Source organism: Callithrix jacchus, chromosome 9 (assembly GCF_049354715.1).
Source record: "Callithrix jacchus isolate 240 chromosome 9, calJac240_pri, whole genome shotgun sequence".
NCBI lineage: Eukaryota > Metazoa > Chordata > Mammalia > Primates > Cebidae > Callithrix > Callithrix jacchus.
In genome coordinates this window covers 76,937,192-77,081,370 of record NC_133510.1, presented here as the reverse complement: position 1 = coordinate 77,081,370, position 144,179 = coordinate 76,937,192, and the positions used below count along the sequence as shown (strand labels likewise).

The following is a 144,179-nucleotide window of genomic DNA, read 5'->3' as shown; positions in this document are numbered from 1 at the left end:
CTAATATGTCATAAAATCCACCTATTTCAGTTCTTATATTGTTTATTAATAAACATTTTATTTTATAATAGTTTCAGATTTACGTGAGATAGTATGGAGAGTTCTCATATATTTTATATTCATTTCCCGATTATTAACATCTAATATTAATATGGCACTTTTATTATAATTAGTGAACCAAAAATAAATTGTTTTTAACTAATATCCATAGTTTTTTCAAATTTCTTTAGTTTTTAATCTCTTTTAATGTTTCATAATTTCAACTATAATAACATATTACATTTAGTTGTCATGAGTCCTTAGGCTACTCCTGACCATGACAGTTTCTCAGACTTTCCTTGATTTGATGATCTTGATGGTATTGAAGAATACTCATCAAATATTTTCCAGAATATGCCTAAATTGAATGTATATGAAATTTTTCTTATAATTAAACTGAGGCTGGGTGTTTTTAGGAGTAAGACCACAAAGTTAATGTGACATTCTCATCACATTATCCCAAGGTTAGGACTCAGCACTCTTCATGCTAATCTTGATTAACTGGCTGAGACAGAATTTAATAGCTTCCTCCACTGGAAAGCTAATCTTTCTTTCTCCCTTTCCATATTATACTCCATGAAATAAAATGAAAACATGTAGCCTACACTTAAGAAGTACTGATGCATGTCATCAAGAGCGGAGTATCTACATGATTTATTTGGAATTATTCCATGTGATAGATATGTCTCTTTCACTTATGTATCTATTCAATAATTTATTGATTCCTCTATTGGTTCACATATGTTTATTTTACACATTTGGTTAAAACCCAGTACTAATTTATTTTATCACTCAAATTATTCCAGTAGTGGCCACTACAAGCTCCTTCATTTAGTTCCTGTGTCTTTTGACATACATTTATGATTGTGTGTGCATGATTTTTGCTATTTTTATAAAACATATTCTTATACTCTAGAACTACAAGATGTTCCAGGCTCACCTTGCATCCATCCTGAGCCAGTCCTATAAACAGCTATTTCTCCAGGGGGTCTGGTTCTGGTCCCTTTAACTGAATAATAGTATTAGAAATCAAGATCTGGGGATCAGGTGTCCTTGTCCCATTGGTTCTCCCATGGCTGAATACTATCCCATGTATCTAAAAATTTATATTTCCACGTTTTTTTTTTTTTTTTTTTTTTTGAGACGGAGTTTCGCTCTTGTTACCCAGGCTGGAGTGCAATGGCGCGATCTCGTTTCACTGCAACCTCCGCCTCCTGGGTTCAGGCAATTCTCCTGCCTCAGCCTCCTGAGTAGCTGGGATTACAGGCACGAGCCACCATGCCCAGCTAATTTTTTTGTATTTTTAGTAGAGACTGGGTTTCACCATGTTGACCAAGATGGTCTCGATCTCTTGACCTCGTGATCCACCCGCCTCGGCCTCCCAAAGTGCTGGGATTACAGGCTTGAGCCACGGCGCCCGGCCTATTCCCACGTTTTTTAAAATATGTAACCATCTGTATGGATATAAATCTAAACATGAGTTTATGCCTCCAAAACTTACCTGTTACCACATAAATAATTCTTGCCTCCTTCTGTTGTTTATTTAAAACCTCCAAATTTAACTGTAAGAATTCTAGCTACCAACATCTGCTATCAACTTATGTAATTGTTCAGTTATACTGTTTACATATAGTGGTTTAAGAATGGTTAATTAACTTTACCCTTGTAGAAACCAGTTTATCAACTAGAGCAATTATGTAGTTTCTTTTTGCTGTTAATCTTACAGATTCCCCTCATTTCAACAGTTACTTGAGTTATCACCTTATTACCCTAATCCTTGAACAAGTTTGTTTTATGTATTTGTAATTTATTTGTATTGTTTGTCATTTTCTGAATTCTATCCTAAAATCAAAGTCTGTTTCTAGAGACTCTGACAAGTGCTTAATGTCTAGTACTTAATGTTGTATTATCAGTCCAGTGCTCAACATTATAGTATTGTTTAAAATTTCACCTTCCTAAAAAAAAAAAATCCCCTCTATTTCACCAATTGAACAACTGCCTTCCTAAAACCCTGGAGAAAACTTATTTGTTTTCTGTCTTTATATAGTTTTGCTTTTACAGAATGTTATATACATTGTAATCATATAGTATACAGCTATTTTAAACTGTCTTCTAATTAGCAGTAGGCATTTAAGATTGATGTATGTCTTTTGTGACTTAATAACTCATTTCTTTTTTATCACTGAATAGATTCCATTTTATAAATATATTACAGCTTATTTATCTAGTTCTATTGAAACATCCTTGTTGCTTCTAGCTTTTGGTGATTATCAATGCTATAAATGCTATAAACATTTATAATGCGATAAAAAGGTAATTTGTGTGGACATGTTCTTAATCTGTTAGGTAAACACTTAGCAGCAGGGGATTGCTGGATCTTATAGTGAAAATATGTTTAGCTTTGGAAGGAATTGCCAAATTGTCTTCAAAATGTCCTTGTCAAGAGTTGGTATTTTTGGGTTTGTTTTTTGTTTATTTTGTTTTATTTATATTTAAGGATTCTAGCCACTCTAGTAAGTATGTAATAGTATCTCATTGTCATTTTAATTACCAATTCTGTAATAACAAATGATATTGAACATCCTTTTATTTACTTAAGATATCTGTATATCAACTTGGTTAGGTGTCTGATATTCAGATACTTTGCCCATCTTTAGTTGAGCTGTTCACTTTATTGTTGAGTTTTAAAAGTCTGTTGCATATTAGATATAAGTCCCTCATCAGATATGTGTTTTGCAAATATTTTCTTCCAGTTTGTGGCTTATCTTTCCATTCCTTTCATAGTGTCATTAGCAGAAGTTTATAATTTTGATACTTAAATTTGTGGATTGTGCTATTATTGTTGTATTTTAAAATCTATCATAAAACCCAAGTCATATACATTGTTTGTTTTCTTCAAGAAATTCTATCATTTGTACTTTACGTTCACCAATTTTGAGTTAATTTTAACAAAAGTGTAAGATGTTTAAATTCGTATTTTGCATATGGATGATAGAGTTTAGATGTTCGTCCCCTCCAAATGGCATGCTGAAATGTGATTCCCAATGCTGGAGGTGGGACCTAGTTGAAGGTGTTTTGATCCCGGAGGCAAATCTCTCATGAACAGCTTGATGCACTTCTCATGGTAATGAGTGAGTTAACACTCTGTCAGTTCACGTGAGAACTGGTTGTTTAAAGGAGCCTAGCACTTTCTCCATTCTCTCTTTTTGTCCCCTTTTCCAGGTGACACTCTGGTTCCCCTTTGCCTTCTTCCATAATTGTAAGCTTCCTAAGGCCCTCACCAGAAGCAAATGCTGGCACTATGCTTCATGTACAGCTGGCAGAACCATGAGCCAAAGAAAAGCCGTTGCTTTTCTTCCTATTATTACCCAGGATCAGGTATTCTTTTATAGCAGCACAAACAAACTAATACAATGGGCATCCAATAGCTTCAGCATGATTTGTTTTAAAGACTATAATATCTCAATTGAATTGTTTTTGCTTCTTTGTCAAAGATAAATTGACTATATTTGTTTAAATTGACCATATTTGTTTACATGTATTTGTGGACTTCATGCTGTTTTCTTGATCTGTGTTTATATTCTTACCCCAATACCAGATTTTCTTGATTATTGTAGCCTTATAGTAAGTAGTCTTGAAGTAAGATTGTATCAGAATGCCAACTTTTTTCTTTTAATTATTTGTATTGTTGTGTATTCTAGATCTTTTGCCTTTCCATAAAATATGTTGAATCAGATTGCTGACACACACACACACACACACACACACACACACACACACAAGCTTGCTGAGGTTTTCATTGGGATAACATTGAATCTGCATATAAAGCTAGGATGAATTCACATTTTAACAGTATTAAGTCTTCTAATCCATATGGCCTAATATATCTGTTTTAGAGAATATTTCATGTGCTAATGAGAAAAATACATAGTCTGTGGTTGCTGAGTAGTATGTTGTGTAAATGTCTGTTAGGTCCATTTGGTCTAAAGTCCAATTTAAGTCCAATGTTTCTTTGTTGATATTTTATCTTGATAATATGTCTAGCGTGGTAATGTGGTGTTGAAGTCCCCCACTATTATTATATAGCTATCTATCTCTTTTCTTAAATCCAGTAATATTTAGTTTTTATATTTTTTGGTGCATATATGTTCAGGATTATTATACCTTGTGGAATAGATTCATTTATCATTGTATAATGATCTTCTTTGTCTTTCTTTACTGTTGTTGAATTAAAGTCTGTTGTATCCAAATATAGTTGCTCCTGCTCATTTTTGGTTTCTGTTTGTGTGAAGTATCTTTTCTCATCTCTTTATCTTTTGGTTTCTGTTTGTATGGAAAATCTTGATTTTTGGTTTCTGTTTGCGTGGAATATCTTTTCTCATCTCTTTACCTTCAGTCTATAAATGATTACTAGTAAAGTGAGTTTCTTATAACCAGCATATAATTGGTTTATGGGTGTTTTTGTTTGTTTGGTTGGTTTTTGAGATAGTATCTTACTCTGTCACCCAGCCTGGAGTGCAGTGGCGTATTCTCGGCTCACAGCAACCTCCGCCTCTCAGGGTCAAGTGATTTTCCTGGCTCAGCCTCCCCATTAGCTGAGACTACAGGCATGCACCACCATGCCCAGATAAGTTTTATATTTTTAGTAGAGATGGAGTTTTACCACATTGACCAGACTGGTCTTGAACTGCTGACCTCATGTTATCCACCTGTCTCAGCCTCCCAAAGTGCTTGCATTACAGGTGTGACCCACTGTGCCCAGACAGGTTACGGGTTTTTAAAAATCCATTTGGCAAATCTACATCTTCCAAGTAGAGCATTTAAGCAGTTTACCTTCAAGGTTAATATTGATATGTGAGGTTTTGTTCCTGCCATATGTTCATTATTATCTAGTTGCTTTGTACGTTCTTTGTTTTCCCCTGTCTGTTTTCTTTGTGATTTGGTGGACTTCTCTCATGTTGCCATTTTATTTCTTTCTCTTCTTCATTTGTGTAATTGTTTGATAAGACCTGTGAGTTTTAAACTTTTGTGTGTTTTATGATGGCAAGTATAGACCTTTCATTTCCATGTTTAGAACTCCTTTGAGCGTTTCTTGTATGTCTGGTCTAGTGGGAATGAATTCCTTCAGTGTTGGCTTCTGGGAAAGACTTTATTTCATTCCATTTATGAATCTTATTCTAACAGGATACAAAATTCAGCACTGACATTTTGAAAATAAAATCCCATTTTTTTCTGGTTTGTAAGGTTTCTGCTGAGAAGTCCACTGTTATTCTGATGAGGTTTTCTTTATAGGTCACTAGCTTTTCTCTTGCTGATTTTAGAATTTTTTCTTTCATATTTACCTTAGACAACATGATGACTGTATGTTGTGGTGAAGTCTTTCTTGCAATATATTTTCCTGGAGTTCTTTGAGCCGCTTATAACTGAATGTCTAGAATTCTTTGTATAATAGGGAAGATTTCTTTTTTTTCCCCCAAATACAAACTTTGCTCTTTCTTCTCCTTCTGGAATAGTTATGATTCACAGGACATTTTAAGTAGTCTCATACGTTAGGGGGGCTAGGTTCATTTTTTAAAATTCCCTTTTTTTTTGTTTTTGTGTGACTGAATTAATTCAAAACACCTGTGTTCAAGTTCTGAGATTTTCTTCTGCTTGCGTTGTTCTACTGTTGAAGCTTTCAGCTTTATTTTGTAATTTCTTCAATGAATGTTTTAATTTCCAAAGCTCTTTTTGTTTTTCAAAATATGAATCTTTTGGTATATTTCTCATTCATATCCCAAACTGATTTGGTGATTTTTTAATGTAGGTTTCCAGATTTCTCTTGCATTTCATTGAGCTCCTTTAAAATCATCATTTTGAATTATTTATCTGTTACTTAAATAATTTTATTTTGGTTAGAATCCATTGCTAGAGTTAGTGTGATCCTTTGGGAATGTTGTAACAGCCTGCTTTTTCAGACATCCAGGATTGTACACTGATTCCTTTCCATGTGTAGAAACTATTACTTCTTATGTTCAAATTTATTTTCCATTGTACAGGATTTAATTTTTTTTGCCCTTAAGGATGTGACTATGATGTGTATTAACTAGGGTAATTTGTCTTTGCTTCCAGGTGCTTTATGGCAAAGACTCTGAATGAATTCCTTGGCTATTGATAGCCTTGCTGTGGTGGCTTTCTGAAATGCCAGATGTACTAGCAGTGAGTGTACTGAGCATTTGAGCAGGCTTATGGCCTCCTGTGGACCCAGGATGGTAGAGGTCTCAAGAAGCTCATATGATTTCCCAGTGTTGTTTATTAGGTTGATGCAAAAGTAGCTGCAGTTTTTGCCTTTACTTTTAATACTTGTGTCAAAAGAGTTTGTATTGGGTTGTTCAGGTCAACTTCCAGGCCAGCAGGTGGCACATGCAGCAAAGATCTGACTGCCAGTGGCAGCAGCTGGGTTTGTGCCTGATCTTCATTTATGGAGAGCAACCCTCCAGGGCCTCAGGCAATGGGCTTGTTCAGAGAATACAGAGTGACCTAGGCTCCGCACAGCCTGGAGAGATGAAGCTAAGTGGAGCTGGACCAAACAAACCTGCTGTGCTTGGGTTCACTAATAGCATGTTCAAGCATCAACATTGATGGGGGTAGCAGGGAAGTCATTGGGACTTTGATGAAATGTGCTGAGGTCCCTGCATAGGTTTGGGAGAGAAGGATGGGACTGTCTCAGTGCTGTGGCCTTGGAAGGCAGGAATAGGAATGGGATCTGTTTCTCTGTCACATGCCCATCCTGGAGCTTGGAATATTCATTTTGGTTAAACACTGCTGCTTACTTCCAAACTGCAGTGCGTCCCAGAGCCATAGGAGAGTCCTGCTCCATGGCTTACCACTAAACCTCTGTGTGGTCTGGAGCATGGTGTGGGGTCTCCCCTAACAACACCAAATACAGCTAAACAGCTCTCCTAGTCTCCATGGCAGGAAAGCTACAACTTCATGCAGAGATGGGAAGGGACCCTGCCTTTTGGGCAAGCTGGGGCCAGGAGTTATGCTGCTGATGGGTACCCAGCTACCCTTCACATTTCCAGACAGCCTGCCCTATAGCTTGCCTGGGTCAACATCCCATGGAAAGAGAAATGGCCGCCTTTCAGTGGTGAGCGGAGAGGGAGGAGAAGTCCTCCTCTCTATGCATGGGTTTGTACACAGAGGTCACTCAGTCAATGGGATGGGATTTTGCTTCTTGCTTACAAAGCCCAGAATAGAATTTGTGTCTCTGGCAGATGGAGCTGCCTATCACAGCCCCATGTAAGGAGCTGTTAAACCCTAAAAAGTATGTTCTTTGGTTTCCTTTGTCCCAGAAACTTCCCCTGTGATATGCTACACTTAACTTTTCCTTAGGAGTAGTGCTCCCTGAGGGCTAGATCCCTGGAAACCCTGCAGCTGCCTTGGGTAGGGCTAGCACTTTGGTGCTGCTGCTCTGTAAATGGGTGCTGAGGAATGTTTTAAAGAACTCTCAAGATGTGGAGCTACAAGCTCTGAGGTTACCAGGGCAGAATACAGCTCCCCAATGGCTGTGCCCTGACAATGGTAACACACCACAGTTACTTGAATGTCAGGGGAGAGCAAGGGACACAACCTGAATTCACAGTCTGGTGTAACATTTTCAAGAAATCCTCAAATCACTACCCTCAATGGTGTCAGGGTTTGCAAGTGTAGAGGAGTTCTCCCACAGTTTCAATACTGGCAGTCTGCCACAGGAGTGAGGGGAGTAAAAGTACTTCCACTTACCTTTCCATACAACACCAAGGCCCTGGTGGCTCCCTGCCAATCTCTGCTAGCCACGTTGGCCTCTTGCTTTCTTCTTTTGCTGTGCCTCAGTTTTTTTCCCAGGAGTTATCCATTGGGTTCTGGTAAACCCTCCTTGATAACCTATTCGAGGTATGATTATCTATATGTAATTTTGGTCCTTCTTTTTGAGGAGAACTGATATCCAGTATCTCTAGTTAGCCATCTTGAAGAAAAAAAAGGAAAGTGAGTCTTCTAATCCATGAACATGAACTTTTCTTTCCAGTTATTTAGATCATCTTTGATCTCTTTCGTAATTGTTTTGTAGTTTTTGTACATATGTCATTTGCATATTTTGTCAAGTTTCTGTGTTAGGTATTTCACTTTTTTGGTTGCTATTATATATGAGATTGAGGCTATTTCTTTGTATACATAATTTTCTAAGAGTTTTTATCATGAAAGTTTCAGAATACAAAATCAATGTAAACAAATCAGTAGCACTACTATACAAGAGACCAAGCTGAGAATCAAATTAAGAACTTAACAGCTTTTACAATAGCTGTAAAAACTATATAATTAGGACTATACCTAACCAAAAAGTTGAAACACCTCTACAAGGAAAGCTGCAAAACACTGTTGAAAGAAATCATAGAATACACAAACAAATGGAAACACATCCCATGTTATGGATGGGTAGAATCAATATTGTGATGTGGCCATGCTACCTAAAGTAATTTATAGATTCAATGCTATTCACATTAAACTACCATTGACATTCTTCACAGAATTTGAAAAAGAAACTATTTTAAAATTCATACGGAACCAAAAAAGAGCCTACATAGCCAAAGCAAAACTAAACTAAAAGAACAATTCTGGAAGCATCACATAACCTGAGTTCAAGCTATATTACAAATCTATACTCATCACAAAACCACGGTACTGGTGTAAAAATAGGCATGTAGACCAATGTAACAGAATAGAGAACCCAGAAAAAAGGCCAAATACAGCCAACCAATCTTCAACAAAGCAAACAAAAACATAAAGTGAGGAAAAGACACCTTATTCAACAGATGATGCTGGGATAATTGTAAGCTACATGTACAAGAATGAAATTGGATTATCATCTCTCATACAACAATCAACTCAAAATGGATCAAGGACTTAAATGTTCAGTCTGAAATCATAAAAATTCTATAAGGTAACATCATAAAAAGCCAACTAGACATTAGCTAAGGCAAAGACTTCATGACCAAGAACTCAAAAGCAAATGAAACAAAAGCAAAGATAAATGGATGGGACTTAATTAAACTAAAAAGCTTCTGCACAGCAAAAGAAATAATCAGCAGAGCAAACAGACAACCCACAGAGTGGGAGAAAATCTTTTCACACTGTGCATCTGACAAAGGATTAATATCCAGAAACCACAAGAAATTCAAACAAATTAGCAATAAAAAAAAATAATGGCCATCAAAGTGGGCTAATGACATGAATAGAAATGGCCATCAATAAGTGGGCTAATGATATGAATAGAAAATTTTCAAAAGAAGATATTCAAATGGCCAACAAACCTGAAAAAATGCTCAATATTGCTAATTATCTGGGAAGTGCAAATCAATCACAATGCTATACCACCTTACTCCAACGAAGATGGCCATATTTTAAAAATAAAAAATAATAGATGTTGACATAGATGTAGTGGAAAGGGGACACTTTTCCACTGATGGTGGGAATATAAATTAGCACAACTACTATGGAAAACAGTGTGAGGATTCCTTAAAGGACTAAAAGTAGAACTACAATTTAATTCAGAAATCCCACTACCTGGAGGAAAATAAATCATTATATTAAAAAAACACTTGCACATGCATGTTTGGAGCAGCACAATTCACAATTGCAAAAATATGGAACCAGCCCAAATGCCCATCAATCAATGAGTGGATAAAGAGAATGTGATATATATCATAGAATACTACTCAGCCATAAAAACGAATGAAATAATATGCACAGCAAACTGGATGGAGTTGGAGACCATTATTCTAAGTGAAGTAACTCAGGAATGGAAAATGAAACATCACATGTTTTAGTTTGTGTTCTTACTGTTATAAAGAACTGCCCTAGCCTGAGTAATTTATAAAGGGAAAAGGTTCAATTGACTCACGGTTTAGCATGGCTGTGGAGGCCTTAGGAAACTTAATATGGCAGAAAGTGAAGGCGGAATCAAGGCACTTTCTTCACCGGGCAGCAGGAAGAAAAAGTGCTGAATGAAGAGGGTAGAGTTCCTTATAAAGCCATCAGATAGTGTGAGAACTCACTCAGTATCATAAGAACAGCATAGAGGAAACAGCCCTCATGATTCCACTATCTCTAACTGGTCTCTCCCTTGACATGTGGAGGGTTACAACTCAAGATGAGATTTGGATGGGGACACAAAACCTAACCACATCATTGTGTGTTCTCACTTTTAAGTGGTAGCTAAGTTGTTAGGACACAAAGGCATGAGAATGATACAGTAGACTTTGGGGACTCAGCAGGGAAGGGGGGGTGAAGAATAAAAGACTACACATTCAGTATAGTGTGCACTGCTCAGGTGATGAGTGCACCAAAACCTCAGAAAATACCACTAAATAACTTATTCATATAAGTGATCACTACCTGTTTCCCAAAAACTATTGAAATAAAAAAATTAAGGAAAATGTGGTACATATACACCATGGAATACTATGCAGCCATAAAAAACGATGATTTCATGTCCTTTGTAGGGACATGGATGAAGCTAGAAACCACTATTCTCAGCACACTGACACAAGAATAGAACATCAAACACCACATGTTCTCAATCATAGGCAGGTATTGAACACTGAGAACACATGGACACAGGGAGGGGAGCATCACACACTGGGATCTATTGGAGGGGGTTAGGGGAGGGACAGCAGTGGGTGGGGAGGTTGGGGAGGGATAACATGGAGAGAAATGCCAGATATAGATGATGGGAGGATGGAGGTAGCAAACCACATTGCCATGTATGTACCTATGCAACAATCCTGCATGATCTGCACGTGTACCCCAGAACCTAAAGTACAGTAAAAATAAATAAATAAATAAGACCTAAATAAATAAATAAATAAAAATAGGTTGGGAGCAGTGCTCATGCCTGTAATCTCAGGATTTTGAGAGGCCAAGGAAGGCAGATCACCTAGGTCAGGAGTTCGAGGCTAGCCTGGCCAACATGGTGAAACTTCATCTCTATTAAAAATACAAAAGTTAGCTGGATGTAAGGGTGCACACCCACCTTCTCAGGAGGCTGAGGTTGAAGAATCACTTGAACCCAAGAGGTGGAGGTTGCAGTGAGCTGAGATTACACCACTTCACTCACTCCAGCATGGGAGACAGAGTGAGACTACATCTCAAAATAAATACATACATACGTACATACATACATACATACATGCATACATGCCTACATTGTTTGGTATAAAGTAATTTTTTAATTAATGAAACTATTACAACATTAAAAATAGAAAATATTAAAATATAAAAAGCAGTTTTATCATTAATGGAGGTTGCACATTATCAAATGCATCAATTGAGATAATATTTTTCTTCTTTAGCTTTTTATGTGGTGGATTATATTTATTGGTTTTCAAATGTTGAAGCAGAGTTGCATGGTTGGAATGAATCCCACTTGACCATGAAGTACTGTATGATTCTTTGTGTGGAATGTTGGATTCAATGTGCTAATATTTTGTTGAGAATTTTTGTATGTGTCTTAATGAGAGATATTGGTCTATAATTTTCTTGCAATGTTGATCTGATTTTGGTGTCAGGGTATGCTAAGGCTCAGAAGAATGAGTTAGGATCCTTTCTCTCTGCTTCTATTTTCTGGAGATGTTGTAAAATGTTGACGGCATTTTTTAAAAAAAATATAACAATTAACTAATTAACCCATTGGACCTAGTTTTCTTTAGTTTATTATTGATTTGAATTTTTAATATACAAAAATCCTTTTAAGATTAACTATTTTCCCTTTATTTGAGTTTTGGCAACTTGTTTCTAATACAGAATTCATTTCATCTAAATTATCACATGGTGGGCACATAGGTGGATGTCTCATTTTTTTTTAATGTTCATATAATGAGTAATGATAAACACTCCTTCATATTGAGATTTGTAATTTTTGATTTATTTACTTTTTATATTAGGTAGACTGGTTAGAAATTTAACATTTTGTTGACGCTTTCCCAAATAACCAGAACTATTTTCATTGATTTTTCTCTATCATTTCTTCATTTTTAATTCATTGACTTGTGCTCCAATTTTTTTTTATTATACTTTAAGTTCTGGGGTACATGTGCAGGTTGTGCAGAATTGTTATGTAGGTATACACATGCCATGGTGGTTTACTGCCTCCATCCCCCCATCACCTACATTAGGCATGTCTCCTAATGTTATCCCTCCTCAATCCCCACACCCCATTCTATCCCTCCCCCAACTCCCCCATCCCCGTGACAGGCCCTGGTGTGTGATGTTGTGACAGGCCCTGGTGTGTGATGTTTCCCTCCCTGTGTCCATGTGTTCTCATTGTTCAACACCCACTTACGAGTGAGAACATGTGGTGTTTGGTTTTCTGTTCTTGTATCGGTTTGCTGAGAATGATGGTTTCCAGCTTCATCCATGACCCTACAAAGGACATGAACTCATTTTTTTTTTTTTGAGACAGTCTCACTCTGTCACCAGGTGCCAGGCTGGAGTGCAGTGGCGTGACTTCGGCTCACTGCAACCTCTGCCTCCCGGGTTCAAGCAATTCTCCTGCCTCAGCCTCCCGAGTAGCTGGGACTACAGGCGCGTGCCACCACACCCAGCTAATTTTTTTGTATTTTTAGTAGAGACAGGGTTTCACCATGTCGGCCAGGGTGGTCTTGATCTCTTGACCTTGTGATCTGCCTGCCTCGGCTTCCCAAAGTGCTGGGATTACAGGTGTGAGCCACCGCATCCGACCAAACTCATCTTTTTTATGGCTGCATAGTATTCCATGGTGTATATGTGCCACATTTTCTTTATCCAGCGTATCACTGTTGGGCATTTGGGGTGGCTTTAAGTCTTTGCTATTGAAAACAGTGCCACAATGAATATATTGAAAACAGTGCCACAATGAACACAAATGTGTCTTTATAATAGAACAATTTATAATCCTTTGGGTATATACCTAGTAATGGGATTTCTGGGGATTAAAGATTTAAACTAAGACTTAACACCATAAAATCCCTAGAAGAAAACCTAGGCAATACCATTCAGGACATAGGCATAGGCAAGGACTTCATGACTAAAACAACAAAAGCAATGGCAACAAAAGCCAAAATAGACAAATGGGATCTAATTAAACTTAAGAGCTTCTGCACAGCAAAAGAAGCAATCATTGGAGTGAACTGGCAACCAACAGAATGGGAGAAATTGTTTGCAATCTACCCATCTGACAAAGGGCTAATATCTGGAATCTAAGAGAACTTAAGCAAATTTACAAGAGAAAAAAAACAAACAACCCCATTAAAAAGTGGGCAAAGGATATGAACAGACACTTTTCAAAAGAAGACATTTAGGCAGCCAACAAACATGAAAAAATGCTCATCATCACTGTTCATTAGAGAAATGCACATCAAAACCACATTGAGATACCAACTCATGGCAGTTAGAATGGCAATCATTAAAAAATCTGTAGACAATAGATGCTGAAGAGAATGTGGGGAAATAGGAACGCTTTTATACTGTTGGTGGGAGTGTAAATTAGTTCAGCCATTGTGGACTTGAACTCAAGGATCTTGAAATAGAAATACCAATTTTTATTATTTCATTTCTTCTGTTTGTTTTAGGCTGAAAAAAAGTCCTTTTTCTATAGTTTCTTTGGGATATTGATTTCAGATCTCCTTTTTGTTAAATATATGCATTTCATGTACACATTTTCCTCAAAGCACTGTTTTTGCTGCATCACACAATTTTCGATAATTTGTGGGTTTGTTTTCATTTTTATTTAGTTCACAATATTTTTATTTTGCCTGGACTTATTTTATTTAAGTATGTTTTAGTGTTTACTATTTCCAGATATCTAGGATTTTCCTATTTTTTTCTTATTGGAATTTCTAGTTTAATTTCATTGAGTTCTAGGATTATGCTTTGTATAATTTCTATTCTTTTAAATTTGGTTAAATATATTTTATGATCACACTGTAGTCTACTTAGGGAATATTTCACGTGATGATTCTAATTTTGTTGGATGGAGTATTCTGAAAATCTCAGTTAAGATGGTGGAAGGGGTGCTGTTCAGTTCATTTATATCCTTATTGACTTTCTCCCTGCTTGATCTATCAATCTTAGAAAAAGAGTTAAATGTCAATTATAATAGTATACTTGTCTATATCTTCTCAATTATATCAGTTATATTATGTATTTTTAAAAATTGATCAAGCATCATTTATTAAAGAGACCATTTATGTACACAGCATCGCGATATAGCTGAATCTGATTCTAGTACAGTGCTCTATTAACTTGTCTGTTACTAGGTCTATTTTCCTATTCTAGTGCACAAAATATCATAAATTAACTTTGTAATATCTTTTTAAAGAAATTTTAGATTCAGCAGGTACATGTACATGTTTGTTACATGGGTATATTGCATGATGCTGAGATTTGGGATTCTAATGATCTTGTCACCCTAACAGTGAACGTAGTACCTGATAGGTAGTTTTTCTATCTTTCCCCTCTCCTTCTCTCCCACCTTTGGAATCCTTAGTGTTTATTGTTCCCATCTTTGTGTTCATGTGTAACCACTGTTTAGCTCCCACTTATGGGAGAGAATATGTAATATTTGATTTTCTGTTTCTGCTTCAATTTGCCCAGGATAATGGCCTCCCATCTGCATGTGTGTTACTGCAAAGAACATGATTTCACTTTTTTTCATATATCACACATTTTGATATTCAGTTGTTAGACACATAGACATTTAGTATTGTTATCTCTTATTGGAGAATTTGCACTTTACTGGTATGTAGTGCCCCTCTGTACCCCCACTAATTTTCCTGGTTTAAAAGTCTGCTTTGTTGGAAATTAATATAACTATTCAGCTTTCTTTTTATTAGTATTAGCATTTTTATATTTCTGTACCCTTTACTTTTAATCTATTTGTGTCTTCATGTTTTAAATGGGTTTCTCTATAGGCAACATATGTTGGGATTTTTTTTAAAACACTCTGACGGTACCTATCTTGCACTGAAACCTTCATATTTTAAAGTTATTAGTGATGTAGCTGGAGTAATATTTACCATGTTTCTAAATGTTGTGTATTCCTTCCACTCTTCCTTTGTAACTTTGTATATTTTTCATCTTCCTCTCTGTTTATGCATTCTGTGGTTTTAACTGAGAACTTTATGTGACTGAGTTTTGTCTCTTAGCACAGCAATTGTGCTTCTGTTTTAATTTACATTCTCCTGTGATTAATAAAGAATTTTTTTCATTTGTTAATTAAAAAAAAAATGTTTAGCAGTTGTCCTACAATTTGCAATATACATTTACAACTAATTTAGGCACACTTCAAGTAACTCTGTATTGCTTCATGCATGGTGCAAGTATCTTATAACAGAATATTCCCAATTCCTTCTTATCATCTCATAATTTTTTTGTCATTTATTTTATTTATCTATGTGTTATAACAATCCAATACATTCTTTCTACTATTACACTAGACATCTTTAAAGATAACTTAAGATCTTAAAGATAACTAAAGACACTAGTTATCTTTAACACTGATTAAGAGTAGGAATGATAAAAAGATTTTATTTTACCATTAATTACTTCATCTCTGTGTTCTTTCTTTATGTCAATCCACATTTCTAACCTATATAATTTCTTTCCCTCTGAAGGGCTTCTAATATTTCTTGCATGGTAATTATGCTTGTAATTATTTCCCTTAGTTATTTTTTATCTAAAAAATAATTTATTTGTTTTTTAATTGGAAGTACAATTTTGGTGAAAATTGAATTCTAGATTTAGGGTATTTTTCCTTCAACACTTTAATATTTTATTCCACTCTCTTCATGCATGCATGATTTACCGCAAGAAATCTTCTGTAATTCCTATCCTCATTCTCCTCTAGATAAGATGCTTTTGTCAATTGTACTTCTTTCAAGATTTTCTATTTATCTATGTTTTATACATGAGAAGCCTACATTTATTTTGTTTTGTTCTATTTTGTTTTGGTATCTATTTTTGGTGATCACTGCGCTTCCTGACTGTAGTTTACGGTCTGCTATTAATCGGAAAGCCCGAAGTCATTATTTCCTCAAATATTTCTTCTGCTGTGACTTTTTTCTCCTTCGCATGTTTTACTTAGGCAATGTTACACCTTTTATAACTGTTTTATAGTTCTTGGATGTTCTTTTGTTGATTGTTCACACCTCTTTGCGACTGCATTTCATATTGAGAAGCTTCTGTTGACTTGTATTCAAGCTCAGTGATTCTTTTGTCAGTGTCTATTCTGTATTTTAGTTAAAATGTTTTAGATTTCTAGCATATCCTTTTGCTTCTTAGAGTTACCATAATTCCACTTACTATCATATATGTTATTTTATGTGGTCTGGTTTTCCATTAGAGCCTTTAACATATTAATCTTAGTTGTTTTATTAATAACTTACCTGTCTAACAAGTCCTACGTCTGTGGTATCATTTGATTCTGGTGCTAATGCTTCTTCAGACTTTTTCTTTCTCACTGTCTCTTGCCTTGCCTTTATTTGTTTTTGCTGGAAGTTGGAGATGTGTGTTTATCAGATAATAAATTTAAGGTAAAAGGCCTTTAGAGTGAGAATTTATGTTAATGTAGAAGTGGGTCTGTGTTCAATGTTTCCATAGCCATAGATGACAGGGACTTCAAATTCTTTTAGTGTTTTTGTTTCTGGCTTCCCTCTTGACTTTGGATTTCCTAAAACACTCCTCCTATGGAAAGATTCTGAATATTGTAGTTATTTCCATTGTAATCTACTGTTATTATAATAGAGATCTGGTCATGTGGTGTGGGGAGGAGAAGCATTTGGTAACTTTGGATTTAATTTACATACTTTAATGAGCTTGTGCCTCTGGGCTATGACTTTCATAAAAGTTTCTTCCATGGCACAACTTTTTGTTTTTTTAAATTTTCTAAATATGAGATAGAAAGGTTAGATGGGAGCTGAAGTCTAAATAAATTACATCATTCTTCAGTTAAGATAAAAATATGGATTTTTATTTTTTCCATGAAAAAGGCATTACTCATACAAAACATGCTGGGAATATTTGACAATTATTACTCTTCCTCTTCTATTGTCTGAGACACAAAGGGATCGTTCTAGTATATCCACCATGCAGAGATAGCAGCTTTGCAAAAAGTGGGGCATCTCCTAAGATAGTGGTCCTTACATTTTTTTTTTTTATTGTCATGGTACTTCACCCTCCAGTTTCTAGAAATTTATCAAAATTACCATTTAAGTGTCCCGACACATTTATGGTTCCCATGGCTCCTGCTCTGCATAAGCAGTTGTTAGCTCTGGTTTTTGATTTGCTTGTCCCTTCAGATTTCAGGCTGGCAATTTGCCCTGAAATCTCAGTTCTCTGATGAGTTCAATAAAAGTCATTGATTTTCTTTTGTTCTGCTTCTTATTGTAAGGACTGGAGTGACAACTTCCAAGTGCTTCTTTACATGTTGCTGCTGGAACCAGAGTATTTGGCTATTCAATTCTTAACTTCTAGAATTTTAAATGGACTCAAAGTTTTTAAAAAACCTTTTAAAACCTTAAATTTAAATGGAATCTGTGAAGATTTGAGGTTTATACTGATAGTCTCCTTTTTTTCTCTATTCTTGCCAACATATTAATCATATTTATTTTATAAAATTCCTTTCCGAAAGCTATGATGTCTGATTTATCTATTTTTTGCCTTGGTTTTTGGTGATTTGCTTTTGATAAATCATACCGTATTTTTTTCATTTAATGCCAGATATTGTATATAGAAAATCACAGGTGCTCTGTTTGATATTTTTCTCAAAGTGGGGTACATATTTTTCTGGAGAGAAAATAGAGCAGAGGCTGATTCTTTTGATTCCACAGAGGGTTTTATTGGGCTTTTTTTTAAATTTCAGGCCAAATTTCTTCAACTTTGGTTTTCCTTCTAGTGCTTAGTCTCTACCCCTTGTCTGTGCCCCTCTGAGGTCTTACCTGCAATCTGTGATTGTTTGCCAGTGTCTATAATCTTGCTGGTTATAGACCTATTCCTCCCCAGTATTCCACTGCTGCTGGAATACTCCTCTGAGCAGCTCTTTAGCTTTCTGTACAAATTGTTGTAGTATCTCTCTGAGCATGTTCATCTCAGGTGCAAATACTTTGGGAGAAATTGTACAGAGATATTTGGGTTCACTTTTTGTGGATCCCTTCTCTGAAATTTTGACCTACAAGTCCAATATCACTTTGAAATTGATAGACTCCAATCCCTGAATTATCAGATTTGTCAATTACATTAAAGTCTTAAATGTTCCCATTATTTTAAATTGTCCAAAACTAAATCAATATACATTTCTATTATTTTGAAAAATGTAGTCAGCCAGCTGAAATAATATTTTAGGACGGTACAGAAGCATCATATGCAAAATATTAAAAGTGGAAATCAATGTACACAATAGTAATCATAAGATCAATGCTTGCTAATTTTAATTCTCTTATTTAAAAATCATTTAAATTGAAAACAGACCTACCAACATTTTAAAATCAATTCTATTGCTTTGTGCTTTATATTAATTAGATTCTACTCAAATCTGATGCTATTTTTGATATTCCAGTTTTAATTAAAATTTTTTTGAGACTGATTCTTGCTCTGTCACCTAGACTAGAGTACAGTGGCATGATCTCATCTGACTGCAACCTATGCCTCCCGTATTCAAACGATTCTCCTGCCTCAGCCTCCCCAATAGCTTGGATTACAGGTGTGTGCCACCATGCCCAGCTAATATTTGTATCTTTAGTAGAGTCGGGGTTTCACCATGTTTGCCAGGCTGGTCTGGAACTCCTGACCTTGTGATCTGCCCACCTCAGCCTTCCAAAGTGCTGGGATTACAGGTGTGAGCCCCCATGCCTGGTGATATTCCAGTTTTTAAAAACTTTGGTGCTAGTAAACTGAGAAATAGTTATCTTGAAAATGTCATAGGCACAGTAGCTATGAAGTATAAGTTATAAATATGTAGAAATTTTTAAAAATCTATGTTTTGTTTACTTTACCATTTTTCATGTCAGATTACATAGTTAAGTGCAGTGATATGACATGTGACATGAAGGTAGCTAAATGGGGACAATGCCAGTGCAGTACTTTCAACAGTTGTGTAATTGCTTACACATTAAATTCATTTTCTTTCATTAATTCCCTCAAAAAAACCTAAAACACATGCATGTAATTGCCCTTTTTTGGGTTAATATTATATATTAAGCTTTACTTAGGACTCAATTTAGATTGTATATATCTCTAGTGATAAGAATTTATTTGAGAAAGAATACACATACTGTAATGGCTATCTAATTTATTGCAAATACAAATGTGGAAAAAGAGCAAGGGAGAGGGAAAGAAAACTTAGCTATGATAAAATGGCTAAAAATATCATTATACAGAAAATAAATTCTTAGACTGTGCTAGTCCATGAAAAGAGTAAATTTAATCTTTTAGATTTCAGTGTTTACTGCTGATTAGCTTTTCCCTAGATCTAATATTTTGTCTGTAAAATGTATATTGTTTTGAATTTACCTTGTATCACTATAAAATTTAAACCAAATAACCTATTTAAAACAGTTGACTCTAAAACCACAAAAAAATGGTGTTTACATTTCACATGGTCAGTGTTTAAATATTTAAATAAATGCTATTCTAAGTTTCTCATTTTGTAGACACTGACTAGCTATTCTAAAACTACTAAAATTTATTATGCCATGTTGTTCACACATAAAAATACACATATTTTGTCTCTTTCTCTTTGTCTCTCTCTTACTCTCTCTCTCTCTCTCTCTCTCACACACACACACACACACACACACACACACACAGAGAGAGAGAGAGAGAGAGAGAGAGAGAGAGAGAGAGAGAGAGAGAGAGAGAGATCTGAACTATTGTTACTTTTGCACCTGGGACATTTATTGAAACAAAGACTACTATTTTGCCATAATTAGACTTTGAAAAGAGCAATATTAGATTTTGGCAATTTTAACAGGCATGGTTCTTTTTCTTTTGAAATGGTTCGTTGAAGATAATTGAAAAAAGCAAAGGAATGTCCTTGGTGAGTGTTAGCTGGATCTCATGATGATAGTGGATGGAAATGAAGCTATAACCATGACAACCTCAAACCTGCAAAAGAACAATAATAAAAAAATTCAAAACATTATTGTAGAGGTTCAAATGAAACTAAAATGGCTAGAAATTAACATTCTCTGCTTTGTCTTTCAGAAAATGTTCCTCATTCACTTTGGTGGTAACAAACTTAAAAAGAAGCCCAATTAAGAGCTTATCAGAGATGTTACCCCTCTTTTTTCTTTTATTATAGTTATTCTACTTTGTTTATTTTGATTACTAGATTTTGAATAATAAAAGTTGAGAATGCAAAATTGACTAGAGAATTGAAGATTAAGGGATTTTCACTCAGGCCTAAACACACACACACACACACACACACACACAGAGAGAGAGAGAGAGAGAGAGAGAGAGAGAGAGAGAGAGAGAGAGAGAGAGAGAGAGAGAGAGAGAATACTAGAATCAGCTATTTTAACATTGCCGCTTGTGGTTCTTGTGATTTCTTGTTTGATTTTGTTTTTAAAAATGTGAAACATTCCGGGCACGGTGGCTCACGCCTGTAATCCCAGCACTTTGGGAGTCCGAGGTGGGCAGGTCACGAGGTCAAGAGATTGAGACTATCTTGGTAAACATGGTAAAACCCCGTCTCTACTAAATACAAAAATTATCTGGGTGTGGTGGTGTGTGCCTCTAGTCCCAGCTGCTTGGGAGGCTGAGGCAGGAGAATCGCTTGAACCCAGGAGGCGGGGATTGGAGTAAGCAAGATTGCGTCACTGTACTCCAGCCTGGCAATAGAGTGAGACTCCATCTAAAATAAAATAAAATAAAAACATTACATATGACTCATTCTCTATTTGAATAATGTCTCCTTTGGACGTAATCTTGAGTCCCATTTAGCTTTCTGCTTAATTAAAGGCAACTAACATCATGAATGTCTTGTGTATGTTTTTAATCTATTTTAGTTATTCTATTATGTGTAACTGGGTTATTATTTGCATTTTAAAAATGTATAAATATTATCAGTGTATCATTTCTCAATTAATTATTTTACTAAACAGTGTTTTTTTGAGATCTACCTGTGTTTATATAGATAGAGGATAGATAAAAATACAACTAATGCATTCCGTTTCCTGGTTATACTTTCCATTCTTATATTTTTAACATCTCCATATTATATTATGCCCTACAAACTCCAATTTAAAAGAATACAATTAGAAATTTTTATTTAAAAATTCAGTTTAACAGGCTTCAATTTGTGAGTTTTATTTGGTTTCCATTATTGCTTATAACTTTGTTGGTATTGTTTTTCTATTTCTTTGTCCCATATAATTTATCTTCTATTTACCATGTATTTACCTTAATTCATTTCCCTTCTACTTTTATTGGATTAATAAAATATTTCTGAAGCAGGGTGCAGTGGCTCATGCCTGTAATCCCAGTGCTTTGGAGGTCAAGGCAAGAGGATCACTTGAGCCAAGAGTTTGAGATAAAGTATTTCTGTCAGTTTTATATTCTCTATCAGATAAGAACTTATTTATTCTACATTTTTTATGAAGGATCTTTGATGAAATCTATTATACATGTGTATGCATGTTTACATACAAAATTGATTAATATTTTTTAGCCTTTCTGGACACTTCAAGGACTTTTGCTTAAACCTCCTTAAAATTTTTTCAACATTTTCAAGTGATAGCTTTACTTGTCTCTTTTAGCTCTGTTAGTTTCTAAATGTAAAAATATTATTACATAATATATCAATTGTTTTGAAATAAGTTATTTGGTTTAACTTTTACAGTAATATATAGCACATTAAAATATATAACAATCATTATATAATAATCTGTCTCAAATTATTTGCTAATCATTACAACTTGAATCTCAATTCTTTTTCCTAGATAATCTTGTTTTCCTTGATAAGAACTTTATTTTTTCTGCATGTTTAAATTATGGTTTAGCTTAGTGTAGAATTCTTGACTGATAATTTTTAAAATCTACGCTTTGAAGATAATATTCTTTTTCTTCATGTTATCTTATGATGAAAAATTCTGCTGAAATTCTGATTGGCATATTTTTGGAGGCACTCAGATTTTTCATTTGATAGATAGCATTTAACTTTTCTTTTTAAACTTTGAGTTTCTATTGTTTTATAAATATATAATTAAGATTAATTTTTTAATCCATGAATTTAAATATTTATCTAATTTTAGGAAATTCCCAGCTATCTTCTCATTATATATGACCTCTTTTCCATTCCTCCATTCTATTTTTCTATTATTCCTCTACCCCCTATTTTGCTAGAACAAATAGACCTATATTCTAATATCTCAACTTACCATGTTATCTTTTCAAGTAATTAATGAATTCTGCATTACACTTTGTTTTTTGAGGTTTGTTACGTTATATTTTAGAAATACAATTTTTTTTGTATTTTTCATCCATTTTGTTCTCTTCAAAGCTGTCTTTTTTGTTTTACAATCTATACCTCTCTGGATCCCATCTATTATTTTATCTTTTTGAACATTTAGAGCATACTCAATTTAAGTTTCCTTCAACCTTATTCCATTATCTTTAGTTCCTTGACCAACAGTTCTCCCACTGTGGCTCTGTCAGCAATTTTGGCCAATGGACTTTATAGTGGACATAATTTTGTTCCTTAGATCATCCTCAGTGAGATAAATCTGGATTCCTAAAAGTGGGAGAAATTATGGTGCCTACCTATGGGGTAGTTTTTATGCTGATACAATGTCTTTAAAGATGTTACCAGTTTTGGACAATCATCATTAGTACTTGCCCTGCACAGCTAGTATGAATATAGTCCTAACACTACTTTGCTACTTTAGATATTTGTTTACCTTTTTCTTCCTAGAGTGTGGTGCAGATAGCTTAAATTATGCAGGAACCCTAGCAGCAAGCAGGTGAAGACTATTTCACTGACATTCTAAACATCAGTGACTCAGATGGAGGAGTATACATGGGGTTGAGGGACTTTACTTTTTATTCTCAGCCTTTTGTAGCCAGTTAAAACCCAAACACAATTTCTTTATACCAGATACAAATTCTTATACCACCAGTCCTATGATTTAAACACCTTCAACTTCCTTTTAGGGCCAAAAGCTAAGGATTATTATTTGATCAAGTAATTAATTGCATATTGCTGAACTAAAAGGAAGAATCATTCATCATCTCAATCTGCCAGTTGGACAGAAGGAAAGTTCATAAAAATTTACCTTTTATGTTTTATTTTAGCTACATCTTTGGATTCAAATAACTACTTGAAAATCTTTCTATTCACAATAAGCATATGAATTTCAGTAATAATTTTAAACTTTGTATATAATGTAGATATATTTTCAGAAAATTGTTTTTGTAAAGTTTTTTCTTCCAAAATTCACACAGCATAAAAACATAAAGAGTTTAACCATGAAGCTGCATACTGAACACTAAATTCATTCATATTTAATTATAACATGTATCTTAGTTTTATTTCTAGAATCAATGAGATACAGTCTTATCATTGTTGAGAACTAGTTCTTGATTTAATGGGCCCATTTAAGATATGAAGATTCTCAGTCTCTTAGCTTCAGGGTCAGCCAGATGCATCACATATGTATTGAAACAAAAGAAATATTGGCTTTCTCATAGCAGTTATGAGGGAGGAATTATAATAAGTGTGTATATCAAGAAATAAAGGAGAAAGCCGAGAGAGATCACTTTAACTATAGCTGGTCATCAAATTTTAGTCAGTTTGCAACATACAAAAGAGCATGTTGTACCAAGTGTGTATCTCATGTCCTAATGTACCCTTAATCAATAGATTAATAAAGTAAACTAGTTAATTTTGTCTATCCAGTATCATATTGAAAATGGGATAAAACCAAATTAGGAATGTAATATGTCTCACTTTGTACAGAGCTTTTTGCATTTGTAAATTTTAGTTTCATGATTCATGGCAATGACTTCAAGGCACTGATTCTGAAGTGAACTGCATATCGTTTCTCTTTTGCAACAGTTGAGTAAATAACATGGGGTAAAGATGAAAAGAATGGTTAAACATAATTCACAGCATAAGAATATAGGAAAGAAATAAGAAATAAATTAACTATATCTAAAACTTTTAAGATTTAGTACTTACAAAAAATTGTTGTTTTATACTATGTTAACTTTTAAGGTTTATTTTTCATTTTATTTTTTTTATTTTTTATATTTATTTTTCAGATAGGGTCTTGTTCTGTTGCCCAGGCTGCAGTGCAGTGACACAATCACAGCTCACTGCAGCCTTGGCCTCCTGGACTCAATCCTCCTGTCTCAGCCTCCCAAGTAACTGGGGCTACAGGTGTGCAGCACAACACCAGGCTAATTTTTGTATATTTGTAGAGATGGGGGTTTCACCATGTTGCCCAAGCTGGTCTAGAATTCCTGGGCTCAGGAAATCCATTCTCCTCAGCCTTCCAAAGTGCTGAAATTATAGGCATGAACCACTGTCCTCTGCCAGTTTTCAGTTTTAGACTTTGTATTTTCTCTATTGCATATTACATAACTAATTAGATATTAACTACTTATTATTTGAATTTTCTAGAATATTTAAGGATTGTATCAAAATCACTAAACCAAGCAATGTAGTCAACAAACAATTTTTGAGGAGCTAAGATGTATGAGGTATCTGGTATTAACTGTACATATACATTTTTAAAAAATAATTTTTATCTTCAAGGAGATTAAATCTACTAGAAGAAAGCTCTCAGAAGAAGCATTAATTTATAAATACCTAATGTGAATTAAATAATTAAATAATTGTTTACTAGAATAAAAGAAGGTATGTGCAAACTAAAATGGAATAATATGGAAAATGAGAAATCTGTAGGAGCATATAGATGGAAGAGGAATGAAGAAAAGGGAAAGAAACTTTACATAATTTAAAAATTGGAAAATAAAACTTAATAAATCAGAAATGAGAAAAAGAAAATATATAGTAATAAGAAAATAAGAATGGGCAAAATGTTAGCCAGGCTTCTGGAACAGTGATTTATTCATTAAGATCTTAGTTTTACTTACATATTAAAACTATTCTAATATGTAAGTTTACTTATTATTACATATTACTTATTTATTATTACATAAATAAGTTTTATTTATTTATATTACATATACTTATTTATTATTACATATTACTTATTTACATATTAAAACTATTTTAATATGAAAATATCCTTAGCAAATTCACAAAACATGTTTTACTAATATTTTGGTAGAAAATGTCACTATTATTTTTATTGCATTATTCTATTTGGCATTGACAATCTTTGATGTACTTAGCTTTGAGAAATATCAAATTTTTGTCAAAGTGTACCATTTCTTTTGTATTTTATAAATACTTTAAATCTGAAGTTGAACTTTGGGAGTAACATACATATCAAAGAGTCAATCTTATGTAACAAGAAAAGAAAACAAACAAACAGAAAAATCAAGATATCACAACAACCAGATAGAAATATGTATGTTTCCTTTGTCCTGGTAAAGCTGTCAGTCATAATTTTTATTTCTCTTGAGAAAATATTATGTGATAATTCTCTCTGAGAATAATTTAAGAAATGAGCAAAATATTTAATAAATATCTTTAAAGCATCAAAAATTATCAGGATAGTGAAGAAACTGGGTCAAATTAAAATATTTAAAAATTTAAAATAAAATAATTTTTAAAAGATTTAAAAAATTAAAATTGGGTCAATGTTTAAAGAATATAAGACCTCCAGGACCAGAACTTTAATATGCTTTTTATGAGGCATATAATTTCTAGATAATTTTTTAATGCAATGTGCTACAAGTAATCAAAAATAACAAAACAAACAAAGAAAGGACTGACATAGCAAAACCTGGAGAGAATTCAAAAACAGACCACCAATTGACTTCAACTTCAGTGTTTTCAGCTACAGGTTAAATGTGTACGTGCACACAAACACATACCAGTTTTACCATGCTGATAGAGAGTTCTAAAAAGCATAAAATTTTAGCAGAAAGTAAAAAATCTATAATGTGTAGTATATTTGAATAAAAGCCAAGTAGAAATTATTAAAAAAATATACCTATACGTTAACCAATAACAGCTAAAAGCTAAAAAAAAAAAAAAAAAAAAAGATACTACTAAAAACTGATAGTAACAGGAAAAAAAACACTACTAAGTAGTTTTGAAAACAAATTTTATATGTATGAGCTGGTTAGACATCCGTCGAGAAAGAACCAATCAATTGGAAAATAGATCTAAGGACTCAAAATACAATACTGAGAGATAAGGAGGCTCAAATTAGAGAAAAGAGGATAATAAAACCACAAATACAGTAAGAGATTCAAAAATCCATATCACTGAAGTCTCAGAAAAAGGAGATAGAAGGAATAGTTTAGAAACAATGCTAGACTATAAAATGGCTGAGAATGTTCCATAATCAATGATGTCAACAGTCCAGAGTCAAGAAGTTTGCTAAATCCATAGCACAACAAAGTAAAATACATTTTAAAGACAATTTAGTTGTATTTTCTTCAAATGAACAATGGCATACCATAGAAATTTTATTTCTAGATCTCTACCACAAAAACAAAAATATATGTGGGTCAAAAATATGTGTAAGAATACTACTCATGGCAGCTTTATTCATTATAGCCCTAAACTGGGAATGACTCATATGTAAATTACAATACAAGATATGCATTGTCTATATTTTTCAATAAATGGAAATTAGAAAATCATGCAGCAATGACAAGGAACATGTTAGTGCTACATGCAATAGCATGAATCTATCTCAAATACATAATGTGTAAAAGGACAATAAGGCGATGTACCCTAAGTGGTTTCATATACATAAATTTTTAAAATATGCTAAACAAATTTGTTGAAGGTCAGAAACATAGTTATATATGAGATACTGTTGGCTGGAAAAGAGGGTGTGAAAAGTTTCTAATATGCTGTTAATGTTCTATATTGTGATCTGAGTAGTGATTACATAGTTGAAATTGTTTGCAAAAATTGATAAAGCTGTATACTAAATAAGTGTGCATTGCATTATGTGTTTGCTATATTTCATGAAATAAAACCTTGCCATCAAAATCTTTAAAGCTTTTGAGAAGAAACAAATTATAATGCATAACATTTTCATCAAATGTGGGTAGGGAAAGTTTTCTTACCAATGACATATACAGGAAGTAATTAATAAATTTACCTAGACCCAAATTAAGAGCTATTTTCATCCAAAGAAACTACAAAGAGTATGAAGAGACAAGTCACAAAATGGGAGACACACTTGTAACATATATGATTGATGAGCAATTCATATCTAGAATATTTATAGAACTTCTATTTATTTTTAAGGAAAGAAAAACATTTAAAAAGTTGTCAAAACTCTTGAACAAGAACCTCAAAACAGAATGAAATTTAAAATAACCACAGTATCATATGAAAAATTGGGAAGTGTTTAATAATCACTTAGAAAATCTGTCAAGTCCATGTGTTAGAAAATTTATGGAGCAATGGGACTCTTTATATGTAACTGGTTTATGTGTACATTTTTACGATCATTTTCAATATTCTGGTATTATCTGCTGAAGTTGAAGGTATGCATACCCGATGAACAAACAATTCCTCCCTTGAGTGAATTGCAAGTAGGGGCATATCAAGACTTATGCATAGAGATGCTTGTAGCAGAATCATTTATAATTGTCCTAAATTAAAAATAATATTTACAGTAGGATGAATAAATTTCGATATATTTATAAAACGCAGGGATTTACAGTGAAGAAGTTAAACAAACCAAAGCTAAATTCAACATCATGGATACATCTTAAAAAAAAAAAGAACAATATTGAGCCAAAGAAGCACACTAAAAATGTATTTAGTAGGGTTTTTTTTTTGATAAAAAGAACATAAAGGGAAAAAACTCTGCTCTATTGTGATGTACACATAGGAGGCAAAACTATAAAGAAAAGCATAAAAATGAATACCATAAAAGTCAAGGCAATGTTTAACCTCAAGGGGTTAGGAAGGAAATGTGATTATGAAGGTATACAGGGTTGATGGGAATGTTTCCTAACTTAACCTGGATACTGGTTGCATAGATGGTCAATGCATGATACATGATTTTTCATTTTAATTACATTTGTCATGTCGACATATCTGCCATCTTATATTTAATAATAAATATTTTTAAAGATATCACTATCTCATAAATCTGATAAATAGAATGCAAATACTATGACTGAGTATTAGCATTGCTTCACTAATAAACAAAAATTCAATGAGCAAAAAAGCTCAATTTTCTGCCATTATAACAACTGCAAGAAATGAGTATATAATGAATCAGATTGTATTGTTAAACCAGAAACATTCTGTTGCTAAAATCCGCTTGACATAAACAAAAGTTGATTCAGTTTGTTCAGTACTTCAGAGGGAAAGTACAAAGTGACCTTTTTTTTCCCACTGTAATACTGTGATAGGTTAAGTAAATATCATGTTTTTTATTATTATTATTATTTTTTTTTTTTTTTTGAGATGGAGTTTTGCCCTTCTTGTTCAGACTGGTGCAGTGGTGTGATCTTGGTTCACTGCAACCTTTGCCTCCCAGGTTTAAGCAGTTCTCCTGCCTCTGCTTCCTGAGTAGCTGGGATTACCGGCATGCACCACTACTCTTGGCTAATTTTTGTATTTTTAGCAAAGACGGGGTTTCACCACGTTGGCCAGGCTGGTCTGGAACTCGTGGTCTCAAGCAATCCTCCTGCCTTAGTCTCCCAAAGTACTGAGCCACCATGCTCGGCCTAAAATTGTGGTTTTTTTTTTTTTTTTTCCTAAGTATAGAATAGAGGTAAAGTGTATATATTTGTAAAGGAAAGCTAGACATGTAAAGCAGAATTAATTCATGAGAGAAAATATTTATTCTGCTCTCAAGTTTTTCCAAAATTATTTATTATATTCATTTAAGCTCAATTTCTAGTTTTTTAGTTGCCCAAATACTTTTGCATTAAGTGCATTAGAGGAGAACAAGTACCTAGAGGATATGTGAGAAACAGTTTGACTTGTTAACCATTAAAAAATGTCCAAATATCAGAATTTATTTCATTTTAAATTTTTTAAAAATCCAAATTTTATATGATAAAAATTAAGCTGATTTGTAAGTCATGTATATCAGCTTATTTTCTAGAACTATTGCTATGTAATAGATATTAGGACTGTATCATTAGAACTATATAATGGAAATATTTACAGAAGACTATATCTGCCAACATGAGATACTCAACTATCATAACTTCTATCAATGACTCTATTTCTACCATCGTGTGCATTATAAATAGTGCAAAATTTCCAGAAATTTCCATTTAGAGATATAAGAAGTCAATATGCTGGGGAAATGAATGTCAAACTCTGAAGTAGACATATTTCAATTTATATAAATTTTAAATGACCTTTCTTTAACTAAAGGTTAAATTGGACTGAAACACTGAAGATAAAATTTCTTCTTATTGTTATCATTAAATTACCATTTTGTGACTCTTACGATTCAACTAATACTACATCTCATAATAGAATGATAAGCACATTTCTTTTTTATGTTAACCAGTGTTTCTTTTGAGACTCTTGTTAAGGCTTTGTTTGCAACTCTGGATGATTTATGTGGGACATGATAAAACCAACTTCCACATAGGCTAATTTGAGACTTGGCATCAGAGTCTTTCTGAACAATCTGGAAGCTTTTTTACAGTAGTGAATTGATCACTTGGGGTGAGAGGATTGAAGCAGGCAAGTGTCTGGGTCATTATGTGCTCAGCCATGTCTTACGTAGGTGTTTGGATTTGTATAGCTCTGGTTAGTCTGTGATGAGTTTTAATTTAGAGACATAAATGCTGCCCAGAATTCTGTGCTTTAATTAGTGTCAAGGGATTGATTACAGTATATTGATCCATAACTGAACATTTTATCCACAGAGGCACAAGTCCACTGAGCTGTTACATTTTTAGTTCCATTCTGATTATAGTCTATTATCAGGACAATGTATAATTTGCATGTTTTTCATTTGAGGGTAATGATACATAGCCATTGATAATCCATGTTCCTCTTCCTTTCACCCCATTAAGCTACAAGTTTGGATAAACAAGTGTACTTAATTTTAATTTCATGTATTTTTTGATGGCACCCCTGAGAATAAAGAGACAGCTTTCATGAGATAATGCACTAACAGAAAATCAATTTTGGGGTACTTTTTTATACAAACTTGATACACTTAACTAGCGAATAGTACCTCTACTTTTTTCTTTGAAAGATAAATGATACTCTATTTTCCCCACTCAGCATCATTGCTTAGAACACCCTACTCCAAACGATGAAACTCGCTTTCAGTCTATCACCATCTTTCACTCTTTATTGAATGAAACTATGCCCACGTAGTTTCTAGATGTAGTTCCATGGTTTCTCTATATTGTTGGAGAGGTAAGCATTGGCATTGAGCCTTTTCACTTTTTACTTTCTGTATACATTTCAATGGAGTTTGTGCCAATGTTACATCTTTTATTCCTATTTAAGCAGCAGTCAGTAATATGCTTTTGTACTTTTTGTGGTTTGAGAAAACTGTTAGGAAACATTTAGGACTAACATAAGCAAAGTATTAGAGAATCCTGACTCAAAGCCTGTGACACACTGATAAGCAGTATTTTAAAATTTAAGACATGGAGTTGTGCTGCTGTCAGCCAAAGGACTCAAAGAATTGCCAGCAGCCACCCGAAGCTAGGAGAGAACTTGGAACAGATTTTCCCTCTGAGCCTCCAAGAAAGAACCAACACTGAAAACACTTTAATTTTGGATCCTGGAGTCCTGAACTGTTAGAGAATGTATTTTTCTTGTTTTAAGCCGCCCACATTATGATACATTGTTGTGGCAGTCCTAGGAAACTAATATAAACCCCAAACAAAACAAACTAAACAAGAAAAACCTGGCTCTAATTACATATTGAGAGACAGTTTCAATGTAGATCCATCTGAAAGGATTTTCAAAGATAATCTATTTGGGTAATCCTATTTATATGAGATCTTGTTTGACATTAGCATCTAACTCATTGTGATTACTGGAGCCTCTTCTTTATTTTTGAAATACTAATCCGTGGTTATAATATTGATAGTTGAATTTATATAATAACTATATAACATTTTATACACTTTTATAGGTAGGCAGTTGAAAGCAGTGGTTAAATGTGGGGTTTCTGAGTTAGGAAATATCCAAATATTCAGATCCAGCTCCTATACCATTAAAAGTGACATGGCTGAATTTTTTAAAACCTGATAATATGAAATATTGACAACATATACACTAACCTTTATAAAACCAGAGGCAAAAAGAACAATTAAGAAGTTATTGGGACAAGGAAGAACTAAGTAGCACTAGAGCTAAAAGAATGGCCACAAGTAAAAAAAAATAAAATAAAATAATAATTTAGGAGGAAAAAAGCAACATGACTAAATGACTGATAAAATAGAGAAACAGTACGGTAAAAGGATAGGGAGCAGGAATATGTTGAGGTATGAGTAAAAGGAAGATAATGGAGAGACTGTAGCCTTAACCTAAGGTTTTTAGTGAGATTAATACGATATTAGCCAGGAGGGAGGACAATTATATATGTATTTTTGAAATTTAAAGAAGCAGTCTAGGCCAGAAGGAGTGATGTGAGAGTGTGTAGTAATACCTCATGTGAGAATTCAGTCAGACAAAATACATTGAGTGGTAGAGGAAGAATTTAATAATGAAATAATGTAGAATGCCAAGTGATAATCTTTTTTAAAGAGATAAGATATATTGGTACACTTTCAAAGAACCCGTACATTGAGCTCACATCTTTTCAGATATGATAATACAAACTTTTGTTTTCTACTCTAATTTCTTCAAAACATATCACTGAAGACTCATTCTGCAGTTTCTAAATGAGAGCTCAAGCAGACATGCAACTCTTCTGCTCTATTTCCTATAGGATGAATATTTTCCTGTAATAAGAGTTATTGTAAACAGTTCCCATAAGGCTATAAGAATGTTCAGAGAAAAATATTAAATTATTAAGCAGAATTGGAATTAAAGTTAATTTAACCCCACCTGTGTCTCCTTATTCAGATGCGTTTATAGCAAGCTGAAAGACAGATTGGGAAAAGTAGGGAAGTGGTGTGTTTCTCTTTTATCTTTGTCTGGAATTTGTCTTCATCTTTAGTTTTCAGCAGTTTAACTCTGAAAGGTCTATCTATGTGTAGGTTCGTTGTATATGTTCTTATTTATGGGTTCGTGACTTTTCTCATCAGTAGGTTAATATTTTCATATGTTTTGAGAATTTCCCAACTATTATTAGTTCAGAGACTGCATCTTCCTGACTCTCACTCTCCTATTTTTCAGAGATTTTAATTTGAAATATTCAAAGCTTTCATGACTCTTTATTTTTCTTTTAGAAACTTTTCCTAAAATCATTTATCATTTTTATGATTTTATGATTTTTGTTTACGCTTTAGGTTGCCTATTTTTTACAGAATTGTTTTCCTGTTCACTGGTCCTGTCTTTTACTCTGCCTCTTCTGTCTTCAACTGATACTTTGAAATGTTAACATCATTTACTCTATTAGTTATAAATTTAATCGTCTTATTTTCTGTAAATTCAATGAAAACTCTGCTCTTCTTCTTAGAGGACTTAAACTTAGCTCTTTAGTTTCCTGTCTGAAGAATATTTCAGATTTCAGGACTGTGTTAGGGGAGCATGTGTTTAGGGCTTCTCTTGTTTCCAATTTTGTCTCTCAGTGGCCTTTTTTCAGGGAAAAGTTTATATCATAGTCTTATGTTCACACCTGAAAAATTCAAATTCTCTTAGGGAAAGTACAGTCTCAGATGAAGACATCACTTTTCTGTGGGTTTTTACCCTTCTTAATTTTATCTTGTTCGTCCAAGGCGTTTCAGCAGTTTTCTGATACCTTTAAATATGTACTTATTTTTTAAACTTAATATAACTTTTCTAGTTTTTCTTCAAGAAAATATTGGTCTTCCATAAGTCATTTTATCTTGCCTATCAATGAAAGTCCCAAGAGGTTCTTTTGTGGAAATATTATATTCATTACGGGCCCCCCTAATGCAGTTCTCTTGTCTCAAAAGGATGCCTCTCCATTTTTGAAGACTACTTGCAAACTCAAGTCTCTTCTCACTTAGGAGTCACTCCAGTTGTAGATGCTGAGTCTCTCCTATCTTCCTGCCATTCTCTTAAATTGAAATCTGAGATGACACTATAATAAGTTTGTTTACCTCATAGCTTTTATCTGTTTTACAGGACATACTTACACACTGCTGGCACCAGCAATGGAGAAGATCCGGGAAGACTTACCATAGTTATGGTTAGGAATAGGAGAAGATGCTAAATTGGAATACAAAAGAGGATAACCAAATGGTAATTAGAGTACATCTGGAGTTGTGGACCATAATTTGGTTTCAGTTTTCAAGGAAGTATATTCCTCAAACAATCTCAGTAAACATAAAAATGAAAAACTATGACTAAACTAATCTTGCCATTAATTATTTAAAAAACCAGTTTGGGGAGTATATAATAGCTATTATGAATGAGTAACTGTCACATAGTCCTTGTGAAATAGGTAGTCTAATTCAATCAGTCTGAGTCATAATGATGTTTTCAACTTTGTCAGTGCTTAGTTTAAGGATGGACACGTTTGACAAATTTGGACCATAAAATGCAACTAAATATTTGCTTTGGACCTTTGATAATGCTAATCCAGCCTTTTCCATTTGATGTGAACACAGATGCTGGATATCACAGTTTCTGCTAACAGACATCTCACGTTGATGAGAGCTGGTCTTATGAGAATATAATCTTCAGTGGCAGAGAAGGGGCACAGAATTAACCTTAGCCCTCCATAAGATTTTCTGGAAGCTAAATCAAACATTCCAGGAGGCTGGCCTAAATCTGGACTGCCTACAATGTGGGTTCATATATTTTATTTTTAAATACTATTTAAACTGAAGTTTCCATTTTTCTTATATAAAATAATTAAATGAAATGCAGAATAGGTACCTGGAAATATTCTTTACATATATTTTACAATGTAAAGGGCAAAAAATTTAAAAACTTGTGAAGAAAGAGATTTAATTATTGAATATTAGATCAAAATTATGTTTATATATGTTAATTACATTTGCATGTTATCATCATTATTTAATCACTTTATCTGTAAATTATGAGCTCTTCCCAAACTGAAAATTCTAAAGGAGTTACCAGAATTATTAGATCTGTGGACTTCAAAGCATCTGAGTATAAAATGAAAGATTCAATTGTACAAGTTCACATTTGGCTAAAGGTAGTCCTTATGATATATATAAATCATGAAAATGGTTCAGTTGAACCAATCCTACATATTAAAGCATTTAAAAAATTCAGAAAATATATCCCATAATATGGTAAATGGCATGCATTTGCTTCTTTCCTATTTTTAGCATTGCTATCTAGTAGAAATTCACCAAATAAAGCATTTGGTCTGACTATATTGCTTTGAATCATTGCAATGACTCTGGATTTTATAAATGAATTACAAATTATTGGAGAGGTTTTACATTCTAACTGTATTTTACTTCTTTTTTTCCTCTCTCTTGATTTGTAAGCAGTCTTCCTAGCCTACCTCATTACATTATGCTCAGAGTACATTAATCTCACCACTTTTAAAAATAAACACCTGCCAGGCTTCTCACACTTATTGTAGCTAAAGAAACTTTTCTGAAATTGTCCTTTTAAGCATCTCTTATTCCTGGGGATAATTACAAGAAAAGAAAATGTAACATAAAGCTAAATTCAGTTTTTGTATTTTAATACAATAATAACTAAGTACTCTAACATAAGTGTCCTTTCAGTCACTCTTAAATATATGCTAAATATTATATTGGAGCATGTTATTTAGAAGCTGAATTCTTCATTCTTCCTAAATATGTGCATGGGCTAGAAACAAATTAATTAATTTCAGAACCCATTATAATGTTATTTGTTTAGTGAATGGAAAGATGGAATCTCACACAAGCACAGTTTTACCAATCAAAAAAAAATAGCATTAATACCATTTCTTCCAAAATCATATGATGCTCTTACATTCTGGGAAATCATTCAGGCTTGACAGCAAGAAAACACTTTTAAATTGGAAGAGCCTTTAGTTTTCAAAGTTTTCTCCCAGTTTTTACTTTTCTTTTAAATTCTTTGGTCAGTAATGTTCCACTCAGGTACACTCTTCACAGCTTTTCCACACCATTCCCCATGTACTTATTTCCCACTTGAGTGCTATCTAGAAGAAAATTTTTATCTACCTCCACCTATAAAAAATAATTATTTCTTCCTGATTGATACAAATTAATAGACTGAGCTACATGAAATTGCCGACATTTGACCATTTTGATCTACAAAACCAGCTTTCTCGGATGGTACAAGCTAGTACTATCAAAATATTGAAAATTTATTCATATCAGAAAAAGGTACTCTAATACAATTAATAATAAAAATCACTGTTTTTTTCTTGATTTCTAATGTTTCTGAGATTTTAGTTTCTTGGATTTCTTTATTTTTGCCTAATATTATTTCCTCTATTGCTAATTTCGGGACAATTTTATTCTGTATTGTTAGAAAAATAGTATTGCAGGACTAAAGGGTGTAAATATAGGGGTTTCAGTTTACATGTATCTGGCAGAAACTGGGGGAGCAAAAATAGGTAAACTAGAGCTAGAGGACTGGAAAAAGAGTTTCTAATGCTGTCAGCAGAAGCATAGGCTGAGGCAGGTGGGAAGGAAGCCACCAACTACAGGGGCTTTTGACAAGCCTCCTTCTTTTTCCCGGAACTGCAAGTCATAGAGGACACTAAGCATCATGCCTGATCAGCATTGAACCAGCCCTACCTTAGTGTTTATCACTTTACTTCCACTTTCCAATTTCATTCAAGTTCCTATTATTGAGAAACTCAAACTTGTACTAAAACAAGGAAGAGGATTCCAAGGAATGTATGTTCATTAAGTTATCATTCAAAGGTTTTTGTCTCCAAGAAAATATCATTTTTTCCCAGAAAACCTAATGATGTAAGCTTAACACTGAAATATATCACACCCATAATCACACAAACACACATACAGAGGCCCACAAACTCAACTGAAAGACCTTGCCAATAAGACTAAGTGAAAAATTTTTTCTGTATCTTTAGAACATATGGACACTTGTAGGCCACAGGCATAATTAGAAAGGTAACTGGTAGGAGTTAAAGTGCAAATCAGCCCTAATAACAACATTCCTTTCATACTCTGAAAGAAAGGTGGTCGACTTAATCCGCATCTAGGTGAGTAATGAATCTCACATCTGCCTGATCACTTCTGAGGCCCTCTGGTCCTATTAGAGTATTAGTCAAATACTCATGCATTAAAGCTGCTACCCACTAGACCTCCAAATCACCTAATAATCATTAATATAAGTAAATACTAACAACTGTGAAACTGGAAGAAAAACATTTTGCCCCATGTGAAATCTCTTTCCAAAGAGACAAGCTCTTATTTTTGAAATGTTGAGGTATAACTATTGTACCAATCAGTCTTATCATTTGGATAAAACTACTTTCAATTTGGAACTTTCTGGTGTTTTCCTCATGATTAGATTGGGGTAATATATATTTGAATACAATAGAGAAAAATAAGGTTTAAGATTGTCACTCAATTGAGTTATTATTATTTTGCTATTTACTTGGAGTTCATTATATATTTTGGATATTATCTCTTTATCAGATATATCTTTTGCAAATATTTCATCTCATTCCATAGGTTGCCTTTCCATTCTGTTGTTTGCTTTGCTGTACAGGAGCTTTTTAGTTTGAGGAAGTCCCCTTGTCTATTTTTGTTTTCATTGCTTGTGCCTCTGGTGTTTTATCCAATAAATCATTGCCAAGGACAATATCAAGAAGATTTTTCAATGTTTTCTTCCAGAAGTTTGTTTGTTTCAAGTCTTAGGTTTAAGTCTTTAATCCATTTTGAGTTGATTTTTATGTAGGATGTAAGATAAGGGTTCAATTTCTTTATTTTGCCTGTGGATATCTGATTTTCCCAACATCATTTGATAAAGAAACGATCATTTCCCCCATTGTCATTCTTGACAGACTTATCTAAGTTAACCATATATGTGTGATTAAATTTCTGGGCTCTCTGTTGTGTTCCAGTAGTCTATATGTCTGCTTAACACCAATAGCATACTGTCATAATTACTGTAGCTTTGTGACAAGTAACCTCATTAAAAATTGGAAACGGAACTGAATAGACATTCCTCCAAAGAAGTAATATAAATTACCAACAGGTATACTTGGTCAACATCATTAGTTGTGCACAAGATCACTAATCATCGACAAAATGCAAATCAAAACCTCAATGAAGTATCACCACATACGTATTAAGATGGCTATTATAAAAAACAGAAATGTTGATGAGGATGTGGGGAAAGGGTATTCTTGTATACTTTTGGTGAAAATATAAATTGGTGCAGTCATTATGGAAAATGGTATAGAGTTTATAGAACTACCATATGATATATAACAGTTTCACTTCTGAGTATATATCCAAAGGAATTTACATCATGATTTTGAAGAGATATTTGCATTCCCCTGCTTATCGCAGCATTGTTCACAATAGCCCATACATAGAAGCAACCTAAATATCTATCAACAGATGAATAGATAAATAAAATATGGCATATACATATAATGGAATAGTATTTAGCCTTGAAAAAGAAGAAAATTCTATCATTTGTGATATCATGTATGAATCTAAGAAACATTAGGCTCAGTGAAATAAGTCAGACACAGAAAAACAAATACTACATGATACCATTATATGACAAATCTAAAAATAGTTTAACTCACATAAACAGTGAGTTAAATAGTGAGGAAAGTGGAAACAGAAGTTTTTGTCTAAAGGTATGAAGTTTCAATTATATAAGGTGAATAAGTCCTAGAGAACTACTGTACAACACAGAACCTATTGGTAACAATACTGTATTGTATATTTAAAAATTTACTACGAGGGCAGATCTTATGCCAAATGTTCTTATCACAAAAAATAATACTAATAAATAAGAAAGCAGAAGGAAACCTCTGGAGGTGATGAATAGGATTATGGCATAGATTGTGGTGATGGCTTCGTGGGTATATACAAACTCATCAAGTTGCATACATTAAATATGTATGGTTTATTGTAGGTTAATCATACCTAAATAAAGTGGTTTAAAAATTATCAATAAAAATGTTTTTAATCTAGGAAACAAAAGTAAATAAAGGACTGATTCAATAATATCAATGTAGATTCTAAATAGTAGATTATCAAATATTTTTAAAATCTCAGTCCATAACAATGAAGACATTTGACATTGTCATACAATATATATACATATATTACTGAAAAAATCAGGTAATTTTATTTTAAGAAGTATTGCTTGTAATCTACTAAATTCATTTTTCTATTCCTGTATGACTTGCAATTTTAATAATCTAGTCTAATTTAGTCCATATCACAGATGAAATCGAGTAGTCCTTTCTCCCCTCTTCAGCTTTGGAGAGCATTTGATTGAATAATCTCAAAGATAGGGAGGGAAACCGACAAATAATATTTTGACAGAAGATGCAATCTTTATCATTATAATGTCTCCTAAGAATTTATTTACATGGGCTGGAAACACTAAAGGCTAAGTGTTAAAAAAAAATAAGTACATATTTTTGTAATTTTCATGGCCATTACAGTTAAATTAGATGAATCAAGAATAAAGAAGTTAATTGCATGGATAAAGGTTGTAAAGTAAGTTAGCAGTAAAAAGGGGAATAAAAACCAAGCATCTGTCCCCCACAGTCAGTTTTACATACGTCCTACAAGTTGTTGATTTAGCAGTAAATTGCATTTTCTCTAACGCTTGTTATTACCTAGAGTTGCTTTTCACTATAAAAGGGAAAATGAATGTAGAAAATTCAAAGCTATGTACGAATGATTTTGGTTCTCAATTTCACTTCTCCATTGAATATAAAATTTTCAAGTACCATGTAAAAATGTCCTGTTTCAAGTGACTTGCATTATAGCAGTCCCCATGGCATATTCACACACTTAAACTGAAAGGTAATATTACAGAGATCATTTCCAACTGGAGATAAAAACAAGAAAAGAATCTTTTATCCTAAATCCCATTTAGAAATGTGGCTCAAAAGCATGTTTACTTGTTACTTCTGTTTGCTTAAAGAGGAGGACATACATCTAGGGAGCAGTTTCAGAAAGGACAAATCTGTCAGGGATCTGTCAAGTGCCTAGAGTATGGTCTAGGCATGTGAGGAATTCTAACATAGGTATTTGGAGAATCTTACAAATTCAGTTCTTGTTTAGGAGCCTAAAGAGTGATTCATTAGCAGCATTTTTTTTTTTTTTTTTTTTGCCAGAAGAAGTGAGGCCAGTTCCCAGTGTCAGTTGCTACCTCTTCAGGCTATTTGGCACACATTATGTAGTAGATGTTGCCTGAAAAAAAAATTAGAGGCCAAGAGATAGGACATGTTGCTCATCAACAAGTCTTCTAGCCAAGAAATAAGCAGCATGTTGATGGTCCCTCAGATATTTGCTATCCATGATATGCTGCACTGTTATGGCGCATGTGTATGCATGAAGAAGAAGGGGTAAAATTAAATGTAGGAAATAGATGGGCACAAGTGTCCTTTATACTTGACCAGCTGTATGCAAACATTAGGGTGATTTACTTTGTCTAAATGCAGATGAACAATGATTATAGCCATTTTGAGTCAATAAATTATTGGCTCTATTCGAAGGAGTAAAGTCTTAATATAAAACAAATTGTTTTGTTGACTTTTACTTACCTGATTCTAATAGGGTTTGTTTTGCTTATTACACTTTCTTATTTTAAATCTACAATGTCAGTAACTTTGCTGTGACTCACTGAGCCTTCCAATGGTAATAACTCTTTAATTAGTCAACCTATCTCTTGGTGACACTTTTTTTCAAGTTAAAACAAGTTTGATAGAAGAAAGAACTGGAGTATTTAAATGGATTTGAATTATAGATATTAACACTATAAATGTCCAGGGAGAAAACAGCACCAAAGGATAAAGGACATTTTTGATAAGGGATGATAAGCCTTCTGACACTTGGTTAACATTGTGTTGAAGTAAGTGGTTTATAAACGTGATTCAATTAACTGATAAAGGGACACACAAAGTTGTGTGCAAAACTTTTGAGTATGTATTTGTGCAATGGCTTACTAATTAAAGGACCCGTATTTTTCATAATGTTTAAAAGCAATCTCAAGTGGATTTGTGATCAAAAGTACTAAAAAAATCTCTACTCCCTCCAAAGAGTAGAGAGTAAAAGCTCAGAAAAATCTTGCCAAACTTTAAAAAAACTAGATAATGTATACTTTATAGAAAATGTTTCAGAGAATTAAAAAGGAAAGAAATATATCCAACTTATTTTGGGTGCCAGTTTATACTTGATATAACTAGACAATATAAAGGTGAAATGATAATTATAGATTACTTCTTTGGATTTAACATGTAAAATGAAAATTTTCTGTAAAGAACTCAACAGTATATAAGTCAGTCTAACACTAATGACTGTTAATAGGTAAAACATAAAGTCTCAGAGACTTAACACAATAGAGACTTTTTTTCTTACTCAGATAAAAGTAGTGATAGGGATGGAAAGCTGAATGTTAGGCATCAAGCAGTGACTAAAGGACCCAGTTAACTTCTCTCAAGGTCATAGGGGTTGTGACTTCCAGCCAATAAATGGGAGAAAAATTATACTATAATTCAGTAGGGATAAAGGAAACACTGTTTAGTGGATGGTGCTATGTCGATTGTTTATTAATATCAAAAAATTAAATTAAATACCTACACATTACCTATAGCATATTTAATTACTATGAGAATATTGATATTTGAATTAGAATCCAGCTTCTAAAGGCCTGGATAAGGAAATTAAGTGAAAGAATCACTTCCACCTTTATTCTATTGGTCAAGCTGTCACAGAACCAAGAATGTCTAAAATAAAAATAAACGATGACAAAGAAAGTAAATTATATTGACAGACAATTATAAAATGTGTTATGTAATAATGCATTTGATTTCTAAAAGCACTTAAATCAACAGATCTAGTGCCAGATGTAATAACTTTCATAACTTCAAAGTAGTGATTAGTGTGAATACTTTGAAATTTGTGAATCAACTATGTTGTGATATAAGATTATCTACTGTTTCTACTAGTAACAAAGCAGTAACAGATGCTCTTAATTGTACCCTGCTTTTATGCCTGTATACTTAGTTGAAAGAATTACTAAATTTCAGTAAGTTTATAGAAAATATTATTTTCTATGCAGGTACTTTGTAGTTATGTATTCATAGATATCAGTCGTCCCCTGCTGAAGCCTGGTTTTTATTTGCCTACTGGTACTTTCATGTCGTTGAAAGGTTCATTATCTTTTTTTTCTTTTCCTTCTTTGACCACTACATCTACATCTTTCAACAGATTATCTTTTTGCTCTGTAGTTGCGATCTAAGTTTCAGTCTAAGCTGTGTTTACTGTTTTGGAAACTGGTAAGAATTGCTCATTGGGGATATCATTTTATCAAAGAACTTTCAAAGAGATAAAGAAAATAATCTTGAGGCAGAGAAGATAGCCAACCCAATTCTTCTAAATAACAGCTCAGCTACATAACAAATTTTTTTTTTTTTTTTTTGAGACGGAGTTTCGCTGCTGTTACCCAAGCTGGAGTGCAATGGTGCGATCTCGGCTCACCGCAACCTCCGCCTCCTGGATTCAGGCAATTCCTGCCTCAGCCTCCCAAGTAGCTGGGATTACAGGCACGCGCCACCATACCCAGCTAATTTTTTGTATTTTTAGTAGAGACATGGTTTCACCATGTTGGTCAGTCTGGTCTTGAACTCCCGACATCAGGTAATCCACCTGCCTCGCCTCCCAGAGTGCTGGCATTACAGGCGTGAGCCACCACGCCGGCAACAAATTCTTAATAATCGTTAAGATGAAGTGACTTTTGAGGATAGGCTGTTTGTAACTAAATTTTATTTTTCCCTATTCCAGAAGGCACCATTGCCTTTATTCTGTGTCCTAGGAAGTGAGAAGATTGTGACTATAAATCTGATTTTACTAAAATTTCTAGAATACTAAGGTGTAAAACATTGCTAACTTGGTGTCTCTCTAACAGTGAACAAAATAGGACAAACAAGCATTCTGGAAACGTTAACAGATCATACCTTCGTCTGAAAGCATTTAGGGCTCAAGAGAAATCATTACCGCTTTAGCACCTGGAGAGCTACAGCTCAGGTGTTCAACAGAAGAGATGCACACAGGCATCTATGTTGTCAGCAGCCAGTACTATCAAAGCATCTGGAGACAACAATAGAAGACAAGGATAGCACGTCTAGTACAGCCCCCAGGTAAGCAGGCCTTTCCGGGAAGTCTTCATTACAGTTCAAGTATTCCAGGAATCTCATCACAGAGATCTTCAATGTGATCAGATCACCCTATCTCACTTAGCTCTCACACTAACCACTTTATCTATTATTTGCTTTGTTCTTCTCATTATAGTTTTCATTGTCAGAAATCACCCTTCTTTTTATTTTAGTTTTCTATTGTTTATCTCTCTTGGCTATAATGTAACTTTTGGACAAGAAGCTATCTTATTTGTCTGTTCATTGCTTTAACTGTGGTCCTCCAAAAGCCCAATAAATATTTATCAAAATAATGAAAGGATGAATGAGCATCATCTATCCTGACTTTCTTCACTCTTGCATGGGAATAGCTGTCCCTGGGTTCACCAATGGTTTTCAAGTTACTCGTTCCAAAGGATCCTATCACCACATTCGACAAAATTGAACTCTCATTTTTTTCTTAAAACAATCTGGATTGTCGACATCCATGCATGCCAGTCTTCAGATTCTTATTTTTTCCTTTCCTTCTCAGTCTCCTCTACTGCCTCTGTCTCAAACTGACTGCTAGCTGAGACTTTTAGAACTCTTTCCTGAGTTCACAACTGTTCACATTCTAAATGCACTGTAAACAGCATATTCTTATTCATAAAAAGACTATTTATTTCCCAAATGCATATTTCTCTGTCCTATGGATATATACAACTATATCTTTGATATACACACTTTTTTTTCCCAAAAGTATGTAAGGTATGTTTGGTTGCGTGCAGTGGCTCATGCCTGTAATCCCAGTACTTTGGGAGACAGCGATGGGAAGATCACTTGAGGTCAGGAGTTAGAGACCAGCCAGCTAACATGGTGAAACCCCATCTCTACTACAAATACAAAAATTAACTAGGTGTAGTGGTGAATGTCTATAATCCCAGCTACTCAGGGGCAAATGTTGCAGTGAGCTGAGATAGGGCCACGGCACCCCAGCCTGGGAGACAGAGTCAGACTGTCTCAGAAAAATAAATAAATAAATAAATAAAGATATAATGTGTGCTAAACTAAACTCTTAAATTTTAGGACCCCAGATTTATGAATGCTAGTGTTTACCATTGCAAGAAATAGTTCTACCACCCAATTCATCATACAAAACTTACACATTGTGCAACAGATAATTTGTGACACCTTCTCTTTTCTCATACCACTCAAACCACTACAACCTGTCTTGTCATTTCTGATTCTAAACATTTACTCATTTCTTTTTCTTTCTTTTTTTTTTTTTTTTGAGACGGAGTCTTGCTCTGTTGCCCAGGCTGGAGTGCAGTGATGCAATCTCAGCTCACTGCAACCTCCACCTCCTGGGTTCAAGAGGTTCTCCTGCCTCAGCCTCCCAAGGAGCTGGGACTACAGGTGCATGCCACCACCCCCAGCTAATTTTTTTGTATTTTTAGTAGAGACAGGTTTCACCATGTTGACCAGGTTGGTCTCAAACTCCTGACCTCAGTTGATCCGCCTGCCTCAGCCTTCCGAAGTGCTTGGATTAAATTCATTGTTTTTATCTTGTCTTGTTTATCGTTTTATCATTGTTTATTGTTTTGGCACCTGTGAGCCACTGTGCCCAGCCCCATTTATTCATTTCTTCCACATCCGCATACATTATTTTGGTTCAAGATTGGACTGTTACAATTCCTTTTTTTTTCTATTTTATATCACACGATTGTCTTCTTCTAATATATTATGCATTTGCAGTCAGTAAAATTTTGATGTACTCTTTCAAATCCCTTAATGATTTTCTATTGCTCTTAGTCCTTAACATACCTGAAATATCATGACAAATCTGGCCCCTGTCAAGAACATTGGTCTACCTAACACCTCTATTTGGGTATCTCTAATTTCACTTAATGCCTGGTGACTCAGTCTAGATTTCTAAAAGTAACTGTTGATTATTTTCTGTTATTCAGCCCATGCCCTAATCAATCACCAAGTTCTTCATGTATTTGGCTTTAAAATTTTATTTTAAAAATTTTAATTTATACATAATTGTACATATTTATGGGGTACAATGTGATATTTCTATAAATGTATAGATTGTATAATGATAAAATCACCATAATTAGGATATCCATCACTAGAAACATCTATTATTTCTTTGTAGTCAAAACATTCAAAATCTCTTCTAGATATTTTGAAGTATACAATAAGTACCGTTAACTGTAGTCACCCTACTCCACAATAGGACACCGAAGTTTATTCCTCCTAACTGTAACTTTATACCTATTTATATTTTTACATGAAGGTATCTTTAAATCTTTCAACTATTTGTATTTTGCTTATTATAACAACTAACAACTAGATTTTCAGCCCAATGCAGTAGTTTATGCCTGTAATCCCAGAACTTTGGAAGGCTGAGGTAGGCAGATCATGAGGTCAGGAGTTCAAGACCAGCCTGACAACATAGAGAAACTTCATCTCTAATAAAAATACAAAAATTAGCTGGGTGGTACATGCCTGTAATCCCAGCTACTCAGAAGGCTGAGGCAGAATAGCTTGAACTTGAGAGGCAGAGATTGCAGTGAGCCAAGATCATGCCATGCACACTAGCCTGGGTAAGAAGAGCAAGACTCCTTCTCAAAAAAGACATAACAAAACAAAAAACTAGATTTTCTTATGTAATTAAAAAATAATTATATAGTAATATAGTAATATTCTTATGAATATTATATTTCAATATTATACAATATTGAATATTTAGGTTTTAATGACATTTTAAATTGTGCTGCACTGAAGTTATTAATTTGTTCACTTCTCCAATTATTTTGTTAAAATTTCTGTGATAATGGATCTAAATATATGCCTTGGTTGAAATATACATATTACCCTCAAGAAGAATTGTACTAATTTATGTTTCATAAAACAATGTATGGCCGGCGTGCTGGCTCACGCCTGTAATCCTAGCACTCTGGGAGGCCGAGGCGGGTGGATTACGAGGTCAAGAGACCATCCTGGTCAACATGATGAAACACCGTCTCTACTAAAAATACAAAAAATTAGCTGGGCATGGTGGCACGTGCCTGTAATCCCAGCTACTCGGGAGACTGGGGCAGGAGAATTGCCTGAATCCAGGAGGCGGAGGTTGTGGTGAGCCGAGATCGCACCATTGCACTCCAGCCTGGGTAACGGGAGCGAAACTCCATCTCAAAAAAAAAAAAAATGTACAAAAATACTCACAAGTGACACATTGTGATCTTTTTTTAAAAATGAATTTATTCATTACATTGATGTTTAAAAAATTAGTTTCTTTATTACATTGAGCTTACATTACAAACATTGAAAATTATTTAAATGTTTAATGTCCCTTTAAATTTTCTCTTATGCTAATTACATGAACAAAACTTGTGTGCATCTTTCTGCTATGGTCATCATTTTCATGTTGACTTATTAGGACATTTTACATTTTCAAAATTTATGTTCTTTATATACTGAAAGTATTCTTCCGGATTGTCCTTTATGTATGTTTTTATTTTTATTTTTTTAAGTAATGATGTTCAAGTATTTTATTTAAACAAATTATTCAATTTTATAAATTATTACCTCTTCTACTTTGCCCAGTTTTCTACAGTGAAACTCACAGCAGGATTATATATATGTTCAAAATTTTATCATGTAGCAATTTTATGGTTTTCTACTATCTGCTACAATGTAGTTCTCAGGTCAAGATTTATTTATTTATTTTGTATCTACTCCCATGCTTGTTCTTTACATCTATGCCACTTGAATATTTCCTGTTTTACCATTATTTGTCATTTTTAATCTCATACTCATTTATGTATGCCAATATAGATTGGATATATATTGTCTATATTTCAGAACTATAAGCTTTTATTTTTTTGAGACAGAGTCTCCTCCCTCTGTTACCCAGGCTGGAGTGCAGTGGTGCAATCTCAGCTCACTGCCACCTCTGCCTCCCTGATTCGAGTGATTCTCCTGCTGGAGCTTTCTGAGTAACTGGGATTATAGGTGTGAGCCACCATACCTGACCTAGTAACATAAAGCTTTTATTTACTATATGTTATTCATTTTTAAAATTTGAAGGAATATTATTTTTTAATGTTCTGAAAATTGCTTAACTCACATTTGCTCTGTGAGGTAAGCTTTATAATTAATTTTTTGAGAAACATCAACCATTATTTTTGGATTTTGATGCTGAGGACCTTGCATATTATTTCTTAATCCTTTTTTTTTTTTGAGATGGAGTTTTGCTGTTGTTACCCAGACTGGAGTGCATTGGCACAATCTTGGCTCACTGCAACCTCTGCCTTCTGGGTTCAAGCAATTATCCTGCCTCAGCATCCCGAGTCACTAGGACTACAGGCACGCAACATCATGCCCAGCTAATTTTTGTATTTTTTTTAGTAGAGACGGGGTTTCACCTTGTTGACCAGGATGGTCTCGATCTCTTGACCTTGTGATCCACCCGCCTCAGCCTCCCAAAGTGCTGGGATTATAGGCGTGAGCCACCGCATCCAGCCGCATATTATTTCAATATGATAAAACTGACATCTTTACATTATGTCTTTCTTTAGATGAACATTCTGATAGAGGCAGTAGGCAGACAAACTTCTAGGCAGGTATGGGAAGATCCCTTGTGAAATCATATCTTTAAACCATAATCAGCCTGAAGACTGAAAACCAGGTAGCCAGTTCTAGATGGAGTCCATGACCCGAGTGAGAGTTTCTATTTCTGTTTGCTGGCTCTTTACCAACTGCTTCTTTCTGAATAATGCCTTTTAACCCATGGAATGTTGCCTTTTGCAAGGCTACCTATGGCCTGGGCCTCCCCAGTTCTGAGCCTATAAAAACCCCAGACTCAGCTACATGTGCTTGCCTTCTCGTAGGGACCTGACTTCTGGTAGGGACTACCCACTTTGGGTTCTTCCCTCTCTTCTGAGAGCTATCCTGTCTCTCAATAAAATTTTTCTCTGCCTCCTTCACTCTTCAGTTGTTCCATAACCTTATTCTTTTTGGACACAGAGCAAGAGCCTGAGCCGAGACCTGCTGAACAGCAGGTGCCAAAGATGCTGCTTTAACACCGTAGCCCTCCTTTCCTCCATCCTCCACTGGTGCTGAGTGGCAGCCCCATGGGACAGGAAGTGGTGGCAGAGCTGGGCCAGCCCAGGAGTCACATGCTGGAGTTGGGTGAGAGAATGAATAAACTGGGACATGCCCTCTTTTGCCAAAGCATGCAGGCAGTGGGAACAAATGAGTAACACAAATGAGCTGTGACCCTTCTGGGGCCCAGACTTCAGGACTCCCTAAGCCAGAGTTGTGACATGCTGTAATTATATATTAGTACTACACAAATTTGTTGCTCTAAATTGTGCTTTATGTTTTATTATTATTATTATTATTATTGACATGGAGTTTCGCTCTTGTTACCCAGGCTGGAGTACAATGGCGTGATCTCGGCTCACTGCAGCCTCCGCCTCCTGGGTTCAAGCAATTCTGCTGCCTCAGCCTCCTGAGTAGTTGGGATTACAGGCACGCGCCACCATGCCCAGCTAATTTTTTGTATTTTTAGTAGAGACAGCTTTCACCATGTTGACCAGGATGGTCTCGATCTCTTGACCTTGTGATCCACCCGCCTCGGCCTCCCCAAGTGCTGGGATTACAGGCTTGAGCCACCACGCCTGGCCATGTTTCATTATGTTTTTACACATATTTTGAGATAGTTTAATCCCTAATCTTTCTAAGTGCTGCATATAGTGGAATATTCTGACTTCATACTTGAAGGTCCTATGACAAAGTCTAAAAATCTTGGCTCAGTAAACTTTTTCCTATTGAAAACATTTATCTTCTTTTGCAACCTGTTGCCAAAAAGACTGCTAAAGAGGAAGCTTTGAAACTATCTCATTTTTTCATACTTTATTATTTGTTCAGAGAATATGAAACTTTTATTTTACCTTGTGAATGTAACTAAATGTAGATCAATTTTCACTAACATTGCTTGCAATTCACTCAGTCCTTTTAGCTCAGGGAAAATCCATTCTAATATAACTTCTGACCACTGCTTCTTTTTCATTTAATCTAATCACTTAAAGGAGCAGATGGACAGTAGAGTTTTTATATATATAAGCACTTTTTTGATTTGTTTCCATCCCAAATCTCTGAGTCACAAGGCAGACAAAAACACAGGAGGGATCAGGGTAAATGTATTTCTCTTTAAAGACTCAGAGATTCAAAATGATATGTTGAATTTGGGAGAGGTCAATCTCAGCCTAGTTCTGTATTTTGTAGTCAGCTGAAATGTCTTCAAAATTTTTGTCTTCAATTGTCCCTCAGCTTTCTATTCTACTTTATTATACATCTTCTTAGAGAGGTTTTCATTTTTCCCTTTAATTTTGCAATGTAGGCTGAGGCTACCTTTTAAAATGATATTTGAGTGTGTTGTCCAAATAGCTTTTTAAGGGAAAACCTATGCATTTTTTTTCCACAAAAGGCAATTTGGGTTAACAGGCAGAATATGGTATTGAGAATTTGTGACAAAGAACAGACACAGGCAAGTGGTTAATGTCAGGGACTTTCCAAGAGGGATATCAGAAAATCACTGATAGGGTGGTGGAGCATGACAATGAACAATTTAGAAACTGTCACTGTTCAGGGATCCACAGAAGTAAGCTAAAAAATAACTGCATGAAGTAACAGGGCGACACATTAGGGGACTAATTGTAGTCTCTGGACTGGTGAGAGAAAAGGGGCTGACTGGAAAGAAAGCAGGAGTTCAGGCTGAGGAACTTAAGGGGGAACCTTTGCCCAGGGGACCAGGACCAATCTGTGGTTAGTCATGTTCTTTCAAACAAAGCAGAAGCATCATTTCTTAATTTGGCCTGTATGGTCACAACCAGATTGGTAGCAATGACAACTTGTTGCTGACCATCTGGCTGTGAATTAAATCCTTGCTGGCAAGGGAGAATTTTGGGTCTAGAAAGTACAGCAGGGTTAAGCTTAATGTCAAAAAGTCTGGCAGATAAAAGGTAGCCAGCTTCTGATGCTGTGAACAACTGGCCCATTTCATAATGTATTCATACTATATTTTTTTCAGTAGTCTTTAATTACGTATTTTAATTAGGATCATTAGAGCTTTCTAGCAATAGGTACTTCTCTTATTATTAATTATAATATGTGCAGGATATTTTTTGTTTCTTGCTAAGCATTATGTTGTCCACTTCATAGTTACCTGTCAAAATGTTTATCTCAGCCATTTCAAACTGTGGGACACATTATTTAAAATCATGAAATACAGAAATATTTTTAAACTTAAGATATTTCACAGTTAAGCCACACTTTAAAATCAAAATGTTCCATTCAAATGAAAAAAGAAACGTGTCAAAATTTGGTAAATGGTGTTTTCCATAAATGTCATAATTTCTTCTTCTTTTAGAGACTCTGTTATTAAATTATTCCACCAAAGCACGTTTATGACTTATTTTTATTGCCTATTCTCAAATTTTTACAGATGCAGACATGAACCCTTTGTTATACAACATCACTTTTTGGACATATTTGATAAATTATTTTATAAATACAAATTTTAAAGTGTCCACAAAATTTTTAGTAATCTAGAATGGAAACCAGAATATTTGATGGAGTAGGATTAGTGATTAGAATATTACTTTTACTTTTACTCCTTAAAGATTCTATTTTGAATAAGATGCTGCTTCTTTCCATTTTTGTATCAGCCTGTTGACTTTACAGTCTGAAAGCTCTTGATCTTTAATGATCTGTAGCACATCTGTATGCATAATACTGTCTTCCAAACTCCTCAACAATACAAAAACATTAGGCACGTATCACAGAGCTCTTTTAATACATTTTCCATGCAACAATGCTTTTCCCAAATGCAACCCATTTTTGCATAAAAAATAAGATTGTACTGTGTGGAGATAATCAGGTAGTTATGCTGAACTAATGAGATTTTCTTTTTCTGACAGTACTCTGATACTGTAATTTGAGAATTTAGTTATTTCTTAGATTCAGGGATGATGAGTTCTCTCCCTTTGGTTATCATGAAAAATTTTCTTACACTAAAATATCCTGGCCAGGTAAGCTCATTAACAAAGCAACACTCCAATCCATTGATAACATTATGAAATAATAGGCTGTCTATTCATTTACATAAAATCATTCATTAAAACTGAGCTACTTTGCATATAATGTAAATTGATTGTGCCCACTTGCCAATGTTATTTTTATTACATAAATGGATCTGAAACTATGTGTTATTTTCCTTCCTCATTATATAAAGCAAAATCTTTAAAAAGTGGTAACAGGGAAATGATAATACCAGTTAGGATAACTTCACTTTCTTTAGAGGCTATATCTTTTCTAACTTGAAAGAACATTTTATGAATTCTCTTTTCACAATTTTAGACATTCCACCTCTCATTCTTCTGTCTCACATCCTGATTATGTTCGAGAATTTAGTCTTAATGCTTTATAATCATATATATGCTCTTTCTGCACTCTAAGAAGAATATTTAATATGAAATACAACATGGGAGATGAAGAGCTTGCAAAATTTATTTAGACTAGTAGCACATTTATTTAGCACATGTGGGCAAACATTCTTATTATTAAAAGGTGTTTTGTTGTTTCCCCAATATGACAAACAAGCTAGTGAGAAAGTGGCAAATTCTCCATGTTTGGCTATTTTACTTTGAAGCTCTGGCCTATTTCTTACGGTGTTGTGGCAATAGCCATTGGTTTCCCATTTGGTTTCCTCTCTGATGTGCCCTTCCTTTCATAGTTTGCTGTATTCGTGGTTGAGGAAATGAAAGTTTCCATACTGCAATGAAGTTAGTTTCCTGCATGTTCCCAACATAAGAAACTCAAGTAAATGACTACCTTTTAAGATAAGTGTGTCTTAACTCCAAGTCTATGTTTAGAGATTTTAAAAGTATTGTAATACTTTTTAAATATTTCTAAGACAAGCATACTTGAAAATGTTATTTTTTTCTAATTCCTTTCATTTTCTGGCTTGTTTGAGGGACCCTAAAATATAAAACAAAGCTGATGGGAAGCCAAGAAAAGATGATTAAATTAAAGCCAAAACAAAAAAGAACAGAATCACTTACAAATTCAGTAATAGACAGCAAAATAAAAAATACAAGAACAAAAAGAGAGAAGGGAAAGAAGAAAGGAAGGAATGAAAGAAGGAAGGAAGAGGAAGGAAGGAAGGAATAAAGGAAGAAAATGTTCTTAAACTAAAATGTTATCTCATAGCAAGTGTTTTCTGTAAACTGAGTGGGCAAAACAGATATTTCTTGCACTTATTGCATTTGCTCTTAGAGCTGAAGTCATAAATCAAGCTGATCAGTCAGCCAATCAAGAAATCTTTACATTTTGGCTTAGTCTTTGGCACAGAGATCTAGGTGGTCACAGGTTGCTTTCTTGTAGGATGATGTTTAATGTACTGTACTGCACATCCTTGAAAACTGGCCAAGACTAACATGGACTTGGCAGACACTTTCTGCAGCTCTGGGTGCCAACAGATGTCTTCGCTAGGTGAAAACAAATAAGAACCAAAATTCTTCCCAGCCTGCTGAAATAAAAGGTTCCTGGGAATTACTGAGTGTTAAATTGCTGTCCTAAAACCCTTCATTTTATGTTCTTGTTCTGAGTTGTGTTTTTCTTGCAATTGGCTCCCTGCCTAGGAACTTGGTGTGCTCCGCTGGGTTAACCATGATAAGCAGGTGGCGTGAGGGACCACGAGCTGATCTGAACGTGGCTCCGTGGAGTTTAGGATTACCTCTACCACAAGAGGGTAGTATAAATCTTTGAAAGGCAGAGATGATCTTTTGATTTCCCATTCCCAATCACTCTTCTCTTTTAACTTGGTCTCTTTAGCTCTCAGTCTTTTACCTTTACCCTTTCTCTAGAAATTCATCCAACAGCCATTCTGCAAGCTTACACTGCTGTGACACTTTATTAGCTTCAAAACTGTCAAAAACAACCAGCGTGACTGTTTGCTGTCTCCAGGGGCAGGGGGTTTTCAACAGTTAGAGTCTATATTCATATACTGGTACACATTTTGAAACTGTCCCCTTTAGATCCATGAAGAATACTATGGAATGTTTTCTTAGTATTCAATATCTATGTAATAGAAGGAAAAAGGGATTAGCCGGAGGTGAATATGCATTCACAAATATTTGTGTTATTGAAAATTGCAAGATAACTTATTCATTTATAAATATTTTATTGAGATTTTAACTAAACCTCTACTACATATTAAGCACTAAGGATACAGCAGTAGGCTAGAGAGACCACCCTGCACTCCTGGAGCTTGCACATGAGTGCAAAAGACAAATACCAAGTGAGTTTACAAACAGTTATATATGTCAAGTGTGAAGAAGGAATATAAATTAGGATAAAGAGACATGCAGGGAAAAGGCCGGCGTGATTTAGATAAGGTGGGTGAGTAAAGTTCTTCTTAATCAAATACACTGGTGAGTACATATAAATTGAGTGGTATTTATCCATTCATTTAACATGTATTTGTTGACTACCTAATATGTATAATGCAGGTCAGATGTTCTATTTAGTATTTAATCAATATTATTTACATTTACCAAGTATCAATTATTACAACTCATGTATAACATAGATTTCAAGATCTTAGTTTTTGGTATTATACACCTGTGTTTGCATCTTACTGTAGTGTGACCTCTGGTAATTTTTAAAGTCTTTTTCTCATATATAAATAATATGTACCATAGAGTTGTTAGGCATATTAATGATGTAGCAAGGGAAAAACACCAAGCATAATATTTGAAGCACAGTTTACACCTATCAAATATCCGTTATTGAAATTCTTAAAATCAATGCATAGCCATAGCTCTCCAGTTAAAAATATTAACAGTATAATCATGGGAACCTTTCTGTCCTTAAAAATCTTGCATAATTTAATGGTATCATGTTTAAATGAATAGTTGCAGATTGGAACAGAAAAAAAAAATAACTGCCATTGCTTTCCTGTAAAGAAAACAAATTAACTCATAAGCCCCCATTTTCAAGATTTATTAGTTCAAGGTAAATCAACTACAGATGGTCTCTGACTTACCATAGTTCAACTTATGATTGTTTAATTATACAATGGTGAGAAAACAATATGCATTCAGTAGAAACCACTGTAAATTTTGAACTGTGATATATTCCTGAGCTAACAATATGTTGTATGATACAATCGATACTCCCTTCCAATGCTGGGCAGCCAGTGAGCCAAAGCTCCCAGATGGCCAAGAGAACACAATGGTGAACAACTAGTACTATAATGTGCTGTGTTGAAAAGTGTCTTTTTTTTTTTTTTTTTAAGATGGTGTCTCACTATGTTGCCCAGAGTGGTCTCAAACTTCTGGACTCAAGCACTCCTCTGTCCTTGGCCTTATAAAGAGCTGGGATTACAGGTGTGAGCTACCGCACCTGGCCAGAAAATGTCTTAAATCATAGATTGTAGAGCCCTACCACTAGAGTTTGTGATTCAGGAGGTCCCGAGTGGAGCCTGGGAACCTGAGTTTCTGAAAAATTTCCAGGTGATGCTGATGCTGCTTTTCAAGGGACCACTCACCCAGATAAATCATTATTTTCTTTCATGCTTGAAAGTCATCACTATACATTTTTCTTTCTTATTTTATAATATAAAACTTATCACTCAGTATTTCAAAATCGGCTCTTAGTATTTAAAGTCTAGCTTTGCTACGCTCCCTTTTAATATTTTTATAGTTTTATATCTTACATTTAAGCCTTTAATTAATCTCAAGTTAATGTTTTTATGTGGTGAGAGATAGGAGTTCCAGTTTTATTCTTTTGCATATGGCTTACTAGTTTTCCCAGCACTGTTTATTGAATAGGATGTCCTTTCCCCAGTGTATAGTTTTGTCAACTTTGCTAAAGAGCAGTTGGTTGCAGGTATGTGGCTTGATTTCTGACTTCTCTATTATGTTCTGTTGTATACCAGTATCATGCTCTTTTGTTTACTATAGCCTTGCAATATAATTTGAAGTCAAATAATGTGATGCCTCCAGCATTGTTCCTTTTGTTTAGGATTGTTTGGGCTATTCAGGCTCTTTTTGGTTCCATATGAATTTTAGCATTGTTTGTTTCTATTTCTGTGAAAAATGACATTGATAATTTGATAGGAGTTGCATTGAATTTGTAGATTACTTTGGGCAGTATGGCCCTTTTGATAATGTTGACTTTTCCAATTCATGAGCATGGGGTGTTTTTCCATCTGTTTGTGTCATCTTTTATTTCTTTAATCAGTGTTTTATAGCTCTCCTTGTAGAGATCTTTTATCCTCTTGGTTAAATGTATTCCTAGGGTTTTTCTTTTTTTTTTTTTTTTTGTAGCTATTGTAAATGGGATTGAGTTCTTGATTTGTTTCACAGCTTGATCATTATTGGTGTCTAGAAATGCCTTGGATTTTCATATGTTGGTTTTGTATGCTCAAACTTTGCTGAAGTCATTTATTAAGTGCAATATTCTTTTGGAGGAATCTTTAGGACTTTCTAGGTATAAGCTTATATCATCAATAAATAGAGATAATTTCAATTTTTCTTTTCCAGTTTAAATGCCTTCTATTTCTTTGTCTTGCCTGATTGCTCTTGCTAGGATTTCCAGTTTATTGAATGCTTTCTCTGCATCTATTGAGATAATCTTACAGCTTTTGTTTTTAATTCTGTTTATGTGGTGAATCACATTTATTGATCTGCATATGTTGAAGCATCCTTGCATTGCTGGAATAAAACTTAACTGTGCTGTATTATCTTTTTGATATACTGTTGGATTGAATTTGCTAGTTTTTTGTTGAGGATTTTTGCATCTGTGTTTATCACGATATTGGTCTGTAGTTTTCTTTGTCTGTTGTATCATTGCTTGGCTTTGGAATGAGAATAATGCTGGCTTCATAGAATGAGATAAGGAGAATTTCCTCCTCCTGGAATTTTTGGAACAGTTTCAGTAAGATAAATACGATTAGCCTAGGCAAAAAAAGTTATGACAAAGTTCTCAAAAGCAACACAACAAAAACAAAAATAGACAAATGAGACTTCATTAACTAAAAAGTTTCTGCACAGCAAAAGATATAATAACAGAATAAACAGAAAATCTACAGAATGGAAGAAAATATTTGAAAACTATGCATTTAACAAGATGGCACATATCCAGAACTATAAGGAACTCAAACAACTCAAGAAGAAAATTCAAAAGACTCCATTAAAAGGTGGGCAAAGGATAAGAACAGACATTTAAAAATAATACAAGCGGCAACAAACATGAAAAAATGCTCAGTATCGCTAATCATCAGAGAAATGTAAATTAAAACCACATTAAGATATGGTCTTACATCAGTCAGAAAGACTATTATTTAAAAATTAAAAACAACAGATGTTGGTTAGGATGTGGAGAAAAGGGAATGTTTATACATTATTGGTGGGTATATAAATTAGTTCAACCTCTATAGAAAACAGAATGGAGATATCTCAAAGAACTAAAAATAGAACTACTGAGTATCTACCCAAAGGAAAAGAAATCAATACAAAATATAAAAGTGACATCTGAGTCACTTATATTTTTATTGCAACACTATTCACAAAGCAAAGACATGGAATCAATCTAAGTAAGTGTCCATTAATGAATGATTAAAGAAAATGTGTGTGTATATACTGAATATGGTATATATATACACTGAATGTTATATATATGCATATTTATGTGCATATGCACATATATATGGACACACACTAGGGAAATACTACTCAGCAGTGAAAAGAATGAAATCTTATCTTTGCAACAACATAGATGGAACTAGAGGCCATTATCTTAAGTGAAATAACTCAGAAACAGAAAGTCAAATACAGTACATTTTCTTACAAGTGTGAGCTAAACAATGTGTACATATGAATATACAGAGTGGAATAGTAGACACTGGAGACTCCAAAGGGTGAGAGGTAGGGTAAATGATCAGAACTTGTCTGTTGGGTACAATTTACATTATTTGGGTAATGGTTACACTAGCAGCCCACATTCCACCACTATGCAATATATGTATGTCTTTTAGAAATTTAGGAAAACGTTTCATCTTTCACTGAAGTCTTGTTCTTAAAAAACTAAAGTGTTTTGTCTTTCAGAGAGTGGTTTACTCCTTTTTCCTTACTGTGCTTGCATTTGCTTCAAAGATGAATGAAGTAAAATACCAAGAGGAGGAACTATATTTTAGAAGTAATTTAAAATATAGACTTCTAATTTTTTTCCACTGGGACCAAGAAGATACTTGATTTAATTTTGATATTTTTGAATTTATTAAAACTTTATGGCCAAGCATATGGTCTATTTTGGAGAATGTTCCTTGCATAGCTAAGAAAAAATGTATATTTTGCCACTGTTGGATAGAATATTTTTGTAAATGGCTACTAGTTCTATTTTGTGTAGAGTCCCATTCAATTCCAGAGATTTTTGTTGATTTTTCTGACTCAGTCAAATGTACTTTTCCATTTGGAAGAAAAATAAATCTGCATATATTTGAAAAGTATCTACTGTTAAAGTATTTTCTATTTTAGCCTTCTAATGACTAAATATGATTTAGGCACATAAGAGTCTTTCAAACTCTGGAGGTATCATACTGTTTTGCAATTATGTTCTGTTAAATAACGCTTAGGCAGATTACAAGTACTTAGCTAAATTAATATGAGCAACCGTTTACAATCTGTTATATTTTGCTTATGGTAATTTTTAAGAGATTATGTTGGATGCACAAACAAGCTAGCTGAACCTGCTAAATGAGTGTATGCTCTTAATCCTTTTTCTCTTACTGCATTTAAATTACACCATAAGAATTGTTCTTTTTATAGCATGTCCTTAAGAGTCTAACTGAATACCTTTGCCATTAAGAAGAGTATTATATATAAATGCATACCTACAGACAGATACACATACATATACATATACTCATACATTTTTTTAAACTGTGATGAGACTAAACTAAATACAGCACATGTATACAAGAGTTTGCTAATATAATTTCTATCACTAAAGCAAACTATCACTAAAATTTCAATTTTCCTGGCTTCATGCAGACCAGACAATGTACTTCTTTTAAAGTTCTTAATCATGTTTTCTCAAGTAGTCTTAAATTTATCTGGGACTTAAGTATAAGATCTCTATTTTGATTACTGGAATTTGGGCATTAAATTGTAGTTGGTATTTTTTTGTTGTTTGCACAGATGGTTGTTTTGGAGACAGGGTCACTTCACTACATTGCTTAAATCCATGTGATGGTTCTCCTACAAGGGTGTGCATGGCATTTACACCTATATGGTATACAAACATAGTTATCATGCTTTAATATTTGGAACTGATGGTGATAGTGGAGGAAGAGACTTAAAAAAACAGTACCTGTTCTGAAACAGGCAGTTATTGGAAGCTGCTTTTTAGCAAGTGAGGTTTCTGCTTTCAGACATGCCTTTGTGTTTGAAGTGCTACCTCTTTTCTATTAGTCTCTATAATGTAGTCCTAAAGAGGCTGTTTTTCTCAAAATGGTATCGGCCCATCTCAGATTTCTAGCTGCCAGCTGCCTGCTGCTATTTCTATTTATTTCAAATAATTAGCAATTCTTTTTACATTTCTATGGGCTGAGTTTCTGTAGTCCAGTACTTCTTTTGGCTAAAAAATATACTGGCTTCATATCAGAGCATGTCTACTAACCATGGCTGTAAAAGCAATGGATGCATTCTGGTACAGCATCTTGATAATTTCAAGTGCATTTTGCTAATTGAAGACAACATTAACACAGTGCTTGCCAATAAATCATGTCCGAATACTGAACAATGGAAATGATAGTGTTTAAAGGCTCTCTAGGCTCTGAGCATACATTATTATTCTTAAATTCTTTTAAATTTCATTTCTTCTCATGAGTGCCATTCATACTGGACACCTAATATTTTACCTACCCAGCAAACATTTACCTTTTTTATGGTAAAAGAACCTTGACTTTTCCGGGAAGAGATAATTCTTTCCTCAATCTTAGTCCATGTGATTAGAAAGAGTTTGGCTCAGCCTTGAGCTTTAGGAAGAGATGTGACCCCAATGTGGCCATTCAGGACACTTTAAGCTTCTCAATGACTCATTACCTCAGTTGGACCAGTGAGATCCTTACATATGAGTTTGTTAAAACTCAATGAAAAGAATAGTGTTTTGTTTGTTTGTTGTATGTTTCCAAAAATAAATTTTTAACTGATCCAATATCATCATCTTGCTGTCACTGGTTTGTCACCTGGCACTATTTGTGTTTGAGAATAAATGGCTAAAAATAAAGTCACCAAAGATAAAAGCAAATCAGTAGTGAAGACTTAGCTTGTGAGCTATTCTTGACTATCTCATTCGAACATGTATATCATGTCATATCTAAAAGTGTTCCTACGCTTGAATTTTTCTGTTATGCCAGCCAAATACTCCTTATCTTTATTTTTATTTGGAACAGTTTGCATTGGGTTACTGCTCCCCACAGCTAAATTATATTATATACCATCCTTAAATACAGCATCCTAAGCTCTTAACACTGGTATTGATAATTACAAAAAAACAATCATAATCGAACCATAAACTCTAGGACAGAGTGAATCATTTATTATGTGATAAATTAGTAAACACTGTTTTACTGATATTAACATCTGTCATTTTACTTCCATGGCTATAAAGAAACCGTTTGATGTAATATGTACTCGAATACAAAAGTCTTTGGGTCTTCCTTATCCTTTTTTTTCTTCGTTTTTGGTTTCCTCCCGGGTTTACCCTTAGGTATAATGTGGCTACTTTGGTTTTATAATACTTAGTGATTTTTCTCTTTTATGAAGCCAATCCATAAATAGGGTGCTGGCGTATCAATATAACACAGTAAAATGGAGACTGGCGATGAGCTATGGAGGTAACAGAATACAGTGACAGCTCTGAGCCCTATAGTTCAGGAGAGAGTTGCTGCCAAGTGTAGGATTTGCCCAGCAAGACCTTGGTTTTCAGGATGATTGTCATTTCATTGTATTATACTGGGCCTTTACACAATCCATAATTTATTGCATGTCTTCTGAAATGTGTGCTTCCAGGACAGAGTCAGCAATGTAGGGACTTTCCTAAATAACTTTATCAAGGTCTCCAACGTATGCCTGTAAATACCAGGGATAGAAGGGTTTTCTATACTTTCCAAACGCCAGACATAAGGCTTCTGTTTAATACCTGATCAGTGTAAAATGCAAGGGCTGGAATGTCACTTTTACCTCCACGCCTTTAGCTTCACAAATATACCCAGGGACTCATACTTTTGCTGACTATAATATTTTGCTGATAGGTAGGGACAGTTTTTAAGACCTTGAACTGCTCTGAATTGTAATAGACATATATGTTAACCCTGATTCTCCTGCTTATTATCTAGGAGCCCTTGGGATGTGGTCAGTTTCCTCCCTTGTAATAAGGGAAAAATTTAATGAACTATTTTATAGAATGCTGGCTATTGTATAATATAATCATTATTTTTCCTCAAAATTTGATTTAAGTATTAGCGTATTACAGTCAAATATTAAAATAATAATCTAGGGCTGGGTGTGGTGGCTCACTCCTGTAATTCCAGAACTTTGGGAGGCTGAAGCAGGTGAATCACAAGGTCAAGAATTCGAGAGCAGCCTGGCTAACATGGTAAAACCCCGTCTCTACTAAAGATACAAAAAATTAGCCAGGGGTGGTGGCACACAACTGTAATCCCAGCTACTCGGGAGGCTGAGGCAGGAGACCTTGAACCCGGGAGGTGGAGGTTGCAGTGAGCCGAGATTGCACCATCGCACTACAGCCTTGGCAAGAGGGCAAGACTCTATCCCAATAAATAAATAGATAAATAAATAAATAACAATCTAAAATAAGTTCAATTCTCAAGCAAAGATTTGTTTTACTAATAATTTCTAAGATGTGTTATTTATTCAAAAATATTCTCTGACCCATATATGTTATAGCATGAAATTATTTGGCTAAAGTTACTCCTTGATTTATATGTTCTACCTGGCCTCTTCCATTCTCTTACCTATGTGACTATATTGTAAGCATATATATTGGCCATGAGTTTGTACTTGTATTTGGTGCCCAGAGAGGTCATATACATGAAATTGTCCCCATGAAGGAAGAGTAGCAAAGACCCTTGAGACAAATGAATCACCCAGAGCAAAGGAAAGATGCTCTTCTCTGGAATTCAACATAGTCATGGAGTCAGAGCACACAAGAAATGATCTATCAATACAGCCTCAAGGTCACAATTTCCAATTCAGAGAATCACCCAAGAGAGGGTTTCAGAATTAGTAAGTGCTTTTGGGACTGAAGAAGAAAGCAGTGCAGGAAGAAACACCATTTATAAAAATGAAGAAGCTACAGTGAATACTAAATTTTTTTCTCCTTTCTCTGCAAATGACAAAACAAGTAAGCACTCACTTATCTAACTGACATCACATGAAATGAGAAGTGATAGTAATTATGACTTATTAAAAGTATTGTAAATCATTACCTTGCTAACAATGATAAACACCAGTTATCCCGGACAGAAGAGATACTTGACCAAACAAACAAACAAAACAAAAAATACTTTAAAAGGACATAAAAGTGAGAAATCAAGACAATAATTTTTTTTTTTTTTTAGAGAAGGAGTAGAGAGAAAAATAAATGACACCCTGGAGTTAAGAAGTGAATGTGTCCCCCAAATTCATATGCTGAAGCCCTAACCCCCAGTTTGATGGATCAAGGAGGTAGGGCCTTTGGGAGGTAATTAGGTTTAGATGAAATCGTAAAAGCAGATAACAGTGATAAGATTAGTGTCCTTATAAGACGAGAGTACTGTGAGAAATCCATGTCTGTGGTTTAAGACATCCAGTGTATGCGATTTTGCTGTGGCAGCCCACACTGACTAATTAACTGGGTGAGATTTTGTTTTTTATTAGAGTTAAAAAGAGCAAAGTCCCACATACCATACCCTACGAGACACAAGGTGAGCAGACGAACCTTTGTCATGTACCAGAGCTGTAGGGAGAGGCTGTCCGCCCGGCCTGGGCTACTCCAACTGGGCGGGGAGGCGGCCCCATCGCAAAGTGCAGTTTCTCTGTGGAGGTGGCGGCCAGTCAGTGGCAGAGGGCCATGGTTTCCATGTTAAGGAAGCAGATGTGCATCTTGGACTCAATGTCGATCCCCTGCAAGATCTTCAGGAAGTCCTCGAAGGTGATCCCTTCGTACACCTGATCAGGCTCCATTTGCCCCAAGCACACGCTGGCCGCCTCCATCATGGCCCCCTCGGCGATGGAGCCAGCGGACTCCTCCATGTGCTGGTTTTCCAACAGCAGCTCCTCGAACACATTTCGGTATTCTTCCAGGGTGATGCGGCCGTCGCTGTCGGCGTCATACATGTGGAACAGAAATCTCAGCTTCTCCTTCCGGGACTGCGCCACCTGCTCCTCGCCCGTGTTGGTGTCGATGGGCCGGAAGTAGGACATGATAGTCAGGAAGTCCTCGAAATTGATCTCATCAGCCAGGCCGCTGGGTCCCTTGCGCAGGTTCCTGTGGTCGAAGAAGGCACGAACAATTTTGGAACGGATGGGGTTGAGCTCCAGGTCCGGGACATTGTTGAAGTTCTCCTTGCGAATGGTAGGCTGGTCTCCACTCAGCTGCTTAAATCTCCGATGGAGCCGCTCGATCTGATCCGATGAGAAGCCGGTCTTGCTCTCGAGCTCCCGCACCTCCTTTGACACAGAGCGGGAGTGGGCAACGCCCATGGTGCCCGCAGCGAAGGTGCGAGGTGGCAGATGCGCATCCCTTGCAGGCTCCACAATGGCCCTGACTGCGCGGCCAGACTGGCCTCGGGGCTGGCCTCGGGTCCGGCCTCGGGTCCGGCCTCGGGTCAGAACGCTGATGAGGTGGAGTTCCTGATCGAGGGAGATGGTTACCATCATCCCCTGCTTCAGTCTGGACAAGATTTACCTCATGGTTGGTGGGGCGAGGGAACTGGAGCCTTTTAACCCAGGTTTGGTTTACCAATGGAAGTGCCCTGTAGCTGGCAATTAACCTGAAACAAAGACAGAAATGTCAGCTGCTCCCTCCGGAGTGGACGGATATAGAAAAGCTGGAGAAGATGAGGGATCATGAACGAAAGGAACATTTACCTACCCCAATGCCCAGCCCTTACTACATGGATCTTACCAAGCTGCTGTTAATCATACTTCAGACAACATCCCGAACACAGGAGAAATCCCGATCCTGGTCAAGGATATGTGGGACACTTATATAGCCAGCCTTCGAGTGTCTGCTGACAGCTTTGTGAGACAGCACTAAGCACATGCCAAGCTGGATAACTTGACCTTGATGGAGATCAACAGCAGTGGGACTTTCCTCACGCAAGCACTCAACCACTGTAGAAACTGCGCACAAACCTCCAGCTTTCGGAGAGTACCCAGTCTCAGGACTTCTAGAGAAAGGTCTAGTGCGGGAGGCTCTCTGGGGGATGTGAGTGCGCAGGACCTGAGGTACTCGTGGTTCTGGAGCTCTAGAAACTTTTGAATGCATGAAAAACGTCTGATGGTGCAAGGAATGGATTCATGACATTGTTAGAGAAGCGATAAGTTTGTGATTCATCCGTAAAATTTGGCTCCCTGGGACAGTCTTCAATTCTACATCTGTTTCTAGAAACCAGCTTTTTTTTTTTTTTTTCCTTTTGAGAAAAAAGCTTTAGGCAAATAAGTTATTCTCCCTAGCAGAGCCACTTGGGTCTCCTGCGTGGAAACCGTCACACTTGGGTGACTGTTAGGTGTAGATATAGCAGTAGCGGCCATGTAGCCCAGGGCTTTTTTTTCCTCCTTCTTGATCCTGATTTCTTGGGCTAAATTTAGGCTCCCCCACAGAGGTGGCTCACAGAGAAGGATGGTAGATGGTGCAGCTAACGATACTGACCACAACGAGCCGTTATCCACAATAAAAATGGACTAAACTCAAAAAAAAAAAAAAAAAAAGGTTAAAGGTTAATATTTTAGTGTTCAGAAGTTTTATAAAACATTTATAAATTTTATTAAAACATATGTAAGTACACTCACTAGGACAAATGTCTGTATTTTATCTGGAACATTACCGTATTTGTTTATAAATAAATAATATTAAAACTAATATTAATAAGGTTGATAGTAGTAGTTTACCTTTATATATTACTTCCAGTTTTGTCATTAACTCTTACTATCATGATTTTAGTAAGTCCTAGAGAGAATCAGAGACTTGTCAAGACTACAAAGCAAGTAGAATAGAATTGGCACAAAAATTTATATTTTTTCTAAATGCTCAATCAAGGTTTCTCCTGTTATAGCATACCCTCTCAAATAGGTTCTTCAAAATTTTATGAACATTTGACACAGACGTAGACCTTATTTTTACACATAGTACCATTGCTTTTTAAAATTTGGGATATTTTCCGTTGAAATCAAGTAACAATTATATTGGTTAATGCATGTCTCCCTGGGGACAAACTGAAGCTCTGTTCTAATAATTTCTTGTTGTTCTTAGCAATATAAAAAAATTATAAAATTGGAAGTGGCCTGGCCTAAATTGTTGTCAGAGTGTGTGATATATTGAGGGGATTAGAATTGTTTTTTTTTTTTAGTCAAAACAACCAACTGTGGGTCTTTGGTTTGATTAGTTTCACTACACCTTGAGTGCAAAGAAAGAGTATGTAATGATGCTTTGAAGTTAAAAGACTTAAACACACAAGAGTGGGACCTGGTAGAAAACTGAGGCAAACAGAGTTGAGATTAATATCCAAGATTGGGGATATGTCAATGAATTCAATATTTTAAATATAAAACAATTCAAGCTGCTATCTCTATGGTAGTTAAAATTGCCAGCTTTTATTACAATTCCTACTTTGTTCTGAAATTGGCTAACTTTATAAAATCTCCATTAAGCTTATGGACAAAATGTTATTGTTTAGCTAAGTGGTATTATAATTTTTCTCTTTTTCTTTTCCAGTTGTTCAAGTTAGGAAATTTAGAACACAATTATCTTTCATTGTTATAACACTGGACTTAAAACACAGTGTATCAACGAATACACTAAAATAATATTCTCCATAATTACTTCGTATATATCTTAGCTTTTTATTAGTTTATATTTTCCTACTGTATATTATATTATTCTTCAAATGCATGATCTTACTATTCCTTTCATTAAAACTCATCTCTTTCTAATCTGAATAATTTCTCCAGCTGTCCAGATCCATCTGTATTTTTGATCAAACTGATTTATTATCTCTCAGTTCTAACATTTTATTATTATACATTTGGATGTGCATTCATTCACATTTTTCACTGACTGCTTAATTATTGTGTGGAATAATATCAAAGCACATTCTGATCTCCAGGGACCTTCCTTGATACTTCTATCTTCCAGTGAAGCATAAAATAATTGCAGTTTTCTGTTTGCTGGGCTAATTTGTATATTCTTATTGCACCATTATTTATATGTAATAAAACATTAATGAAACTATCAATTACATTGTGTTTTTCAAAACTCAACTTTTAGAAAAAAGCAGAAAATTATAATAACTAGCAAGTACTGGGTTTTTAAAAATTGACACATAGTAATTGTACAGGCATATCGGCATATCTCCTTTTATTGTGCTGTGCTTTACTACTCTTTGCAATACCCTGTTTTTTACAAATGGAAAATTTGTGGCATCCTTGACTTAAGCAAGTTTTTCAGCGCCGTTTTTCAATAGCATGTACTCACTTCACGTCTCTGTATCATGTTATGGTAATTCTCACAATATTCCAAACTTTTTCATTGTTATTATACCTGTTATAGTGATCTGTGATCAGGTACCTTTGATGCTACTATTTTAATATTTGAGGGCACTATAAACCAAGCCCATTTAAGACAGTAAACTTAATAGATAAATGTTTCCGTGTGTTCTGACTGCTCCACTACCTGTCTCTCTCATTCTCTTCAGGCCTCCCTATTCCCTGAGGCTCAAAAATATTGAAAGTAGGCCAATTAATAACACTACAAGGACCTTTTAAGTGTTCAAGTGAAAGGAAGAGTCACATGTCTCTCACTTTAAATCAAAAGCAATAAATGATTCTTAGTGAAGAAGGCATGTTGAAAGCCAAGGCAGGTGGAAAGCTAGGCCCCTTGCTTGAAACAGCCAAGTTGTGAATACAAAGAAAAGGTCATTGAAGAAAATTAAAAGCGCCACTTCAGTTAACACAAAAAAGAACACAGAAACTAAAAGAGCCTTATTGCTGATATGGAAAAAGTCTTAGTAATCTGGATAGATCGAACCAGTCACAACATTCCATAAAGTCAAAGTCTAAACCAGAGAAAGGGCCTCTTTTATTTCATAAAGGCTGAGTGAGGTGAGAAAACTACAGAAAAATATGTGAAGCTAGCAGAGATTGGTTCATGAAGTTTAAGGAAAGATGCCATCTCTATTACACAAAAGTGAAAAATGAAGCATCAAGTGTTGATGGAGAAGCTCCAGCAAGTTGTCCAGGTGCAGTTAAGGTAATTTATGAAGGTGGCCGCACTAAACAAGATATTTCTGATACAGACAAAACAGATTTATATCAGAATAAGATGCCATCTGGGACTTTCATAGATATAGAGAAGGAAAAGTTAATGTATGTCTTGATTTATGTAGCAAACTTTCATAGCTAATATTGACAAACTTTTAAATGTTAAGACTTAGATACAGCAATATCTTCAGGCATTCTATTTGGAAAATATACTACAGACCCTACAGGAAATGAAGATAATTGGTCCTGCTAATTTCATGTGTAGAATGAGACCGCAGGCAGTTTTTCATCCTCTATCTCCAGGCAACACTTACATATCCAGAGAGAATAATCGGTAGAATTTGTTAGGCAAACGAAAAATATGGACACATAAGTCTCTCTCTTTTTATGATCAGAAAAAATCAGCTAACTCGTTTAACTTAAATGTTAATTTCTGGTTCATATAATGCAGGTTTTGAATAAAAAATTTTCTAAATATTTTTGCTAATATGTAAAACACCAACACATAATTCCTTCTACCTTATATTTAAGAAAGTTTCTATTTAAATCAACTCTATGGCAGTGCAGCTATTTATATTCTAAAGATTTTTTTTCTAATTCAGAAACAGATAATGTAGCAGTCTTTGCCTTTCTCATGGCCAAACTCAGCCTATCTTGGGGTCTGTCTTTGAAAAGGAACACTACATTTTCTTCCTCTATTATAGTGGCTGCTGCTTCCTACATACAATTGTATTTTCTATGAAAATATTAAGACAGTGCCCCAAATTCATAGTCTCTGATCTTAGTCCTTTATCCTAATTCCCCTATTCCTACACAGCTTTAAATTTTAGCTATGATCAAGAAACTTGATTATATTTTTAAGGGACTTAATTAATTGGGCCTTGTTTGGAATGAGGACATAATCAATCCAGGTAGGTAAAACCCAAAATAAAATATCGCGTGATTTGCATTTCATAAGTATAAACACGGGGTAGTTCAGGGATGTTAAAGAAAGCATTTATTAAATGAAGAAAATAGCATGAATAATAAACAAGAAGGAAAACTCATATGTTGGTTAACATAAGGAATTACAACTTAGAATAGGAAGATAAGTTAATAGGATATCAAAAGTTTCAATTATAACATATAAGTTCTTCTGTGATTGTCTTGATTAAATTACATAACCACAGCAATCTCTTGTTACATCATTTTAAAGATGATAGTTATAAATGCTAAATTGTTCCTGAGATTTAACCTAAAAAGCAGATCTAAAACTGTCAAATTGGCTTGTGCATAATGATAGGTGATCATAAAATGTTAGTTGTGTAATTCCTTTTATAACTATGGGGTGTATAAGTTACAGTGTAATATGGAGGAGCATTATGAGACAACAGAGTGACAGGGATTTCAAAAAAAAAAAAAACAAGGAACACATGGTTAAGCTTATCATCTCCAGAGAGGAAATCTGTAGTATGATAATTCACTGGATAGGTGAACCTCATATTAGTGTAATAGAAACATGGTAACAGATATCCAATAAAACCATTTAGCCAGGTATGGTATAACACTAGCCAATCTTATATTGCTATTGGGTTACCCAAATTTTGTTTAAGAAGGAGCTTTATGTATGTATTATATGTACATATTCATATTTTAAGTTCTTTAAAATATTGATGCCTCTTCACATTGTCATAGGTCAAGCAGTAGAAGTGATTGCCTGCGCTTCAGGTACCTTAGCTATCATTTCTTATGCATAGTTAGACAATGTAGGGAAAGCAAAATTTTATCTCTATCTTAGAGTTTTGGCTGGGCCTGAAAATTAAATTAATATAAGACAAATTAACAGGAGAAGAGCATACACATGTATTTCACATAAGTGTTAAATGACATGAGAGCTTTCATGAAAAAGTGAAGACCTAAAGAAGTGGTAAAAGCTACATATTTTTATACTGGATTGAACAAAGATAGGCAATTACATAAAAGCAGCTAAATCTTGTGCAGAAGCTAAGGGAAGATAAGAATTATTTTAATAAAATCCATTTGTATAGTGCAAGGGGAGGATCACAGTGCTCTTCTTGCAGCTGTAATATTTATAAATGCCTTTATCTCAAAATAATCTTTATGCCACAATGGCATATTTTGGGGTGGCATATTCTGCCACCCTTCAACAACCATAACTCCTTGCTTTAATTCAACAGGGCATTTAAGAACCATTTGAGAAAAAAATATGGTTTATCATTGTTGCCAAAAGTTATTCTGTAAAATCTTCTGAAAAGTCCAAGAGAACAACAAAATTAAGTCTGCAGAATGGAAGTAATTGACATGGAAAAATAACTTGGAGACAAAACTAAAGTATTCCTGAAAGGAATTCTGTATCATTTTATTAGTAATACTATTGATATCACAAGGGATGTTATTCTGAGGTAAAATACAGAGATTGACAATTCTGTGGTTCCAAAGAGCCAGACTACATGGAAAATGTTTTAGGCATATTTTAACCAAATTATTTCTTTAGTATATCCTTTTTAATGTATACACAAGAGGGATAAATTTTTAAATGCAAGTCTATGTTGAGTCTAAAAATTTTTTCCATTAGTATAAAGAAAATACTGAGATATATTTTAATTTACGCTGTTTTCTTAATGATAAAATAATAGTGTGTCATGCAATTGATCTTGTCTTGGGTTTAATGAAATGTAGTTGCTCAGAAGCTATGAAATAGTGATCTAGCATGTGTCCTAAGATAAGCATTTTATAGACATTTTAGGTTTTTTCCTTTTCTCACAAGTTTGGATATAACAGCCAATAGACCCCCACTTGCAGATGCCACACAAAGTTACAAATTTTACACTTTGGGACATGAGAGCATGGAAGAATGAACAGAGCACACATTTAAGAAAAGTTAAGAGAAATGAGGAGGAGTTCAGTTCTCAAATAAAGAATAATTGTGAGATTATAGTAGATCCATTTGATATTGATTTTTGATGCTTTATGGCCATTTTCCCTAAGTATTCTCTTTGGAAAGCATGGCTGGATTAGCCACATTATATTTGTGCAAATAAAATGGCCCAGATAATATTTTTTGCAGTCTGGGAAAATGCAAAGTCTAGCTAAGAGGCAAAGACTTTTTAATTCTAAAAAATGTATGTGCCATTCTCACTTTTCAGAACTTTTAAAGTAATCTATTTTAAAAGCCTCCTAGGCAGAGAGAAAGTAGAAAAGAGAAGAAAATGATTTGCATTGAGCCAAGCATATAGATTAAATGAAAACACAGAACTACTTAAGTCCAAATTTGCTCAATTGTGGCCTGCATTTTGCACCTGCACTGTGTGGGCATAATTTAAATGAAATAACATCTGGCATATTGTAAGTGTAGTCATCCACAATTGCAGAAGCATTTAAGTTGTGACTGCATTTATGAGAAAAAAATTAGAGAAAACACAATTAAGAAGATGTGAGTCTAAGATAGGTTTAAACTCACAATTTCCACGTAACTCATTCTTCAGACTCCAGAGGCCAAAGCCCCAAGCTGAAGAGAATCTCACAGAGATATAGAAGTTCTGAAGCAAGTAGTTCAGTCATGGAGTGGTGGAAAGACAGTGAGCTTTGGCGGTGATTAGCTTGGGTTACATAGCTCAGCCTCACCACTTCTTAGGGGTAGGGAGTTGAACCAATTAAACTTTTTGCATCATGTGTCTTTCAGTTATAAAATGAGAATAATAAAAACCACATGAGTTTACAGTGAGAATTACAGTAGAATGTCATAAAATAGGAGGCACTATAAATGGCAGCATCCTTTCTCAACCCTCTTTGTTTTTTCTTATATTTCTCTTCTTATATTTTATATAATAATGATATTTTTATGTATTTAACTTGACGCTATGTGTGTCAATTTGACTTACAGATTCACCTACCTCATACCCCAGGGATTGGAGAATCATTTATTCATTCCAAACCATGTATAGAGAACCTCTTATGTGCAAATTAATAGGCTAGGTCCTGGAATTAAAATTGTGAGCATGAAGAGACATGCTCCCTTGGTTCATATAATCTACTGGGTGAGACAGACATTAATCAACTGTACATAAAAAGTAAAGTGACATTACAAATGTGATATGCACCATGGATGAGGGATATACCTTGTAATATAAAAGGGTGCAGAAGTCAAAGAAGTCACAAAAGTACTTAGTGAACTAAAGGAGAAAGACAAAGTATCTAGGCATAAGTGGGAGGAAAAAACGTGAAGACAAAAAACAAACAAACAAACAAACAAAAAAATGCCTGAAAAACATAACACAAAAAGATCCCTGAGGCCTTTTTTGACAGAAAAGACCAAGGTATATGAAATCAAAAGAAAATGTCTGGTATTAAAGTAAAGATGAAACAGACAACTGAAAAATTTAGAGAAGTCTGTATCAGGTAATATGGAATGAATAGTAGGGTTATCTATAAAGGGTTGAAGCCATGAGCTACGTTCAAAATATGTTTGAAATTTTATAACAATGGAAGTGTTCCTTAAAATGCAAATTGTGTCCATAATGGACATGTTGATTGGCAGTCAGATAAATTTAATTTTCAATGACATTTCTTTGAAATGCGAAGTCTAACTTTGGGAGAGATATAATGTACAACGCGTAAGTGGGAACAGTATAGTTTAGCATGACAGATGTTCACACATACATTCTTCTTTCTCTTGATCACTTCTATTTTTTCTCTGTATTTAGTTCATTTAATGTTAGAAAGTGGAGTTTCGATTCAATTTTAATCTGGATTAGACTACCATTTCTGAGATACACTGCACAAATACAGCAGTACAGCTGATTAGAGAGAGAGATAGATTTAGATGGCAGGATGGACAATGCAATGACATTGATGTAAGATAAATGCAGTTGTAGAACAGTCCAAAACTTGTCAGAATATGGATTTGTTTTTTGAGGTTGCAAATCCTAAGGGAATTATAAAAATGTGATTGTACCTTAAGTCTCTGGCTAGACACTATAAATTAGACAAATAATATAGAGCATATTTTAATTCTTTACCATTCTCAACTTATTCTTCTTATGTAATAGTGAAGTAAGTCATATAGCTACATTTTAATAGGAATAAATTTTCTAAGACACTGTCACTAATACAAACACCATCTAATAGGAAACTCAACTATTTAACACTACTTAATATTTTTGTAAAGTCACTGGATTTTTACAAAAAGCTTCAGACAAATATTATTACTCTTCAGATAAATGTTATTACTCTGATGCTGCAAATGATGAAACTGAGATCCTGAATATTTAACTTGGATAAACAAAGACACAAAGCCATAGGGCTAGTAGTAACTTTTTGAAAAGTATTTGTTGAATTAATAAACCCATGTACTATCCAAAGATAAAACCTAGTTCTCCAGAACTTACAGTATCTCACCATATAACAAATAGAACCATCTGATAGTGTAAGACATAGAATCCAGAGCTACATTTTCTTTCATTTGGTCATTAGTTTATGTATTCATCCACTCACTCATCTATTCATTCTACGTTATTTCTCATAAATTTGTTGATAGCATATTATCTCTGAGAAATTTTGTTAGGTATAAATACCCAGAACAATCATGTCCTCAGTCTTCACAGAGTGGGTACTTTATCAGAGAATATGAACAATTACACAAGTAATTTCCATGCAGTTATCATAGGAAAAGTAAAGAATGCAAGGGGATCAGAAAGTAGGAAATAATGATCTGTGGGTGGGAGAGGGAGACAGTGAGAAAACCTCAGAAGTGAGTTGAAGCCATGTCCTTACCTAAGAATGGGAATTAGCTAAGTGAAAGCAGACAGAATTAGGAAAAAGTAGGAGAACACTGCATGCAAAAGAATTGCAAGTAGAGAGGAAGCTTATAGCCTAGAAAAATAGTTCAATATGGATGAAAGATAGAGTACAAGATGGAGTGTGAAAAGACATGAGAACAGAAAGGGCAGTAAGGGCCAGAAGATGGAGAGATTGTATATAGACAAAACTATAGAAAAAAACAGAAAAGCCAGATGATGTATAGTTATCAATTGATCTTACTGGAATTAGAGAAAAATAAATCATTAGGAGATAAGTTTAAAGACATCTACAAGGCATTCTAATTGATTTTCAGTGAGTCTTTGAGATGGCTTCCCAATTCTGAGTCCCAGGATTAAATAGACCAATTCTGGACTGTGCATGGTGACTCATGCCTGTAATCCCAGCACTTCAGGAGGCAAAGGTGGGTGGATCACTTGAGGTCAGGAGTTCGAGACCAGCCTGGCCAACATGGTGAAATCTGGTTTCTATGAAAATTACAAAAAAATTTAGCCCAGCGTTGAGGCACACACCTATAGCCCCAGCTACTCAGGAGGCAGAGTCATGAGAATTGCTTGAACCTGGGAGACAGAGGTTGCAGTGAGCTGAGATGGTGCCACTGCACTCCAGCCTGGGCAACAGAGAAAAACTCAATCTCAAAAAATAAAGAAATAATATATAAAAAATAATCAAAATAAAAAAAACAGATCAATACTGACTCTGGTAAATATTATAGATTGGTTCAATCAATAATATTTTCTTTAGGGAATGGCAAGGGAAAATCTCATTTCTTACACTTTTGAAGCTAAGTTTTCAAAAGTGACAAAGTTCTACAATGCAGGCTCCCATGCAAGACTTGAAAGGCTAAAAATTTTCTGGAAGAGGTCATGAGGCTTCTCTAGCAAGCAAAGTCAGAAAATATTTTTCTATTTCATTTTTTGGAGGTGTTTGTTTGTTTGTTTTTAATAGTAGCCATATAAGGGTTTCTGTCATCCAGTCCCTGGCATTCTGTGTGTTTGAGGGAGCAGAAAGCTGCTGCTGCTTCAGACTTTCAATAAAATATTTCTATGGTATGATTGTATAGTTTTCCTATTTGTATTGTTTCTAAAAATTTAGCATATAATTCTAGGAACTAAATAATCCTCTTAAACTTGTTTGTTCTTTCATTTAGCTATAGTGAATTTTATTGTCAGCCATAAAAATTCTCTCCTAGTTACAACTTGTTTTTCTAGATTTTGCTGGGGTCATTACTGGCTATATAATTTTTGAGAATATGAGCTTCCTTGTTCAAAACTATTAAGAATTTTAAGATGGCAACAATAGAACATTAAATCAAACACTGAGAGCTTCTAATTCCAGCCCCTGTGCACCTTTACAAGTCATACACTCAGAAAGCTGATCCTAGCTGAATTATAAAACACCTACATGGGCACACGTGGTTTGGGGCGGGAGGGTGGTGATTCTGGAACCAGGCATTTTTAGGCTTCAAGTTCCACCATCTTGTAGCTGTAACACCTGGAACGGCTGCTAGTTTGGGTCAGCAAAAGAAGTCCTGGAAATCCGCAGGCTACTACCACCAGACTGGAGCTTTAAAAACTAAAACTAATAGGCTTAAAACAGGATGCGTCAGGGAAGTATAAAACTTGAAGATGAGTAGAAAGGAGCTGAGTTTTGGAGTCCTAACTCCCCTTCCCAAACTCCACAATCTAGTAATTTATTATTTTTTAAAGAGGAGTAGAGATATATCTAAAGTATTATTCTGTGGGAAATCGATATACATAGAAACTAAAAGCCATTGGAGATTACCTGCGAACAACTTTTCTTCTCTATGCCCCTTCTATTGGCATTAGTCATGAAAGTATCAGGGATAATATGGATGATAAGGATATTGTATTGTTTTAAGGCAATAGCAGTACCTGTGGGAGAACCTGGGGCCCAGCTATGTTCAATAAAACACTTATGTGCCCAGAACCCTGAACATCCCAGAAAGGAAGAAAGGTGGGCTGTTTAATGAGTACATCTCCCAATGCATTGGCATCCCAATTACTGTTCTTTTCAAATCCCCTTTCTATGAAAAGGCTTTTAAAACTGCTGGGTTATTTTTTTGTTGGTGGTGGGTTTTTGTTTGTTTGTTTTTATTTTTATGTTTTGGTAAAGAGTTGCTGGAGGGACAGGGGTTGGAATTAGCCAATTATTTTCACTTTTAATTTTACAGATATTTGCATTCCACTTATATAAACTCATTCAAATAGTTAAAATAACCTTAATAACAAAAGAAGATATTTTAGAGACAAATATAGAATTATAACATGTAACAAAACCAAAGTCACTGATCTATTATTTGATGTTTCAGAATATATACATCATTCTTTTCATGTGTGGAGTGTGCTTAAGCCCTGGAAATGTCTATTATGAAGATATAACACTGGAATTTGACATAATTACATATCTGAGTGGTAGACTACCGTATTCATAATGGCACGTGATTTCAAGTTTATTTGGTTCAGTGTTTAGATTTATAACCTTTGAAAGTCACAAAATATTCCATTAAACTGTTCTAATATTTTATATAGGGTCACTTTATTCTTGCCTCGATGTCACCTTTATGTGGGCGGTTGCTTCAAAGCAGATTACTGGTTCCCAAACGTTACATGGAATTCATCTTTCTCTAATTTACTTCCATTCTCAGTCCCATTTAGCATCAAACTGCAAACTCCTTTACGGGTATGGGATTCTCTAATACTACTCTATGTTAATATGCTAAATTATTTTAAAAGTTATAAGACTAGTTTTTATATATTTGGTCATCTATCACAGATTTAAGCACCAAACATTCGATTTAACCGCTGTTTATTTATGTCTCATTTTAAGAACATTCATAGAAATATATCTTAATGGAGAGAAGTGAAAAGTGTGGAAGGACTTCAACATTAAGAAAAGACAAATAGCACATTGCATGATTCAGTTGCAACTGGAACCAGCTAGAGCACTTGATAAGGCCTTCAACCATTGTTTCAGCATGCCTACAATTTTCTTAAAAAAAATTACTACTTTCCTAAAATTTGCAAATAATATGTAATCATCTCCTTCTTATGATAATCTTCAACTACTAAAATTGCCCTTATTTTTAAATTAATGATAAAAAATTCTATATAAAGCGATATTTTGACTTCACAACAACGAAGAAAGCATTCATAATGGCATAAGCTAAATACTATAAACACTCACATGCACTGAAAATTCAGCTACTGAGAATCAAGTAGACTTTTTTTAACGTGAAATTACAACAGATGAACAAATGGAGTATGATGATTGAATCAACAGATTCAAAAACTGGAACACTAAGTATTTGTAATACTTCAATATTTATTGAATAAATCCTATTGAATCTATATCATTTAAATAAATTAGCATAAAAGAAATGAGACCATCCAGCAAAGTACTGTATTAAAAATACCTTAATATGCAAAAATAACATCTTTGTTGTATTCATGATATCAAGGAATATATAGTTTTAGTCTGAGATTCCCACAGGCAGGAATTTAAGGCCCAGCTAAGAAGCTTTCCACCCACCTCTGCCAGAATGGTAGGTGATTCTTTACTGAAGGTAAAGAAGAAGCACTGTACAAATGGGGGAGAATGTAGAAAAATATATAAAGGCCCAAACAAAATATACCTACTTTACACTGATTAATCCACAAATATCTACAATTGCAATAGTTGCCAATATGTGATTAGAATCTTGCTCTTTAGAATATCCAAGAGTGTACAGCAAAAGTTATTCTATTCTTCTCTTGTTGCAGTGAAACAGGCTCCCTCTATATGGCTTACTTTTTGGCCATAGTTGTAATAAAAGCTATAATATTTACTATTTTGTTTTGTTTTTTAATCTAAATGTGTTCTGTGAATTCACAGAGATACAAATATCTTGTAATGTGGCAACTTTTTCCAACTGTGTTTAAAATAGATGTATTGCCTACCCCAAGCTGGAGTGCAGTAGTGCCATCTCTGCTCACTGCAATTTCCACCGCCCAGGTTCAAGTGATTCTTATGCCTCAGGCACCTGAGTAGCTGGAACTACAGGCACAGGCCACAACACCTGGTTGGTTTTTGTATTTTCAGTAGAGAACAGGTTTCACCATGTTGGTCAGGCTGATCTTGAACTTCTGGCCTCAAGTGATCCACTCATCTAGGCATCCCAAAATGCTGGATGATTGTTTAATTGACAAAATAATATTTGCTTTTAATTTTTAATGTTACTATAATGTCAATGTACTGTACAGTTTAAGCACTCTTTCCTTCAGACCACATATTTTGAGGTTTTTTTTTAACTTTTGCCAATTAAAGAGAGTTTACTTTGATTTAATTTCTTGTGATAATATTTATTTATGCTGATGTGGTGGCTCATGCCTGTAATCCCAGCACTTTGGGAGGCCAAGGCAGGTGGATTGCTTGAGGTCAGGGGTTCTAGACCAGCCTGACCTCTACATGGTTTCTACATGGTGAAACCCTGTCTCTACTAAAAATACAAAAATTAGCTGTGTGTGGTGGCACGTGCCTGCAATCTCAGCTACTTGGGAGGCTGAGGATGAGAATTGCTTGAACCCAGGAGGTGGAGGTTGCAGTGAGCTGAGATTGCACTACTGCACTCCAGCCTGGGCAACAAAGTAAGACTCTGTCTCCAATATATATGATATATTATATATATATGGTTGTGATACATATAACTATCAAGCAGATAGAATATTTTAAACCTACAAAATACATTTATGTCATGTGTCTAATTATATTAGACTGGTTTATGTGACATCAAAAAACAGATGATAAATTCTGTAAATCGGGGTCACTTACAGCAGTGATGAACATCTACTAAACTGAATTCCCTCATCTATGTTTACAAGATACAGTTTTGGAGGATAGGATAGAAAACAATTTTTGACATAGAACATACCAACTCTTAAAGTTGACACTTTTATAGTATAATTTCTACTACCTTACTTATAGCAAAACTATAAAATGTATGAATTTTTCAGAAATAACTGAGCATGGCATTTTCCTTTAAATGTCTTCTTACATTGAGTTGTTTCTGTCAACTTCAAAAGCACTAGGAAATCTCTTCCAAGTAACTGATCAGTCAGTTGGCTAAAGTCCATATTGAGGGCCAGGTGTGGTGGCTCACACCTATAATTCCAGCAATTTGGGAGGCTGAGGTGAGTGGACTGCTTGAGGCCAGGATTTTGAGACTAGCCTGGGCAACAACAGCAAGATCGTGTCTCTGTCTCTAGACACACACACACACACACACACACACACACACACAAACACACAAAAGACCAAACAACAGCAAGATCGTGTCTCTGTCTCTAGACACACACACACACACACACACAAGACCAAGTTGTGATCTGGCTCAGAGCCATTCTTTCCAATCACACATCCTTCCCTTTTGTTTCAGAGCACTTAAAAGAAACCCAGCAACCTCCAAAAAAAAAAAAAAAAAGAAAAATCCCAGAAGGAAGAACCACAGATCCTCAATAGGTTTCACTGTTAGCATACCTGAAATATCTTGGAAAGGAACTTACTGGAAATTTACTCCCTCTTCAGTTCTTTGAAATGCTTTTCCCAACTGTACAATGTGTATCAGTAGTACAGCTTCTGGAGAAGAATCTTTCTCCCTAAAAACAGAGAGCAACTACATCATTAGGGAAGAAAATTGTATAATTTTACATATAATTATACAATGTATAATTGTATAATTTTATGTAAAATTATGTATAATTTTGTAGTTATTTTATTTTCACATATTTTTAATAGAAGGAAAGTAAAAGGATATAAAAGCTAGTTGGTCACATGTTTTGAGTAACATTTCCTCCCCCTTATACTCAGGGTCAGCTCACATTCTGCATTCCATTTGATTAACATTGATTTGATGTTTTTATCTATAGAATTGATTTAGATATACAGGTAGGATGTCTCTATTAGAAAATTTTCTCCTTAACAAGCTGCTTGCCTTCTCTATACAATCTTTCATGTCGTTTCAATTTGGGTGATAACAATCTAGACTCAAAGCAGCTGTTTAATCTTCATTCATAGCCACTTTCTAGGGAGTGGCAATTGTCACCACTCCCATAAAAATTCTAATAGATGTGACACTAAGTAAGATGATAATCAGTACCATGTTCCCAGGAATCAAAAGCGTTAAGGACTATGTGTAAATAGCAGGATTTTGACAATATTTAATGAAGTCTTTCATCTACTGCAGTAGACATTATCAGAGAAAGAAATATCAATGATATCTCCTAATTTATGTTATATATCCTAAAAGAATGATATTTGGGTAAGTTACAAAATGAGTAAACTGTAATTATGGACAAATTTGGTCATGGTAAATAATTTGCCTAATAACTTTATTCCATTCAATTAAAATTTATTTTTAGTAAATATGTGGATGTTAATCTAAGTATATTGTTAAACAGTAAGAAGGGCCAGGTGCGGTTATTAATATACAGATTATTATTATTAATATACAGATTATTAATATATAATAATACAATTATTAATATACAGATTATTAACATGCAATAATCTAAGTATATTGTTAAACAGTAAGAAGGGTTGGCTCACCCCTGTAATCCTAGCACGTTGGGAGAGTGAAGTGGGCAGATCACGAGGTCAAGAGATCAAGATTATCCTGGCCAACATGGTGAAACCCTGTCTCTACCCAAAACACAAAAATTATCTGGGCCTGATGGTGTATGCCTGTAGTCCCAGCTACTTGGGAGGCTGAGTCAGGAGAATCACTTGATCCCGAGGGGCAGAGGTTGCAGTGAGCCGAGATGGCACCACTGCACTCTAGCCTGGTGATAGACCAAGACTCCATCTCAAAACAAAAAAACAGTAAGAAATCAGGTCTCTAACATTGATGCAATATAGAAAATGCTTGTGTATATGAGAGCATGCCTATTATGTGTTTTCTTAAACTTGAAACATAGCAACTATTTGAGAAAAAATTTCAGCCAAATTTTGAAGATATAAAAACTGAAGTTGAGAGCTTGAGAAAATCATGTCAAAAAGAAACAGGAATTAAGCTTATGTTTGGCTTATTTCAGTCCCACCCAAGGACCACACAAAGACTTAAAGCTTCTTAACTAACCACTAGAGACAGAGAGAAAAAAATAGCATTGTACTCTTACCTCTAGGCAATAAAGCCAATGTTTCCTCTACTTGCTCTCAGTATTTTTATGAAAAGATTTACTCATGATTCTCAAGCAATTTCAATGAAAGCCCAACTGGTTCAAAAATTTTTATCTCAGCACTAAATAGCAAAAGTCTTAAAAAGCAATTTAAGAATCATATTGATATAGTAAATAATCATATGTTTGCAGGCTGATAGGGTCTGAAACCAGATATGTTTTGTGGATACAACCAATCACGTGGAACTAATCATCAAGTGTGAAGTTAACCTAGCTTATGGCAAACGCATGCAGATTTCTGCTATGTAAAAAGGAATAAAGCACAAATCAAAGGAAAATTAGTAGTGAGCTAGAAACAGCCTTATCTTTGAATTGTCTAATTTATGAGACTTACCTGTTCCACCATATTTTTCAGTAATATAGCTTTTTGAAGTGAATTGCCTTTTTGACCAAGAAGAAATAAATAAATAGATGAACAGAGGGAAAATGAGGTACTGAAGAAGAATGAAGACTGTCTAATATATCTTGTATCTACCAGGTATAGCATGAGTACTTATGTAGTTAACTATTCTCCTAATCCCAAGCAATATCAAGATTTACTGTTTAATACTAAAGATGAAATAATACTTGAAGTTACACAAAATGTCATATACTGCAGGTATCATGATTACTGTCATTAAAATAAATTGTAAATGAACCTTCTTGTTTCTGAGACAGAAATTTAGCTGCTGTGAAATGCTGGGAGCTTCCTGCTTTTCCACTAAACCATTATTGTCTTTTATATTCTAACAACTATCATATGAATTCTCTCCAAAATAACAAAGAACAAGGAATCACTGCTGCAGAGAAAATCCTTTGGGAATTCCTCATAGGCAAAGTATTCTCTTTTTCGTTTCTAAAGACACACAAAGATTTCTTAAAGCAGGAGTCAGCAAACTTTTCTTAAAGGGATAGATAGCAAATATTTTAGAATTTTGCTGGCCACTCAGTCTCCAGAGAACCGTAAGTACTAAACTCTCCAGTTGTCTCGGAAAAGCAGCTATAAACAATATGTAAAGAAATAGCAGATCTGAAATACAATAAATTTTTGTTTACCAAAACAGGCCAAAGTTGGCCCACTGATTCTAGTTTACTGGCTTATGTCATATAGGGTGGGTTCCTCCTACCTTCCATTTGGCCAGAATAGCTCATTGGAAGTTTTTAAAAGTATTTACAAATCCACGTAATCTGCCTTTGTCTTTACTCTCCTAGAATGAAATCTCTTTATATATAAATATTAGTCATTCTTCAAATTCTACTGAAATCCACATCAGAGAACTGCAGAGTATGATATTTTGTGCATATTAGACTATCATAAACTCCTTCATCCATTATGCCATTCTATCTTGCTGCACAATAGTTCTCTAAGCATGAGAAACAGAGAAGCTAAATAAATGTCCATGATCAAATGAGGGAAAAGCAACGGTAAAGCCAAACTTTTTTGAATTCTATTTTGGCAGTCTTTATTGAGCTGTTAACAATTTTAGCATTACCAAAGTATTCCTAGGAACATAGAGCTCGACATTCCATCAAGTACAAAAAGCCCCTCTATCAGTTAACTAACAATTAATACTCAGTTTTAATATTTCTAGTCATAAGAAACTAGCTACAGATGTGCCTTGACTTACAAACAGCTTATTTTTAAATGGACCTTTGTGAATACATTTCTTATTAAATCAAATGGCACGATAAAATTACTTGCTAATGTATGCAGAGTTGCTCAAATGGTGAATGTCTGTCCCTATTAATAAAAACTGCAAGTAGAAAGAAAACTAACGAGCTTCAATACCTCCTATGGCAATATAGCCCCGATTGGACAGGTCTGAACGCTATTCCTTATATTGAAAAAACTATCTCTGCTGCAATATTTACTTTTCTGCTACAGATTTACTTTCATAGTGTCTTCTCTCCCTTTTCTGTGACAATATGCACATATTTAAGAAAAAGTTGTCATGTGTCCTCTAAGAATTTTTAAAAGGACTATACCACACTAAAATCGTGATTTTTTTTCTCCATAGCATATGCTTCCAAGAAAACATCCAACAACTCACATGTACATGTGTCAGTTTCAAAATATGATGTTTTCATATTTTGCAAGTGGTCTGACTGGCAAGAAACAGTGAGACTTGTCTTTTATGCCTTGTGAACTTGAATTTCCTTAAAATACACTGTGCCAATGATAGACTCCCTTGATAAATCTGTTAGTAGTTTACATATGTTCCTTGCCTTTTAAGTAGACTTTCAGTAAGTTAAAAGCAGAAATAACTCATTCATGTTACAATGAATTCTTGCATGAACTATTTCCTCTTATTTCCTGGTCACGTGAGTATTCAATGGAGGCTTAAAACTCACACTGTAATGTGGAATTCTACCTGATTTAACATCATATGTTGTCACTGTACAGTGGACCGTCCTAGGCTTAATTTCCTAAATCAGTGGACCTGTCCTTAACAAAGGAAAGATTCTTCCATGAGTAATGAAGTCCCAGATAAAAAAGTTTGAAAACAAATGTTCTTTTTGAAGCCTTAGCAGTAAAGTCACGGACATGACAGGGTACTGTGCATTTAGATCTATATTTCACTTGCTTTTGCTAGGATAAGCACTCTCTGGAAGAAATTCCCAGAATGCTGAAAGCTGAAACTGCTCCCAGCTTGTTTTCATACATAGTCATGGATCTCACCATTTGTGATCGAAAGTTGTGAGAACAGACTCTCTAAAGCTGGTGATCAGCAGTGAAAGAGCTTAAATATATCCATTTCTTATTTGCTTAAGTTAAATAAGCAAGAGAAGAAAGTTTAAAGATATCAGTAATATAGTAAATGTGACTCTATTTATTTCACATAAAGTCAGCATTTTTGCTTAATTTAAATATTTTGAATCTGTTTAATTTTTAGATTTATATTTATAAATATTATTTTTAAATTATTATTTTGAGAGCACAAAAGCGGAAGATCTTGTGTGACAGAAAGATGTTTAGGCAAAAGCAAAAAAAAAACAAAAACACATGGGTAATATATCTGATTCTATCAATGCTGCAAGATTTTCTCATCAAGCTATTTATCTATTGATCTGCAAATACTCATGGCAATTTCTAAGCCTTCCAAATCACTGTGATGCAGCCTAGAGCTACCATACCAAGGCTCTTTTCTATAGGATAAGCAGACTAAACTCATTTGCAAGTCCTGACTTTTTCCTTTTATTCTCCAGTGGCTCATTAACTTGTTTCTAGTAGTAATATCAATGTATCAAGGAGCTGTTTAAAGGCTCTCAGCATGAACTTAAGATTTCAAAGTGAATGTGACTGAAGTAGTGACTATCATTTTCATTCAGCAGCCATTCTGTGGAATTTGATGATCTCCAGATTAGGAGCAGAGCAAGGTGGGTTTCTGAAAAAGTTGTGCCTATAGACAGCAGCTTCAATCATATCCAAGAATTCTAAGATTTTGCTGCTGTTGGTGTACCTTATGGTTGTGAAACTTGCCTAGCCAGCCTCCAAAATAAGTGAATTCCCTTCAATGTATGTATTTCTTACTGGTCCTGTTTCTCCAACTGAACCCTGACTAAAACATTTATTAATGTGGCAGAAGTAACAATGCATGATTTCAAATGTTATGTCATAAAAGGTGAAACAGCTTCTGTCTGGCTTTCAGATGCTTGCCCTGGAAACCAGCCATGATGCCATGATGAAATCCAGGCAACAGAGTTGTGTTTCAGCCCAAAGCATCAGATGGGATCCAGGTGACTGGCATCATTATCAGTCAGACATGTGAGAGAAATCCTTAAGATGACTTCAGACTCATCACTCATTATCTTCAACCACATGAGAAACCCAGAGCGAGAACCACCCAGCCAAGGCCAATCTCTAGAACTTCAAAAGGTAATCATAAATGAAGGTTGTCATTTTACACTCTTGTTTATGCTACTGTGTGCTTTTCACACAGCGGTACATATCGGTTACAGACTGCATTTATCTTGTGTTAAAATCACACATTTTGAACCACATTTTCCAATTCCCTTTCTTACATGATTCTATGTTATGGGTTTCCACAATAAACATCTTAACAAGATTTGGAAGAAAGGAGTTAAGCAGCAGTCTGGTTTATACTTGGAAAATCAGACTAGAGTGAGACGTTCTTACAAGTCACATATTTTTTGGTGGACCTACAGGCTCACTTCATTGGCTAGAGGCAGTAGCTAGCCCACTCCAGCTTTAGATTCTGCCAGATCTCCTTGGGACGGCAGCCAGACCCAGAGCTCCCTCATCCTCCATCTGATCTCTTTCTTCAGTTTCCTTGGATCCTGGACCACACTCACATGAAACTGTAGAGGAATACCTCAGCTATACTGCAGGCCTTCCATACAAACAAAACTGTAGGCTGGAGATAGCGAGAGACTAATAAAGCTCTATGTAATGGACAAATTTCAGTTTATCCTCATGGCTTTCAGCTCATTCTCAAATATTCTAGCTTGTCTTTCTTCTCTCTCACTTTATTTCTTTTTTCCCTTTCTAGCTTTCGGATCATCAACTGACATAGGGGAAGAAGACTTCCATAGGATGCTCAACCACCACCCAAGATCATGTAAGGTTTAAACTTTATAATAAATCCATTTTGTTTCTCATAGTTCTACTTTTCTCATCAAATCATAACTGATAACAATGATCCATATTTTGAAATCCAGTGTCCTCTCTGAAGTTTCTGCTTTCTGCTTTCAATGATTCCCAGTGTCTCAGTCAGTTCAGGTTGCTATAATGAATATAGCACAGAATGAGTAACATAAACAATAAACATTTTTTTCTCACAACTGTGGAGACTGGCAAGTCCAAGATCAATCAAGGTACTGGAAGATTTGGTGCCTAGTGGGGGCCCACTTTCTGGTTCATAGATAGCCATCTTTTGGCTGTGTCCTCACTTGGCAGAAAAAGAGAAAGAGTTCTCTGGATCTTTTTTATAAAAAGGACAGAAATCCCATTCATGAGCGCTCCACTGTCACAACCTAATCACCTCCCCAAGGCCTTGCCTCCTCACACCATTACATCGGGGGTTAGGATCTCAACATATAAATTTGGCGAGGATACAATCAGTACTCAGCACCCAGTCTCATTCATGTCTCTATTCACTAACTTTTTTCTGTATTTTAAAACCCAGATATGAAGTGGACCCCCCCTTTTTTTTTGAGACGGAGTTTTGCTCTTGTAACCCAGGCTGGAGTGCAATGGCACTATCTTGGCTGACTGCAACCTCTGCCTCCTGTATTCAAGCGATTCTCCTGCCTCAGCTTCCCAAGTAGCTGGGACTACAGGCACGTGCCACTATGCCCAACTAATTTTTTTGTATTTTTTAGTAGAGACAGGATTTCACCATGGTGACAAGGATGGTCTCAATCTCTTGATCTTGTGATCCACCCGCCTCAGCCTCCCAAAGTGGTGGGCTTACAGGTGTGAGCCATGGCACCCGGCCTGTGGACCCCCTTTTCTTGTATTGTTTTTATAGTCACTTTTGTTGAATATTTCATTGAAGTTCACAGCCAGTGGAGAAGTTTTCCAATAAAAATATAATGTAAAATGTCTTTGGCAACTTTCTTTTTTGGCATTTTTTTTTTTTTTTTTTTTTTTTTTTTGGCTATCCACCTGCCTTTGCAGTCTTCATCCTCCATGTACTTTGCTTAGTTCTGGACTGTCTCTAAGACAGTGCTTGCCTGTCTATGTTTTTCTATTTCTCCAAACACTCCTTACCCCTGAATCCCAATATATCTGTTTTCCTCACTTTGTATTTCAGAACCATTCATTTCTCCCCTTAAAATTTGTATCCAAAAATGCTAAAAGTACTTCCTAAACAAAGGCTCATCTATACTATGTGCCATCCTTTAGTATCACAGAAAAGCTGAAAGAATATTGAAATTGAATGTTTTATAATTCTCCAGATTGTTCTTATGGTTATATAAGTTTGAAAATTTTAAAAATAGAAAATCATATACATCTTTATTCATTTAATAAATTGCTGCCCAGTGCCTTCTGTGTATCAGACATTGTTCCAAATGTCAGTGAGGCAATGAACTAAACAAACATTTTGCTCCCATGCAGCTTATCTCCTAGTATTAAGTGTGAGTGTAGATAGATGATAAAGTATCGTTTATATGTTATATCCATTAGTGATCACTGCTATGAAGATAATTAAGCAGGATAATAATAAGGAAAGTTAGGCTGATACTTTGTACAGGGTGGTCATGAAAGATTTCAACAATAAAGATGTATTTAAGCTGAGACTTAACAGGAGGGAGGACACAAGCCATGTACTTACCTCGCTGAAGAGTGTTTCAGGTAAACTAAACAACAGCACTATCCATGAAACTCAAAAGCAGAGTAAGTAAGGAGAAAGGTGGCAAACGTAGAGCCATGGAAATATGAAGAGGCAGGGTCGCAGCAAATAGGGACACTTTAACAGCAAGGACTTGTATTTGGAGTGCGATGGAAAGTCAAAATTTGTAAACGAAAAATATGATTTCACTGATTTAGTATTTTTTATTTTTAAGACTAAATCACAGAATTAAGAATCACAGGCAGAAGCAAGGAAAAAATTCTGAATTCTCATTATTCTTAAAATTATTTACTTAGGCAATAAGTAAATGTAAGCTCAGTGTAGGAAAGAATGTTTTTGTGTTTTGGATCCTCAGAAGCTAGGGCAAATTATTATGCAATAAGTGCTCAGTGAATATTTTATATGTATTGGCGTATATCAGACCCATCCACTTTTGGGTGGTGCCTGAATACTGTGCAGAACCATTCATGAACCAAGCCCTAGTCTTATCTTCCTCTGTCAACTGATCATAGGGAACTCCCCATGAGGCCTTTGTTGCAGGCTGAGGGAGAGAAGGCAGGATGGCATAAGTGGAGTGTTTGAGCCACCTCTTCAGGTAAGTTACTTGTGCCTTTGGGACCTGCTCGAGCCCCAACATATATATACCACTTCCATTTGATGATAGAATGTTGCTGTGCATGACTCAATTTATGGCTAGACAGGTCAGGAAGCGACCAGTCCATGATAGGCAGTTCAGGTAACATGGTTGCTTGATGACCCACAGTCAAAATTCAGTTTTCCAGAAAATCCAGTAACAGGTCAAGAGCTGTCTCTCAAAAGGAGAGTAATTATCTGCAGAAGATGGCAGATCTAGAGGCCTCTGGTGTGATTCACCTATGACAGCCTGCCAAAGGCTCCAAACAGCATCTGTATTTGCCACTGAGACCAGAAGCAGCATTAGATCTGCTGAGTCATATGGCCCAAGTGGCAGAGAAGCTTGCACAGCAGCCTAGATCTGTTGCAGAGCCTTCTCCTATTCTGGACCCCACTCAAAACTGGTTACCTCTCAGGTCACTTGATAAATGGGCCAGAGTAACACACCTGAATGAGAAATGTGTTGTCTCCAAAATCCGAATAGGCCCACTAAGAGTTGTGCCTCTTTCTTGGTTGTAGGAGAGGCCAAATGCAGCAACTTATCCTTCCCTTTAGAAAGAATATCTCAACAGGTCCCACACCACTGGGCCCCTAGAAATTTTACTGAGGAAGAGGGTCTCTGCATTTTACGGGATTTATTTTGCATCCTCTAACATACCAATGTCTCACCAATAAGTCCTGTGTTTGGTACTTCTTGCTCACTGGATGCAATCAGCATAATGTCATCAATGTAATGGACCAGTGTGATGTCTTACAGAAGTGAAAAGTGATCAAGATCTCTCCAAATAAAATTATGACACAAAGCTAGAGAGTTGATATACCTGTGAAGTAGGAGAGTTAATGTATATTGCTGGCCTTTCCAGCTGAAGGCAAATTGCTTTTGGTGGGCCTTGTGGACAGGAATAAAGAAAAAGGCATTTGCCAAGTCAGTGGCTACGTACCAGGTACCAGGAGATGTGTTAATTTGCTCAAGTAATGAAACAACATTTGCTACAGCAGCAGCAAGTGGAGTCATCACTTGGTTAAGCTTATGATAATCCACTGTCCTTCTCCAAGATCTGTCTGTCTTCGGCACAGAAGAATAGGGTGAGTTGAATGGGGATGTGGTGGGAAACAACACCCCTGAGTCTTTTTTTTTTGAGATGGAGTTTCACTCTTGTTACCCAGGCTGGAGTGCAATCGTGCGATCTCGGCTCACCGCAACCTCCGCCTCCTGTGTTCAGGCAGTTCTCCTGCCTCAGCCTCCTGAGTAGCTGGGACTACAGGCACGCGCCACCATGCCCAGCTAATTTTTTGTATTTTTAGTAGAGACAGGGTTTCACCATGTTGACCAGGATGGTCTCAATCTCTTGACCTTGTGATCCATCCGTCTCGGCCTCCCAAAGTGCTGGGATTACAGGCTTGAGCCACCGCGCCAGGCCTCCCCTGAGTCTTTCAAGTACTTAGTGGCACTAATCTCTGCCATCCCTCCAGGGATGCATTTTACTATTTTTCTAGGTCAAGTCAGCTCTAATGGCTTCCATTTGGCCTTTTGCACCATAATAGACCTCACCCTACCAGTCAGGGAGTCATTGTGGAGGTTCTGCTCGCCGCTAAGTATGTCTATGCCAATTATACATTCTGGCACTGGGGAAATGACCACAGGATGAGTCCAGGGACCCACTAGACCCGCTGTAAGTTGGACCTGAGCTGACACTCCATTAATTACTTGACATCCTTAAGCTTTCACTCTAACTGGAGAACCACAATGATATTTTGGCTCCCCTGGAATCAATGTCAGCAAATAGCCAGTGTCCAGTAGTCCCCAAATCGTCTGATCATTTCCCTTTCTCCAGTGCACATTTACCCTGGTAAAAGGCTAGAGATCTCACTGGGGAAGAAAGGGAGAAAGATTCACTGCATAAACTGTCAGTATGTAGTGGTGTCCTTTATCAAGGGGACCTGGCCTCCCTTTCATTCAAGAGGTTCTAGGTCTAAACTGGCTCAGGTCTGGAAATTGATTAAGGGGCCGTGATTCTCTGTTTTTATAATTGAAATTAGTCTTTTGTTCACTCTACCTAGAAGTTTTCTGTTTGTATAATTTAAGTAGCAATGCAGTAGGCTTCCTATCAATTTCACTTCTTAGGAACACTGTGGTTAATTAGCTGATGCCAGAGCTCTACATGAGGCAGACTATTCTGATTGTTGCTTTGCCTCTGCTTTTCATTATTGTAACAATGCCCACCTTGCTTTTGACGGTTTAGTGCTGCCACTTGGCCCCTGCCACCTTGGGATTCAATTATTCCCATTGTATTTACATTTCCTAGTAGAGAGACTGTGGTTCCCACCATTTCATCTGACATACAGAGAAGAGCTATTACAGGGCTCTTCAAAGATGCAGGTTCTGTCCTCACAAATCTATTTTCCAAGACATTGGTCAAGGCTATGTCTTCTAGATTCTCCCAGCTGGAATGAGTGGGTCTAAAGTGACTAATCCACTCTATCATCCCAATATCCCTAAGCCTTTTGATCCCTTCCTCTACATTAACCCAAGGGAGATCAGGCATTTCCAGCTGGCTCACAGTGGGCCATCTTTCAATCCATATTTCAACTATCTACCAAATAAACTATTAGAACTTTTTTTTTAACTTCCCAAGCTGCAACATTAAATGCAGAATTCCTCCTTAGAGTTGGATCAGGCTAAATTTCTTGATTTTGGCCCACTATGTTTCTTCCACCATTATCCCATACCCTTTTATTCATTCCCACACTGGTTCTCCAGACTCCTATTTATATAAATTAGAAAAGTTGGCCGGGCGCGGTGGCTCAAGCCTGTAATCCCAGCCCTCTGGGAGGCTGAGGCGGGTGGATCACGAAGTTAAGAGATGGAGACCATCCTGGTCAATTTGGTGAAACGTCTCTACTAAAAATACAAAAAATTAGCTGGGCATGGTGGCTTGTGCCTGTAATCCCAGCTACTCAGGAGGCTGAGGCAGGAGAATTGCCTGAACCCAGGAGGCGGAGGTTGCGGTGAGCTGAGATTGCACGATTGCACTCCAGCCTGGGTAACAAGAGCGAAACTCCATCTCAAAAAAAAAAAAAATTAGAAAAGTCAAGCAGTTCTTTTTGAATGTAGTGCCCCTCCTCATGGGTCACACTCTCAACCTCATCTCCAGGGGCCCACTGGGACTTTCTTTAGTCTAGTTATAGGTCTAGAAGGAAACAGGGGTGTTGGGGGTGACCTCTGAGGAGAATCAACATTATCTTGCCTGGCAAGTGCCTCAGGAGAGGTCATCACTGCTGCCTCAGGCAGTACAGGGTTTATTTCCTCAGACAAATGTGGAAAGGCTGATGGCAGCATGGATCAGGGAGGGGATGTCACCCCTGCTGGGGATGGGGAAGTGGTTCCTTCTGGAAGAAAATGTTCAAACTCAATGTCCCCAGCTTCATCAGGGTCCTCGCACACATCCTCATTCCAAGTTGCAGGGTCCCATTCTTTCCCAATCAATGCCCTCATTTTAACAGTAGACACCTGGTGAGTCTGTGCATCCATCTTTTGTTGCAGGTCAGCCACTCACATGATAAGAGTTTGTATCTTTTTCCCCACAATTTTAGCTCTTTCTCTACAGAAGATTCTCACTCAGGGCAATCTGAGCAGTTTTGAGGCTCCGTGTCTGCTTCTGAAGCTGGGAGACAGAATCCCTGAATTTATCATTTTGTTTAATCACTTTGTCCTGTAAACTTAGGAGCAACCAACCAGCTTCATTATGTTCCTTTGTTCTCCATATGTGGTCAAATGTATTATGTACAGAGCCACTAAACTCCATGTCTCTCACAAGCAGTGAATCAGGAGCGTCAAATGCATTTATTTTGCATAACTCTGTAAACAGTTCATTCCAAGGATTATCAATGTTCTTCATACTATTAGAAGTAGAGTCCTTAGCATTTTTTGGGTCTAAGCATATTAAGCAGCCACTTCTAGAAACCCCAAAACCAACGAAAGAACTCCATCCTTAATATTCTGTTCCTTTAGAGCCACTCCTGGTGCCAAAATCTGTATTAGTCAGGATTCTTCTAGAGAAACAGAACTAAAATGGGGAAAGTATTGACTTATATGTCCACAAAGTCCCACAATAGGCTGTCTCCAAGCTGAGGATGAAGGAGAGCCAATCTGAGTCCCAAAGGGAGTCCAGTGTTTGAGGGCAGGAAGTATCTAGCCTGGGAGAAAGATGTAGGCTGGGAAGCTAGGCCCATCTCTCCTTTTCACAATTTTCTTCCTGCTTTATATTCGCTTGCAGCTGATTAGATTGTGCCCACCAGATTAAGAGTGGATCTGCCTTCCCCAGCCCACTGCCTCAGATGTTAATCTCTTTGGGCAATAGCCTTACAGACACAGGATCAATACTTTGTATCCTTCAGTCCCATCAAGTTGACACTCAGTGTTAACCACCACACTTGTTGATTTTCTACCAGTTGATAATGTTAATTACTGAAAGAGTGTTTTGAAATCTCCAAATGTAATAGTCACATAGTGGGAATTTTTATGTTAAACTTGCTAGGAATTGGGCTATGTTTAATGTTTACTGTAGTTGTAGTTGGCAGTCTTCCAATTGATATAGTTTTTCTTGATTTTAATATTTTCTGTTTTCCTTGGATTTTCCTAAGAATTTCTTAAATTGAGTCTTTGTCTTTCAGCAGTTTCAGCAGCAATCCACTGTTGTTTATGGGGCCACTGATGATGTGGAGGTAAAGTTTTGGGAAGGGGAACATTCTCCAATCTTGTTACTATTTATCAGTCTTAGAGGGACCATCCCTTGGACTTTAACCTCCACAGATACTTTTTGAACTCTCTTTTTCTTCACTTGGGTAAAACAGCCAGGCTAGAAGGGGCCAGAATAGGACAATTAACTTTTCATCCAGATGAGATGAGCCCTTCGTTATGAAGAAGACTCCAGGACTATTTTAGGATGGTTACTTTTTCCTTCCTCCTGCCATGGCCACAGGGATCTTTACTGTATTTTCACTGAGATAACTGGTGGGGTCCCTGGAGATAAAATTCACAGAAATTTTGAGGCCCTCCTAAATCTGCATCACCCAGGAGTTCTCAGCCTCATGCTGTTGTTCCGTACTCAGCCTTCCACAATTTGTCTAAGTTACCATTGGAATATTACTACTAGGTTATGGCGGCAGTGGCTTCTGCTCCAAGTAAGCAGGGCTCTGCTGTGATTCTCTGAATTCACCTATTTGAAATTTCAGTATGGTAGTTTGCCCTGTGACCTCAATTCTCCGATGGGTTAAAAAAAATTGTTTTATTTTCTGCTTGTTCAGCTTTTTTTTTTTTTTCTTGTTGTAAGCATGGGAACAGTGAATTGCAAGCCCCTTACCTGTCAGAGGTGAAACTGGAAGTTCCCAAGTGTGACAACCGGGTGAATGTCAATTGGAGGATAGTGGACTGTATTCAGAAAAGTGTCACCACTAAAATAATAAACATATACTTATTTTAGTATACATTGTCAATATACATAAAACAAAAACTTAATAAAGTAGGCTGTGTATAAATATCTTCATTAAGATTCTATTATTTTAAAGAGTTAATGGATTTTAAATACCTGATTATACATGTGTTAACAAAAGGTATGTTTCTTGTTATTTCTACCGAGACCTCACACTACCATTAACAGATGCAAAAGAAGTGTGAAACATGGAATCCAACTGTATTTGGAACATTTTCAGGGTGTTCTGTGACATCTTACAGTCAGATAGCAGGCTGAGTGCCTGGCATAAACACGATAGTGACTGACCCAGAAGTCATCTTGTGTCCCTGCTTCTGTTCTTGCCAACATAGAAAATGGGATTAAAACTGGCAAATGGCAGAGAGGAGCCATTGAAAGAGCAGCTAACTTTCATTATGTGGCATATGGTTTTATTATTTTTCCTTAAAAATCGTTTCTTCCTTCTTATTCTCATTGCTTTGTGGCCTAAAAAATAGTTGAATTGCTTTGGACCCCTGTCTGAAAGTTAGGGCTCAAATAGAATGTACCTTTTCTAAACAGTAACAATAGAAGTTTTCTTTTTCAAACAACCCTGCAAACAGGATGGCTCACAACTGGCCTATTGTGACCTAGTTACTGTTGGTTTTATAAGAATATTCACTATAATGCAGCCACCAAATGCAGCTTGCTGAACAGCTAGAAACAAATTCAGGGTCTTCAACAGACTTATCCATATCAGGGGAAACTTGTCCTCCAGTTATTCAAATATGTTTAGATATTCTTATGTTGTAAATATTTTTTCTTTGTTGTCTTGCTTCATGTGAAGAAAGATTTCCAAGAAATTGGAATTTCTAAGAGATTTAAATTTGCTGTAAAATTCAAATTCCTTTTAACTGAGACTGTATTTTCCTCACTAGTTTCTTCTAAGGGTATGGAGTTGTGGGGAAATGCTAAAGAAATACCAATTTATTTTCTATGTATTTTCAATTCATTGGTAAGGTTAAAATTCTGTGGTTCTTTAAAGAGTGGACAAGTACAGAGGATACTTCCAAGAAAGTCAAAGAATGAATATCATAAAGTCACTAAAGTACTAGTTTTGTTATCAGAAATATTTTACCCTAGTTTATGCTTGCTTTTTTTTTTTTCTTTGAAATGGAGTTTTGCTCTTGTTGCCCAGGCTGGAGTGCAATGACGCCATCTCGGCTCACCACAACCTCTGCCTCCCGGGTTCAAGGGATTCTCCTGCCTCAGCCTCCTGAGTAGCTGGGAGTACAGGCATGCACAGCACGCCCAGCTATTTTTTTTTTTTTTTATTTTCAGTAGAAACGGGGTTTCTCCAGGTTGGTCAGTCTGGTCTCAAACTCCTGACCTCAGGTGATGCTCCCGCCTTGGCCTCGCAAAGTGCTGGGATTACAGGTGTGAGCCACCACATTCAGCTGGTGCTTTCTTATTTTGTTTTAAAAAAGCGTGTGTTAGAAACTTCTTTACCATAAGATACTAAAATAGAAGGTATTACACACAACGTTTCAATGTTACTGTTCTATTATTTCTGTGTCCTGAAATTTTAATACTATCTTCCTTAAACTGTATGCCTTTTTTCTACACACAGGCATGCATGCATGCAGTCACGCACCCTGATTCACTTGGCTTTGTTTTTCCAATTCTCTAGTTCAAAATGAGCTACTCTTTACCTAACTGGATACAAAGATGCCAAGATGCCTGCTAATATATATTAGCCATGAAGAACTTACAGTCACAGATTTCTGTGGATTGAATGTTTGTTTTGGGGGAGCCCCAGCATGGACAGCATTGTCAAGCTGTGGAAGTGAAGGTGCCACCCCAGGGTGTCTGGAAAGTAGAGCCATTAAGGCAGAGGATTATTCTTGAGCCTTAGGGTGTTATGGACTTTGCCTTGCTAGGTTTTGAATTTGTTTGGGAACTCTCACCTCTCCTTCCCTTCCAGTTTGTCTCTTTTGGAATGGAAATGTCTATTTACTTTGTCTACAGGTTCACAGCTGGAGAGCAATTTTGCCACAACTCTCACTTCTCTCTGATTTAGATAATATTTATTTTAAAGTTGATGCTGAAATAACTGAAGGCTTTGGGAAATGTTGGGATAGAGTGAATGTATTTGGCATGTGAGAAGAACATGAATTTGGGGAGGCCATAGGTGGAGGGTATGGACTAAATGTTTGTATTTTTCTAAAAGTCATATGTTGAAACTCTAATTACCAGTGTTATAATATTTGGAAGTGGGGACTTTGGGAGGTTATTAGGTCACAAGGGCCCTCATGATGGAATTAGTGCCCTTATAGAAAGAGACAGGAGAGACTTTTCTTCCTCTTTCTTTGCTCTCTGCCATGTGAAGATAAAAGAAAATGAACATTTATTAACCATGGAAAGAGTCCTCACTAGACACTGGATATGCCAGTGACTTGATCTTAGATTTCACAGACTTCAGAACTATGAGAAATAAATTGTTCTTGTTTAAATCACCCAGTGTATGGTTATAGAATTCCAAGCTAATTAAAACAGGAATCATTTTTTCTATCTTAATCGTTGTGTCCCATGTTTTGATATGTTGTGCTTTTTCCCCATTCATCTCTATGCACACTCTAATTTCCATTGTGATTTCTTCTTTGATCCATTGCTTTTTCAAGGATACAGTGATATATTATTTCCATATTTTGGCTATTGTCACTTGCCACAACATGGATGGTCCTGGAAGACATTATGCTCGGTAAAGTAAGCTATACACAGAAAGAAAAATATCGCATAATCCCGCTTACATGTGGTCTCCAAAAAAAGTCAAATATATATAGGGAGAATAAAACAGTGGTTATCAGGGTTGAGCAGGGAATGGTGGGGGGAGGAAATGGTCAAAGCATGTAGGATGAAGAAGCTGAAAAATTGAATCTGCAACATGAGGACTATGGTTAACAATAGTGTATTGCATTCAGAGGTTTTGCTAAATGAGATTACAGATGCTTTTGCCATAGGGAGGAAAATGGGTGATTATAGGAGATAATGGACATGTTAATATGTTTCACTATAGTAACCATTTTACTATGTGTATATGTGCCTCATAACATTATATTGTATTCTTATGTATCCATAATAAAATTCATTTAAAAAAGAATAAATAAATAAACCAATGTATTTTTAATAAACTGAGAAGTTTTCCAGGACTAATATAGAGTAGATGCAACAAAAACTATTTTTGAACTGAATAAAGAATATAGTACGTCTCAATCTTTTTATACCAGTCTTTCCCATTCTGCTAAATGTTGTATCAATTAACAAGCTTAAAGAATTAAGTAAGATGATTGTAATTTTTAACAAATATTTTGGAAAATTCCATGACACAGAGATTGATTTACTTCAGATATATCACAGAAATGTCAACCTGAAGGTGCCTCTGTTGATGAAAAAGTGTTGCAATACTTTTTTTGGAATTGTGTTTAGAAACAATGTTCATTAATGTTATGGAGTCATTCAATTCTAGGCACCACTACTAGGCTCAAATATCCTCTTGCAAAGGGTTATTCTAGAAAATACGTAGCTGGCCGGCCGCAGTGGCTCACGCCTGTAATCCCAGCACTTTGGGAGGCCGAGGCGGGTGGATAATGAGGTCAAGAAATCGAGACCATCCTGGTCAACATGGTGAAACCCCATCTCTACTAAAAATAAAAAAAATTAGCTGGGCATGGTGGCGCGTGCCTGTAATCCCAGCTACTCAGGAGGCTGAGGCAGGAGAATTGCCTGAACCCAGGAGGGGGAGGTTGCGGTGAGCCGAGATCGCGCCATTGCACTCCAGCCTGGGTAACAAGAGCGAAACTCCGTCTCAAAACAAGCAAACAAACAAACAAACAAAAAAACCGTAGCTTAGTTTTTCAATTTTTTTGACATTGATAGGAGTCATTTTTAACCTGAGTAGCATGAGCTACTTCATTCTCCATATAGTAATTGTTCTCAGGAATCTGTGACATAAAAACAGAGAATTAACATTATTAGAGATATTCTCCCGATGTAGTTAAACCGTCTTGAAGGCAAAGCAGGAATATATTTCTTTCTACATTTTTTAGACTTTCTTTGCTAATTATCAGATTCTATTTAAATCAACTGGATACACCCCAGAATGCTCTAGAAAATAAAACATGCAAATTCAATGCAAATAGTATAGTTTTGTTAATTCTAACTTAGCATGTCAAAAACGGAAATATTTGCTATATAATTATTCATTGTTCAACAAGTATTCATTGAGAGCCTACATTATGGAGGACACAGCCTTATGGTTGATGATCCAATGTAAGTAAAATGACAGATTAGGTAGCTATATATAGTGCTATTTCTTTTATGAAGTCTACATAGAATTTCTATAAAGAATAATATTTCGTTCTGTGTTGTAAGTAGAGAGAGGTCAACATAGTTACAGAAAATGTAAGGAATGTAACAAAAGCAGAAAGGAATGACAAAAACTACTGTATAGCTATGATCAGGTAGAAAGAGAGCCTAATGTTCAGTATCAAAATGATGCAGTGATTATAAATAGTTCCGTAGTTGAGTTAACATTCTATACTTGATGCCACCAAGCCAACTCTTTGACTCTGGGGAAATAAATTATCTGTGTGAGATGAGAACAATAATTTTAGTATAAAGAACCAAACTTTATAATACTGAAGTGAATGGCAAACGAGATTATGTCCTGGGCTTGACAGATGTGGAAGAAGAGAAGGCAGACCAACAGGAGCTAGCATTACTAATTACCGATTAAAAGATTAAAAGGAAGACTTTATATAGAGGGGAAAAGCATGGCTTATTCTAAAAAGATTGGCATACACTATTGAGGCTAAAGTTATTGTGTACAAAACATTTCAAATTAAGGAAATACCATGCACAACATAGCAGAAATAAAGAAACACATAAGTTTGTACATGTAAAAAGTAAATTGATAAAGTTGATATGGACTCCAATAGGAAATATTTAAATGAGTGAGTGGAAATATTTAAATTTAAGCTAAAGTCCAGTGTGAAGCCAGATGAGGAATGAATTTAGACTTCATCGGGTTGGTAAACAGAACTGTAATAGGATTATAGCAGGAGTATTGAAATATCTGAGATAATTTTTCTTTAAATTACCTAATAAAAGAACAATAAGGACCATAGAGGGAGAGACTAAGGATATCATTTTTAAATAGCATCATAGTATTTTTCCTCTTGGAATGAATTTGATATTAGGAAGGGTCCAAAAGTCTTTCAGAGTAAAGTACAAGTAATATGATCAGCCATATGATCAAGCTAATAGTAATAGTATTTGAAATAATTATAAATTATAGGGTATAATTTTAATCAAATTTAAATTTTTGAATATTTCATATTTTATGTCTCATATTCATTTAAAAAAATCTCTAACTTGCATTTGGGCAATAGCTATTATACTTAGAAGCTAATATATTTTTGGTTTTGCCTTAATTTTCTTCATGATAAATAATCATACATAATACTAATTAAGTTAATCTCTTAATATATATATTTTAAATTTATTAGTATTGTTTCTGTTTGAAACTTAACTTTAAATTCTGTACATTCCAATTCAAGTGTACCTGTATGTAATAAAGATGCCAATATATCATCATATTATAAAACCAAATTCATGAAAATATATAGAAAAATGTGTACATATCATATTTTTAAAAAATTCAAATCATGCTGGCTCAAATATTTTTTAAAAAACCTTTATTTACTAGAAGTCAGCTTTTTGTGAACGGAGTTAAAACTGTCTTAGCCACCCTCATCTTCTCTCTTCTCCCTAGGTAAAGCCAAGATGTAGGCTATGTCTGATATAAACAGTAAGTAAACATGGTTTTGAAATGGAAATGGACTTAGAAGTAGATCTGATGCTATAAGTACCTCTAATCCTGACGCAAATATGCCATTAGTGAATTCTATAATATATGTAAGGTGGAAATTTTTCTCAGCAGGGAAAATAAAGTAAGAATTTGAAATAACGTGATGTGAGCTGGTCTAATTTTCCACTCTGTGTCACACGTTGATGGCCCTTATAATTCATACCTGGGGGAAAGTACAAGCAAAGCAGGAGGAGTCTGAAGCCATATAAGTCCTACTATATTAGTGAAAGTGCCGGTTAAAGAACACGTTATATTATCAACAAGAAATCATAAGACCATTAGTGCATATTTAAGCAGGAAAATAATTTGGTTTAAGAGGATTAGAAATCCCTAGTTTCTAGTTAAAAGTAATTCAACCACATAGCAAATAAACAAATTCAATAATATTTAATGTTTATGAATAAAGATAGCCAGAAGGGGAGAAATGACAATGTGATGATAAATGCAAAGCTTTGTTCTCAGAGCTTCTGAAAAATCTATGTTTCAGAAAAGTCTCCCAGAGGGGAGAAAAACAAAGCTTGCTGCTGTTAAACCCTTGTGGCTAAACCATTGTTTTGCGTTGATTTGTAACATGTTCCTTTTTCCTAAGAATCTCACATTATTTATTGAAATCATGATATTATAGTAATTAATACAAGTTCAAGCACTCTTAAAAAATAAACTTTGCAAGAATGGTAATTAATTTATCTTTTTTTTATGTGGGTCATTTATGCATCAATGTTTAAAACAGTTTCATTTGCTTTATGCTCATGTGTTATTTGCAAAGTCTATTGATGTTTCACCTATGGACAACAAATCAATAGAGACAAAAAAAAGAAATAAAATTATTATTCTTCCTCCCTTTGGCTGATATAATGTAGCTTGTCCCAATTATTCCCATGCAATAACAGAAATAATAATTTATCTCTATCTCAAAGAATTATTCTGAAAATTGAATAACATAATTTTAGTGAAAATGCTTTAATATTATAAAACAATTTGCAAATAAAATGATCCATTACTTTTTTATTAATATAATAATTGCCATTGATTAGCATGCCTTCCTGGACATATAAAAATGCAATAGGACAATTATAAGTAATTTTGAGAAATGATGGGGAAAAGGCTAGAGAGCAATTACACAAAAATATATTAAACCTGTATCAAATTTTGGTCTAAAAATTTAAAATTTAAAACATTAGATTTTGCCCAAGGTTAGTTACTAACTAACCTTGGTGTGTTTGTACACGCCAAGTGATACAAAGCAGAAAGACATTCTCAGTTATCCTGTCTTCACCCTGCATTGCATCTTTCATTCTTCGGGGCTGCAAAATGTGAATTTGCTGCAGACACTAATTGATTTTGCCAAAATCTAGCAAATACACCTGTATCCTATCTTCCCACATCTTCAACAGAGAAAAAGGGGCCAGCTTGTAGGTGCAGAGATAGGGAAGATGAAAAACAATTTCAAAATTTGGTGAATTTCACTAATAAACGGTTAATTTCAGAATGAAGAATTATTTTAATCTTATAGTAATACGACATGTTTCCTAGTGTGTTGTAAGTAGAACCCAGTGACTAGATACTCGATGTGGACAAACCAAAGTTTTACCATTTGAAAAGTATGTGATTTCAGCCAAGTTTCTCAAACTTACTTGCCCTGGGAAGAAAATCTAAAAAGAGGTGAGACATTTAGTATATTGCAAATATAAAGTTGACAGCAAGTAATGGCAGTTGAGTTTCTTATTACTATTAATACTACAGATGTCAAATTATATCTTAAAAGTGAATATTTTTGGCAGTTACGAGTGTGATCTGTCCCCTCAATGTGAGCATTCTGATGTTAGTTGATAGACTATCCTCCCTCTTTCATTGTGAAAAACTTTTAAATTTATTAGACTGAATATGTTAATGCCAGACGTAGGGAGAATGAACAAAACTTAATAAATGATATGTTGAAACTAGAGTATGATAAATCTAAGTATTTTCTCTCTTTTGTGAGTTATTCAACACTTGCAGTGTGGCAGGTTTGTCAGTCTGAATACCCACTATTTACAAATGCGTTAGAGATTGGCCAGGCACGGTGGCTCAAACCTGTAATCGCAGCACTTTGGGAGGCCGAGGCAGGTGGGTCACCTGAGGTCAGAAGTTCGAGACCAGCCTGGCCAACGTGGCAAAATGCCATCTCTACTAAAAATACAAAAATTAGCTGAGCATGGTGGCAAGCACCTGTAATCCCAGCTACTCAGGAGGCTGAGGCAGGAGAATCACTTGAACCCAGGAGTCAGAGGTTGCAGTGAGCCTAGATTGTGCCATTGCACTCCAGCCTGAGGAACAAAAGCAACACTTCATCTCAAAAATAAAAAAAAAAATGCATTAGATGTTAATTAAATACTTAAGTGTATTGTGTTGATTAAATTTATGTTAAACCCAGGTTATCCTCAGGATTTGTAAAACGAATTCCCCATCTTGGCTTATTTGTTATTTGCAAATTACTCCTAAAATAAAATGTAAGAAAATTTCATGAATGTTGATTGTTCTGACCACTATTTGCTTAGCATGTCCTTAACATGATAACAGTATCATCATCAGAAATGATCTTGCCTCACCTTTTTGCTTTTTCTTATTATATTCATTAAATATAATTTAAAATAGTAATGTAGTATTTTCTATTGGCTCCTAAGACTTAAGAGTAACATAATTGAGCAACAAATCTGGTGTATTTTCTTTTTTTCTTTTCTTTTTTTTTTTTTTAACATTTCTCATATGGCTTTAGTAGATTTCTATATATATACGGCTGGGCTGGATTAAAATAACAGTATCCACATTTAGTTTTGCAATAAGGCACTACAAAGTAAACTCATGTTTCTGGACATTATTGTTTATGGTGCTTTAGTAAATAAAATATTAACCTTTTAAAATAGATGGATTTTGCTAATGTTTCTGTCCCAGTTAGTGAATGAGTTGTATGTTATAAATATAACCCAGCAAAGAAATTACTTTATAAATGTCAGATATCTGAACACACTATAGTTTTCTAATATGTTGTAATACCACTGGCAAGACAATTCTTGGGGTTTCTCTATAACATAGGTCAATTTGTTGAATGCAATAAGGACTGTAAGTCATTTTACAGAGTTCCTGATACATCTGTAATGTTTAAATAAACATTACTTTTCATTTGATCACTGGTCTAGGCTGCCTTGCTTTGATCATTTACACCCTCTTTTTCAGTTAGATGCACTTTTTAGCTCAAGTTCAAAATCTTGCTCATATCACACAAAGTTCGGGTGTTTCTCTAATACAATAATGCTACCTGGATTATTACTTTTCTATGAACCATTCCAGCCCTACGTGTTCATGTATAGTTTAAACTTTTTAAATAGTTAATACATTTTTTATGAATTCATTTTGCCACACTTCATGTTGCTTTTCTGCCCCACTTAATGTTGCTCTATTATTCAGATGTCCTAAAATAAAAACACCTTGTACCACAAGTGGTGATCCTTGCTTATTAGTTTAATAGCTGAAATTTGCCTTCTATACTTATTTTTCAGATTGTCAGTCAATTTGACAGTTTGGTTATGTCATTTGTAATATTGATATTAGCCAATTATTTCAGCTGAAATTAAATCTTCATATAAAAATGCAAAGATATATTATTTTAAATTGCTTACATTTGCAAGACAGGTATTGTGACATAATTATTGCACTCTAATGCTAGATTAAATTTAGGTTAAGTACTTAAGCTCTATGAGATTCATTCAGCTATGCAAATTTGTGTAGGCCAGAGGGTTCAGAACTTACAACTATTTAAAGGTATTATAATGTAAAACCCTAAAATTCATAATTAAAAAATGGGGAAAGTCACTCTCAGTGCTGCCAGTATGTCCATAGGGTTTTTATACTGACTTCCTTCCATGTTTAACATTTTAGCCTGTGACTTATGAAAAACTCATCCCTTTCTGCCTTCAAAGTGTCACTTTGTGTGAGTAGTTTCTTCACGAAGCTCTGGTCTTTCTTGTTTTGTAAGTGGAAGAGAAATGCAATGTGATTAGGGAAAGTATGAGTACTTAGGGTTTAAGTTAGACAAAAGAAGAAATTAAAGTCATAGATGGCCCTGGAAAACAGCTTCTGTTAGTAATAAAAAATAAAATAACAACAAAATCCTAAGCAACTTAAAACAGGGTCTTGAGAATTATGGACTTCTAATTTACCATTTTATACATTTCTTAAAATAGACATCAATATTAGATAATTATTTCAGTTGTGGACAATATACTTTTTTATCAACTAGCACCTTATATAAACTTAATGTCAGCTTACAACTGCCATAAAAGTTCAAATTACTTTTTCTGTCATTTCAGATCTTACTTGGTTTAAGTCCCTGAAATGTCTGGGATACAAACATAGACTAGTGTTTTTATTCTCCAAGAATTAGGTGAGACACAATTAAAATGTTGCCTTGACTCCTGCTTCTCATGTCTTTCAAAATCTTAACCAGCTTGCAAGGTGGAATACAGGTCCCACTTTCATCATGACTATTTGCCTGAACATTTCAACATACATAATTTTTTTCTCAAAATACATAAAGCATCTCTTTCTTGCATACACAATTTGGTATTATACACTACTTTATAAAGTTTTAACAATATTTAAAGATGCTATGTGTTTATATTTTCTTCCTTCTATCTCCTAAAATATTTTACCTTCTTATATTTCAAAGACGGTGATTCACACTTCACTTTTATATACCCAAGTACAAGTGTAACTGTAAACAAGACAGGCATTCTGTTTTTGAGCTGTGGCTTTGGTGTCAGACGTTTGATCTCTTCACTTACTAGCTACACAACCTTGGGAAAATCAACAGATATTTCTAAACTTTGTTTTTTGTTATGTATAAGATGTAATAATAATATTAAATTCATTGGGTTATAGGTATAAAATAAAATACCATATAGGAAATAGTAGTGAAACCATAAAGTACTAGTAAAATTGGATATTGTGACAAAATTTGTGGTTGAATGGATAGAAGAGTTTTTAATATTTAGAAGGATTTACTTTGGAACAGATATAAGGGATTCCTTCTGAGATGCAGACATAGTGCACTTTTATAAATATCACCCGACTTAATTGTGTTCTACGTCTAAATTTCTAAGAAGTCATCAGTTCTGCAGCTTCAGCACCTGTCTTGTTCCCTTTCTGCTTCTCAAAGAAATATGACTGTTTACCTTTTTGCTATGTCTCAAAAGCAGATGTAGAGTCAGGATGACACCTGGATGTACCCAGCATAAAAATATCTAATTTCTTACGCTTGTAAGAATTTAGCCTTCCTGTTCAAAAATCCAGGCTCCAAACTTCTCAGTATGACTTTTATTCCTACGACTTTAATCATGTAATAGGTATCAACTAATTGGTTATATTAAGCAACATATTTATTATTATGTATATGTTGATATTTGACAAACTAAAGATGGCTGGAGAAAGATAAATCTGCATGTGGGTTCTAAGGTATTCTGTTATGGAAGAAATTATAAGAGCAAAATGAGGAAATTATCTTTGATTAATTATGGAGAGGAAACTGGCATTTTCCTCTCCCTTCAGTAGAGTGTCCCCTTGAAAATATAATATGCTCAATAAATAGGCCCAATCTTTTGATTTTATACTGTAAAGTTGAGTCCTTTCTGCCCCTTGGAACTGTAAACATTCACCCAAGAGTCTCTCAGGAGGGTAGTCCAGGATACTATCACAAGTGTAACCATTTTTTTCTCATGGAGGTAACGTAGTTTTGTTTCTTCTTCTATTTTACTGTATAAATTAATGTGAATTTCTGTCCACACTTTGCGGTCTCTTATGGACTTGTTGTATGCGTATAATTAACATGTATACTAAATAATTCTCCATCTTTTCTCTATTGACACAAAATTGGGGAGGGTGGCATAATTTTCGATTTCCCCAGCAGAACCTCTTTGCAACCATTTTACCAGAAGTTCAAAGATTTGTAATAATCAAGAAAATTCTAATCAAGCCTTAGAGGGAAAGAAGGAATAAACAGGACCTGTAAAAGAGAGAAATAGGTAGGAAGTAGTTGGCCCTATTTTGCATCTAAAATGTCTTGTGAATTTTGAGATGAATCTTGTGAATTTTTGAGATGGAGTATGTGCACTTGACCAGACAAGTATCAATTCTGGGAGTGCACAGGCATAAATACAAAACAATAACACATATTATAGTTCTAATTTGTTCAATAATCGCCTTGCTTGAACTTAGAATTAACTACCTGAGATGGGGCCTTTGCTGTTCCTCACATCCTGAGGTACCATTCTTCAAATGCTATAGAGCAGTAGAAATCTGCACGGGAATAGGAGCTTTAGACAGCAGACCTATTGACTGCTCTGTAATCTGGAGAGCCGAGAGTCAAATTCTTCAGCTAACTCTGCCTTTGAAGGCATTTTAAGGTGACTTTTTCTGGAACAAGGATATTCTGGTAATGATTGTAAAGTGTCACAAACTCATAGAGGGTCTTCTGAAGTTTTATATTTAAACAGAAGTTTTGATTGCCTATAAGCAATAATATATATGTAATAATATATTAAGAGAAGGAATGTCAATGGTACAAAGTTAGTGCCTTATTCCCTGATTATTTGGTCTTTAGGAGAATCAGTTAGAATACTAGGTGTAGGACATTATTATTCTGCCAAAACAAGAAATTCCATTCAAAAGCTTTATAAAAATCTAGTCATTTAATGAACATACATGTGCATGTGTCTTTATAGTAGAACGATTTACAATCCTTTGGGTATATACTCAATAATGGGATTGCTCGGTCATATGGTATTTCTATTTCTAGAACCTTAAGGAATCTCCATATTTGACAATGGTCAAACTAATTTACACTCCCACCAACAGTGTAAAAGTGTTCCTATTTCTCCACAACCTCTCGAACATCTGTTGTCTCCATATTTTTTAATGATCGCCATTCTAACTGGCATGAGGATGATATCTCAATGTCTAGTAAAGACTTGGAACCAACCCAAACACCCATCAACGATAGACTGAATAAAGAAAATGTGGCATGTATACACCATGGAATACTATGCAGCCATAAAAAAGGATGAGTTTATGTCCTTTGCAGGGACATGGATGAAGCTAGAAACCATCATTCTCAGCAAACTGACACAAGAACAGAAAAAGAAACACCACATGTTCTCAATCATAAGTGGGTGTTGAACAATGAGAACACATGGACAGAGGAAGGGGAACATCACACACCAGGGCCTACTTGGGGGTAGGAAGCGATAGCAGGGGCTGGAGGGATTAGGGAGGGATAGCATTAGGAGAAATAGCTAACGTAGGTGATGGGGGGATGGATGCAGCAAACCACCATGCCATGTGTATACCTGTGTAACAATTCTGCATGATCTGCACATGTACCCCAGAACTTAAAAGTCTAGTCATTTAAATATCATTATTTATCTGAATGGTTTATATTTTGTAAATAAAACATTTGTGTTAGATAAAATAATGTTTGAGAATTTATAAAAGTTGTGATTCTTACATTGTTAGACTAACCTATAAAAGCTTATACCATGACAGATTTAACATGCAATGCTTATCAAATTCTTATACATTAAAAAAATTATAATTTATAAAAAATTTATATGATATCTATTAAATATGGCTATATAGTTATATAATGAAAATGTAAATTACTTTCAGATCTTGAAGGTAGATGTCTTGATGGTTCATATCAATTCACAAAACTTTATTAAATAATGAAGTAACTAAGAATTTGCTACCATAATCCTCATGAAATACATATTTCTTTAAGGTTAGAAAGTTGATTTTCACTTAGTATCTTCTTATTTGAATAAAGCCTAGCATTTTAATGTATGGAATAAATACATATTAAAGAAAATATAATGAATTATTCAAATTTAATACAAATATTAACAGTCAAATTTCACAATAGAAAAAACATAGATTAAATTGTCTAGCACATTATTTTCTAGGTAGTACACATTCCCTCCTTATGGAGCAGGGGACAGTGAAAAAAGGTTCTAAAGTGCAGTGTCAGCTTACAGATGCAAAAATCACTAGATGAGTTTTCATTCACCAACAGATGTATTTGAAGAAGCATAAGTACGACAGGATTTTTTAAAAAGCTTTCATAAATAAGCTTCATCATGAATAAAATTAAAAGACTTTATTGCTTTCATCACTTTTCTTTCCCCCAAATCTCAAGAATATGCCTTCAGTATCATTCATCAGAATCATCTGTGGAAGAAAGGTCACAGATCTAATTCTTCATTCAGGCACAGAGGACATTAACATCTAATACACAATGTGAGATATCATATATAATAATTAGGGTGTAATTATGTTCATATATTTCCTCATAGATGTCTTTAGGCACTAGCTGTTCTTTCACTCCAGGAAATCACAGTGGACACTGTTCCTATGGTTACCAGGAAGGATGCATTTATGGAGATAGCCCAAGACCATAAAAGGAGTAAGAAACTAAGCCAAAATTGCCAGCTAGTCTGATAGAGACTCTGCCCAGCAGTATTTCTTGGTTGTCCTAATGCTAAGATAATTAATGAAATATTTTACATAAATACACTAATTTAATTAATTTTCATTAGACTTTAATCCATTTATTGCTGCAGCTCTAGATTCCAGATAAAATCTTTATAAAACAAAAGAACTTGGGGAAAGAAGTCTTTTATTTAAAACAAAATCATTCTTTAAAAACTGCTCCCTGAAACATTGCTATAGTTATAAATGAAATAGTACAGATAAAGTCAATTAGTATTTAAAATAACAATCCAATGGGAAATAGCTATGTTCTCTGCACGGACTCATTTAACTGAACATTGGCCTATTTTTTTGTTGTTATTCTAGTTTTGTTTTTACAATAACAGATTTGAAATAAAACCTCCTTATCTTGACAAAACATCTGCTGAGAGAGACAAAGATAAAGGAAATTATAGCATCACATGCTCTAAAATGAAGTATAAGTAGAATTAGTGGGTTAAATGAAGATTGTAGGAAATTATTAATTTTGTCTAGAGAAAATTGTAATTTGTGAGAAACCTTTGAATCTTTCTCCCTTTTCTGTTTATTAATTTGCATCACAAAGATATGATTGGCTAATGCACCTAAATATTCTTGCTAATTTTTATATGGAAAGCAATAATCTTCTGTGTGCTAATGTTTACAGAATGCAGATGTTTACACATATTTATACACAGCTATGAAAGCTTACCAGAAAAAAAATTTTTTAAGTCAAAAATAAAATATTTAGTCACCTTTATCTAGTTCTCTTTGTTTTTAAAATCTGTTTGTTGCTAATAATATTTGATATTCTTTGTTTCTAAGACCTAGGTTGAAGCCGAAAAAAAGCCAGTGTTTGTCTAACTCATATATTTTTCCATGCTTCTGACATTAAGTATCTTGGAGAAATTCAGTTTTCCTCAGTCCAGCAAGCTTGATCCTTGACTGCCAGAGCTGAGAAACACATACTAAAAAATTGGCATTTTATGCAAATTTTCTAATTAAGCAAAGAGAATCCAAAAGCATTCACTTGAACCCTCATGTATCCTGATACATTTTTTGAATAAATAAGATATAATTATTTGTGTATGTCATCACATGTTCCATGGCACCTCTGAGAGCAACATCTGATAAAGAGCAGGTACCCCATTTTTCGTGGAAGATTCTGAAATAATTAAGTTAGTAAATCATCACCTAGTCAGGACATCAGGCTCCTGCAGTTACTGTCTTTGATCTTCACCTGAATTATGTACTTGTGTTGATCTCAGACTATAAAATGAAGTATATGCCTTCATGCATGTGCCTTTGACTGCTCTATTCTGGAGATAGTTCACAAGGTATTCATGATTTGATGTTTTTATTCTAACTTCTGATGTTTCTTTGACATATATATCTAGGGAGAGATGTGTGCCATAGACTGCAACCTCCTAGGAGGTAAGCTACTTACAATCAATTCTCATTGTTCAGTAGCCATCAAAGTGACATTTACAAACAAGCAGTTAATCAATGCTTAATGTCATAATAAGGATGATTAAGACAAATGTATATTTTGGTTAAGGTATAAATATATAAGGAAGATAGACAATGCCAGTTTTTTTCACATGTACACACACACACACACACACAATAAGAAATGTATTTTATAATAAATTTTACCTTATTTTCAAGGCTTATCAAGACTGTAATTATTCTTTAAATGACAATAAGTGGGAAGTTAATATAAATTGCTACCACCAACAAAATGAAGTGCAATGCTGTTGATTACCAATTACAACGGTACAGTAGTATCATTATCTGTTGGACATATAGATCAGTTTTATTTATTCTAAATGTCATTTCAAATTTCTATTGTTATCATATAGATGTATGCCTATATATATGTAGGTGTGCATATTTTTATTAGAGAGCTAACATAGTAAAACTCAGTTATCTACTAAATAAGTATTACTCACATTCTCAGTAGAACACTGACAATATTCTCTTCAGGAAAGTGACATCGACTATTCTTCACATAACAAGTTAATGTGAAAAATAATGTTTCAAGCCCTTATTATTTTATTTTCTTAAAAAGTAATCAGAGAGAAGGGAGAATAATACTTCATTACGTTGTCTGTAGATGAATGGAAGAGCACATTGTGCAAATAATAAATACAAGGCATTCCTTGAACCATAGTCATCCTTGAGAGAAGTGGAATGTGTATCAAGTTCTTTTTTATGAAGATATCAACATTTTTTTAAAATATAGAGACAAAAAACAGTAACATAAAAATAAATCTCAGACCTTGAGTAGTGATTGAATTTTTTCACCTACTATCCATTACTATTTAATATGTAGAGAAAAAATCAGCTGAGCTGTCCAGAAACATCTGGATGTTATGATACCCCACAAATATAATAGCCACAGCTAATGAGCCTAAAGATAGGAAAAGCATTACCTGGTTGCTGTTTCAGCCTTCAGCCAATGAATATAAATAAGCTTTCGTTGATCTTTTGTCCTACTAAAATGTAATCCAGTTTATTGAACTGGTGAATTACATTAACCATTTTGACATTATTTCTTTATAAATCTAACATGGTGTCCTTGTTCTGTTCTTCCTTTCCATGTATTAGAGAAACCACAATAAAACAATATAATTTTCTTAAGCTCAGGGATTCTAATAATTTATTAAATAATTTATATCGAAAATTTCATTTATAAGTGTGACATATATATTTACATATGTAATATATACATTTTGCGTATATTAAATACACAGATGTAAACATTCTACCTCTCATATATCTTTATGTCTACACTTATTTCTTTGTACTAAATGGTCTGCCTCAGTACATCTCCTGTAAAATGAAAATGATGCTAATGAGATCCACCCCACAGAGTTTTGTAAAAATGATATGAAATATGTATAAAGTGCTACACACATAACAGGTGCTGAAGAAATGCACTCATTGGTATGATTATTGTTGTAGCTATTAGCGTATTATCAGAGCATAAAATCTAGAACTAGGATTGATGCTGACAAATTCACCCACAATTAGGAGACAGGCTGCATTGAATTCGGAAGTATGCCCAGACTAACCAATAGGTTTATAAAGTAAACACCCAAAAGCTGAATCTAGTTGTTCATCATTCAAGACTGGGACTTTTACTTCACTAGAAGAGAAGTGTCTTCAATAAGCACCCTTAATACCTCCCTGCTCAACTAGAGGTCATTGCATTTTGTATTGTGTATTCTGTATATTCAAAGTTATGCTTTGAGATCTTGATTGTATTTTTTCCTTGGGAATGATGCAACAGGAAACTATATCCACTATGTATTTATAGTGGTAAAAACTTCTATTAAGTCCTGTGCATTTATTGGTCTAAGAATGGGGGAAAATAGGAGAAGGAGGACAGCAAGGGCTGGGAAATCATTTTGGCTTTCCTAGAAATATGCAGAAAAAAAACCTTGATCCCAGGTTTTTATCTTAGGAAACAGGAATATTAATAAAAATACAATGTTAAAAGGCAGAATTAACAATGAAAGTAAAACTGTAGCTTTTATTTAGCAGTGTTACAATACACCTGGTTTCATCATTTAAAATTATGGCACGTGCATAGCTTTGCATAAATTTCACAACCAGTTAGTAAACTAGCTAGAGCTAAGTAAATAATATTTTTTTCATTTTACAGATAAGAAAACTGGTTTTGAGAAGTAAAGTGGTGTATCTGTTCTCATATATATGTAAACAATAAGTGTAAGGCATCTTTTACCTTCCAACATAACTTTTCCTTAATAGTCTTATATTTCAATTTCACAGATTCATTGATGAAACAAACATTTATAAATAAAATGCCAGCAACTTCAATGCTCAAATATGAAATATGTGTGTAGATGTGAATAAGAATATACCATGTAATGTGCAATAGATAATATTCAGCGTTAGTTCTAAGTCTTCTTTTCCTTATTATAATCAAGTCATAGGTGCTTGTTAATAAGTTTATCAAAGAAGATAGAAGATAAAGTAATATTATTATTATACATGTTTTGTTGTATTAATTTATTTCATTACAAATATATACTAAATTTTTATATTACAAAATCAACTTCAGTGTCATTTTATGCAGTTTTAATTAGTTCAAAACTACTTTGGGGACCTACACTGTTCTCATCCTGAGGCATCCTGTATTTAATTAAATTACAGCAAAATCTATAGAAACACCAAAATGTCCAAGAAAGGCTTTCAAGTGAGTGGCTTAAGTAACTGGGTAGTGTGTACCATTTGGTGAAAAAGAGTAGTCTTGGCTCAAATAGTTTTGAAAGACAGAGAAGGGTGGGACTCAATAGCTCAATTTTTCACACATGGTATTTCAGAATGCTACCCAACATGGAAGTACAAATATCAAAGAGACATATAGGTCCATAAGTCTGGAGTCCAAGAGACCTGGGAGAGGCTATAAATGTGGATCAGTCTACAGAAGTGAATTTCACCTACACGTGGTAGAGATAAAAATAAGAGTTTGGCCTGAAAATGCTCCAACACTTAAAAACGTGTGAGAAAGAAGATCCTGCAAAAGGAATAATAAAAACTTACAGTGGTACAAGAAAAATTATAAGTGTGACTGAAAACAGGAGACAAAAGTGTTTTAAATATGCTGAATTCTGGAAAAAATTAGCATGAGGTGATTAAGACTCGTAAATGTTTCATTGGCCTGGTAGCAACAATGTATCTTTTGAGAATTTTTTTTTTTTGAGAGATTTGTATCAGTCAAGGTTTGATCAGAGAATCAGGACTAATTACTAATTACATGAATAAATATTTTTTTCTAGGGATTTGACCTTAGAAACTGATGGGAACTCATTAGGCTACTGATGTGGTTTGGTTGTGTTTCCACACAAATCTCATCTTGAATTATAACTCCCATAATACCCACATGTGGTGGGAGGGACCCAGTGGGAGGTAATTGAATCATGGGGGCAGTTACCCCATGCTATTCTCATGATAGGGAATGAGTGCTCATGAGATCTGATAGTTTCATAAGGGGCTTTTTCCCTTTGTTCGGCACTTCTCCTTGCTGCCATCATATGAAGAAGGACATGTTTGCTTCCCCTTCTGCCATGATCATTAGTTTCCTGAGGCCTCCTCATCTATGCTGAATTGCGAGTTAATTAAACCTCTTTCCTTTATAAATTATCCAGTCTTAGGTATGTCCTTAAAGCAGCATGAAAATAGACTAATTTGGTAAGTTGGTACCAGGAGTGGGGCACTGCTATATGGATACCTGAAAATGTGGAGGTGATTTTGGAACTGGGTAACAGGCAGAGGTTATATAGTTTAAAGGACTCAGAAGACAGGAAAAAGGTGGGAAACTCTGGCACTTCCTAGAGACTTTTTGAATGGCTTTGACCAAAATGCTGATAGTGATATGGACAACGAAGTCCAGTATGAGGTGGTCTCAGATGGAGATGAGGACTTGTTGGGAATTGGAGCAAAGGTGACTCTTGCTATGCTTTAGCAAAGAGACTGATGACATTTTACTCCTGCCCTAAACATCTGTGGAACTTTGAACTTGAGAGAGGTGATTTAGGGTATCTGGTGGAAGAAATTTCTAAGCAACAAAGCATTCAAGAGGTGATAGAGCATAAAAGCTTGGAAAGTTTTTAGCCTGACAATCCAGTAGAAAAGAAAATCTCATTTTCTAGGAAGAAATTCAAGCCAAATTTGCATAGTAACAAAGAGCCAAATGTTAATTGCTAAGATAGTGGGGTAAATGTCTCCAGGACACATCAGAGACATTAATGGCAGCCCCTCACATCACAGGCCTGAGGCCCAGGAGGGAAAAAAAATGGACCAAGCCTAGTACACCCCTTCTCTAGGCAGCCTAGGGGGTGGGTGCCCTACATCCCAGCCACTCCAGCCATGGCTAAAAGGGGCCAAGTCACAGCTCAGGCCATTGCTTCAGAGGGTGCAAGCTCCATGCTTTGGCAGCTTCCACATGATGTTGGTACTGCAAGTGACTTGAAGAAACAAGGAAAAACTGAACTCTCTAAGGATAAATGAGCCTTATGCCTACAGGATGATACTGACATTGGTCTCTGTTCACCTCCAAGCCTTTAGCTTTCACAATAGAGTAGCACTGCAAGAACAACTGGTGTTTTTTGTCAATAAACTGAGTGCACTTTGCCAAGCTAAAAATGCACATGACTGAGGAGTCTGTGACCCGTAAGCAGGAGATGAGGCAGGAGCTGGAGTTGCCGTGAGCCCAGCTGCTGTCCATGCCAACTAGGTGAGCCACCAGTAAATGACAAACCTGCATGAACTACATACAGTAGCACCTCATTGCCTCTTCTGTCCCTTCCTATACTAAAAGGAACGTGACTTCATTTCCATCATCTACATCCTGATTACAATGCCTCTTGTGGTCCAGATAAACCAGAATTGTGCAGGGAAGGAAAATGATAAAAGCTAGTTCTGGTTTAACTAACTCAATACAATACAATTTTTTTCAAAGGTTGAAGAATGAGAAATGAGTAGGTATGTACAGCTCTTCCAAAAGTTTTGTGAAACAAACAGAAATACAATGTAAATATTTCATTTAGTTTCTGTTTTTGATATATTTTGGTTTTATAACTTGGTAGATCATGAAGCAATATCATTCTATATAAGATGGTAGGTAGTGGAAAATGATTCAGCAGAAATGGAAAGATTCATGCTGAAGGAAAGAGAGGCTAAGAAGAGAATTAGCAAAGCCTTTGAAAATAGATGAACCGATGCTGTTAACACTGTAGGTCTAAGATATTTCTTTTCAGTCTTTCTTCTTGCTTGGTATTTCTAATGTAATTTAGTAGTTAACAGAACAGATTCTGAGACAGATTGTCTGGCTATAAATCCTGATGCTACTACTTAATAGTTGTGTGACAGCATGAATCTCTGTATCAAATTATTCTTTTGAAAGTGTCAATACTAATAGTTGAAACTAATAGGGTCACTGTGAGGAAAAAAAATTCTAGTGGTACTCATCCACAGGATTATAGTAAATATTAAATAAGTTAATACATGGGATTCACATAGAATATCATTGGCACTTAGTGAGGGCCTGGTTATTACCTAACAATTTCAGTGCTTATAGTTTGTATAATTTTTTTTACCATTTTTGTTTAACATTCTAATGTTAAGATTTTTTTATTATTTAAACTTCATTACAAATAATGTTTTATTATTTATAATATTCTAGCATATAGAGTGTAACAAAATATACTTAACTTTCACTTTCTTGATATATGAACATTCATAATTATCAACTATGGCTGGGCATGGTGGCTCATACCTGTAATCCCAGCACTTTGGGAGGCCAAAGCAGGCGCGTAACGAGAGCTCAGGAGTCACCGGCCTAGCCAACATGGTGAAACCCTGTCTCTACTAAAAGTACAAAAATTAGCCAGGCATTGTGGTGCATGCCAGTAATTCCAGCTGCTTTGGAGGCTGAGGTAAAAGAATCACTTGAACCTGGGAGGCAGAGGTTGCAGTGAGCTGAGATCACGCCAGTACACTCTAGCATCGGCAACAGAGTGAGACGCCGTCTCTAAAATAAATAAATATAAAATAACAACTGTACATTCAAAAAGCTTCTAATTTTTTAAAACACTTCTTTTGTATTTTTTGTTTGCTTTTACACAATGCTGTGGTGAACATCTTTAAACACAAAGATATATCCATTTTGATGATTTTTATAGAATAAACACTGCAAGTGAAGTTCGGTCAATGATTCCCAGTATTTTTAATTTTTTTCATCTTCTGAGTAATAAGAAAGTATTTCTAAAAATTAAATTTTAACTTTATTAAAATTAAACATTTAGCAACGAGTGTTTTTCATTTATTTTAAAATGCACTCTAAATACTATTAAATACTAAAGTACCATGGCTTTTCATCAACTGCATCTGTGCTAAAATGAATACTGAGCCCTCCATTAAAAACAAACAAACAAAAACAAAAACAAAAATACCACAGACATGTAAATTATAGTAATTACAATAGTTTTTCAGGTTCTGTTAGCATTTGCTCTTCTAAATATGATGTTTACAATTATAGATTTTTACCATGAAACTTAAAAACTCACTAAAGTGAGATAATATACATAACTTCTGCACTTCACTGATGTCAATGACCATTTTGAAAGTGTCACTTGTTAAATTTCACAATTAAAACATATGGATAATTTCTTTGTACAGCAATTGCTTCCACTATCATAATAACAAGTGACAAACCTGCCAAGATAATAGTCCCGCCTGTCTCTAGAAGTTTAAGAATCTCCTTTGTGTTATTAATTTGTCCAAAGTTGATCTCCTCCAGTGTGATTTACCTACTGTTGGTAAATTTGTTAACAACTGTAACTATGTCTTTATTTCCAGTGTTAATCATGATTTTGTAATGTGGAGTTATGACAGATATCCCTAAACATTTTCTAGATGAATACCCACAAGTCACAAATGTCCACTTGGTTGTTGAAAAAATTACATTGTGAATAAATAGAAAAATATATGCCTGCAAAAGGGAAGAAATAATGTTATTCTATGTAAGCGTACTCACTAATAATGCCATAATCACTGTTATTAGAAGCTGCCTCATTTTCTTTGCAATCAGCTGTCTTTGAAGTGAAAAGATAAACTGTTCCTAAGAGACAGAAGCTAAATGAAATGCATTTGATGTTTTTTCTTTCTACCTTCAGTCTGGTGTTCACATCCATAAGAAAGGGGAAAAGTACATTTTCATAAAAGTTTACTCTCATGATTTCCTTGACACTACACTCTACTGTGCCTCTCTAATCTTTTTTCTTCTTTTTCCTAATATCACCATAGTTACTAATAATTAGGTATTTATAATTTTAGAATACTCTATTGAGTATTCCAAATGCATTTTCTCCTTTAACTGTCTACATAATTTGATTAGGTATTTTATTACAGAAAGAAAACTAACTTTCCTCCAAATACTGACGTTAATAAGAAACGAAGATGCAAATCAAATCCAAGAAGTATGACTGACTCGATACTCATGCTTTTAACATTTACTGTTTGTCTTTTATTCCATCACTAGCTCCTTGTGATTCATAGAACTTTTTAAGTATTTAGTAGGACCTAAGATTCTTTCCTCCGTCATCACCTCACTCTGAACACTCTCCTTCCGTGATTTCCTTCAGATGATTTCAGATTCTATTATGGGTTGAAGGCTTCTATATGTTTTTGTACAAATGCAGATTCTGCTTCTGAGATAAATTTTCTTAGTTTCATCTGCCTGGTGGATATTGTACCAGGAAGGGCCGCAAAATCTCAGCATCATTTTGCCCATATGTAATTACATAATTTCTGCAGCTCCAAACTTTCTCTGCCATACTAGTTTTCATCTTGAATTTTCTATCCCTGTGACTGCTTCAATATTCATAACATACTTAAGAAGTCCCTTGCCTCTTTCCCACTCCACAATTCAATTACTTGCTAAGGCTGAGTAATATCAGCTCCTATAAATCTGAATTTATCTTTGTTTTCTATTCTCACTGCTACTAACATGTTATTTCTTTTCTGTATTTTCTCTGTAACAGAATAATCTGTCTTTCTTACATCTCATATCCATTTTTTTCAGATGACCTCAGTAATTTTTAAAAAATATTTTATAACAACTCTCATTATATTCAAAAGAAATTTGAAATATTTAACTAGTATGGAACTCATAATCTATATTATTCTGTAATAGAGTTTCACAGAGAAACAGAACCAATTGGGGATATATGGATATATGAGGAGATTATTATGAGAATTGGCTCACACAATTATGGTGGCCAAGAAGTCCCAAGATATGCCATCTGCAACCCGGAGAACCAGGAAATCAGTGGTGGAATTCAGTCTGAGTTCACAGGCCTGAGAACTGATGGAATAGCCAGTATATATAGGGAGAGTCTAAAGGCTCCAAAACAAAAGCTCTAATGTCCACAAGCAAAATATGAATATCCTGGTTCAAGAAGAAAAAGAAAAAGAAAATTCACCCTTCTGCTCTTTTGTTTGATTCAAGCCCTCAATGAATTAGATGATGTCAGGCCACATTGGTGAGGGAAGGTCTTCTTTACTCAGGCTACTGATTCAAATTCTAATGTTTTCTAGAAACACTCTCACAAACACACTCAAAATAGTGTTTTATCAACTATCAGGTATCCCTTAGTCCACTCAAATTGACACATAAAATTAACCATTGAAAGTCCAACTCTTGTCAATTTGGCACCCATGAGCACACCCTTAAACCATCCTTAATCTCCAAATAAAGACAATAGCAAGGTCAAAAATTCCATCTGACATGATACAAATATTCTGCTTGCCTACAGCTGAAAATTCAGAAGTGGAGATAAAAATTCTTGAGTGATATTTATTCTTCTTCTGATGTATCCTAATTTAAATAATATGATATAAATTAACAATACCTAAATACTGATATAAAGTCAATACATCTTATGTTATATCATAAGGGAATAAAAAAAGATAAGAAAACCAATACATTTGCTTAATATGCACGCATATACACACAAATATATTAATAACAAAATAGAGAGGAAATACAGTTGAGCTTTGAGCAACAGAGGGGTTAGTGTGATTGAAAATCTGTATATAACTTTTGACTCCCCAAAGAGCTAAATATTAATAGCCTACTACTGATCAGAATTCCTACTGGTGACACAACCAATTAACACATATTTTGTAGGTTATATGTATTATTCACTGTTCTTACCATAAAACGGGCTAGAAAATCATAAGAGAAAATATATTTACTATTTATTATGTGGAAATGTATCATCATAAAGTTTTTTTATTGTAATTGTCTTCACATTGAGTATGCTGAAGAGGAGGAGACAAATAAGAAGTTCTTGTTCTTTTAGCAATGTCAAAAGCAGAAGAGGTGAAGGGGGAAGAAGAATAGGCAGGTACACTCTGTAAATTTACAGAAATACCTTGTATTTTATGTCTGATTTTCTTTTTTCATTTCTCTAAAATTGTTTCCATGTGATACCAATAACTCTTCAATTTACTATTCTTGTTTCAGTGCCCGTATCATAGGATGGTCCATGTCATGAAAGAAATCAAAAGCATAATTAGAACTCTTCTGCCAGATTGTTCAAAGTCAATTTGTTTTCTGGAACTGTTTTGGAAGCACTCATCTCCATCAAGTAGCCTTCTGTAAATTCCTCTGGTGTGGTGTCTATTAGCTCTTAAGTTTGTTCAGTATCCATATCTTGAAGCCCTTCATCATCCTAACCCCCTCCTTCGTTTCCACATTCACAATCTCTTTCATGATTCCCTTGATTGCCTCTATCATAAATCCCATAAAGTCATGCATGACATCTGGACACAGTTTTCTTCAGCAGTATTGTATGTTTTGGGTCTGCTGGCTTTCACAGCTTTTTCTATGATAACAATAGTATTTTTGGTAATCCTTCCAAACTTTCAATGATATTCTCTCTATATCAGGTTTCTCTTCTATAGTGTTAATTTTTTTCATAGAGAAACATGTGTGATGAACATCAAAGGTCCTTATGACCCTCTGATCCAGAAGCTAAATTAGAGACATTGTGTTTGGGGGCAAGTAGATCACTTTGACACCTTTGCTATTGAACTTATGGGGTTCTGGGTTTCCAGGGGCCTTGGCCAATATCAAAATAACTTTAAAAGGCAGTACCACACTGGAAAAGTATTTCCTAACTTTAGGAACAAATTATCAGTGGAAACAATCCAGAAGAAGAGTTTTCATTGTCTAGGAGCTCTTGTGATGCATCCAAAAGACTTGCAGCTGATGTTTACTTTTTCTCCTCAAGTGTCAGGGGTTAGCAACTTTATGGAAAAAGGCAGTCCTCATCATCAACCTGACTTATTTGCACAAACAGTAGAGTTAGCCTATCCTTTCCTGCCTTAAACTCTGGTACTCACTTCTTTTACTTAATATCAAATGTCTTTTGTGGCATTCTTTTAAGAAGAGGATACTTTCATCTGCACTAAAAGTCTGTTTAGGCAGATATCGTTTCTCCTCAATAATTTTCTTAATGGAGTCTGGGAACTTGTCTGCTCCCTATTGGTAGGCAAAAGCTGCTTCTTTTGTTATCTTGACATTTTTTTTAAGCCAAAACATCTCACTAAAATGATCAAACCGTCCTTTGCTGGCATTAAATTATCTAATTTTAAATTCTTCATCTTCCTTTTGCTTTAAGTTGTCATATAATAACTTCACTTTTTCTTGAATCATATTATAGTCTACCAGTATGCCTTTCTTATTGGAATTCTGCACCCACATAAAAGCTGCATTTTCAGTATGTGATAAAAACATATTTTACAAAAAGATTTTTGCATCTGGTGGTGGAAAACAGCTGCATTGGTGACTTTACAAGTTTTATTTTCTTTCCTTACGGTGGTCCTTATTCTGAATTCATTTATCTTCAAATGGTAGCAAACCACAGCTGCAAACATCACTTTATGGTACATATCAAGTAATTCAACTTTGTCTTGTAATGTCATAACTTTTTTTCTGCTTCCTGAGAGCACTTTCAGCATCATTTATGGCATTCCCTATTAGTCCCATGGTGCTATTCAAGGTTTACAGTTTTGCTCTAAACATGGTGAAACATATGTAAGAACTGCAAGAGATCACTTTTTACTGTGACAGGCAATTTACTAAAGAGACAAATTGCTTAATTGGAGATGATTAGCACTATAGGTGTTTTAAATAGATACTCAGAATATGTGAGTTCACTGCAATATCAACAGGAGATGGCTCCAAAACTATTACTGTAGAACAGTATTAGTACAGTTAATTTTATGCTGTTTTGATTAATGCTACAAATTTATATTTGTTTACATTTCTATTGACTGCAAATGGCCCCATGTATGATCTATAAGTAATATCTGTGATTGTGTACATTTTTATAAATTTTAACTTTTATATAGATTTGTGTATATTTCATGATAGTAAATGAAAAAATTGACTAGTATCTCTGTATATTTTGGCATTCACAACATATCTAACTTTTTCTAATTTTTTAACTTTTCTGGGCTATGTGGCTATTTTTCCAGTTTTCGCAAATCTCCAAAAAAATTTTCTGATATATTTAATTAAAACAAATTGCATACGTAGATCAGTACAACTCAAATTCATGTTGTTCAGAGGTCAACTGTACCAATGACAGCTATACTGCTAGTTTCTATCACTGGTTATGTGGTTGTAGGTGGTATTTATAATTAATTTCTAGTACTCATTTTATACTCACTTTGCCTTCAGCAAAAACCTCAACTAGTTGTAGTTTTTGATGTTGCAGCCTGATACAAACCTTCATTTCTGGAGATTCAGGGCCAGTTTTAGTTCTGCCTGGATTGTGTTATAATTTTCCATTGAATTTAATCACAGCACATGGTAATATAATCATATGCTGCTTAATGACAGGGATACATTCAGAGAAATTTGTGGTTAGGCAATTTTGCCATTGTGCAAACATTATAGAATGTATTTATAAAAACCTAAATGGCATAGCCTACTGCACACCTAAGCTGTGTGGTATAGTCTATTGCTTCTAGGCTATAAACCTGAACAATTTATTACTATTCTGAATACTGTAGGCAATTGCAGTACAACGGTATTTGTGTATCTAAACATAGAAAAGTCACAGTAAAGTATAATATTATAAACTTTTGGGATGTGACCTGTCATTCAGTGAAACATAATTATGCATCATGTGACTATACTAAGATGTGATATGCCCTCATGTACCTCCTGTATCCAGACATACTCTTACTCACCTTTACTGTGGCATAGTAGCAAAATTTCCACGTGGTAGTAGGGTTTATCACCCCAGCCAACATTGCTATTCCCTTCAAGACTGTTAACTCAGAGGTATGAGATGCCCAAAGTGGCCGGGTGGCAGTCTAACTTCAAGTTTAATAAAATCATTTTTGTACCTTCTAGTGAAAGCATTTCTTCCCCTGGAATTAAGACTCGTAGGCCAGAAGAGCATCAAGTTGCAGGAACAAGAAGCAAACATTTTGCTAGTGTGTGAATAGGGATAATGATTAGTGGTGCCACTCCAATTTCTACCCTTTGATTTCAGAACTCATAAATCCTGTCTTTCAGAGAAATAGTACCATATATTATACTTTAATTAAGAACATATACAACCTTATGGAGCACATTACTCAAACCCTGCAAGGTATCGCCATCTGCCTAGAACTGTAAATAAGTCTTTAAATGGCCATTCCACCATTTTATCAAGCCAGCTGCACTAGGGTGGGGGGAACATTGTAAGATCAGTGAATTCCATGAATATGGGCCTGTTGTCACACTTTTTTTTTTTTTTTGGCTGTGCAATGAGTTTATTTTTCAGAGGCAATTGTGTGTGGAATACTATGATGGTTGGTATGTTAGTTTATTTTGCAAAGCCATAAAGGAATACCTGAGGCTGGGTAATTTATAAAGGAAAGAGATTTATTTGGGCTGCAGTTGTACAAGTTGTGTACATAAGCAAGCAACAGCCTCTGCTTGGCTTCTGGTGAGGCCTCAGGAAGCTTTTACTCATAGCAGAGGATTAAGGGGGAATAGGCACATCACACAGTGAGAGAGGGAACAAAAGAGAGGAGAGGAGAAGCCCGGCTCTTTTTAACCACTATCTTATATCTTGTGAAATAATACAACGAGAACTCACTCATTACCACAAGGATGGCACCAAGCCATTTATGAGGAATACACTCTCATGACCCAGTCACCCCCTACTAGGCCTATCTTCAACAACGGGGATCACATTTCAACACGAGACTTGGAGGGAAGAAATATCCAAGCTATATAAGTTGGCAAAGAATTTTGTAAATCCATATGTATTTTGTCCAAAGCATTGGTGTAGAGAAGACAAATCCATATTCACAGTAAGTGCCTATTTTAGTAAGGACAAAATGCTAGAAGCATTGATAGAATGCTTCCTTCCATGATAGAAGCGATCCTCTGTAATCAATCAGCCACGAAGCAGCTGGCTGGTCATCCCACGGAATGATGCCCTATCAGGAGTTCCATCTTGGTCTCTGCTGCTGGGAGACTGGGAAATCAGAGGTGGCTGTAGCCAGGCTGGCTTCTGTGAATGGAAAATCTATGTTTCTTAGCCCCTGAGTAGCTTCCATCCTGGCCATCATAGCCCATTGTTCATTAGCCCATTGGGTGATGACAGGGGTGGCTGGAGAAATGTTCTGACTGGTATCTAGTAAACGAGTCATTCTATCCACTTGATTATTAAAATTGACCTCTGCTAAAGCCGCCCTTTGAGCATTAACATAGAACACAAATATCTTCATGTTGTTTTCCCATTTAGGGAGGTCTATCCATATGTTTTTTCCAAATTTCTTAGTAGCAAATATTTCATTCATGTTCCTTCCAAAATTCCTCACTATTCACCACACTACAGAGCATAAATCAGTATAAAATTTCATATCTGGTAATTTCTCCTTTGAAGCAAAATGCAGAACCATGTAAACTGACAAAGTTCTGCCCACTGGGAATATTTCCTTTCACCATTGTCATTTAGGAATGTCCCAGAAAGGGGCTGTAGTGCTATGGCTGTTCACTTTGGGTAGTGCCTGCATATTATGGAGAATCACCTATTAATCAGACCTGAATCTTTTCTTCCTCTGTCTAAGTATCATAAGGAACTCCCGATTAGGCTGTAGGTACAGGCTGGGAGAGAAATGGCAGTGTTAGAGGAGTGAGGATGATGAGCATTTGGGCCACTTTTTTATGTAACTTACTCGTGCCTTCAGGACTTGCTCAGCCCATCACATATATGCAACTTTTATTTTATGAAGTAATGCTACTGCACATATTCAATTTTATGGCTTACTGATTCAGGGAACACTGTTTATAATTAGCTGCTCAGGTCTTATGGTAACTTGATAGCATAGGGTTAAGCATTCAGTCTCTATTAAAGCCCAGTAGCAGGCCAAGACTTGTCTTTTAAAAGGAAGGTAGTATCTATGAATAATGGTAAATCTTTGCCTCAGAATCCCAAAAGGTGTACTATAATTCACCTATCAGGGCCTACTTAAGGCTCCAAACAGAGTCCCTACCTGCCACTGACACTTAAAACACCACTGATGTCAAGCACCATTGGATCTGCTGGCTTATATGGCCCAAGGGAAAGGCGGTTTGTACAGCATCCTGGACTTGTTGCAGAGCCTTTTCTTGTGCTGGGTTTCACTCAAAACTATCAACTTTTGAGTCACTCCATCCTCAATGGACCAGAGGAACATACTTAATGAGGAATATGTTGCCTCCGAAACCCAAATAGCTCCACTGGGCACCGGGGTTTTTCTTGATTGTAGAATGGCCTCAATGCAACTTATTCTTCACCACAGAGGGCATACATCAACGTGCCCCATACCACTGGGCCCACAGAAATATCACTGAGGGAGAAAGCCCAGAATTTTAGTAGTATTTATATATCATCCTTGGACCCACACATGCCTTCCCAATAAATCTAGAGTAGTTGCTACTTCTTATGCATGAGGTCCAATCAGCATAATGTTATCAATGCAATAGACCAGTGTGATATCTTGTGGAAGAGAAAGGAAATCAAGATCCCTGTGAACTGAATTATGACACTCGGATGGAGAGTTAATATACCCCTGAGGTGAGACAGTGAAGAAATATTACTGATCTGGCCAGCTGAAAGAAAACTGCTTTTGGTGGGCTTTATGGAGAATTATAGAAAAAAAAAAAACTAATTTGGCAGGTTAGTAACTGCATAATAGTTACCGGGGGAGAAGTTAATTTACTCAAGCAATGGAACCACATCTGTTATAACAGCTGCACTTGTAGTCACTACTTGGTTAAGCTTACAATAACCTATTGTCATTCTCCAGAATCCATCTGTCTTCTGCACATGTCAAATAGGAGAATTGAATGGGAATGTATTGGAAATTACCATCCCTGCATATTTTAAGTCCTTTATGATGTAACTCATCTCCATAATTTCTCCAGGACTTTGATATTACTTCTGATTTATAATTTTTGTGGGTAGAGGCAGGTTTAATGACTTCCATTTGGTCTTTTCTACCATATTAGCTCTTGCTCCACAGGTTGGAGGAAAAAATATGGGAATTCTGGCAGCTGCTAAGTACACATATTTTAATGATTCATTCTAAAACTAGGAAAAATAACCACAGGATGGGTTTGGGGAACAACTGGGCACACTATGGGTTGAACATGAGCTAAAACTTGATTGATTACCTAATTTTCATAAGCCCTTAGTTTAAATAGAAAGCTACACTGATACTTTGAAACCAATTTTACCTAGTGGCCAGAAAGGTCTTAGTATTTCCTTTTTTTTTTTTTTTTAAGTGCATAGTTTACCTGGGAAAAGGACATTGGTCTCTCTGGAGAAGACCCATGGAAAGATTAGCAGAATAAATTTTCAATGATGTACTGACAACTTTCCTTGAGGCCTAACTGGCCTCCCTTGTATTCATGGAGTCCTGGGTATGCAAACTGGTTCAAATATGGGAATTGATCAAGGGAACTTGACTTTATATTGTGATGACTTGAGTCAGACTTCTGTTCATTGGACCTGTAAGTTTACTGCTTATAAAGATCAGATAAGATTTAGTAGCCTTCCTATTTATTTTACATCTAAGAACATTATGGTTAACTTGCTAACACGATAGGTCTGAGGAAGACATACTTTTCTGAATGCTCCCTTGATTTTCTTGTCCATTATGATAATTATGCCCACTTTGCTTTCAATGGTTGAGTGCTGCCATTTGGTCTCTGCCACCCTGGGATCCAATTACTACCATTGCATTTAGGATTTCCAATTGAGTGGGAAAGTTCCCACTGTTAGGTCTGCCCTACACAGAAAAGTAATTACTGAGCTCTTTAAGGATGTTGGGGCTTCCCTCACAAATTTACATCTCAAAGTTTTGTGGAAAGATACATCTTCTTGACTCCCCCAGTGTGTTTGAGTCAAGAAGGTCTTAAATGGCAAATTTACTCTAATACTACCATCTCCCTAAGCCTTTGAATCTCTTTCCCTACATTAAACTAAGGGAGATAAAGCATTTCTAATTCACTCATTTTGGGCAATCTTTTGATCCATGTTTCAACCAACCAACCAAACTGTTAGAGCCTTTTCTAACTCCATGAGCTGAAAAATCAAATGCAGAACTTCTGTTTAATAGGCTCATATGAATAAATTTATCCAGATCCAACTTCATGTTTCTTTCACCATTTCACACATCCTTCATATTCATTCCCACACATTTTCATCTGGATTTCTGTTTTTATAAATTAGAAAACTCAAGTGGTTCTTCTGGAGTATAGTCCACACCCTCATAGGTCACACTTTGTACCTCACCTTTAGGGGCCTGCTGAGATTTAAATCTAGTTATAGGTCTACAAGAAAGAGGAGGAAAGTGGATCCTGAGGAAATGACAATGTCTTTCGTGGGAAGGTAATTACCATTTTTCTCAGGCAATGCAGGGTTAATTCTTGAGTGGAGTTGGAAAGATCGTACCACTGTGCGTGGGAAAACAGCTTCTGCTGGGTTTGGGAAGACCACTTTTGTTGAGGAGGGGGAGACCTCTTCCACTGCAAAGAAGACTCATTAAACTTTAAGGGCTCAGTGTCTCCAGCTTCATCAGGGTCTTCCTACAGATCCTCATCCCAACTTACAGGATCTCATTCTTTCCCAATCAATCAATCAGTGCTCTCGCTTTAACAAGAGATGTTGTGTGAGGCTGAAAGTTTAACTTGTGTTATAATTTAGCCAATGACAGGATAAGGACCTTGAAAATCAAAGGTCCTACATCTGATTTTCAACAATTGTAGCTCTGGACAGCAGGAGATAAGGCCGTCCCTCAGGGCACACCTAGAAGCTCTTAGGTCATTTGCATGGCCCTTGATCTCGGAATTCACATTCCTTAAACTCCTCTTTTCCCATCACCACTTTGTCCAGCAATATTAAGAAGAACCAACCAATGTTATTACACATTTTTCATAAAAAATATTTGGAAGCATAATATTTAGTTACTTAGTTCTTTGCTTCCTTCAGGTGATTGCTTAGTAGTGTCCAATGCAGATATTTTGCGTATCTCTATGAACAATTCATATCATATACTAGCAAAGCTCACTTTATGACTATAAGTACTTATCATCTCTAAATGTAATTACATTACAGGTGAAATTCCTCAAACCCCAAAACCAATTCAGAAAACTCAAAAGTGTATTTCTCTAAAACAATTTTGGGCACCAAAACCTGTATTATTTAGGGTTCTCCACAGAATCAATGGGATATATAAATGTTCCTCATCTTACACTGAGGTTTCATTCTGATAAACCAATCACAAATCAAAAATATTGTAAGTTAAAAATGCATTTAATGCTGACAACAGAGCAGATGGTCCCAAACTTATGATGGTCTAACTTAACAATTTTTTAACTTTACAATGGTGTGAAAGTGATATGCATTCAGTTGAAAATGTAACCCGATTGTAAGTTACAAGGAGTTTTTTACTTATGATGGAGTTACATCCTGATAAAACCATCATAAAGTTGAAAAATTATTAAGTTGATCCACTGTAAGTTGGAGACCGTCTACATGTAAATATAAGAGGAGATTTATTATGAGAATTGGCTCAGGCAATTATGGAGGATGAGAAGTGCTGTAATAGGTTATCTATAAGTTAGAAAACCAGGAAAACCAAATGAGTAATTTACTCTAAGTCTGAAGGACTGAGAACCTGGGGAGCCAGTAATGTAACTAACAATCAGAGGCCAAAGATCTGAAAACCGGGGGGAACAGGGCTTGAGGGGTATTGGTGTAAATATCGCAGTCTAAAGGCCAGAGAAGCAGGAACTGTGATGTCTGCTGGCAGAAGATGGGTGTTCTGAGTGAAAAAGAGAAAGAGAATTTACTTTTCCTTTTTCTTTCTGTTCTACTCAGACCCTCAATGAATTTGATGATGTCTGTCCACATCACTGAAGGCAATCTTCTTTATTCAATTTATTGATTCAAATTCAAATCTCTTTCAGAAACACCCTCACAGATAAACCAAGAAATAATGTGTGATCAGCTATTGGAGCATCCCTTAGCCCACTCAAGTTGACACATAAAGTTAATCATCACATATGCCAACATTACTAACCTCATTATTTGCTCCTCCTCCAATGGACTTCTTTCTTAACCAGATCAGAATTTTTACTGTTTCATGCTTTGAATTAAGTTCAAATTTAAAGCCTAATTTGTATTCCATTTTCTTAATAGTGTGCCAACAGGAAAATTTTTTACTGGCTGTTAAGATCAGATTTATTTTGTTTCATTCTCTGACAAATTCTTCTTGATCATTACTTTGATTTTTAATTAAAATATTAAAAAGTACTCAAACAATAAATTTACCACATCAAGTGCTATCTTAATTTTTTTCTTTGTTTTAATTATTGTTTTCACTATTTTTGTCACTACTCTCCTTCTAGTCACATTCTAAAGACTTCAAAATATGTAACAGTTTTGTTTTAGTAAAATTTTAAGATTTTTATATATGCAGTAATTGTAGTATTTCTAAACTTATCAATAGCTCTTAGATATTTCTCTTTTTCTATTTAAAGTTTTCTTGGTTCAGATAAAGCAGTATTATATAAAATATTAATCTAGAGAAAATGACATTTTGAATTATTTAATCTTTTTGTCCAATAACAGAATGTGCTTTTACCTTTTACTAAAGTAGTCATCTCTGCATTGTTTTGTTTTGTATTCTTGATATTCTGAAAGAGTTTATAGTAGGGCATTTGATATATTTACTTTGTCAATTGTAAATATATTTGAATCAATTTCTTTGCTCAAAATTTATTGTAATAATAAACAGCTGTGTTATTTGTTTATGTGTATACTATACTATTAATCTTTTAGTGTAGTCCTACTTATTTAAAAAAAGTTTACTGTAAAGCAGCCTTAGATAGGTTCTTCGGAAGTTATTCTAGAAGAAAGCAGTATTATTATAGAAGATAATATAATGTGTGTTATTGCTCCTTCCATGTGTGTTATTGCTCCTCAAGACCTTCAAGCAGGACAAGATGCGGAGATGGAAAACAGTGATATTGATGATTGATATGGGTTGGATCTGTTTCCCTGCCCAAGTGTCATGGGAGTGGCTTCTCATGAATGGTTTAACACCATCACCCTTGATATTGCCATCATGAACGTGAGTGAGTGAGTTATAGGGAGATCTAGTTATTTAAGTGTGTGGCACTTCCCCTGGCTCGCTCTTGGTCCTTCTCCTGCTATATAAGATGTCTGCTCCCACTTCGCTTTCCATCATAAGTGAAAGCTCCCTGAAGCTGAGGCCTCCCCAGAAGCAGACACTACCATGCTTCCTGTACAGCCTGCAGAACCATGAACCAATTAAAACAATTTTCTTTATCAATTACCCAGTCTCAGGTATTTCTTTATAATAGTGTGAGAATAGACAATACAATGACCCTGATCCTTGTGTAGACCCAGGCTAATATAGGTGTCTGTGTCTTAACTTTTAACAAAATGTTTAAAAAGGGAAACCAGAAATAAACATTTAAATATAGTAAACACTTACAGAATAAGGATATAAGGAAAGAGCATATTTTTGTACAGCTATAGAATGTTTTTATTTTAAGTTGTATTACTACAAAAGCATCAAAAAGTCTATGAAAATAAAATTTATAAAGTAAAAAAGTTATACTAAGCTATTTATTAAGCTAGTTATTTATTTAGTAAGCTAAGTTAATATTGAAGAAAGAAAGGTGTTTTTAATGAATTTAGTGTAGCCTTAGTGTGCAGTGTTTATAAAGTCTACAGTAGTGTACAGTGATGTCCTTGGCCTTCACATTCACTCACCACTCACTCACTGAGTCACCCAGAGCAACTTCAGTCATACAAACTCCATTTATGGTAAGTGCCTTGTACTGGTGAAACATTTTTTATTTTTTAGACCATATTTTTACTGTACCTTTTCAATGTTTAGATACAAAATACCTAGCATTGTGTTACAATACACTAAAATATTCAGTACAGTAACATGCTGTATGGGTTTACAGCCTTGGAGCAGTAGGTTATTTGTACCATATAGCCTAAGTGTGTAGTAGGCTTTACCATCTAGGTTTGTGTAAGTATGCTCTATGATGCTACTACAATGATGAAATTTCCTAATGATGCATTTCTCATTGCTCATTATTAAGTGATGCATGACTATGTTAACAACTAACTTGCTGTCTATGATTTGCTATATATGCAATGTCTTTGTGTGTTACCCATTTATCCTTTTTACCATTTGATGCATTTTTGAGAACACATGAGGTTCCAGGTAGGATGATTGAAGAGGATGACTCAGAGGTGATAGCAAATATGAACCAGCTGCTGCTGCTTTTTGTTCATTCCTGTATTTTCTACTCTAGTCTTTTCTGAGAGTAACAGAGACAATAAATATCAAGAAAGGGAAGAGTAAAGAGAATAGAGTGTAGAATTCTAGGTGTTTCAAAAAGAGTATCTCCATAGTAACATATATATTTGTAAAATATTGTTTAAAAAGAGGTATACAACTGAAAAAAAGCAAGTGAACTATGTTTCTTCTATATAGTTGATTATATATGTGTGTTTTAAAAATAGAATGCAGAAAATAGATGTAAAAATTATTGAATAATAAGTACAGTCAGTAATATGCTTTGATTATAAACAACTTTGACAAACATAAAAAATTTCATAAATACTAATACAGGTTAAAAACTCTGTCAAATATATGCATGCAAGGTACCAGTCAAGTTTTTTCATGGGGTTTTTAATTGGCTCCAGGAAGGTAAACCTCAGTCTCTCAAAGCAGTCTGGCCATATTTGAAATTAGGATATTCCAGTGGATACAGTTCCTATATGTGCCCCCACCCAAATCTCATAAAATAAGAACAATCATGAATAGTTTCTGAATTCTGGATGTATCCAGTAGAAAGAAAAGTAAATATTTCCATTTTGTCCATAAATATATACTTTATCTAATTACTGCAAGCTATAAGTAGCTTAAAATTTTTTGGTTCTGAGAAACAAAATAATCAGCAATATTTCAAGTTTAAAAAGTAAAAAAATCATTTGAGTCCCTCATTGGTTTAGTCCCATGTAGTTAATTCTAGTTCTGCTTGATGTTAGGTTAGCAATTTTGTAAGTCTAGTTTTCTATCATTGATGTGTAACTTGGGGAAGCCCAACAAATAATTTTTGCATTTTTAGCATATGGACAAATCAAGCAAGTATAAAATATGACCTTAACATCTAGCATCAGGAAGATCAATTTGCCTGACCAATAGTCTTAGGCAAAAATGTCTAAATTAAATTCTGAAGACATTTCTATTTTATTTTGCCAATAATTTTAAAACTAGCTTTATTTACCAAAGATTATCCTAGATCATATAGAAATATCACATACACATGACACATATAGACATACAGACATGAACAGAAGCAGATCTTCTAACTTTCATTAAGATTCTTCATTTGCTAGCTTATGGTTTGTTCTTTCCATTCAGACCATCAATCTTCTGATTACATGTTCCATTGCCCTAAGTATTTGTTAGCTAGGTGATCATAAATTTATACTTTTAAAGGGATGACTCTTAGATTAAAAAGTTGAACATTTATATCCATTTATATTGCAAAGACACAGAATTTATATCTACTAGGTGTCAGAATGTTGAACTTTGGAAGCAGGTTTATTTCAGTAGATGGCTTTTTAATTTGGTTTATATTTCTTAACTGGATTACTGAGTTCAGGGAGGAGTCCATTAACAAATAGGGCTGAAGTCACTCATGACTCTTGGGGCTCCACTTCAAAGATGGTTGACCCCAACAGGGATCAGTGGTGCCCTGGCTATCTTCTTCAAGGATTCTCAGAATCACTAGAAGTGATTCTTTGAGAACCCTTTATGTGATAACCAGAACTGTGTGAGTGTGTGTGTGTTTGTGTGTGTGTGTGTGTGTGTGTGTGTTTCTTAGTAATTCTCCATTCACTGCTCATCAAATGGAGGAGGTAGAGACTTGAAGGAAAACATATCAATGATTAAAGGAAACTAGATGGTACTATGAAGGTGGCTAACAGAAGGAGTAGAAGCAAATGGAACTGACTCTTGGAAGAGTCAGTTTCGGGAAATTTTAATCTTCTGAAAAGACCAATAAAATTTATGTTTTTCTCAGCAAAAATTATGCCGACAAGAAAAAAAGCAGACACCAAACATATAATTTTTATAAAAAATGTTTCAGTTAACTAAAAAAAGTCCCCAGAGGAGAAACAGGATCCAAAAAAAGCAGAAATATCTTTAAAAAATATGTATATATAGCCAGAATATCAGCTTTTATTTAAGCTGATTTCTGATCATCAACCTTTTTAAAGGTACTTTTTTTTTTCCAAATGTCTTATTATCGGACTTTAGCCTGGGCAAACAGCTAACATTCCTGCATTTTAACCTTTTTTTTAAACTAAAGATATTCACCAAGTAACTCAGAATGGAAACCAATAAGCCTTTAATGATTTAACCAAGGACTTGTGAGGTATCTTTAAAGAGATGCAAAGAAGCAGTTCTCACAAGATTCAAATGCACTCCCAAAGGCAGCTAAAAGAAGAGACTTAGCAATGAATAGGAAAAGTATAGCTGCCATGAAAGGGAGAAAGATCAACAATAGATACCCTCAAAAGTCGAATCACACAAACATAAACTAAAAACAAATAATTCAAACTAATTTCTATAAATGTTTCTTCTTTTCTCAAGGTAAAGTATGACATCTTCAAGTGATTGCTTCTCTGATGAAAACTGAACTTGAGACATGCTGTGGCAGTGAATGTTCGGAACCATAGCCACTAGACTACAGGGTCAAGTGCCTTTTTTGGAAAATCTTGCAGGGTATACAAAGCAGGAAGTTTGAGTATACAGAGGATTTTAACTTTAAATCCTTTGTTTAACATCTGATTTCTGCCTTAAGGAAATCTCCCAATAAAATTTTTAAGGCTATATTTTTGGGGTGTTTTCTTAAAATCTGATTTCCGCCTTCAAAAAAATCTTCCAAGAGATTTTTTAATGCTCTATATGTGTTATACTTTTTATAGAAACAGTTGTTTAAGATGAGTGCACTCTAAAAGAATTTTCTTTTAAATGTAACCAATTTATTTATTCCGTAAGTGACTCAAGTCAGTAAACCTTTTCACAGAAATTTCCACAGATAACATTCTAGGTTTAGAATACACCATGGATGTAAGTGGCATTTTAAAAATGGGCCCAGAAAAGGCATCCCCTCATGATTCCTCAAATTCACTCCCAGGAATAGGCTAAGATAGCAAAAGAGCAACCGTCTTGTTGCCTTGGATGGTTAAGAATGGTGTTTTTCCATATCCTGCCTCCAATATCTTACAAATTTGTTGAGGGTTGCCAATCTCAGACTCATTAATTCATGACACTGAGTAGGTCCTCCAGGGTTTGAACTTCCTTAGGCTAACCAGGCAACCAAGGTTGAAATAACAAAAGCCTGTAATAGGTGGTAGCTCTTATTAAGATAAACTCTCTTGAGAGCATGACACATAGAAAACTAAGAGAACAAAATGTGTGCCTTTTAACATCTCACATGACTCAGGGTTCCCAGCTCTTTCACACTGGCCACCGGAAATGATCTAACATATCACAGTCCCACTCCGTTATGACAAATGAAATGGAAAGACAAAATAATAAAGACTTTCTGGGAAGAAAAGGATCACACAATATAAATATTCAGACCAAAAAATACACCATAATTGCTATACCTAAGACTAGTCTAAATAAGTGCTTTTCTCCCTTTAATATTAAATGTGAAAAAGAAAAAAAGAGACAAACCATACTTTTATCATTCAGTTGATGGGATTCCAAAGACAGACAACCAGATATCTGACTGGTAAGAAATTCTTATACTTCTGCCAGCTTACTATGTTCTAGGTTCGCTCTACTGCAGCTTACAGAAGAGAGAAGAGTTTTGTTTATTCTACTCACAGCACCAAAACTGTAGGGACCAAGAGGAAATTTTTCCTTCCCCCTCTCAAATGTCACTAAAAAAATCAACTAGCAAAAAATGGATTCATAGCATAAAAGACATACAAAGTCTATCAATCTGCACATATGTGCAAAGGAGTTATGAACTCAAAGAGGGGTCAGATGGTTACTGCTTAAATACTCTCTTCATAGGGGAGAAATGTATATATCTGGGAGTCATTACAGGAAGAGGAGAGGCAGAGCTGTACAGGAACAAAAGTCTTATGAAGATAAAGTTTCCCAGGTAATTTCTTTTATCTGCTTTCACAGGAATAGATGGAAAATCTCTGGCCATGGGGATAATGTCTAGTCTCTTCTCAGGTAGTTGACTTTTCTTGGTTATTTTATGAGATCTCTAAAGACAAGGTTAGGACAATTGCTTGTCTTCTGGATAGAAGCTTTCTGGGCAAGCTAAGAAAACTCCAGAGAAAGTCTCTTTCTGCCCTTAGGGTAAGAATAAAATAGGATCACAGGAAACTTGATTCTGAGGCAGCTTCTAAGGCTTCTCAAAAAGTGCCAGTTTTTGGAAATTCCATTTTCTGAACCTCAACATACTCCAGAGAAACAATAGTGACCAGAAAAGAAGCAAAAATCAGAAATACATCCTAGGCTAAAACATGACCTAATTAAGAAAAAAATATAACATTACGGGGAAATCCAATGTAAAGAGAATCCAAAAAAGAGAAAAAAAGATAACTGAATAAAATATCTACAAAGGAGAAGAAGAGCTTTCAAAAACATTTTGGCTTAAAAGAAAATCTTACCTATTTATTCAAAAAATAGGGTTCCCTCAGATTTGTTTTCACAATGCCAAAACTAGAAGACAATTTTCCTGGAAGATTTAATCAGAGACTCTAACATAGCAATCCATCCTGTGATAAATCCAATCTGCATCTGATACAATCAATGTCTACTATTCCTATACCTCTCACTTTGAGATATCAAGGTAAATAAATATTTATTATATAATTTGTTTCATCAAATAACTTGGACCTGTGGCACACAAAAACCCTAATTTTACATCTAAAATTTTTATTTTTTTCCTATAAGTTTCATTTGTGATCTCAATCCATGAAAGAGACCAGATGACTTTGGGAGGCCGAGGCGGGTGGATCACGAGGTTAAGAGATCAAGACCATCCTGGTCAACATGGTGAAACCCCGTCTCTACTAAAAATACAAAAAATTAGCTGGGCACGGTGGTGCGTGCCTGTAATCCCAGCTACTCAGGAGGCTGAGGCAGGATAATTGCCTGAACCCAGGAGGCGGAGGTTGCGGTGAGCCGAGATCACGCCATTACACTCCAACCTGGGTAACAAGAGCGAAAACTCCGTCTCAAAAGAAAGAAAGAAAGAAAGAAAGAAAGAGGCCAGATGTAAGAATCACTCATCTTCCTCCCCTTGAAATTCATCTTTTGAAATTCATCATGGTGTTGCTTCTCTAAGATATCTTCTAGTTTTAAAGGTTTTTCAATTTAACTGGATAGACCATCTTGAGAACCTTTGGCAGAAAAAGGGCAGTCAGAGCAACTAATGTAATTAGAATGAATACATAAACTGACTCAATAAATACATAAACATAGGATAATAAAGTGTCTTCTAAATTCAGTGATTACATTTATAGGTACATTTTCTTGAGGTTTTCAGCTACTTACATGTAATAAAAACTTCGCAAAATTAGCAAGTACAATTGTTAGTTTTTCATTTGCATATGAAGACCTGAATACAGAATGACCCTGTCTTGTTTTTGATGTCAGATGATTCCCAAAGTTTTTCCTGAACTTTTCTTACTTTGTAATCAGCAGCCTGAATATATTGTGACTAAACTGTCCTTAATTATTTCTTATTCCAGTTTACTTCCATAACATCATACTATAATGTCTTCAATTAACTTTTCCCACCTTTTTCCTGTTAAAATTAGAACCACAACTTTCCCATCTCTAACACTGCTCTATCTCATTAGCAAAGATATTTGAGCCTTAATTGAGTATAGGAATGTTATGTTTTATGGCGCTTCACTTTATTGACTTTTGCAGATGTTGCATTTTTTACCAATTGAAAGTTAGTGGCAACCCTGTGTTAAACAGATTTATCAGCACTATTTTTTTTGACAGCATGTGCTCACTTCATGCCTCTGTGTCACATTTTGATAATTCTGTAATATTTCAAACTTTGTAATTATTATTATATTTGTTATGATGATCTGTTATAAGTGTTCTTTCATGTCACTATTGTGATTGTTTTGGAGCACCAAAAATGGTGCCTGTATAAGACAAATAACTTAACTGTTAAATGTTGTGTGTGTGTTACGACTTTTCTATCAGGTGGCTATTCCCACATTTCTCTCCCTCTCTACCTCCTCAGACCTCCCTATTCCCTGAGACACAACAATATTGAAATTAGAACAATATATAACCCTGCAATAGCCTCTATGTGTTCAATTGAAAGAAAGACTCAAACATCTCCCACTCTAAATCAAAAGCTAGAAATAATTAAGCTTAGTGAGGAAGGCAGGTCAAAAGCTTAGACAGGCTGAGAGCTAGGTCTTTTGTACTAAACAGCCAATATTTGAATGCAAAATAAAAAATTCTTGCAGAAAATTAAAAATATGACTCCAGTGAACAGATGAATGATAAGAAAGCAAAGCAACTTTATTACATATAGGAAAGAAGTTTTAGTAGTCTGGATAGATGATCAAGCCAGCAGCAACATTCCCTTAAGACAAAGACTAATCTGAAGCAAGACTCAAATTCCCTTCAATTTTATGAAGGCTAAGAGAGGTGAGTAAGCTGCAGAAGAAAAGTGTGAAGCTAGCAGAGATTGGTTCATGAGGTTGAAGGAGAGAAACTATCTCCATAACTTAAAAGCACAAGGTGAAGCAGCAAGTGTTGATGCAGAATTTGCAGCAAGTTATCCAGAAGATCTCGCTGAGAAGCCTGATCAAGGTGGCAACACTAAACAACAGATTTTCAGTGTAGATGATACAGCTTTATATTGAAAGATGATGCCATGTAGGACTTGTAGCTGGAGAGAAGTCAATGCTTGGCTTGAAGGCTTCAAATGGCAGGCTAACTCTCATTAGGGGTTAATGCAGCTGGTGACTTTAGATTGAAACCAATGCTCATTTACTATTTTGAAAATCCTAAAGCTCTTGAGAATTATGCTAAATATACTCTATCTTTTTTCTATAGATGGAACAACGAAGACTAGATGACAGCTCATATGTTTGCAGCATGGTTTGCTGAACATTTAAGCTCACTGTTTAGACCTACTGTTCCAAAAATAGTTTCCTTTCAAAATATTATTGCTCATTGACAATGCACCTGGTCACCCAAGGGCACTGATGGAGAAATACAAAGAGATTAATGTTTCCATGACTGCTAACAAAACATTGTATTGGCAGCCCATGGATCAAAGAGTAATTTTGACTTTCAAGTCTTTTTATGTAAGAAATAAATTTTGTAAGGCTATAGCTGCCACAGATAGTGATTTCTCTGCTGGATCTGTGCTAAGTAAATTTAAAATCTTTTGGAAACGATTCACCATTCTAGTTGCCATGAAAAATATTCAGGATTCAAATTGTCAACATTAACAGGAGTTTGAAGGAAGTTGATTCCAATTTTCATGGATGACTTGGAGGGGTTTAAAACCCAGTGAAGAAAGTAACTGCAGATGTTGTAGAAACAGCAAAAGAACTAGAAATAGAAGTGGAGCCTGAAGTTTTGGCTGAATTGCTGCACTTTCATGATAAAACTTGAGCAGATGAGGAATTGCTTCTTATAGATAAATGAAGAAAGTAGTTTCTTGAGATGGGATCTACTTCTGGTAAAGATGGTGTGAACAATGTTGAAATGGAAAACAAAGAATTTAGAATATTCATATGAACAGGAGACAGAGAAATACTGGGTAGAAGAGGGCAGTTCCCTAGCAAAGGCCTCACACTCAAGCCTAGAAACCCCAACCCTAAATGAGAACAGGCATTCCTGCCAAACAGGCATTTAGAGCCAAAAAAAGTTGCCTTTTGGACCACCACACCCCCGTCATGTACCCATAAAAACCCTGAACTCCAGGCTCCAGAAGGAGATGAGTAGATGAATGGTAGAAAGGCATAGTAGAGAAGGAAAAAAGAAAAGGAGCATCTGAACACCAAGAGGAGTTTGGCTCAGGACAATTGAAGAGGAGATCAGCCACTGGATGGCCAAACTGCAGGATAAGATCATCTTCCCACTCCATCCCCCTTCCTGCTCCCCATTCACCCCGCTGAGAGCCACCTCTGCCACTCAATAAAACCCTCACATTCATCCTTCATGTATGTGTGTGACCTAATTCTTCCTGGATACTGAGGATGCAGGTACCAAGGACAAGGACATGGGTACCCAGAGGACACTGAGCTGGTTAACACTTAAGCCATCTGTGGATAGCAAAGCTGAAAGAGCACACTAACACATGCCCACTTGGGCTTTGGGAATTTCAGACACCCACCTTTAGACAGTAATATGGGGCCAAAGCCCAAAGCGCTCACCTGGCTCCTGCACCTGCCCATCTGCGTGCTCCTTCTCCTGTAAGGGGTTTGAGCTCCCAGCAGCTAACTAGACAGGCACACCCCTGTTGCTCATTCTGTGAAGGGAGAAAGAGAATTCTGCCATCTCTATATTACAAAAACTTAGTTAATAAAGCTGTAGCAGGATCTGAGAGGATTGACTCCAATTTCAAAAGAAGTTCTACTGTGGGTAAAACAGCATCACATGATACAAAGAAATCTGTTTTCTAAGGAAGAGTCAATCAATGTGGCAAACTTCATTGTTGTCTTATTTGAAGATATTGCCGCAGCCACTTCAACTGCAGTAACCCCCACCGTATCCACCAGTCAGCAGCCATCTACCTTAAGGCAAGACCACACCAGCAAAAACCTAATGACTGGCTGAAGGCCAAGATGGCCATTAGCGTTTTTTATCAAAGTTTTTTAAATTTGAGGCTGTACATTTTTGACATAATGCTATTGCACACTGAATAGACTGTAGTATATTATAAACACAACTTTTATATAACTGGCTAGCCAAAAACTGTATGTGACTGACTTTATTGCAATATTAATTTTATTGTGGTGGTATAGAATAGAACTTTCACTATTTCCAAGGTATGTCTTGGAAATTTAGAAATTTCCAGTTAGCTTAGTAGGATTATTTGTGTCACACTTAAGGTTTCACTTTGTTGAATTTATATTATTCACATTTCATAAGTATATTAATTTAAGCAAGTTTTGTTGATCATTTTGTCATAAACTTTTTAGGAAATTGTACTAATCAAGTTAGGTAGTCCTGAGCATTTTGAAATAGAATGTCTATCAAATACAACCATTGTTTACTTAGTAAGAGAGATGATATAAATTGATTTATGTAATTAGGAATATGTTTGCCAAATAAAATATTGCACATCATATTATAACGAATCATAATGTAAGGATAAGAGCAGTAATATAAATTAACTTTTTTAATCCTTTTTTTATACCATGGGTATAACACTTAACCTAAGTTAAGTTACACACCCCCTTACACATTTTAAGTTTGGCCTAAAGGTTTCTCTGTACATCATTAACTATAACCTAAATGAAGTTATAAACAGACTGTAGCCTACTCTTGTTCCAGTCACTGAATTTTGGCCAATCCAAGGTGGCCAACTGTTCAAACCATGTTAAAATAAGGCAAACACCAGGCTGTAACCAATATGTCTGTTTCTCTTCCTCACTTCTGTTTTCTGTACATTATTTTCCCTTTTCAGACTATAAATCTTTTTCTACCAGGAGGCTGCATGGGAGTCTCTGAGCCTACTCCAGCTCTGGAGGCTACCTGATTTGCAAATTGTTCTTGGCTCAATTAAACTCTTTTAGATTTAATTCAGCTAAAAGGTTTTATTTTAACAATAGATAGGGAAACAGATGCTTATAGTTCTTATGTGTCTTGCCCAGGGTCAAGATGTTCAACCTGGAATTTAAACTCAGGGGATCTTGTATTGTGATTTAATTTATAACTATTAGGATAAATATTTGTTATACACAAAGTGACAGTGTACATGAAAATACTATCCGACACTTTCGTAAATTTTTGTTTTTTCAAATTCCCCCATCTTTCCTAGATAACATTTGTGTAACATGAAAATTTCAAAGGAAAATTAATATTAAAAATGCATGGCTCTGATTATTCCCATCAGCAGTTTGCAAGAACTATATTAGTAAATCATCAGGGAAATGCTGAGTATTGATGGCTATTTATTTAAAATCACCCTCATTTTTCATATCAATGCTGAAAGATGTGTTTTAATTTATAACAGTGGCTATATGAACTACCACTGAGTAATCCATCTCTCACCCCCCAAGAAAGAAACAGAAATTCTAGAATTAGAGGGAAAGTACAATACGTATTAATATGAGGCTGTGAGTATAAATCTTTTTTTTTCAGACTATATATTTTTCTCTTGTATCTCATTTGGCCCCTTCGGTGAAGCTGCATATTTAAAGGACTTGCAACAATACTGACTAATATGACAGAAAACCATTGACTTTGCAGAGAAATTTTGAAATACTGACCTTCAAGCTCTGCTAATTGATGCTTTTATAAACACCAAATAGCTTATTTCTTGTAATATATTGTATGAAATCAACTATTTTGGAGACCTTTGGAATTTACAATTCTATTTCTGCTGTCTTGCTCTTAGAATAGACACACAAAAAATTCCCCAAAATGTGATGAGTTCACAAAATCCTACTTACAATTAAAATAAAGCAATGTATGTGTGTGGAGGAAAACAACTGTTTATTTTGACAGATGCCATTACTAGTTACCATATTTATTTGCCAGTGTCTTAAGAATAGAAAACTAAAAAACACATCATTAAAAATGTATAGGGAATACATCTGTTATGATTGAGATCAAATAATTAACCAATAACTTAATAGTCATACCTATTTAATACCATTTTATAGAACATGAGAAAATTTATGCAGGTTTATTGAAATAATAGCGATAATAGTAACAGCATGGATACTGTAAATTATTTAAGAACCTGTTTATATAATGGTTGAGAGTTTATTAAATTTTTTGTTTTCATTCACACTCTACAGTCTATGCCTAGAGATTGCTAGAGAGAAAAGTTAAGTTTGCAAAATGATCACTTTATTTAATTAGCCACATAAATAGTCAAAATCAAAAACATCTTTTTCAATTTTGGGAGGAAACTCCAACACTGTTTTCCATAATGAGTATACTAATTTATATTCCCACCAACAGTGTACAAGGATTCTTTTTTCTCTGCATCCTCACCAACATTTGTTATTGTCTGTCTTTTTGATAATAGCCATTGTAAACAGGTGTAAGGTGACTAAGGTGACTATAGTCAACAAGAATGTATTATATACTTGAACATTTCTAAGAGTAGATCTTACATGTTCTCACCTCACACAAAAAATAAGTATGTAAGGTGATAGATAAGTCAATTAACTTGATTTAATCATATCTTAAAGTATAAGTTTATCAAAACATCACTTTGAACACTGTATATAAAATTTCACTATGTCAATTAAATCTTAATAGAGTTTAAAAACAATTATTGCTTGTTAAATATAGAATGCAATTTAAAACAAAATTCAATATAAATTATCATTCTATAAGTATTAATATACATATGTGTGTATTTATGTATGACTGTGTAAAAATTATGAGTCTAATTTTAACTGCAAAATCTAAAATTTTAGAATAGAGAAATGTCTGACATCATTTAGTCACACTCTCAATTGAAACCCCCATAATGCACTTTTTTTCTCTTTCACAGATGATTAAACTGAGATCCACATAGACTTGATTATTTGCCTAAATTTATACTATAAGTAGCTAAGTTCCAGAGAGATCTTGTTCTCCAGTATCCAACCTTAGTGTTCTTTCTCTAACATGAAATAAGTTAGAGGCAAATGTAAAAGACAGTAAAAAAAGGTAAAATGCAAAGCATATAAATAACTAAATTAGGAGCATTGTTATGTTATTTATCTTTGTAGCTAGAGTTCTATCATGTATAAATAGTTTATGTGTCTCTTTAATACTCAATAATTGAGTTTCTAAATAGTTTCATATTGACATAAAGGTAAGCAAATTTTTGTTCTAATTTTATATAGAATGACAAACTTATTTTTATTTCTTTTTTTCTTATACTATTAGTCTTTTCTTTCCTCCTTGTCTATTCCTTTCTATACACATGTATAGCTAACACATAAGGTTTACAAAACAAAAAACAGCATCCTTATCTTTGTGGTTTCTTTAAATATGGAATAAATATTTGTAGATATTAAATTTAAAACTTGTAAAAAATTCTTATGTCTGTTATTTAACAATTAGGGTATGACTTTAAAGTGTTTAACCACCCTATGATCTCAGGTATTCAAGCCCGATTTAAAAAATTTAGAAAATGCACAGCTTTATTTACTCGACAAAAGTTTCTCTTTATAAATACACTTATTTGAAATTTAATTTATGGATAAATCAATACACAGATTTTAAAGGCACAGTTTGATGAATTTTACAAATACATGTACTCATGGAACCAGCACCTCAATGAAGCTATTATCTCAAAACATTTCATCTTATTCCTTTGCAGATGAACACTTGACCCCCACCCTCTACCTCTAGACAACAACTAATTTGCTTTCTTTCACAACTGAGCTGTTTTGAATGTCCTGGAATTTGCTATAAATAAAATCATATAGTATTTAGTATTTTGCGTCTGATTTCTTTTGTTCAACATAATGTTTCTGAGATCCATCTGGTTAGTGTATCGCTAGTTTGTTCCTTATATTAAGTACTCCAGTGTACGGAAAAAAATGCATTTAAATAGTCATTTGTTGATGGGTAGTTGCAGTATTTACTGTTTGGAACTTTTATGAATAAAGTTACTATAAATCTTCACATCAGGTCTTTTTTAAACTTATGTTTTTAATTATCTCAGGTAAATACATAGTGAATAAAAAAAATTGCTGAATCATATTCTAACTGTATAAATGTATATTTAACATTTTAAGAAACTGCCAGAGTTTTCCAAAGTGTTTGACCACTTTAATTGCCATTGGCAATCCAGGAGAGTTCCACTTGTTTTATATTTTTCCCAACATGTGGGATTGCCAGTCTTTTAATTTAGTTATTGTAGTTGGTATGTGGTGGTAGCTCATTGTGATTTTAATTTTTCTTTCCCTGCAGATTTTTTTTTTAGACAGAGTTTTACTCGTGTTGTCCAGGCTGGAGTGCAATGACTTGATCTCCGCTCACTGCAAACCCTGTCTCCAGGTTCAAGTGATTCTCTTGCCTCAGCCTCCCAAATAGCTGGATTATAGACATGCACCACCATGCCCAGGTAATATTGTATATTTAGTAGAGACAGGGTTTCACTGTGTTGGTCAGGCTGGTATGGAACTCCTGACCTCAGGTGATCCACCAACCTTGGCCTCCCAAATTGCTCAGATTACAGGCATGAGCCATCATGCATGGCCTTTCCCTGAAGATTAATAATGATAAGTTTTTTTAATGTTTGTATTGATCATTTGTATTTTTTGGGAGGAAGAGAGTAAAGTATGTTTTTTGGTTCATTTTTAAGCTGGGTTGTTCTCAAATGAGACCTTTATGTATTCTGGTAACAACACTTGTTGTAATATATTTATTTTGAGTAATTTTCCCCAGTATATAGCTTGCCTTTTATTTTCTTAGTAGAATATTTAACATAACATAATTTTTAAGTATTTTAAAATAAAATCTAATTTGTTAGTCATCTATTACTATTTAACAACCATCTAAACCAACAACATTTATTATCTTACTTAGTTCTGAAGATTACAAATCTGGGAATGGCTAGGTGGATTGTTCTGGGCTCAGGATCTTCTATGAGGTTGCATTAAAGCTCTAGGTTTGACTGGAGCTGGGAAATATGCTTCTGAGCTCACTCACATGGCTTTTGAATGGTCTCCAGTTTCTGCCTACCTAGACTTCTCCATAAGTCTGTTTATCACAAGTCAGCTCAATTTCCTGAGAGTGTTATTCAAGAGAGGAAAGACCAAGATGGAAACTATAGTGTCTCATAAATCTTAACCTCAGAAAATGGAATACTGTCACTTCTGCCGTAGTCTGTTGGTCACACATATCAACACTGGTACTGGGTGGGAGGGACTCCTACACTGGGGAGTGAAGACCAGGAAGTATCAGGGGTTATCCAGGGTTATCTTGAAGTTTGATTACCACATGTACTTATTAATATTTCTTTTTTGAACTGTCTATGCAAACTTAAACTGCTTTTATATCATAAGGTGTTTTTTTCTGTGTGTCCTTACATACATTTTACATTTTTGTATTTCAGTTCTAGATAATTACCCATTTCAGATTAATTTTTTGTGTGATGGTATATAAAAGGATTGAGGTGTCATTTATTCCATATTAAAGTCGTGTTTCCAGAGAAACATTATAATTTCCCTATCTGAATTATATTAGAAAATATTTAGAACATTAATTGCCCACATTTCCATTTTCAGTAAACTGAGTAACATTTCACCATTTGCCACTCATCCATATGTAACAACCATGAAATGTGGAGAAAATTAAATGACTGGTGCACTGGTGAGTCAATCAAAATATGAAACTTCTGAAATGAATTAAAATATGAAAGCTGCAGAGTAAGTTGCTTTTTTAATAGCTATTAGCAAGAGGGTAGATTAAACTCAGTTCCATGATGGGTGGTTAAAATTTTGATAAAAACATGAAGTCTATCTGGAATTAAAAATAAAAGAGAATAACTTGGGGCAAATACAGCCAACTAGAAAGTTAAGGTAAAATGGCAGAGCCTGAGAGCACACGCCAGAGCTTCATAGGTAAACTCTGAAGAACCTTTTGGTTGACTCTAAATCATGCATGAATGTAAAATAATTAGCTAAAGTAAAATAAAAATAAAAATGAGACAAAATAAATCTATAAGTCTGAGTTGCCACCAAAGAGCAGAGTTTAAAGTTTTAATCCAACCAAGTTAACAGCTGACTGACACTGAAGTTTAAGCACTCTTTGGAAAACTCCAAGAGTCTTCAAAGAAAATATCAACCTCATCCAAAGCACAGTGGAAAATTACTTAGACTGTGAACCAAGAAATGCGCTCTGTTCTCAATAGAAGAGACAATGAATCCAAGCCAATTCTGTGATCACAGATAAGAATCTGTAGATGAGAATTTTAATCCAGACATTATAACAATGCCCAGTGAAGTTTAGAAACAGTGTGTTCACAATTAATTAAAGTATTTAAAATATTAACAGAAAAATAGAAAATGGAAATTCTGCAAGTGCAGAATATGATATCTGAAATTTTAAGAAAAGGTAAATACTCTAAGTAGTATAATAGAATTAAGAGAAAAAAACAAACAACGGTGAACCTGAAGGTAGATCAATACAAAACAACTAATCTGAGGAACACAGAGAGAAAAATTTTGGAATATATACCCAAACCTAAGGAATTCAAGAGAGCATAACACAAAGTGTGACATATGTTTAAGAGGAGTAGTGGAAGGTGGAGAGAGAGAAATTTGTAGAAAATATATTTCAGTATATAAAAGCCAAAATTTTTCCTTAGTTAGAAAAAGATATAAATGTATTAGTTTAAGCAGCTCAGTGAGTCTGAGCAGGATGCATACAGAGAAAACCATTATAAGCTCAGAATACTCAGAGTTACAAAAAAGAACAATAAGGGAAAAATATTAACGTCAGACAAATATGGCAGATTACATACTGGGGAATAATCACTTGAATGACTACTGGTATAGGCAAATATGATGGCTAGAAAACTCTAAAATACCAGAAAAAGATTAACCACATCCTGTGAAGATATCTTTCAAAAATAAAAGCAAAATGAAGATATTTTCAGACAAGATAAAGCTAATAGAATTTACTACCAGAAAACCTGCA

The 144,179-nt window shown here is 35.0% G+C and overlaps 1 long non-coding RNA gene and 1 pseudogene across 2 annotated transcripts; one reads left to right on the top strand and one right to left on the bottom strand.

Moving 5' to 3' along the window:
- Positions 1–60,648: 60,648 nt before the first annotated feature.
- LOC100404068 (calcineurin B homologous protein 3 pseudogene) lies at positions 60,649–67,637 on the bottom strand (annotated as a pseudogene). Its single transcript, XR_013522347.1, has 2 exons — positions 62,880–67,637; positions 60,649–62,745 (listed from the first exon to the last, which is right to left on the bottom strand). The product of XR_013522347.1 is annotated as a calcineurin B homologous protein 3 pseudogene (transcript).
- A 15,276-nt stretch (positions 67,638–82,913) lies between these two features.
- LOC118144267 (uncharacterized) lies at positions 82,914–131,172 on the top strand. Its single transcript, XR_004728899.3, has 4 exons — positions 82,914–83,137; positions 83,772–83,840; positions 97,494–97,529; positions 130,929–131,172. It is a non-coding gene; the product is annotated as an uncharacterized LOC118144267 (long non-coding RNA).
- Positions 131,173–144,179: the final 13,007 nt, after the last annotated feature.